Source organism: Hyalella azteca, unplaced genomic scaffold (genome assembly GCF_000764305.2).
Source record: "Hyalella azteca isolate HAZT.00-mixed unplaced genomic scaffold, Hazt_2.0.2 contig10031, whole genome shotgun sequence".
In the NCBI taxonomy this organism is placed as follows: Eukaryota; Metazoa; Arthropoda; class Malacostraca; order Amphipoda; family Hyalellidae; genus Hyalella; species Hyalella azteca.
In genome coordinates this window covers 197,872-342,050 of record NW_025940083.1, presented here as the reverse complement: position 1 = coordinate 342,050, position 144,179 = coordinate 197,872, and the positions used below count along the sequence as shown (strand labels likewise).

General features: G+C 37.3%; 4 protein-coding genes and 1 pseudogene across 4 annotated transcripts; 4 read left to right on the top strand and 1 right to left on the bottom strand.

The window, feature by feature from the left end:
- The first annotated feature begins 25,635 nt into the window (after nt 1–25,635).
- LOC108676848 (trypsin-1) lies at nt 25,636–28,399 on the top strand. The gene is made up of 3 exons (XM_018165002.2): nt 25,636–25,700; nt 26,224–26,444; nt 27,663–28,399. Exons 1-3 carry the CDS (start codon nt 25,658–25,660, stop codon nt 28,182–28,184), a joined length of 786 nt encoding a protein of 261 aa, XP_018020491.1. The 5' UTR covers nt 25,636–25,657; the 3' UTR covers nt 28,185–28,399.
- A 14,486-nt stretch (nt 28,400–42,885) lies between these two features.
- Nucleotides 42,886–45,212, top strand: LOC108676846 (annotated as a pseudogene).
- A 4,392-nt stretch (nt 45,213–49,604) lies between these two features.
- On the top strand, nt 49,605–52,581 carry LOC108676847 (trypsin-1-like). Its single transcript, XM_018165000.2, has 3 exons — nt 49,605–49,683; nt 50,751–50,971; nt 51,511–52,581. The coding sequence occupies exons 1-3, from the start codon at nt 49,641–49,643 to the stop codon at nt 52,024–52,026; spliced, it is 780 nt and encodes a 259-aa protein (XP_018020489.1). The 5' UTR covers nt 49,605–49,640; the 3' UTR covers nt 52,027–52,581.
- A 16,874-nt stretch (nt 52,582–69,455) lies between these two features.
- On the bottom strand, nt 69,456–70,384 carry LOC108676845 (cell wall integrity and stress response component 4-like). The gene is made up of 2 exons (XM_047882265.1): nt 70,377–70,384; nt 69,456–70,182 (listed from the first exon to the last, which is right to left on the bottom strand). The coding sequence occupies exons 1-2, from the start codon at nt 70,382–70,384 to the stop codon at nt 69,456–69,458; spliced, it is 735 nt and encodes a 244-aa protein (XP_047738221.1).
- On the top strand, nt 70,254–112,330 carry LOC108676850 (carbonic anhydrase-related protein 10-like). Its single transcript, XM_047882267.1, has 9 exons — nt 70,254–70,836; nt 76,759–76,952; nt 78,673–79,185; nt 97,806–97,901; nt 99,492–99,558; nt 101,553–101,704; nt 104,402–104,527; nt 110,257–110,293; nt 112,268–112,330. Exons 1-9 carry the CDS (start codon nt 70,623–70,625, stop codon nt 112,288–112,290), a joined length of 1,422 nt encoding a protein of 473 aa, XP_047738223.1. The 5' UTR covers nt 70,254–70,622; the 3' UTR covers nt 112,291–112,330.
- Nucleotides 112,331–144,179: the final 31,849 nt, after the last annotated feature.

Here is a 144,179-nt window from a genome sequence, read left to right as displayed (position 1 = left end):
TTAAATACTTAAAAATGTACTATTAGTCTATCAATTCCTCATCGCGGATTTAACCTTTCACGGCAGAGATCTGGAAGGCAACGATAGGAAAGGGATTGCAGAATAGCAATGCGCACGAACATTGCATCTCGAACAATCAGGCCTTGGGAAAAACGAATGTTTAAGTTACAGGAATATCGGACTCCTGCTACTGGAGTGCGTTTGAACCGGCAGCTGGCAGAATGTTATGATGGAGAAATACGCACACCAATCAACTTGTTTAGAGGGAAGAATACAACATAAGTAATAATTTTCCTATTATATATCAATATATTATACACAAATATATTAAAATACACAGTAATTGAAATTCATCTGATATAGATAGGAAACTTCCGGCAGTGAAATTGATGGATAAAAGAACTCTCAATTTTTTGAGAAATTTATTTTAGCAGAGATAAATGTTGGTTTATTATTGAGCTCAAGTATCTGCTGGTTTATTATTGGGAAACAAAACGTGTGTCTTAAACTTTTTTGGCGAGAAGGTCCTCTTACTAAGAAGGTCCTCTTGCCAAGAAGGGTCTTTAACGAAAGGATCGTAAGGCCCATTTAAAGAAATAAGGTATTGCATTCAAAAGTATTACATGTTCGATGAAGGCCTGAAATCATTACAACTGCGGCTGAAGCGTGCTACTGCATGGTGCCTAGGTCGATTAGAGTCAAGATTATAGAGGACTGCTCCAAAATCTTTCTGAATATATGATTTAAAGTGATTGAATCTCGTCATTTTATGTTATAGGCTCTGGAAACAATGTAATTATGAAGCTTAATTGCCGATGAAGCTCCCTGCAGATCGCTGCTGCTGCTCATGGCGTGACTGGGAAAGAGTTTCTCGTCGTAATATTCCGCTTCGGCTGCATAAATTGGATTCATTCTCCGTGAACCTGTATTTCGACACAAGTTGTATGAGGATTTTCTCTCGGGACAATCTATTACTTGGATGCCTTCGATAACGTTGTGTTACGCTGGCAAATTATTTCTTTGACAGCGCTGTAGCATATTTTTTATCTCGATTATTTTGATGGCTGAAGTGCTGAGTTTTATTTAGCGTGCAGGTGATTATAGCGAGGCGTGTAGAACAATAAAATACGCTCCATAATAAAATGCGCTCTAAAATAAGTATGTATTAGATATAAAAACGAATATATTTTGATTTTTGAGTGACACAAACTTGAATTTCTTGGTACAACAATAAGCTCATAATTCAAATAGTTAATTGGATTACTTCAAAACCTGGTGCGTGTTTTATACTGTCTTCTGTAAAGTTTCAGCAAATGAGAAATCAGCGGTAAAATCGCAATCCAAGAAATGTGCCTGAATTAGAATGAGACTTCTGTAGATATAGTGAAAGCTTTCGGTCAATGCGCAGCACAAACTTCTCATGAAAAAGCTTAAACTTTGTGTTAGAGTTTGCTCCTACAAAACGCGCTTATGTTAATGGACGCGTTAGAAGATTTTAGAATGAAACTCTCATGCGCAATCGTGAATCCAACAAATGAAAGTCCATTGGGTTTAAAACTTGAAACTTCTCGAACCCTTCCGATGGAACATTAATTGTATATAAGTTTCAAACTTTATTCATGTATTCTGCGCTGAGAATTATGGACGCACCCAATATATGATGCTGTGAGAGGAGGAAATGGTTTATTAAATGTTTGAATGGATAACAATTTCTTGTTTAGGTTATAATTCACGCTGACGTGACCTCGCTTGGGAATGCCTTGCAATTTTTAGGTTTATTCATTTTATAACTTTCATGCGTGTTGATTCAATGATGTTAATATAAGTTAGTGGTTTGATCATTGATTGTCTAAATTGATATTTTTATAGAATATGTATTTCAATTTAGCTCCAGGTTCCAAAATGAGAACCTAGACCGAAGAATATTAGATTGACGTTAAACATTTTAGCACAATAGCTTCATGGGATAAACTTGGGTGAATGAAATGACACGGCTTAAGGGGAGCGTCTGAGTCGCTGAAAAACTTTTTTATTTACCAACGGATCACTATGAAACTTGGTACAAATATTCAAAACATTAATCTAAGACTTTTTTGTTCGTATAAATTTTTCGAAAAAATGGAAGAAAACGTGAAATTCTTAGAAAATGGCCAAAAAGGGGGTACTGTAGAAAACTATCTCCTCCTAGGATTTTCAAGCAACAACATCGAGATGCATATCATCGATGCGTAAAGTCCATATCTATCGATTCATCGTAGCTTTTTTAAAATTCGAATTTTTGCGGGTGTGGAGACATTTTTCGTAAAATTTTCGAAAATTTTTCGATTTCCCCCTTTTTTAAAAATATTTTCAAACTATAATGAGATTAAAAAAACTACAAATAATCGCTAAATCTTTTATTTGCAAATCGAATGGTATATCTCTCATTGCTGTAGCTTCAAAACTGTAGGAGGAGATAGTTTTCCAGTGCCAATAAGTGTGATTTTTCAGTAGAGCCCGACAAAGTCGCGGGCGCCTCGAAATCGGCATTCAAGGTTGCAAGGATGCAAGACCAGACAATACTGGAGCTAAATGTCTGTCAAGGATGGTAGGGACGAAAAAGCGAACACCATCCCTCACGATTGTTGAAGGTTTACTGGAGCGGAGAGTGTGAAGACTAGCTATTTAAGGTGCACTGAGGCATTTACTCCCAATGTTAAATGTTAAAGAACTCCACCAACCTTTGCCCTTTCGCGATCTGTCGTGAACGCATAAATCAACGCACAGAGTTGGTTTTGATACCGTTGGATAGGTCAGAATGTCAGCTTTAAGATGAGACTAAAAACCGGAAAAGCCAAATATTTCGATTTTGGACCCAGACGCTCCGGTATTCTTTATTAATGATGAGGTTCTGTCATTAATGTTTTATTCTTCAGTTGCGTACGATATTGAATTTTATGTCCTGAGTTGATGGCTTTGTTTCTATAATTTTTTATCGCCCCTGCAATGCCTATACCAATATATTCGTTGCCTATACCAATATATTCGTTGCCTATAAACCAATATATATTCGTTGCCTATGCCAATATATATTCGTTGCCTATACCAATATATATTCGTTGCCTATACCAATATATATTCGTTGCCTATACCAATATATATTCGTTGCTTATACCAATATATTCGCTGCCCACACATATATATTCGTTGCCCATAAAAATATATATGTTGCCTATACAAATATATTCATTGCCTATACCAATATACTGTATTCGTTGCCTATACCAATATATTCATTACCTATACCAATATATTCGTTGCCTATGCCAATTTATTCGTTGCCTTTGTACGAAAACTAAGCGCGTGGGGGCTAGAGGTGGCAGTGAAACAAACGTTAAGTTTCCTGAATTTTTCTTTTCTTTATTAATCAAGTTAATTGCAACGTATATTATTGCATAGGCATATGAAGATTGGCCGGGCTGCGAGAACGGATAGTGGTCAAGGAAGTTCCCCACCAAAGCGTGACGTGCCAAATCTGCAGCCATTTGCCCCCAGCAGTTTCGTTCAGTGCTGCCACAAAAATTATGGAAATGAATTTAAAATCATGATATCATTAATGGTAACAGTATTTGTATATAGATCTATTATATTTATAAAATTTATAATCCGTTTGATTTTTCCATTTATATTAAATTATCTATTAACTTATCAATTCATCAATTTTGTACTAATAATATAGTTTTTAGATCATTTATCATTTGGTAATATGAAGGGCACAGCCCATTTATCAATTAACAAAGATATAGCATGCCAGCATGCAATATATTAAATTTCTTCTATTATCCATTAAAATTAAATATCCATTAAGGTTTAATTATTAAAATTAAATATCTATTATATAATTATTTATATTAAATATGGGCAACACCTTTATTTTAGTTTGCGATCAGAGGGCAGAGTTAGCTATGTCAGTCTCTGAAACTGTCTGGCACACACCCGCACGACTAAGTGGTACCGAGGACTTACGTTTCATAAAAAGACGGAAGCTGGTGCAGTCGGCTGAAGCAGGTAAGTGGTCCAACTGGGGCTCAGGAGAACATGCGGACGTGGAGATCTTAGCACCTCATGGCTCCCATCACGTGCGACGACGAAGCAGTACCGAAACTCGGGTCATAGCGTCCTGGGATACTGATAACCAATCGACGGCCGCAGGAGGAACTGGTCAAGGGATGAGGTGCTAGAGAAGACTGCAGATAGTTAGTCGATTGGCTTGAAGTTTGGTTCCATTCAAAGGGAGTCCAGAAACCGCAAGGCTCTAATGCCTCAAAATCGCTAAGGTGGTGACAGGCAATTATGTAGTTGGAATGTAACGTAGTACTGAAATGCATTAAAGAACGAAAATTATAGTTTCAAGTCTATTTTGAGCTTAGGTTATTAATCGAACTCTATGCAAGCTTAAAGTTAAGTTAACGACAAACTTAAAACTATAATATTTTCGACACTGTGACGAACTAATCTTGAATAATAGCCAATTAATCGCGTCACCTCAAAGTTCGGATGGTCTAATTGTCACGTCCACCAATGCCCGGAAATTGTATGCAACTTCCCTATTGGCCTAATCAGCAAAAAGCTTGGACCGAGCGGATATTTACTCAAACTTTCTTAAATTTATTTCTTAAAGATAAACGGCAAATCGAAACTAAACAAATCAAACAGGTGCGGCATATGAATTTAACGCTAACAAATTAAATGCGGAGGAAGCTAAAGTGCGAGGAGCAAAATGCGAGGAGCGAGCTAGAGTATTGAGATCCGAGAAAACGCACGATCCTACAACAGAAAACAGAAAGTAAATATCTACGCATGACAAGTCGTTATATACACAAAAATCACGATATTCCATCAAGTATTCCAATCTAAATTTCACCACCAAAGCAGCAACTCACCCTGGCGTCTGAGTCAAAATCCTATAAGAGAGGAACCAGGACGCAAGTCGGGATCGGCATAGTATCTGACGGCTATAATCAATTCAACACCCACGTCAGAGTCGGTCCTACTTAAACTTCGTAGTCTGACATACAGTAGTGGGAAATTTGCAGCAACACTTCATTAGACACCTTTCCCAATATATTCGTTGCCTTTACCAATATATTCGTTGCCTATGCCAATTTATTCGTTGCCTATCCCAATGTATTCGTTGCCTTTACCAATTTATTCATTGCCTATGCCAATTTATTCGTTTCCTATCCCAATGTATTCGTTGCCTTCCTATATATTAATCTAACCACCAATGAATTTGACTGTTAACAGAACTTAAATTCAGAAACTATTTTTTCTTCAAAGCCCCAGCCAGCCAAAGAATAACAGTCGAAGTGTAGACACTCTCCGATGCTGGAAACCTAAACTCTTGTCGAAAAAGTAGATCTTTGTTGACGATAGGCAGCCGAACTGCGTCGTTCCGATGTTCGTCTGGAATTTCGAAGGCCTTATAAACGTAAACTTAGGAACAGTTAGAGTAAACAGGCGGCCAAGTGTCACGCCAATTACTTGGCAATTTGTTATCTGGCCACGCTAAAGGAGGGGCCTGAAACCAAGACTGGGTTTGGATAAAGGCGAAATAAAGTTGATTTATTTCGCGATAACCAAAATTTACTGCTTCTCTGACGAAAGATCTTTTTCTAGCGGAGGCTCCTCGAGCGCATTTGAATCAGATTTCGCAGAAATTGCGGAGATGTGAATTCATTTTTCTAAAATAATACACAAAGAGATGCATAGCATTATAACATTAGCCTTGAGCCAGCAGGTGTTCAGACTCATCAGAAACTTGGTGCAGTGGCAGCCTATGTATTTTAAACATTTGTTACTACAGAGTTCATACAAAATATAGCGTGGCAATTATTTACAGTTATGCAAAGCTTCTTTTCTTCGCAAGTCTTGTTTTTATTATATTTACTAGACGTATGAAAGTAATCGCCGCTTTAAGGTTCTGCTGGAAGTCACGGAATTGATGAACAGAATGTTTATGAAATGAATGAGAATTTTCTTCATTCGTGCAAATCAATAAATCAGAGAAATAATTCTCATTTTTAGCGGCAAAAATAAAAATCTCGGTTGTCCACACCTGGGATAAATTTCCAGAATTCTAGTTCATATTTCAGACCTCTAACGCTGCTGCGTTTAAAAAAATTTGTTTGAAAGATTAGCTCGTAGTTTGCCTCATTAATTCATTGTTATTTGATTATAAAATAGAATTTCTTTCATATGTCATAACGTAGGACAATGAATTGTCGTGCAGCTCAAAGGTTCATTGTAAACAACCGGTTACGGCGTATCAGTGATACCATTTCATTTTAATCTTAGTTCATAATCGTGACTAAAAAGGACTACTTTCTATGTGCGATACATAAACCTGCTTCGCATTTCTTGTTTAGCCTTTCTGAATAATTTTTCGTTGGGAAAATTGAATCGGGACCACTTTGTTCTTTAATTAACCCTCTACCGCCTAACATGAGTAACAGGAGCAATATTGTCACTGTAAGGATTTAGTCATTTATGTCACAACATTTCGGGTATCCAGAATGTTATGGATAGTTATAGTAGGACAGCGGACCGGAGCTTGATGCGAGCGTGGTATTTCATGTCCCAGTAAAACCGTAAGATTCTATTCTCGTCTGAAGTGTCTCCTTTCAGAGCGTCCTTCTTGACCAATGTACTGTGAGATGTGATGTTAATTTGGTCGCTCATATAAATAATGTGTTGAAACTATCATGATATATTCTCCTGCGGAAGAGGAAGGAACGGCTGACTGGAAGAACCCTTTGAAGTTATGACAGTCACAAGCCTACTTTCAAAAAATGAGTGAGTGAAAAATGACTTGCAGTGATGGTTGCAGCCACGTACGACAACTTTAAAATGTTCTCTGTTGAGTACATACGTTATCAGGTTGCTACACTCAATAGTTTACATATAATTTGCCGCCACGTACGACAACTTTAAAATGTTACCTTGAATACAGCTCAAAGACACGCTCTAATAGATTGGTTCATTAATTTTTATACTTGACAGAAATAAATCTTCCTCCTAGCGAGACTCCAGTTTCTTCAAGATGAATTGGTAGAAAATTTTTCTAGGCATAAAATTTACTCCATAAGTCAATTGAATAGTTTCTTCATGGATCCAATTTGATTAATTAATTATCACTTTTATTTTATTAACCAACTATAGCACTTTCCGCTATTCATGGGTGACTAGAAAAATTTATCGAAATGGGAAAATGGAACGGAAATGAAACAATTGGCAAAGAAGACAGGCCTAATAACTCAGGAAATGACTAAATTGCTCAAGTTCTGCACAAATAGTTTCAACAATTCATTGCTTCAAGCATTCAGATATAATCACCAAATTATTTGCCATCGAAATTTAACATTCATCCGTGCAGCTGTAAATGAAATGAGCCGCCATATTCAAATGATTCCAGCAACAAATAGAGTTATATTAATTTATTTCAGCTAAATATATTGGCGGTAATCAATACGGCCACGGAATTGGGTTCTTTTGTGGACATGTAAATTTATTGCTTTAAATTGTGGGATGATTATAAATTTCAAATTTTTTTTCGAAAAATTGCCTTATTCTTATACAATTTCATAAATATATTTAACACCATTTTAAACAAACTTTAATTTAAATGGATAAAATTATTATCTTGATAAACCAAGAACAAATTCCAATAAAGCCGTAGAGTAAGTCGCAGATTTTTTATATACTAGAGCAGTTTTGAACTCGTATGTCGAACCACATAAGCAAAGCCGCTTAGGAGATCGAGTGAAAGTAAGAGGATTTAAAATAAAAGAAAAATCTCGACTTGTTTATGAAGTTGACACGTGCCCCAGATGTCGCTCACCAAGGTTGTTAAAATATTCCTTTGGGATATTCGGGAGACCACTATATATAAAAAGCGATGAATTTGCAATGATGCAAATTGATTTTTCAATAACACATATTTCAAAAACATTAATTTTTGGAAAATTTTTCTTTTGGTAGACAGAAAAACACAATTAATCCAAAATTTTTTTTTCCAAGAAAATGCGTAGAAATCTTCGAAAAAAGATCTTTTTGACTAACTTACGAACGACAAATCCAGCAAGTTGGTCAATTATAAAAGTTATTTACAATGAGAAATATTGTTTCCATTAAGGTGAAAACAACATCAATTTCTTATATCATCCGGGCTTCAACGGTGGATTTCACTCAACTCTAAAATATGAAGCGAGTACGCATGATGAGATCAAGACGCCATGACAGTCGCTTCGTAAAACAATAATGATAATAATAATAATTATTATTATTATTACTATTGTCAATATCATTATTATTATTATATTATAATAATGATAGTAATGATAATATAATAATGCGCAGTTAAATGAACATTCATACATAAATAGCCATGCTATTTATCATTAGCAAATATCTTAATATGTTGAGCAAAAGTCCTTTCTTTCCATTTAAATGCTAGCTTATCACCTCCCAGTTAATAAATGCCAGCATTTTGTACAGGGCAACACCCACGGCCGTGCTGATGCACCATCTTCGACGTCTAGAATCCTCCTACAAAGCGCCAGCGACGAAAGTTCAACAAAGTCAACCGAGCGCTTGAACCTGCTACTGCAACGCGATAATGTAAACAAGTACTATTTATCTATTTTATCAGACGACCAGTAATGGCTTGGAACATTATTTTACAATAAAAAATAGCATTGTGCCAAGGAATAAATGTAGAGTCATCAATGATCATTTCAGTCAATTTGTAGTTATTGGATCCAATTTCCTGCGTCAATTATTTCTTCCAACTTAAATAGAAGTCATGTTTCTTAATTGAATCTGTGTCACCCATTTCCCCTTTAAGCTGCAGTTCTAGTGTAAAGAACTTTCCGTTTGATCCTATCTTCATCCTTTTTATCACACATCCCTCCTCTTCACACAATCACCTTCTCGTCCTTCGATCACGATCAAAACTTTTTCTCCTTTTCTTCTCCAATTCATAAAAACTCAAGCATCGACGCTTTGTCCTTTTGCTCTCCAATTCTATCACAAACCTTCGAATATCACTCGCTTTCTTCACCTTTTTTCGTTCGTTAACCTCTTCATAAACGATCAAACAGCATCCCTTTGCACTCCTCTTTTTGTTCTTCAATCCTGTCACAAACACTTAGGCAGAATCCTCTTAATTGCTCTCCTCATTTTGATCTTTAACTCCATCACAAAAACTCAAGCATCAGCCCTGTGCTCTCGTCTGCAGTTCATTTCAGAGCGCGATGACAGCATTTGTAAGTGTACGGCAAGCAAGTTTAAATTGAAGACATTGTTGTCGCTCAAGCCAATGCATTGAGATGCCTTCCTTGAATTTGTCCTTTCGCGTGCTTCTTTTCCCTAGTGCTGGGGTAACTCTTCTGTTTTGTTGCGCTGAAATCGTTGGGCTGGTAAAAGTTGCCAAGTTGTACGTCACATCCTCGTTCAATTAAATTTCAATTAGTTACGTCAACGTGGGAATTTCTTTATTTTTTTCCTCACACTGTCGTTCATTTAATTTTCTATTTAATTTGTAATTAAAGATACCAGGCTATATTTTTAAATGCTGTTATTCAAAATAGTTAGCTTTACTTTAACGCGTTTACTCTAACGCGTGGAAAAAGATTATTTATAAAGAATTCTTTTGTATTCATCAAAACCTTTACTTCGAGTCAAAGTCTTTGTCAAGAATTTCTAAGACGAAGTTACAAGCGTTTGCCAATATTTTATTAGACCAAGATACTTCATTAGACCAAGTATCTTGAGTAAGAGTTCAGATTGAGACGCGGTGGAGATCAGACGTGCTGTGTAGTCGCTCCAGGAGCCTGACCGACTTGTTTCCTGCTTTGAATTGCTTCCGGAATTTTATTACCGTCGTGCGGTTGTGCTGGACTTCCGGAACTTTATTACCGTCGGGCGATTGTGCTGTACTTCCGGTAAGAATTGAGATTTTGCAGATGTTGGCTACATAGGTTGTACATAATTCCATAGAATTTTTGTTTCAAACTGAATAAAATTTCAGGAGTTATAAGACTTTTAGTGAGCTCTGTTTTTTTTGTGTCACCCTGTAACATAAGTTAAGTTAATTTTATCCAGGTTATTACTGTACTGAAAAATCACTGGTGGCAATTGCGACTCAGCCATGCGTTATGCGATCCGGGACTTGTAGCATAGAAAACTTATTTCGACAACGTGTCGGTTCTCGCACTAGCGCATGCAATATTTTTTGACTAGACATTTAGATCGATATCAGTCTTGCTGCGCTATGATCCTATTGAAACCAAATAAAAATGCTAAATGAGTTTGATAGCAAAAATAAATCACCATTTGTGTTACAATCTTCTACGTTTGTGCATGTTTGAATTTTCTCGCAATTTTATAAAGTATTTCATGGATTAGCCACTTGATTTTTTCTTGAACTTCTTTGCAAGATGGCTTCGTTTATCGTCACTAACCCACTGAGAGTGGTGATGGCATGGTGATAATGAATATTTCCAAATGTTATGCAACACATTGGGTAACTTCGTGCCGATCTCCAATATCAGTGAGCAAGTTGACTTCTCTGGTAGCTTAGTTGAATAATGACTTTCGTCTTATCTGACACGCTAGTGACTTGAACAAATTGTATACTAGAACCATGAGGCAGTCACCCAATTGATGCACAACGCGATTAACCCATTAAAGCCTATTGGCAACTTTAGTTGCCACCTCAAAAAAATGGTTGTATTATTCATAATATGAAGTAAATTTCTGTTTTATAGTCCTACACTGCATCATACATGTTCCATGCGATTACTGAACAAGAATTGTTCACCTCGGTTGCTCACCCTTCAGTCAGTTGACCTTTCAACTACAGGCGGTCACTGTGTTTTTTATCAGGCCTGTACCGGCCCACAGAAAAATCTTTGTTCAAATTATTTGAAGTCAAATTTTTATAATTTTATGCATTGAAATGATGGATTAGGAGCCTAGTAATCAGACAAAATTCATAAATGGCATTAAACATTAACATTAAAGACAATATAAGCTAAATCATATATAGTGGCAACTGAAGTTGCCACTCGGCATTCGTGACATGCAAACTGTATTTGTGCATGAATGCGGAGATAAAAGGCTACCTCATGTTCCACATGTATTATAACAAAATAAGTTAACATCCAGTTGATAGAAAGATATTTTAATGAAGTTTGATTGTGATATTTATAACATATATCTACATATATTCTTAATGCAAGTGAACTTTATCAGAAGTTTACGATATATTGGTAGACTAGGATGTAAATGACAATTAAGTTTTATTTGCAATTTATCATGCAAGGAAAATACTCATACGGAATCATACATGGATTCGGATGATTTTGATGATATGGTTGCCTGTAAACCTGATAATTTGCCCAGATATATATTGATGAGTCATGTCAAGATGATAACGAACAAAAGGAAAACCACCTTCAAAGAAGCAAAACTTAATTGTTTATAAATAGAGCAAAGATGACGTGACTTCGTCAATACCGCACTTTGTGAAGATCGACATGCTATCCAGTACTCTCTGACTGAAAAAAGTACCTCATTACACACAATGAATTACTTTTGTACTAACAAATGGATAAACCATTTATGTGAACAGAGCGAATTATATGCTCAGCAATAAATCTGCAGTGTAATGAGATCAGTTTTGCTAGCATGGGAGTATTTCTGCCCGCATTGCTTCTCTCTTGATAAACTAAACTGCCTCATAGAAGGCTCTACTAGTATGATTTGTTTCACCAACAATTAGCAACTTATCGGATCCAAAATTTACTCCAAAAAATTGTGGTGGTCCCTTTTCTGGGCGACCACCATAGTGTGCCCGGGCTGTAAATGCTTGGAGACACTTCAATACATGCGGTGACAATATTCAGTGGCTGAAATTCATCACAGATGTTATTGGAACCATAAAGACTCAGCCCAGCCAAGAAGTTTAGCGATTCTAAATTTGCATCACGTGGACCCGCTTAGAATATTGTCCTGATAACTGCAGCAGATTACTGGATAGTGAAAGGAGAAACAAAATATGCAAAATGTCACACAGCGAAGGAAGGACTGTGTGCAAATGCAAATTATGCATTATTGCTCATCACCCAGGTTGCATGAAAGTTATCCATACGAAGTTTATTCTTCTATGCAGCAGTGGTTATCGATGATATTTACCATTATAAATGTTATTGACCCATTTTCTCATGAATTTATCAATGATTTAAATACTGAATGGATAAATCATTTATCGTTCCAAAATATTTGTTTCATTATTTCAATTTACCTATGGCAAATTTAGTTTTATTGGCCCTAGTCAATATGATTACCATACATTACATAGCAGTTCATATATGTTATCTTACTGCCGAATGGCAACTTTAGTTGCCAGGCCATATTTTAGCATTCATCTGCAATTTTGGTAAAATGATTGTTTTAATAGATTAACAATGACTAAATGAAGTATTCAAACTGGGAAAAATATTGAATTATCCCCCAAATAATTCTCGGCTTTAATGGGTTAAGTAAAAACAGACGTTTTATATATTGTGTATATTATCCCGGGTCTGATTGGCTGTTTCTGACAGCTTTAACGGCAGTGTGTTTCATCGAAATACATGGCAGTTGGTCTAGTATTTTAGCAGATATTTTGGTTTCCCTGACCACCTTAATTTGCTCATTCGTTCATTTGTACTCAGAAATTGGCAATTTTAAAAGCATAGATCACAACCTGAATTGAACGTTAAAGCTTATTTTTGGAAGAGCCTTTCCTCCTTGCATGGCTTTCATAACAACGCTTTTTCCCTGACAAAAAGATCGACTTGATGATTTTTTGCGTGTTATTTGGCATTCCGGTTCTAAGCAAACGGTTTTAAGACCAACAATAAGCAACGGGGCGGATTTGTACGGCTTTAGATTGCCTAATAATGAACAACTGTACAAATTAGAGCGAAGTTTATTTGCGTAATAATGGGAAACGGGATGGATTTTAGCCGCATTCGATTGCTCTACAATGGAAAACGAGGCAGACTAGAGATCGTTTTATTCCATAAAAATGGATGACCTGCAGAGTGAAGCGGACTCTCATTGCACATTGCACAACAATGTGCAACGGGGCAGACAATATAGTGAGGTAAACGATTGCCCTATATTTGTTGACGTGGCGTGTTTCAGTGGGGTGTCAATTGCCCAACAATGGCAACTATCGAGGCTATTGGGAGGGAATACGATTGCTTATAGGCTAACGGGTTGGATTAAAACGTAATAATATAGCTCAGCAATGAGCAGGTTGTAGTGTGCTGGAAATGCATGGCTGTGATGTACAGCGCCGCTTAGCCCCGAGTTCCGGCGCTGCCACTGCGGTGGCGTTGAGTGGGCGCGCCGGTCGATGTTTCCTCTCAACGCGCGCGTCTTGTAAAAACTGAACAACGAGCGACTCGGATCGAAATTGTCGAAATTGTGGAGACGGATTGGGAGCACAACAAGTTCCTTAATTACATATTGCACGTGAATCCCTTTTTGGCGAATTTCTCGTTAATGGAAAAAGGCGCTATTGTGCTCGTCATGTCCGTCTGTCTGTCTGTCCGTGACTCCACGTTTTCATCAACGAGAAAATGCGCTCTCTGTCACTCATTGCATTGAGTACTGAGTTCAAAAGCTTTAAGTTAAAAAATCAAAGCTTGAAATTAATAATATCTTGAAGTCTACCAATTTCAGAGCTGTCATTCAGCTAAAGCTATGGTGTCTTTCAGCTAAATTCAATTATACACCATACATTTTATTTAGACACATTAATACATTGCCATATTCGAATAGTGAAAATTAATTCGTTCGTTATAATATTTTCCAGATTACTAATCCAATCGCTGAAACATGTCAATCTGACATTTTTCTATACTCAGAAAAATGAGTGGGTAATTTTGTCCAAATAGTGACAAACTTTCGGCACGTAGCAATGATACGACTTTTTTGCAAAGGGTAAACTGGGTCAGGATGACCCACACAAGAGCAAAAAGTACATTTATATATGAGTAAGTATCGCTCATTTCTCTCAGTGTAGTTCACATAATATCAAATTCTCAATTCCACTGCAACCGATAGGACTCCAAGTTTTGTTCTTAAATACTTCATTAGATATTTTGCATCATTATTACTGAACATTATATAATCGAGAGACATCCATCTTTCTTGGTTCAGTGCAACAGTCATAATGTCTGTCGCTCTGTCCTGCATCGTATCATTGCCTGATACAAACTGAGCTGCAAGATTGAAAATGTAAATCAATGTCCTTTGATTGAGTCAAAAATATTGACTTATTATGCTTACAAAGTCAAAATTACTCAACTCATTGAAAAGAAACAAAACTAATATTATGGCGTCGAAAAATGATATTTTCGTACGTCGAAAGCAGAGAAATTAGTTTCATTGATATATGGTATTTTTATCTTAAATTTTAAATAGCTCGATCACAGATGGTGACCGAAATGGGTTCCGAATATAGCATGGAGTCCTCACAGAGCAGTAATCATAAAAAAAAAATCTTATTGGCAAAAATATAGCACTCCACGGGATGCAAGATACGCTTCCAATGTTCATATTTATTTATTTTTTTAAAAAACGTTCTAAGTTACGCATATAAAGAGCGTAATTCTTGGCTGCGGTTATTTATTAAGTTGTGCAGTTGGTTACTGCTGAATTCCTGCAAACTTTTGTTCACATAACATACGCTAGAAAGAATTGAATGCCGCTTGTTCTAATCAAACATTCTACGTGGTATGAAAAAAAACAAAGGACAACCATGCATAAACTATTCATACTGTAAACAAATGAAGGACGTTGCTTCTGAATAGCGGCTTCGGCAGTCGAAAAAAGTTGAGGTTTTATTAGACAAAGGCCATTTTCAGAAAAGTCGTCTGTACACACGCTGCCCCTTTCATATCTTGAGGAAAATCTAGTCTCCTCGAATAACCAATTAATATTAACACCTAGAAAATACCTTCTGGGAACAAAAGGCAGGGGCTTTGTGATGCCATTGCTTATATGTGGCATTTTAATAACATTTTCGCAGGCACCAGCTTCACTTTCATCAGTCGGCGGCGGGACGGACCTTTCTATTAATTCTCAGGGACATGGAGACTAGTCTCTTGTGAGACCCCCGTCGAAGGGCGCTGGAAGGCCCCTAAACCGGGCGCTATTCAATAACTCGAGATTATAACTCGAAATTATAACTCGAAATTATAACTCGAAATTATAACTCGAACACTCTATCTGTGTTCTAGAATTTTCGAACTGACAATGGAGCTGGACTCCGAAACGTTTTCTTTAAAGATACTATGAATTTTTGTGGAGTTTTCTTTGCTCTTAAGTTTTTAGTGAATTTGCGATTCAAGAAAACGAGTGATATTCAATAACTCGAGATTGGTCTTGCGGTCACGCCGAATTTCACGGTTAAATACTAATACGTAAAGCATTTGTATGAAAAACTGCATATCAGTATTGATCACTAAATCCAGGTTCGCTGTGAAATAAATAATTTTTATAAGGTTACTCTTTTCTAACAAATTTCTGATTACTGATATGCCTACAGATCAAAAATATGAAACGGTAGCTTGTAATTAAACGATAATCATATCGTAACCGATCACAAATTTAATCGCAGACGTGCTTCTCAGAAGCGTTAGAATTGATGCACCGCTTTGAAGGCAGGATCTTGATTTGAACAAAAAATCAGCGTCGATATCTTTACGTTACGTTTAGACGGTTAACTCCTCAGCTGAAAAATATATTATTAATATATTTAATATTATTCAGCTCGCTACTCTATATATATTTAATAGTACAATTGATCCAATAATAGCTCTCTACTAATATATTTAATAATATTTAGCTCCTCAGCTCTATGGGATAGTAAAAATTTGCTGCTTTGCAATCCGATAATTTAGTACAGTCGGATGCATTCTCGATTTTATTTAAAAAATTAATTTGTTTGTTTTCGCAATTTATTCAAGTGACAAAAATTGGCTTGGGAGAATTTAATCATGATTTGTCACATGACAGTCAGCTGACTGCCGATCACGAAGCTGAAAATAATAATATTAATTTATAAATATTATTGGCTTATGAAATACTCGAAAGAAAATCATTTAGGCCATCAAAAAGCACGCAAAAATTAATTTCAGTTTATACTGTGCTATGATGAAAATGGAGTGCGAAATTGCAAAGAAAATTATCATACAGACCGGGAATAAATTCACTGCATTCAGTAAATCCCAGCGAAAGTTTGGGAATGCCTTCCATGCTAAAACATCGAGCATAACCTCGGCTTAAATTCGAACTCGTTTGCAAGTCTGCTGACGAGGCGACCGATTACTGCAGACACCCGGGCAGGTTTAGCGCTGCCAAACACCGGGGCCATACTTTCAAAACTCGCTAAGTGAACGTAAGTACTTACGCTCTATTTTCTTGTCTATGATTGGTGGATTTTGCTTGAAAGGCCGTCAATGTCAGGGTATCTTCTATCACCATCTAGGTTATAATACGTCACCATCTAATAGCTTGTTCTGTACCCACATGGTAGAGTCACGCTTAGTGACGTCATCCCTGTTAAGGACTATATATAGCCAGAGCAGTGCATCGCTCGTCAGTCGTAGCGGTACTGCCTAGCCGTCATCTTGCTAGCCGCTCCTCCGGCACATACTTGTGCTGTACCTGTCAATCCCCGTCCTTCTGTACTCACCGAGCCAGTTTATTATTATAATAGTTCTAGCGTTAATCGTGTTTCACTTGTCCTGCCTTAGTCATACTTGGAACAATAGTACCCAGACCCTCAGTACAAATCCATCAGGTCGTCGCAGAAATAGACACCTGACAGTGGCGCCGCCGAACAGTCCATCAGTTAATTGTTTCTAAGTGAAAGTGACTTGTGAGTGGCAGTGACACAGAATTAGGCGACAGTATAAATACTGAACCTAAGCAACGGCCGGTTTGAGAACGTAAAAGTGCCTGTGCGTTATCCTGACAGTAATGTGCAGTGATATAAAACTAAACATGGTGGACAAAGCTCCAGCATCCTCGCCAGCATCGGTGACAGCGCTCGTCCCTACATCCACCATCGCAACGCTTGCGACGATGTCGTCACATCAACGACGGAGACGGTAATACTACGAGCTTCAATTCAATATATTTTTTCACCAGCTAAAATTGCCCAATTTCGGAGGCAAAGTATTGGCTGGTGAGCCGCCATGTCAGCTAGGCACTGCAGAAGGAAACGTCCGACAATGATTGGACGATGCAAATTCATTTTGCTTTTACGGGATTGACAGATGATCGCGGGAAATAATGCAGTTAAATAATGCCCGCGATATGCTGTTGAGGCACAGCCAGGATGGTTCCTTTGACATCACTTCTAAGTAGGTCAATATGAGATAATCATGACCTATAGATCGGCGAAAACGATCGACGCAGCACGTAAATTTTTTTGATGTCAATTTTCTCCGCTATACCCGGCAAAAATTAATGCCGTTTGTAGTATAACAGCCATCCGAAAATCTTCAATTAAAATTGCAATAATTTTTGTTGATCAAGCTTGCTACAACGCGGAGCAGGAAACCAGACCTATCATCGGTACCACATCATCGTAACCTCATAGAAGCTTCTTCACAGCTATACTAAAAAAAAGCCATCGTCAAGAAGATAAACTTCGAGAAGAAATCTACAAGCAGCAGCGTCGGCGGCAGCAGTTCTGCACCGCAACTAATACGGTCACAGCTCCAATGCATGGCCAGCAGCATCGACGTGGAAGGCACTACCGTGGTCTACACAGCAATCGTGATCATACGGGTATGATCGACCAATCTACCTAGCTACACGACGACCAATTCTACAGAGGAGGCTACAGAAATCCACTGGGACAGCTAACGCCGAACCCAAGCTGAGTATTTCGCTAACTATACTAAAAATTGTACATTGTACTGATTATAATTCCACAGGAGATAATTTAAAGGAGTGTTGTAGAGAGCCCCTCGCACCAAAGATGCGAGACATGGAATGTAAGTTTAATTACTAATTCCTACCGTAGGCCTCACCTCCACATTATAGGCCCGTGTTTTAATTTATCTGCTATAATTGACGCTAAGCACAGGTGTAGTAATTAGCTTCTAATTTTAAACGAGTTTAACAACTGCGCACCTCTAAATGCTTGAGCAGTCAAATTGTCAGAAGACTATTTTTCAGTTTGGATATTAGCCTGTGTGCCAAAGGAAAGTCGACATTCCTATAGGACCATTTGATTTTTATCCCAAGTGAATGAGTTAACTTCTGAAATAGGCCTGACGAGGTCTGCAGATAAAACGGCCACTGACTGACCCTAATAATGAAGGTCAAACAGAAAATCCTGTAAAAGTTAGCAACAGAAGTTAGTCTTGAGAAAGTCAATTCTAATTCTAAAAATGCCGCTCTGTAACGAATATTTGCCGAAACTAATGTTTCAAATGCTGTAGACAATAGACAAGCGTGAACAATGTTCCTTGTCGATCTTCAGACGACCGTTGACAGTTAAACTGTTCGACGATAAGGCGATAAAATAAATGTGCGCGTCCCGATCATCAAACTTATTGTTAATGATAGTAAAATAAGAGATTTTCTCGATACTGAGTCCAAAGCGACTCTGATTAAGCTGAGAGCTCTAAAAGACGCTCTAATAACTCCGACAAGCATTAACAGTTTCCGCTATACAGGCGACGCGCTTAAAATTAAAGGCGAAACTGATTTAGCTGTACAACTACCAAATGGTTAAAAAAAGTCAGTCTAAATGCACTTGTCGTAGAGGATGGGACATGTTTCCCATATAAAATTCTTATAAAACGGACTTATTAGTAAAATCGTAAGCAATAGTCGATTTCCGTACGAATGATGTCACGTTCACACGCGACACGCACGCGCTATAGAGCTAAAAGCACGCGCGACAGCATAGCAGTGTATCCTGTGGAGTATCCTGCGTCCTCGAGCGCGCTAACAGCATGCCAACAACATCGCTATAGCAACGCTCACTGCACGCGTACAGTATTCCTGTTATAGGTACATGCCGATTGCCGACTGTCAAACCATTATCCAAGCGCATTGTAATGTGACGCTATTTGTTGCCGATCAGCCCTGACGGTACGTATCACATTGAGAGCAATTCCATAAATGGAATTCTAACAACGTCTAGCCTGGTCAATATTAAAAACTAAAAAGGTCCAGTAATATTGCTGAATGCCTGCGTTAATGAAGTAGCGTCAAATAAATACGCTATCTATATATTCTCTCATTGACGTTTTAAAAAACGCATATTGAAGGTTGCGTAAATTTATAATTGCCATGAACCAGATGTCTTATTGATGTATACTGTCATAACGTCAAATTAAGGTTCAGACAAGGTCATTTTAATGAGATATTTTATGAACCTGTATTATATCGAGCTATTAAATCAATATATATACTCAGCGACGCTACAACGTGTAGCCGACGTAATCGATAACGACGTACGATCGAGCAGAATCTATCTAACGACATAACTAGCGATTCATCTTGCATAATGATTTCATATTATCATCTTGGTGTAAGACTTGAATAAGATGTCATTTCATCACGATAGTTGATACATAGTATAAATAATTGTTGCCCTCTAACATAAACCTTTACCATTCAATACCGAGTTGAATTGGGCGAAAATATTTTATTGAATTTAAATAATTCAAAGGTTGAGAAATCTGAGTATCTGAAACTCAAATAAATGCCTTATATTTATAAATATAATTCTCACGATTAGTTATTAATGATGAATTCAAGGTTCATTATAAATTACATTTCATGCCTTAAACGAGTTTTGCGGAAGTCGAAGAAATATCGATGCTGAAATAGTCAAAAGTCAATAAATAATTGACATAAGTGCATTTATTTCAATAAAGTGCACTGAATTTTCAAAATACGAAGAGCAAATAGTTTTAAACAACTATTATCGAGTGTACCTACCGATAAAATGATTGTATAAGTAAAAAGTGTACAAGTTAGACTCGAATAACGAGAGTACGTTGACGAATGATGAAGTCAAGATTGAGCTAGCCGTTACGCTCCACGAAATTATGTTCGGCGATGAGAAACCATAAAAAACGTTTGCCTCCCGAAGTGTGAAAAACGTAACAAGATATTGTGGCAGTGAAATATTTCTTTATTACTGTGTTATTCTAATATCTATATAGGTAACACTTAAATAATTAATTTTTGCCAATGTTTATGCAACAATATCCTGTTCAACAGTCTAATGTTGATCAAATTTGTGTTGATATTTAGAATGCCATACTCATTGATTCTATCCTATATTTTTATACCACTTTATCAATAGAGATAAAGTATATCATCCAACCAATTTCATTATATGTCATAGTAACGAATTAATGTTTTGAGATATTCAAGTAATTTCGAACGGTAGATTTAAACTTTAAAAGAAGACTAAGCTAACAATTGTCTATTGTTATGTACTGTAACAGCCACGAATAGACTCGACAGTCAAAGACTAGTAGATCATGTGCAGTTCAAACGCACTGCACATGAAACGAACGAGTTCAGTTCAAACGACGAGAAACATCATAGCAATTTTTATTCTCCACAACGATGCATACATTTCTTATGAGAAAATACATAATGTATCTACAGTTACAGTAATATTTTGATTTTGTTGCTATATAATTGCACAATTATAAAGTGTGTTTTTCCGCTAATAAATTTATGTGCATTTTAAAATGAGAAGGTGAATATTTTTTACGGAATAATTCAGTTTTTATGACAAATGTGTTAAGTTATTGTCAACGTAGCGTTTGATCATCTCATGCGCACGATTCTATTATCGAGATAAATTTCATATTGCTTATAATTAATGCCGAAGAATGATTTCATAACTCACTGGCAGTATTAGACCGAGATTCACAGAGAATTTGTTGTGATGAACTCGCAAAGTCAAGCGAAATAGTGCCAACACGGCAAAACATTGAAAATGTTCGAAAAGCTCTTTGTGTACAAAAATTACTTCGCGCTCAGCGAGGAGAGTTAAAGAGATCCTGCATGAGACAAGTGCTCTAATTAATGATTACAGAACAATGATACGGTGCATGCAGTTCATTATTGATGAAACTTGCTAACACAAGAAATCGAATAATGCGATATTATCGAGGAAGAGGTGATTATTTTATCATTTATCATTGAAATCATTCAATTGTGCCGTACTGAACTTAATGTTTGATAACTTTTTCAGTAAAGTTCATAATTGCTTATCTCTCTATCTATATTTTGCCAATAATTCGAACGATGTTTGAATATTTATATAGTATTATATTGTGTGTTCAAATACTGCATTGTATTTAGATTAGGCCCTGCGCATGACAAATCGTATGGTATATAGGCAAATGTAACTTTTCAAATCTTGAAAACTAACAAGTTGATGTTGTTGCTTATCTTAACGTAAAATACTTTGAAACGATTTTTTTAGTGGATTTTTGCACTCGCAAAACGATTATTAAAGTTTCGCACTCTAATATATGAGCTGCGTTTTAATTTAAATGAGATGATTCACTCGTTGTAAACTTATCAATCAATAAGCTTATAATTAAATAAGCAGTTGCTAAGTAATCATTCAAGTTATAATGTCTGTCATTTTGCTAGCATTTGCTTTAGCAATGAAATACACTTGTTTAAACAGACCGATTCTAATATTGATTGTCTCGCTTTATAATTATGATGAGGTTATATCATAATAATTGCATTATTAAAATGAAAATAAGAAATTTTACGCTAATTTCAAAATAGGAAATTTTGCCCAAGTGTTGTCACATCGATAACAAACTTATTGGTTAACTATGGCTTTTCTACTCAAACGACATTTTTATTACAAAAGCACCCTCAGGATAATTTTTAAACCGCAGCTTGCAGCTGGCGAGCCTTAGAGCCGGGCCATAAAAGTCTGTAGGCTAACGAAACCAATTGAAGTCGTGCCTTCGTGGTCTAAGTAGAAATTCAATAAAATTAGACACTGCATGGGGAAGTTCTAACGAGACCGCGGAAATAAAAAGNAGTGCGAAACTTCAATCATCGTTTTGCGAGCGTACAAATCCACTAAAAAAATTATTATAAAGTATTTTACGTTCAGATAAGCAATAACATCAACTTGTTAGCTTCAAACATTTGAAAAGTTACATTTGCCTATATACCTGTCTCTTATACACATCTAGATGTGTATAAGAGACAGTTATATACCTGTGCATTGTTTTTTTTTACTGTTAGTCTTATAACGAAATTGTAAGCGTACCTTAAGTACCTTGGCACTCTGTGAACCAATTCTTATGCTTACATGATCAAGACTAATTAATACAAGTTCATTTAACGTAAATGATCATATTAATGGCTATCATCTAACAAAGCCAAAAATTTAACGTAACGTAATAATATCGATCTGATCCACTTATAGTCGAGCGTTTATTCTGTTTAAATTTATTCAGTTAATATACCAATATTAATGCCTGTGTTTTTTCCCGAGCGTGAACTTTCTATTCTCGCGAAGATTAGCACAAGACCGAAGACTCAAGAGGACTTTGCAACACCTGTGCCGAAGTCCAGGAGACCCAAGATGTTCTTCTCTTAGATTAAGTCTCACTTTAAGCTCTTGTGTTTGCCTTATCGATCAAACATTAATTATGCTACCATGTAGTCATGAAGTGACGCATACTTTGAATTAATTATTTATCATTAGACAGTCATTACTCATGGATTAATTCAATTCCACACTTATTGCGTATGGCTACGCTAAGGCGTCTCTAATTAATTTTTTTTAACTTCGGCCTACAATTGGAACTGATCGAGGTCGATCAAAAACTCTAGCCATGGGGGGGAGATGTCCGGTGATCTTCTATCACCATCTAGGTTATCATACGTCACTCTCTTATAACATGTTCTGTACCCACATGATAGAGTCACGCCTAGTGACGTCATCCCTGTTAAGGACTATATATAGCCAGAGCAGTGCACCGCTCGTCAGTCGCAGCGGTACTGCCTAGCCGTCATCTTGCTAGCCGCTCCTCCGGCACATACTTGTGCTGTACCTGTCAATCCCCGTCCTTCTGTACTCACCGAGCCAGTTTATTATTATAATAGTTCTAGCGTTAATCGTGTTTCACTTGTCCTGCCTTAGTCACACTTGGAACAATAGTACCTAGACTCTCAGTACAAATCCATCAGGTGGTCGCAGAAACAGACACCTGACAGAAGTTGACAATGAATTTGCTTTGGTAACACATGTAAAATGTCACTTGGATTTTTTTCATTATCACTAAAGGAAATTTAGGAATCAAATTTAGTAAACTAATTGTGATTTTGACTCTATACTTCAAGTTATCAAAGTCAACCCTAACTAGTGAGTTAATTCTTTTGAACAGATATCCATAATCAAACCTTTCATCATTATTGTTTGAAATTTGGTAAACATTTCATCATTGGTGAGATAATTTTGACAACATTATATAATGTTTGAAATTTGCGCTCTTTGCGGAACAAAAAAGGAAGTCGTTTGATAGGAAATGTTTGTCCGAAACACAAATCATTACCTAAGTAGCTAAAGTGTATTCTAGTTTAAATAAGGTATCAAGCAATACAATAAGTGAAACTATAGAGAGGCGAAAAGAAATGTAAGTGCAACTTTATTCATGTAAGATATTTTAAATTGAAGCGGGAAAAATGTGATCTCATTCATATATGATTGCCATGATATAAATTTAAAATAGATTTCCATGTGTAGAAAATATAAATAAACAGAATGAAGGAGTAAATAAAATGAAGACAATAACAAGTGGCACATAAGAGCATGATATTGAGGATGAATATTTTTGTAGCTAGCTGGACCCCTTCTGGGAAATCGATTATGATAACGAGCCTCGGCCGTGAAATATATGAAATAGAGTAACAGCATCATTTAGGAACAAAATTAGATAGTAAACAATCACTGTTATTGCAGGTATAAAAGTTCGGTCCCTCGGCTACACAATTACAAGTAAATGTTGATGAATCATATAGACTAAATTAGTACGTGGGACAATAAGTTCTCTCCTGCCCGTCAGCCAGCGGCCTCGGCCTGCTCGCACGTACCAATCAAGTTCGTACACAAGAAATGCGTTCCGTCACGTGGACGTTATGTGTTGGTGCCTGGTTGCTACCACAGCGCGTCGACGCTGGTAGCGTGAAATGTCAATTCAGCGTTAATTACAGAAAAATAAACGTATTTCTTCAACTGTCCATGACCATGTTTAAATTATGTACTTGGTAGGATGAAAAAAAGTGAACAACTATAAACTTTCGATCTTTGTTTAAATTGATTTATGGAGATTTGTATAGCCAATGGAGAATTATAGCAAATAAGCAGATGTAATTCAAATTCGTAATGAAAATTCGTAATTCAACCTGATCTAATTTGCACAATGTTCACCGCTGGAGGAACCTAACGTGTTAATGGGACGTTGAGCAGGTAACGGGTGATTAGTTGAGGGAAATGCATGTAAAATGACTTTTTATGGCGATGCAGGGTACAATGAATTTCCATATAAATAAAGAATGTGAGAGATATTGTTTGGCAAAAAGAGTGATATCAAATCTTCGAGGGAGGGAGTTCCCAATCTCTGAAGGAGTAGCCTTGGGAATTAGACTTAACCCCAATAAAGTTGGGAATCAATGACAATGTGATAATAATTACAGGGAACCCAAAAATAATTAGACATATTGATTGATATGTAAAAAGCTGATTATGATTGTGAAGAATGCAGAGCAGGCCTTGAAGGAATAAAGGTTTTTGTATTTGTATTTTTTCAATGAAGCTGACTTTACACCAACTCTAACGGTTCTCACTTTCAATATCAGAGGACAAAATTCACGGTGAAAAAATATTTTTTATCTAATTCGTTCTTCATAGTTAAATTATGTAGAGCGGAATCATTCCATACCATTACGAAATAGAAATGGAATTGTAAGCAAAACTAAATTTTGAGCTCATTTGCGTTATTTGACTGAGTTAAAATTTTCTTACTGCGAACTCCATGTGAATAAATTTGTGAGCGGAATCAGGAGAGAGCTGTTTTTATTTTTATTATTAATTTCCTTCTAACTTGGTATTTTTTTCAAATTACATTATTATATTTTATTCTGCGTACCGTTTGTATAGATACTTGATTCCATGAAGCAAATGCAGCAAGTTACGATGGGTATCACTCCCTTCACTCACTGATGCTGTATATCACTTTCCTCGCTCATTGATGATGTATATTACTATTATTACTCACATTTATGATCAAAAATCATATATATGAGGAATAACACAAGAGACGATAACAAATATGAATACTCATCGTGGTCAGATGAGAAATGACATGAAAAATATATTGCTAGATGATGTAGCAAAAAAATTCAGGAAAAACGTCCTTGATAAAACACTCCTAACAGGTGGCTGAAATTCCCATAGCTCTCCGATAAATGCTGCAGCGCTTGCACGCAGCGCTATAGGTTTTGTCCGGTGCAGGGAACGGTCATCATGAAGCTGCTCATCCTGTGTCTCTTGGTAGCCTCGGCCCTCGGTGAGTGAAGAATTGAGTAAATAGAAAGCATTATTTGACCCTTCAAAAATGCCTGCCTTTGCCTCTTAGATTCGCACCTTACATGTGAGGGGTACCAGATTTTGACTGAAATCATTAAATGTTCTGTCATAACGCACTATTCTCCAGCCCCAAAAAATATGATTTAAGCGCTTCATTGATTAGCAAAACAATAGCAAAAATAATGGAGACATGCAGTGCGAAAGTAAGAAATTTCAAATTTATGTTAAGAGGAATTTACTTGAATTAGTTGTTCGGAATCGAACCTAAAAAGTCGATATCATCTCATCAAAAAGAGGTTAACTTTTCACGAAGGAACTCTTACACTCTCTTGCAATCTTCGCTGTAATATAAGTGAGTTCTATTGAATGCGGCATATCCTATCTGAAAATTGAAGAACGGTAATGCGTGAATGACTATAGCGCGAAAACATGCTAAAAATATGTGAGAACATTTTCCTTATAAGCAGTCCATAATTGTAGTCAACAAATATTAAATTCTCCAGCGGCTCCATCAACTATTCCGCGGTTCAGGAGAGGCCACAGCAGGATAGTTGGCGGCACAGATGCTCGTCCTGGGCAGTTCCCATACCAGCTGAGTCTCCAGGACACAACATTTGGTAACAATATCCACTTCTGCGGGGCTATCGTCTACACTCCTGATACCATGATCACCGCAGGAACCTGTGTAGACGGAGAAAACTACTACAATCCACAAAATTTGAGGGTTAGTATAAGGCAGTTCCAGCGTTCGTTGATTCGAAACTTTTATCGAACAACCTGCAGCATTTCTGGGGGTCATGAATTTACATTGACCCCGACTAGCCAGGCTCAGCAGTTCTGATCGAGTAGTCTTCAGTATCCACCAGTGAGCCGAAACATCATTTTAATGAACATCAGTCGTTATTTTTTTGTGAAAGGTAATTATTTCAACAGATAAACGAGCAGATGATTGATTTAATTCAGTAAATTTTAAGGAGAACGTATGCACTGATGAAACAGAGCGCGATGCATTCATTTACTGTATAAAATACACAAATTATCCGATTAGTATTTTGCGCAGAAGCGAAGTTCGGGTCCTGGAATTTAGTTATTTCGACCATCCATGTCTCTTACAAGTTTTAACCCACTGGATGGTACGGTTCGGTCAGCTTATTCATTTATAATATTCAAAGGGATCTCAACTCGTTTCTTGTGCGTTATAAATGCTCACTTGGTTTCCAAGTTTGTTGCTTATAGTAACTAGTGCCGTGAAAAATAGTGATGTCCTCCGACGAAACCGTTAGGCACATCCTCAGTTTTGGCACATCCCCACAGCGTGTGAGTGGCCATCACACGCTGTGTGTCAGCACCACTGAGTGACCATCACACGCTGTGTGTCAGCACCACTGAGTGGTCAGTCATCACACGCTGTGTGTCAGCACCACTGAGTGACCATCACACGCTGTGTGTCAGCATTTAATCCATCAACCATCATGCTAGCTGTAGTTATGAAGTTCCAGATTTGGATAACATTGAAAACATTTACATTATTATTTATAAGTACATAAAGAAATTTAGGTACATAAAGAAGTACATAAAGAAATTTCTTTGTGTACTTTAAGTACATAAAGAAATGTCCGGCGTCGCAATTTAAGATGCTTGTAACTCCCCTACCAGCTCCAGCCCCCAGTGTCAGTACAGCGAGTATTCTGGACTTAGTAAAAGCTGTTTCAATCGTACGGAACAATTTCCACAACTGAGAGTCATTTTCTGCTCTTAAAGTACAGCGCTTGATATTGGCACTTATAAAATAAAATTAATCCCGAATACTACCACCATGATTGATGCAAAGATTCGAAAAAGTATAAGAATTCAGAGACATTCTGCTGGCATATAACATTCAATCTAAGTATTCAATTGACCTTTTTCCGCAGAATGATATAACCTTTCAAAGTGGTTACAGATCGTTGCTGGTGATTACAACCTTGCTACCGACGACGGCACCGAACAGGCGAGAGACGTAACTCTAATCATCCTGCACGAAGACTTCGACTACAACTATGGTTGGGAAAACGATATCGCGTTGTTGAAAGTTGGCGTTCCTCTTACCTTTGACAAGTATGTGTCCGGAGTGACACTTCCTGCGCAGGGTCAAATCTTCACAGGAAACGGTATCGTGTCCGGATGGGGAACTTTGAGCTGGTGGGGGGAAGAGAAACCTGATATCCTTCAGTATGTAAGCCTGCCTATCGTCAGCGATGACGCTTGCAGGGATAGCTATGGTTTTGATCGTATTATCGACTCAATGATCTGTGCTGGAGCAGAAGACAAGGCCGCCTGCGAGGGTGACGGTGGCACTCCCATGACGTGCGGAGATTATCTCTGTGGAATTGGTTCTTGGGGATCGGTTTGCGGGAACCCTAAATACCCCGGAGTGTACACCGAAGTGTCGTACTTCGTCGACTGGATCCTCGCCCACGCGTAATGCCTTGAATTGGATTAGAAATTAAAACTTATGCCTGTGAATGTTGCACAAATTTTTGAAGTTTAATTCGACTCAGAATAGCTGCCGAGATGATGAAACTTACATATATTAAACCGGTTCAGGTAATAAAATTATAATATCGTTTGCTTATTGTTAACCCCCAATGTGCGATATATTCCATCAAGGTCCCAATCAATCCAAAAACTTGGGTCTCCTTGTTAAATTTACCTGTAAAAGTTATGTCCTGCAGAAGAATAAATTACATGCACTCCAAATTTGAGCTATTATCTATTTTTCTCTGCAAAATTTGTAAATGGAGCGTGGTGACATGATGGTAGCCTTATTATGACCACGCAATACCTTCAATTGGCAGGTGGAGAAGAATTTTTATGCAGTTTACGGCAGAGTAAAAGGCTAATGAAAATTTTGTGAATATGAATTAAAAATTAGGATAGAAATAAATTGATATAGAATTACGATCAAGCAACAGCATCTTTAAGCAACGCAGGGGTTGCAAATCAATAGAAAGTGAAGTATTAAGATGTAATCATTGATTATTATTAAAGAAATAAGTAATCGAAATAGTGCGTGATGTAGGTTGGTGATTCAACAACAATTCCCACAAATTCCAGATGAAAACAGTTTCAACGTTTTTTAACTCGATGAAGCCAAATTGCATGTCGGCACGATTTGTCACTAAGGTTAAAATGCGCTGTGATGCACTGTACCTTATCATTTTGGATGGAATTAGACTCGCTCATCCGTGCCACAACGCCTCTCGCTTCGAGTCAACGATACGTGTAACAGCCTTCCTGCTGGTAAAAGTCCATTAGCTATTTAAAGTCAACGTCAATTTTGAGTAGATCTGGTCGAAACGCAAATTTTTAAATCTACTGTAAAGTCACGAAAAGTACAAGAATCATGGGTATTTTTCTTCAGCGCTGACAATTCTTTGTTAAGTTACGTTAGCGGACAAAGATTGTTACTTGCTGCTGTAGAAGTCAATGCTTAGTCGAAAGACGACTTCTTCGGGTCCAAAATTTTATTCATATCTTTTGGATCGGGGTTGAATTTCATGAACAAATGAAGACGTCTGGTATATATGTCCGCAAAATAATTAAATGTTGTTTAATGTTTAAGTAATTTTACACACTCTGCAATAAAATCACACCTTTTGAATATTAATCAAATCCTGAATTATTAAGTCAAACGGAATGTTACAAATAATATGTTACAACAAACTATGTCAATGAGGAATTATTACTTGTAAAAGACATAAATGCCTTTAATTTGACAATAAATTTCAATCTTAGATTCACCAAGAGCTTCGTAGCTGCTCTGCAAAAATCCCAGAATCACAAATTAGGCTGTTTAAAATTGCACAAAACATGTACGACCACCGTAGGAACCCTGTCCACAGACCAACGCAAAGAAGGTGAATGAGGATAACTACAAATGTACAAGTCACCAGCTGGATACCTTGCTAAGAAAAGACTAGCGAGCTGCGTGCGCTACTACATTTTTTTGTGTTGTGTTGCGTTGTGTTGTGGTGTGTTGTGTTGTGTTCTGGTGTGTTGTGTCGCGTGTTGTGCTGTGTTGTGGTGTGTTGCGTTGTGTTGTGCTGTGGTGTGTTGCGTTGTGTTGTGGTGTGTTGTGGTGTGTTTTGCTGTATTTTGTTGAGCTGTGTTGTGTGTGGTGTGCTGTGCTGTGTTGTGGTGTGTTGCGTTGTGTTGTGGTGTGTTGTGGTGTGTTTTGTTGTATTTTGTTGAGCTGTGTTGTGTGTGGTGTGCTGTGCTGTGCTGCGTTGTGGTGTGTTGCGTTGTGTTGTGGTGTGTTGTGGTGTGTTTTGCTGTATTTTGTTGAGCTGTGTTGTGTGTGGTGTGCTGTGCTGTGTTGTGCAGTGGTGTGCTGTGTTGTGTTGCGTTGTGTTGTATTGTGGTGCGTAGTGTTGTGCTGTGATGTATTGTGTTGTGTTGTGTTATGCAGTGGTGTGTTGTGTCGTGTCGTGTCGTCTCGTGACGTCACGTCATGTTACGTTATGTTATGTTACGCTACGCGTAACGCAGCGTTACGCAATGCTACGTTGCGTGTTACGTAACGTTACGCTACGCTATGTTACGTTAAGCGTAGCGTAGCGTTACGCTACGCTGTCACGTACGTTACGCTACGTCAAGCCTTTATTTCGTTACGTTAAGCTTTTGGCTTCCTTCCTGGACTGATGCTTGTAGGACGTGCGTCGCTCAGCGTTAAATTTATTGCCGGGGCCTGAATGTACGTCGCTTTTGAGTTTTGAGCTGGTTGTGCTATTCTCAAAGTTTGAGCTCACGTGTTATAAATCCAGTGAAGTGATCGTGGTAGATCAGGGAACTCATTGTAATCTGTTGTAAGCTTGTAATTGTATGCATGGTAATTGTTTGAAACCTAATGGAATCTGTTGTGAGGGATAGGATTATCGATCACTTGACTGCTCACCATCTCATATCAGATTGTCAACATGGTTTTATTGCCGGCAGACCCTGCACCACGAACTTATTATCTACGTTGAACGATTGGACTCGTCTGCTGTATGAAAGGGATCTAGTGGATGCATTGTACCTCGAGTTTGCCAAAGCATTTGACAGTGTTCCGCAAGAGCGGCTGTTGCGTAAAGTGAAGTCTTTGGGAATTGAGGGAAACGTACTCCAATGGATCAGATTTTCTAGTAGGTAGACGACAATGAATCAGTATTAACGGAACCGTGTCAGACTGGGCATCAATGCGCAGTGGCGTGCCACAAGGAAGCGTTCTTGGGCCTATGTGAATACAACATTGAAGTAAATAGTTGAATTCTAGCTAACAAGGTCACATGAAGCTTGAAAATGGTGTTCAGCGAGCTTAGAGATTTGGTAAAATAATTACGACGTTCACGAGAAATGATAGTGCGAGTTATGAATTCGATTCACTACAATTTCTCGTTGGTTTTATTTGCCTCTGACGTGACCTCGCTTAGGCGTTCATTGTGAATCGTTTTCTCACAACAAAGGTAAGTGGTTTCATCAGTTCTGTTCCAAATAACGTGTCAAATCAGTTTTATTTATAATTGGTCGTGAAAATTAATATTTAAGCTAATTCCTTCCCTATTGCAATTGTGCTCCTGTGTCATATTCAGCATTAAAATTATTGATTATCTCCAAGTCTTATTCACATTTTTGCAGAAAGGCTCCGATAATCAGAACTGGACTGAAGGACTCCAAAGCTATGACAAGACAAGGGTTCTATTGGTGACTTCGGCTAATGGAACACACACTGTTTATATTTTTGCACTTTAATTTTTCTTTATTAATATTATCATTAATCATTCGGTGTTAGTTTTGTTCTTTTTTCATGATGGAATGGGTTGCTGTACGATCGTAGAGGTTATATCAGTAGCCCTGTAGGCTTTGTTGCATATTTATTTATAAGTACTTATATCATTAGTCTGCTTATATCGCAAGTTCACAAGGAATTTAAAAGCAAAGAAAACGCCAAGAAAATTCACCATATCGATATTGAAAACGTTTCGGAGTACAGCTCCATCATCAGTTCGACTAAACGAAAAATGAATAAAATCACTTTAAAAGTCAAAATTCAAAGACAGACATAAAACCTAAACAAGACCTAACATTATATCGAAATAAACAGGACTAGTTATGAACAACTTAGTCCTAGGGGTACGACAAGAATATAAAATCCTAGCGATTTACTATTTCCAGATTATATGAGCAATTGTGAGCATATAATCTGGAAATAGTAAATCGCTAGGATTTTATATTCTTGTCGTACCCCTAGGACTAAGTTGTTCATAACTAGTCTTGTTTATTTCGATATAATGTTAGGTCTTGTTTAGGTTTTATGTCTGTCTTTGAATTTTGACTTTTAAAGTGATTTTATTCATTTTTCGTTTAGTCGAACTGATGATGGAGCTGTACTCCGAAACGTTTTCAATATCGATATGGTGAATTTTCTTGGCGTTTTCTTTGCTTTTATATTTATTTATTGAATAGTCACGTAAAAATCCTCACAGACACTGCACAAATAATGCGAGATCCCCAGCATAAATAGTCTACCATCGACAAGCGCACATAGCCTAGACCAACACCGAATCACAAAACGAACAGGTTTTCAACAAACTCGCTGAAATATTCTTAATTACGACGCTGGGACTAAATCCCGTACGACACTGGTGGTACAAGCAGAGACCAGGGCAGAGAAAGCAAGTTTATTCAAGGCAGGTTCACAATAGACTTAATCGTCGGTGAAGTCGAGGCTTAGCTTAATGTACAATAGAAAACGTCCTATCTAATATTTACAGGGCTAACATTCGTGAATGTTTAGGCAATAGACTTCAGTATACAACACTCACTCTCCCACCAGACATCACAAAAGTCCCATAAATCATTTTTTAAAAGTTCCAAAATTCACTCAATAGGTCCTTCACCACCACTTTTCACTTCACCACCTTCACCACCACCAAAATAACCACCGACCCTCCCCCCCCTCAATCTCACTATCTGCAGAACGGGTCATGATGCGAGCGGATGTCAGTTGGAGCAATTAATGTCTCAAGGTTCAATTGCCCGGCGACGCTGACTAACTAAAATTACAGCGAATGCCTCACATGTAAAATGATATTGACGACTTACTCTAATTCCAATCTCAAACTCTATTTTCTGAATGTCGAGAGACTCACCACCCTCTGCAACATTGCCTCATCACAGTCATACCTCTCTCTACCATCATCGCTCTCAGTATCAATATCACCTTTACTGTGAAAATTTTGAAGCAGGTAAAAAAACGAGAGTTGAAAACCTGCAAATAGGAATAGAACCGATATTTTTTCATTTAAATAATGTGTAAATAATACTAAAATAAGAATAACTCAAATAAATCTCGGCACCAACCCCCATGCCTCTCATGCACATTCCTCCGCGCAAACCCTCCTCCTTCCCTCATCCAACTCAAACTCGACTCTAATCAAGAATTAAATTATGCCCCTAGCGCCCTTTACGTCTTTTCCCTTTTTTAATGCCTTGTTCAGACTATATGCCATGTGCCACATCTCATTTTCTCCACACTTTCTTAGTGACATCACACACTCCGTCATTCCCTTTGCGGAGTCCCCGTCAAAGTTTTCGGGAAACATCTCTACACCCCTAGCTGCTTCGCAGACATTATTGTAACACTAGCATTTCCATAACGGCTCTCAACTGAAGCCTATATATACATATATAGGCTTCATTGGAAGGGTGGGAAGAATACGGCAGCACCGTGAAAGCTCCATTGGAAGTGTGGGAAGAACAAGGCAGCACCGTAAAGGCTTCATTGGAAGGAAGGGACGAACACGGCAGCACCGTAAAGGCTCCATTAAAAGGGTGGGAAGAACAGGCAGCACCATAAAGGCTTCATTGGAAGGAAGGGACGAACACGGCAGCACCGTAAAGGCTCCATTGGAAGGGTGGGACGAACAAGCCAGCACCGTAAAGGCTTCATTGGAACCATAATAACGGACACTGAACGAAGGCTTTTTGTTTAAAATTTATGGGAGCCTCTGAAGACCAGTTCAATGCGGCCCCATGGCAGGACAGTTTAAAGAATTTGACTGAATTTTGTTTCTCAGCTACGAAATTGGGTGTCCTGAAGAGTTGCCTAAGGCTTTCCAACGGCTGAAGGGTTACAGAACGGAGCCACCAAAGTGGAGACCAAACCAATGCGGAGAGTCCCACTCCAGGACAGAGAGTCCCACTCCAAGGCAGAGCGTCCCACACCTTGGTAGAGTTCCACTCCAGGTCAGAGAGTCCCACTCTAGGGTATAGAGCCCCACTCCAAGGCAGAGAGTCTCACGCCAGGGTAGTTTGTTTATTTCGATATAATGTTAGGTCTTGTTTAGGTTTTATGTCTGTCTTTGAATTTTGACTTTTAAAGTGATTTTATTCATTTTTCGTTTAGTCGAACTGATGATGGAGCTGTACTCCGAAACGTTTTCAATATCGATATGGTGAATTTTCTTGGCGTTTTCTTTGCTTTTATATTTATTTATTGAATAGTCACGTAAAAATCCTCACAGACACTGCACAAATAATGCGAGATCCCCAGCATAAATAGTCTACCATCGACAAGCGCACATAGCCTAGACCAACACCGAATCACAAAACGAACAGGTTTTCAACAAACTCGCTGAAATATTCTTAATTACGACGCTGGGACTAAATCCCGTACGACACTGGTGGTACAAGCAGAGACCAGGGCAGAGAAAGCAAGTTTATTCAAGGCAGGTTCACAATAGACTTAATCGTCGGTGAAGTCGAGGCTTAGCTTAATGTACAATAGAAAACGTCCTATCTAATATTTACAGGGCTAACATTCGTGAATGTTTAGGCAATAGACTTCAGTATACAACACTCACTCTCCCACCAGACATCACAAAAGTCCCATAAATCATTTTTTAAAAGTTCCAAAATTCACTCAATAGGTCCTTCACCACCACTTTTCACTTCACCACCTTCACCACCACCAAAATAACCACCGACCCTCCCCCCCCTCAATCTCACTATCTGCAGAACGGGTCATGATGCGAGCGGATGTCAGTTGGAGCAATTAATGTCTCAAGGTTCAATTGCCCGGCGACGCTGACTAACTAAAATTACAGCGAATGCCTCACATGTAAAATGATATTGACGACTTACTCTAATTCCAATCTCAAACTCTATTTTCTGAATGTCGAGAGACTCACCACCCTCTGCAACATTGCCTCATCACAGTCATACCTCTCTCTACCATCATCGCTCTCAGTATCAATATCACCTTTACTGTGAAAATTTTGAAGCAGGTAAAAAAACGAGAGTTGAAAACCTGCAAATAGGAATAGAACCGATATTTTTTCATTTAAATAATGTGTAAATAATACTAAAATAAGAATAACTCAAATAAATCTCGGCACCAACCCCCATGCCTCTCATGCACATTCCTCCGCGCAAACCCTCCTCCTTCCCTCATCCAACTCAAACTCGACTCTAATCAAGAATTAAATTATGCCCCTAGCGCCCTTTACGTCTTTTCCCTTTTTTAATGCCTTGTTCAGACTATATGCCATGTGCCACATCTCATTTTCTCCACACTTTCTTAGTGACATCACACACTCCGTCATTCCCTTTGCGGAGTCCCCGTCAAAGTTTTCGGGAAACATCTCTACACCCCTAGCTGCTTCGCAGACATTATTGTAACACTAGCATTTCCATAACGGCTCTCAACTGAAGCCTATATATACATATATAGGCTTCATTGGAAGGGTGGGAAGAATACGGCAGCACCGTGAAAGCTCCATTGGAAGTGTGGGAAGAACAAGGCAGCACCGTAAAGGCTTCATTGGAAGGAAGGGACGAACACGGCAGCACCGTAAAGGCTCCATTAAAAGGGTGGGAAGAACAGGCAGCACCATAAAGGCTTCATTGGAAGGAAGGGACGAACACGGCAGCACCGTAAAGGCTCCATTGGAAGGGTGGGACGAACAAGCCAGCACCGTAAAGGCTTCATTGGAACCATAATAACGGACACTGAACGAAGGCTTTTTGTTTAAAATTTATGGGAGCCTCTGAAGACCAGTTCAATGCGGCCCCATGGCAGGACAGTTTAAAGAATTTGACTGAATTTTGTTTCTCAGCTACGAAATTGGGTGTCCTGAAGAGTTGCCTAAGGCTTTCCAACGGCTGAAGGGTTACAGAACGGAGCCACCAAAGTGGAGACCAAACCAATGCGGAGAGTCCCACTCCAGGACAGAGAGTCCCACTCCAAGGCAGAGCGTCCCACACCTTGGTAGAGTTCCACTCCAGGTCAGAGAGTCCCACTCTAGGGTATAGAGCCCCACTCCAAGGCAGAGAGTCTCACGCCAGGGCATAGAATCCCACTCCAGGGCATAGAATCCCACTACAGGGCAGAGAACCCCACTCCTGGGCAGAGGGTCCCTCACCAGGGCAGAGTCCCTCTCCAAGGCAGAGAGTCCCACTCCAGGGCAGAGAGTCCCAATCCAGAGCAGGTACCTGGGGACACTAACCACTCACCTAAGAGCATAAACCATTCACCTGGAGGCACCAAACACTCACCTGGGGGCACCAGCCACTCACCTGGGGGCACAAACCACGATCCCGGGGGCACTAACCACACATGGGGGCATCTCAAAATCATCGAAAATAATATACAGGGAAAGGAGTAAATGCAAAGTGATTGAAGTTATGCCATTAAAAGGAAGGCCTTTGCACCGTAAGTGAAGTAGGTAAAAGGGTGGTTTACGTAGAAGTACCACCGCCGGCTCAACGCCTCGGAGAAGAACAGCACTGTGCAGGTCGCCATAGCCTCTTAATTCTCCCTCCATTACGTGTGTAAATATTTTTAGCGAACCTTTTGTTAGCTTAGTTTTAATAGTCTATTTTTTATGCGCTCCTATGATTTACTTGTTTATCCGACCTTTAGAGTGTGTAGATAGCCGACAACGTATCAATAGTTTCATGTTAGCTCAGTTCGTAGCCCGCGTCAAAACTGCCCACAATATTTCGGTGCGTAGATTTATGCCTTCCTATAAGTTGTTTATTGTTCAGATTATTATTTGTTATATTTTAATATTATAAGCATACAATGAAGTTTATAGGGCTAATATATTTGTTTGTTCTTACAGATACAAGTTTTTAATCCAATAAACGGGATATTTGTTGTTGAAACCGTGGTTATCCTTGAAAACGCGGACTTACGTCAAACCAAAACCCAACAAAACGAACAGCGTTTTACAACGTGTCAGTCGGCATCAGCCGGCTAATTTTGCAAGCATCACACACCACCTGTCACTTCAAAGGTTTAATCAAGACTCGAGAACGAAGGCTAATGTACCATAATTTCTGAAATGTGCTACTTCTTTGTTGCTAGTCATTGATCATACAGTAATATTGCTACGCTACACTGAGCAATTTTGGCAACATGTTGAACCACTTTAGGTTATGTTAGGTTTAGGGTTTTATTAGGTTAGGTTCGTCTGCTTAGGTTAGATTAGGATAACAGGCATATACGTAAGTGAAAAAACATTATGGCGATGAAATACTATTATGGCGGATTGCAATAATGATGACATGTGTCAATGAATTTTACGTATGAGGAGATGCCAGGAAACTATTCACATTATTATTATAACTATAACTATTCACATTAATAATTCATCTGACAAGGGATATGGGTACAACAGCTGGTCACTAACAGAATAATAGACGTCATGAAACGAGAAAAACACAGATGACCTCATTATGACCATAAGAATCACCAAGTGAGCATGTTGAGGCTGAAGTCTCGCTACCAATTAGAAAGCAGCTCCCTCCTGAGAAGGTGAGTACATTTTTTATCTTCAGTCATGTTTGGATAAGTGTGGCGGCCTGAATCTAGAACCCTGAGCATTCTAAGCGCGACCAGTAGCTGGTCCGCTAAAATTTCATTTACCTTCAAGAAAGCACAACGTACTCCATTTGTGCTTGCAATTTCCCAGAATAATTGTCATCATACCATTGACAAACATTTCCCAAATAGATAGCCATATGACCTCCACGCCTGGTCTAAGAAAACGTTCAGCAGCTTAAATAAAACGCTGAACCCTAATCGGTTCAGGTTAAGAGGAACCATTACTTTATTTCTAACAATATCTACTAAAATCAACGACTAAGCTCACAGGCTCATCTGTCGAGATGTTTCTTAACTGAAGTCTACTCATGGTCTTTGGTCAATAATATTGTAGTTGGGACAGTTTATTTAGAATTGGTTTCTAAATTTGGTTGATTAGCTGTCACGGGTATAGTTCGTAAACACTTGGGGAGGATGCAATGAAATAAGTTACGCCAAAAGATTTATTAATGAGTATTTGAAGATAAGTATTAAAAGACAATTAATTAAGTAAGAACGCAACGCTATACCAAAAAGTGCTCTCAGCTTGAGGTGAAATGGGAGCGGATAAATAAAGTAAAGACGGTAGCACGTACAGAAATGGAAAACGTGATCAGGCTTGTGGGATGGGAGGTTCGGCCATGGGTCTAGGTCCGACCTGTGAAAAAAATTATTATTTAAATAAGCTCGGCATGCCTGGGCTTAACACTTGCTATTTCACATAGAATCATCGATTTCAAAAAGTAAGATACCGAAATGAGAACGTTAAGGTTCAAGTCGGTTACGCACCTCACGTGTCGCGTGCGGGAGAACGGAATCTAAATATAGTAGTGAGCCTAACGTGGAAGTCAGTATCGGGATGAACGATAATGTATGTTCAAGAAAACTGGATCCCATGCCCTTACAGTAGCATTAACACGTTGAGAAATAATGAAGTGGTAGCTTTTGCATCTACAGTATTACAGTGTTCTGATTGGTTGCCGTACTCGAACACTGCCCAATCACCTACGATGTCTATGTCAAAAAAGACAAGAGAGAAGTAAAGAACGGTTAACACGACTATGCTTACCATTCCAAGCTCTCCAAACTCGTTCCTTCTTCATACGTCGACGAAATACCGGCAACGAAGAAGGCGATGTCCTAGAAACTGGCAGACTGTTCTAATCTAGAGTATGGCCGCGGCGACCGAGAACGTTCTGTCGCCGACGGTGGCGTGTGAATGATATGATGAGATCCATCGTCGACGGGATGCAAGTTACAGGCCAGCATTGCCTAATACTGTCATCACTTTCTTATTCCTTCCCTGGCGCAAGCATACTACTGAGTAGAGAAGCCATGAAGTTGAAGGTTTAGAGACATAGGCGCCGTAAGCCCGCAGCCACTGCTCCAGCCAGAATAGTCTACGTTCAGACTATACTGGCTGGAGCAGTAACGGCAGACATCCGGCTCTATTTCTATAAGCCGCCATGGAACAGGTATGGCTTGCAGTGTTTCTAGCGTGGTCTGCGACTTCATAGGTCTGAAGCTAAGCATGGCAGTGCATGTTTATGCTGAGCGTTTGTGTAAAGGAATTCTGGAGCACTACTACACCCGTAGTCCAGAGAAGCTGGAAAATTCCAATTACGGTTCAGGGTTAGTTCAGCCAAGCTACCGCAACCAGACCTCGCCACGGGATGCAAATCGAAACACGCGTAATTTACTTAACATTTAATAAACAATAGAAATCAAGCAGAAAAAGTAAGGCCAGGTTACTGGTGCCCTTGAACAGCGTAAGATCGCCGGGGTATCTCTGTTCCACCAGGATGCAAGGTTCCACCAAGATGCAAGGTTCCACCAGGATGCAAGGTTCCTCCAGGATGCAAGGTTCCACCAGGATGCAAGGTTCCGCCAGGATGCAAGGTTCCGCCAGGATGCAAGGTTCCACCAGGATGCAAGGTTCCACTAGGATGCAAGGTTCCACCAGGAAGTAAGTGGTGCGGCTGAGTCCTAAGCTTAAAGCGCCAAGGCAGGGAGATGAGGACGGGGATGCGGATGTGGGTATGGATAAGGAGAAGGATGGGGAGAAGGAGCCAGTACGTCTCACTCCGTGGATGAGTAGCCAGCCCCTTGGTGGCCAGTCAGGAGGTCTATCAGAGAGTGGAAACAAGAAGTGCGCGTTCCACCTCCCACGAGTTTCAACGAGCTAATGACTAAGGCTACCTACGTGTACTTATTGGCTACGTAACTGCTGACGTGGCGCAGCGGACCAATGAAGATTGGCCGCTGTTGCCATGCCTGATGAATTTCCTCTACACGGTGGCTTGCAGTGTATCTAGCGTGGTCTGCGACTTGATAGGTCTGAAGCTATAAGCATGGCAGTGCATGTTTATGCTGAGCGTTTGCTACAGGCCAAGTTAAGGGGAGCGCCAAGGGACAACTTTATCTCGGTTATTTACAGACGGATCGATTCGAAATTTGGTACACGTGTGTAAAACGGAATTCTAAGACTTTTTTCGTGTGAATTTTTCGAAAAAATGAAAGGAAACGTGAAATTCTTAGAAAAAGGCCAAAAAGGGGGCACTTTAGAAATCCTATTTCCTCCTAGGAATTTCAAGCTACAACATCGAGACACATATCATTCGATGCGTAAAGACCAAATCTAAAAACCTCACTTGGCGGTTTTTTGGATTTCTCATTTTTGTGGGTGTGGGAGCATTTTTTCCGATATTTTTCGATTTTATCCCCGCCCTCCCCCACTTTTTGAAAAATAAAATCCGAAATATAACGAAATTGGACAAACGACTAAGTGACATTTGTAGATCTTTCCTTTCCAAATCGAACGGTATATGTCTCGTTGATGTAGCTTCAAAACTGTAGGAGGAGATAGGATTGCCGTGAGAGAGGTTTTCAGCTTTGGCAACTTCTTGAGTAGAGGCAAAAAACCGCCGCGCGGCACGTAAAGACACGTAACGTAGCCTAGATACCAAATGTAAGCATCAACTCACTTCAAAGTCAGTCATCGGTGCATGGAGCCACTAACTGAACACCATCCCGCGTGCTGTCTGCGAGGTTACTGAGCTCTAGCCGAGGCCCGAGTGAAGAGCACATTTTATAGTTAATTTCCCCCTTTGGAATTACTGAAGGCCCCCCACCCCCTTCCCCCTTACGGGATCTGTCGTGAACGCATAAATCAACGTACAGAGATGGTTCTTGTACCGTTCGATGCGGCAGAAAGTAAGCTTTAAGATGAGTATAAGAACCAGAGAATATCATAATTGGCCGCTTTACATCAGACGATCCCCTTTATGGTGCCCGGCCGGGTAATTTCTGCCTTTACTTTACTGAAGGGGCTCGGACACCTCCCCCCTTACGGGACCTCCTACGAATGCATAAATCAACGTACAGAGATGGTTCTAGTACCGTTCGATGCGTCAGAAAGTAAGCTTTAAGATGAGTCTAAAAACCGGAAAAGCCAAAATTTCGACCTTTGTACCTAGACGCTCCCCTTAAAAGTTAAATTTGTTGCCAGAGGCTGAGCACCCGTCGTTGACTAGTAACACAGTGGTCTGCTGATGGCAGATCCGACACACGCTGCAAACCTTCCGCAAGATAAGGAGATACCACACCACGAAGGCAGCGGAACCTCGTAACGGCGTAAATTATCAGTCTGCTTAGATTGCAAGTTCGCAAGGAATTTAAAAGCAAAGAAAATGCCAAGCAAATTCTTTTTAGAATTGATTATTCAAGCTTATTCTTCCGTGCGCCTCCATGCTGAACTGTGCGACGTGGCTGTATCGGAGAGTGATTTCAGGATGCTCGGTTCCACTTCTGGCAGTTCAGATTTGAGGATTTTGGAGTCTCTACATATCTTCCAACGAAAACCGTGTCTCAATAATGCGTTCAGTTCTTATCCTCTTGAAATAGTGAATCGCTGGGCTTTTACGATTTAGTGTTTTTTCTTTTATTTTCATCTTTTCGTGTCTCCAATGACTCTTTGTTCCGCAATTACTGGTTTTTGATTTAAGGTTGTTTTGCGTTTCAGGTCTTTTTATGTTTTAATGCCTGACTTTTGAATTATAATTTTGAATTACAAAATGATTGCATTCATTTTTTAGATTGTCGAACTGATGGAGCTAGACTCCGAAACGTTTTCAATATCGATATGATGAATTTGCTTGGCGTTTTCTTTGCATTTTAATTCCTTGTCGTAACGTCAGCTTTGAACTGCGTGCACTGCTGGATGCGCACCCAATAAAGATCGTGTAGTATCGGTGTCACGTGGTCGAATTTTCGCTTGGCATATACCTGTACTATGAGACTTGATCGATCTTTTCTTTAAATCAGTTAGGCCATCGCTACGAAGAGTTTTGGTCATTAATTGATCATTTTATTGCTGACAAAGGTCTCAGTCCGAAGAATTGAACCACAAATTAGCAAAAATTTGGATAAGGGGAATTAACGATTCATCATTATCAATCAACTAATATCAACTGAAATACCAAAGACACCGATACACGCCTCACAAAGTTGACAGTAGTATTTCATTTTATTTAACACTGTATTCAATTTTAAAAATTGGATGATTTTATCAAGTGTTTTGACCGAAACGTTTACGACTGGTGTGACGTAAGCTATAGAGGTATAAGGACCATGCATGTATATTGTATAACCGTTAATATAGAACTAACCATATACCTTCGGTTGACCGTCATAGCTGTTCTTCTTGTACCAGGCAAGTAGAAACGTTATACGAGTAAATGATCCTATACACACCAGTATGCATGCAAGTGGCTAAACCGAACATAAATGTGGCTTGGTGATAAGTCTCTTGTAAATATCGTTCGTGCAAAGAGTTGATAGAAGGACGATTCTGCTTGAATCTGCCAATATACAATAATATGCGATATGCTATTTTAATCTGATAAATTATTATACCATAATAATTTATAATCATTAGGACAAAACTTGCACGACCAATATGACGGGAGTTGCAGAAGATATTTCGCCTTCAAAAAAATTGTAGCTACTATGTACCCTATGTTAACATTAATGTAACTGATAACATAAAACATTATAATAAACGTGTCCACTTGCATCAGTTCACACGTAAGTTTTAATACTGAAAATAATTTTATCTTAGTGATATGTGACATGAGAATATATATTTCCAACACGAGATTCGATTGCAAGATGACGTTGCATTATTATTTTACACACAATATTCTAGAAGTTGACACAGAAGTGTTCAGTGCAGGTGTTCAAAATTCCCATAGCTCTCGGATAAAAGTTTCAGCGCATGCACGCAGCGCTCTACGTTTTGTCTGGTGCAGAGAGCGGTCATCATATGAAGCTGCTCTGCCTGTGTCTCTTGGTAGCCTCGGCCCTCGGTGAGTATAGAATTGAATAAATAGAAAGCATTATTTGACCCTTCAAAAATGCCTGTCATGGTCCCATTGATTCGCCTTTTACATGCGAGGGCGTACCAAATTTCGAAGGAAGTCACATAATTTTCTCTGTCATTGCGCTCCCTTATTGGTGAGTGTAGAAGTAAGCTGAGGGAACGATTGACTTTCTCGACGAATATTCTTGTGTTGCTTTCATGTATAAGCGTGTCGGAACATTATTTCATATTTACTCTAATAAAAGTTTCTAAATTCAAATTATTTAAAAAGTTAGCATTCTTATACCTACATACGGGTAAAATCAAAGTTTGCCTTCCTCATTAAAAATTCATGCTAAACACTGCAACAACATCATGATAAAAATCTACCAAATTAATAAATTACCATGTTGATAAATTCATTCGGTTATACTCAGAGTTTAAATCATTTGCAAGCAGCATTGCAACCCGATGTTCATGATTGGCATCCGTTAATGGTTGAATGTTTTCAGCGGTGCCTTCAACAATCCCACGGTCCAGGAGTAGCCACAACAAACCCCCGACCACCTACAACCAACCCAATTATGCGCAATGCGCCTTTTCATCTCCTACTGTCTTTTCCATTTCTCCTTCTTCTTTCGGGCCACTCTGCGCCACCTCTTGTTCTTTTCCACTCTTTCCTAGTGGCACCGCACACACCGCACACACACCACAACAAAATAGTTGGTGGCGAAAACGCACGTCCTGGTCAGTTTCCCTACCAGCTGGGTTTATATGACTCGTATGACATTCCCAGTAAATTAATATGCGGGGCTATCGTCTACACTCCTGATACTATGATCACCGCTGCACACTGTGTCAGATACTTCGACCACGACAATCCCAGCAACTTGATGGTACGTACATTTGTTTTACGTTCTACAGTCGTCGCTTAATAGCCTTATTGGTTTACGGGAGTATATTGAAAGACTTGAAAATCATTTTCACCTTTTTTACTGCAAAATAATTTAATTTTCAATGTTTGAGTATCTGTCACCCAAGAATTTTTTAAGAAACACTGTTAAATTTGGGCATTGTTTGTATACAAGACAATTTACGCTCTTTTCTTGACATATTTTAGCGAATTGGCAATATATTCAAACCCCAGTCGATCTGTAATTCAGTAAGCTCTGATCTATTTAGCATGCCGTGTGGTGGAACAGTTAGTCATTTTTTAAATACATAATTTGATTTCACAATTGTGGTGGCTATTGCAAGGGCTTTTAGAACAAGCTAGAGTTGTAAAATTACTGACTGGACGAGCGTGGAGCAAGAAATATGTCAATGCTACTACGAGCAACTGATAATGAATTTTCCGCCTAAGGTGGCAAAATTTGTTCATTTACGCAGGTTTCATTCATTGAAGACCAGAGAATTGAAATCGACATTGTATTTCGAGTGGTACAAAGCTCCGTGGCTGGCGAGTAGATTCCATTTTTTTCGAAGACTTGCGATCAGAGCAATTGCTAATGTTCCATATCTATTTGAGTAAAAAGACATCGAGATTCGTCGTGCATTTTTCAACGTGTTATAATAAACCTTATCTACAATTTTCAGATTATTGCTGGAAATCTTAGATTGCAATACGAAGACGGGACCGAGCAATCAAGATTCGTAGTTCAGATCATTGCGCACGAGAACTACAACGTTAACACTGCTAGGAATGATATCGCGTTGTTGAAAGTTGAATCCCCTCTCGAATTTAACACCTATGTGTCCGGGGTTGACCCTTCCTTCTCAGGGACAGAACTTCTCTGGAAATGCTTTCGTTTCTGGATGGGGAACCTTGAGCCCAAGAGGCAGCACTCCAGACACCGTGCAGTAAGTCAGCGTGCCAATACGACGAAAATTGTGCGGGCAGGAATGGAGTTTCACCTATTGCTGAATCGGTGATCTGCGCTGCGGAAGACGGCAAGGAAGCCTGTACCGGTGACGGGGGCGGTCCTCTGACGTGTGGGGATTGTCTTTGCGGAATTACCTCCATTGGATATGAATGCGGCAGCTTTGGGAACCCGGAAGTGTACACCAAAGTGTCGTACTTCGTAGACTGGATCCTCGCCCATGCTTAAACAGCGACTGGGACACTACTTTATGAACATTAACCGTGGGAAAGTACAAATCATGGGATGACAAATAGATACTGTTGCAAAGCTCGAAAAACTCTATGAATAAATCTCTATTCTCGATTTTCATATTTCTTACTTCTTTGTGGGTTACAGCGCATTTAAATTTCAACTCTCAACATATGGATCTTATTATTTCGTTGTTCACCGTAAAATAACAAATTAAGAGGTCGAAAGTTAGGATCACAGTTAGAGAATATTTTTTTTGCTTTAATTCAAGATTTTAAATGTGTTACTAAGTGCGATATAAATAATATCAATTAAAATCTTAGTAATAATATGAACTCATCGAATTATTACAATTCCGACGAATTGATCAAGTTATTTGGATGAATCCAGACCGGACTTGAAATTCTTTTCCTGAATTAAAATGTTTCAGGCATTCATCAAGCTCATATTTTTTCTATCTCAATTTATTTTTCTCCAAAAATAAACTAAAAGTTCGCGTAGTAATTAGATCGTTACCTGAACTTCAAATTTGAATAAAGACGGCGGCATTCGTGAGAGATCGTTTGAATCGTCGTGAGCGCGAGCTACATCTCATCGACTAACGTGAGCGATATCTCATTGCTCCAAGTTGTAACTCCTAGAATTTAATAGTTCAGTAATCATTTTCAATAGTTCGAAATCATAACAAATAATCGTTTCTTTATCAGGCTCAAAGCGTCGGTTGAAATTTTTCCTATGCAGATAGGGACCCTTGGGTTCCTGCCATAGCGTTGTTAAAATTCGAAGCAGGAACCTATGAGGACTTAGGAAATAGAGAGCGACTGAGATCGAGACCGTAAACTATATCAAACAGACGTATTTCTCAGAGATGGAGCTGATATACGCTGACATAGAAGATACCTTACAAATTCGATTTATTTTAAGTAGAAACATCGCCAATACTTCACTGGGAGCATGCGTAGCGATCAAGGCAACTGGGGTGGATAGAGAATGCGATGCATATTTCCAATATGTCCTTCAGGCCGTGCAATATAACCTGCGTCAGCTAAAAATATTACACATTTTAGGAACTCTGGCATATTTTTCAGGAAATATATAACTCAGTACTCACTGCAGTGAGTGACAGAGAGCGCATTTTCTCGTCGACGAAAACTTGAGATCACGGACGGACGGACAGACAGACGGACATGGCGAGCACAATAGTGCATTTTTTCCATAAATGAGAAAATGCGCTAAAAATAGAGATAAACCTTCACTATTTATAAAGAAACGCTGTCGCATTCTTAAACTGCACTATAAATAAGTCCAGCAGCTATCTCAATCAATCGTCAGCTATGGAAAGATCGGGTTCCAAAAGCCGGATCCCTTGTGAATCAAGTCACGAAAAGTTCAAGAATCGGCAACAGGCCATGGGCCTATTTTTTCAACGCCGAAACTTCTATTCTATTCTATTCTATAAAATTAATTCCAACTCTCCGCTTAACAAAAAACCTAACTCCCTACTCCTTTGATTACGAGATGAAAGAGCGATGTAGCGCGTCATTCGATCTTTACTTGAGATATTCGTTCTCTGGTGTCGTCTTTACATAATTAATTAAGTAGACATGAGCGAGGCGGTGATGATTAGAGTCCTGTTAAGCAACCGAATTTCTTCCCCATTTAAAAACTACCTGTGCGTTTTTTTGAAACTGTGATAGTAGCGAGGCGATACCAAAATTGATTTTTGCAATTAACGTCAATATATTGCGCCGTAGAATTTTAGAATCAGCAGGGTATTTATACAGCAGGATTTTAACATGAATGAAAATATACTGAAGCCAGCCGGAGTGCGTTATCTCTATATTACCTTAATTAGCACCAACTATCATCTTGAAGCTCACATTAAAACCCGATGTCAGCTCTCATGCTGGGTTCCACATAATTTTCGAGCCACAAATTTTCGTTTTGGATGCGTGGTACGAAAACCATAATTTCATTTTTTGCTACATGCCACATAATTTTTACTGATTTTTTATATTACCCCAATTTGCGGTCACTAAGTTTTTTATCTTTAGTTATGTTCATTTAATAAAGTGAAAGTGATTTTCTTATAAATTTATCAACATCGAAAGTACAAGCCTACTTTAACATAGCCCAAACACAATTTTTATTTGCTTGTAGGTTCTGAGTAAGTTTTTTTTCCCGGAAAATTTGTTCCATTAAATAGCATTTAACAATATTTGAGAGCAGTTTCAGCGCAGAATTTCATCAAATTGTGGCACTCATTCAAACCTTGAAAAACATTGAAAAAAACATTTCATCCATAAATTGCTGAGAAAAAGCGAAAAAATTCTGTTATAAAAGTTAATTAACTTTCTCTAAATTGTTCATATTTGTGCCAAAAATTTCACTTCATTAGCCGCACCATAAATCTCTTTCGGTTCCAGAAGAGCCATAGCATGATTGTCGAAGACTACGTACGATGCAAATCCTGGTCTATTACTTTTCCAGCTGAGTGTCCAGGATACGTCTAAAGACGCTCAGCTGAGTCTCCAGGATACGTCTAAAGGCGTCCAGCTGAGTCTCCAGGATACGTCTAAAGACGCCCCGCTGAGTCTCCAGGACACGTCTAAAGACGTCCAGCTGCGTATCCAGGACACGTCTAAAGACGTCCAGCTGAGTCTCCAGGATACGTCTGGAGACGCCCAGCTGAGTCTCCAGGATACGTCTAGAGACGCCCAGCTGAGTCTCCAGGATACGTCTAAAGACGCCCAGCTGAATATCCAGGACACGTCTAAAGACGTCCAGCTGAGTCTCCAGGATACTATACGTCTAAAGACGCCCAGCTGAGTATCCAGGATACGTCCAGAGATGCCGTCATGCATTTTAGCGCAGCAATCGTCTACTCTCCTGGTACCATGATAATTAAGCTAATCCTGACCTGTTACCATCAACTCATTGACTTCATGAGAATTATTTTCATGGGAATCATCGTAATCTAAGAGTTGGTCTAATTCGATTATTCAGGTTTCATCAATTGATATATGAAATTTCAGATCCACCGTATATTAAGAGTCATATATATTTTTTCAGTTCGATAGCCATTATCGTTAGAGAGTAGAAATTTAGTGAGTGTACTACAATAATCTACCGTTTAAGTCAGTGGTTCCCAAAGCTTAGTGCTGAATTTCTAGTGCTGAAACAGTTAAAACTGTAGAAAAATATATTGATTACTAAATGGGGTTCTATTAGTGAAATACACATTTCACTAATAGAACACAAAAATTCACAAGGAATTTAAAAGCAAAGAATATGCCAAGAAAATTCACCATATCGATATTGAAAACGTTTCGGAGTCCAGCTCCATCATAAGTCAAAATTCAAAGATAGACATAAAACCTAAACAAGACCTAACATTATATCGGAATATAATTATATCGAAATAAACAGGACTAGTCCTGTTTATTTCGATATAATGTTAGGTCTTGTTTAGGTTTTATGTCTATCTTTGAATTTTGACTTATAAAATGATTTTATTCATTTTTAGTTTAGTCGAACTGATGATGGAGCTGGACTCCAAAACGTTTTCAATATCGATATGGTGAATTTTCTTGGCGTTTTCTTTGCTATTAAATTCCCTGTGAACTTGCGATATAAGCAGACTTTAAAATTCCTTTCCTTTAAAATTACTGCGTACTAAATATCAAGAAAGAGGCGTTTATTTTTATATGTGTCAGTCGGAGGGGGGGGGCGCTAGAGATTCACTGGGGAGCCAAAGGGGGCGCCAGCCTGAAAAAGTTTGGGAACCACTGGTTTAAGTTAACAGCTGCCTCTACACATCCTTTGATTGTACACATTTACATGTATCAGCTGCATTAACTTTCTTGAAACTGTGGGCTAAACAAAAAAAAATTGTACTAAACCTGGATGAAGTTCAAATATTGCTGGAATTTTTCGGCTCCATTTCTGCTCAGGTTCATGTGTGCCCAACTCCAAACAAACGCAGGACTATTACCTGCGGTTGCCATAAATCCAGGCCGATCGATTCACAATCTCCTTATTCCAAATATTATCATTGACGTTAATGTTGAGAATCAACATTATCATTTGTCGGAGCATAAATATATCATTCGCAGTAAACACATAATATAGCATTGAAAGTAGCGTGAGTATCTTCCGGAATGAGATATAATTTCGACGTAAAGTTGTGCGAAGAAACTCTATTACAAATTACAGCCGAATGAAGATCAAATTAAATAGGGTTTATTTAGTGCTATTGAGTACTTTACTTCGCTATGAGGTTATCTGAGCAACAGGTGGCACATGGACATTTGGGTATCAAGACCAGGAAACTTTTAGGCTTCACAAACGCGTAAGCTTGCGGTCGAAACTACGAAATTTTCCCCAGCTACGCGATAACGTCAGGCAGAAGTCTTCGTATGCGTTACCACGTGTGATTGATTAACTTCCGATGTACTTCAGACCTGCCATGCTGCTGGAATAAATTCACACGCTTTTCAAATAAAAGGGACAGTGTCCGCAAATTGGGTATAGTTTTGTGTGAAACGTCAATCCTACAACATGAAGCTGCTCCTCTTCAGTCTCTTGGTGGCATCTGCCGTTGGTACGTAAAATATCAAGAAACTAAGCCGTACGATGTTCAAACCTTAGACTTTTCATATACATGCTTCTCCTCAAGCATTATGATATTCTAATTGGTAATGTTCAATTAATTAACGTGCATAAATCAAAAGCTATTCTCGACTATGAGTGACTTTAACCACTATGGTCCAGTGGTTAAAGTTCAGAGTACCAAGATTGGCGCAGAGAGGTGCGGGTTCGATCCCAGCTCTGTGCGCCAGTTTCTGGTCAGAATCGGCGAGGAGGCCGGGCGGTTAAGCACAGCAGAACTGTAGCAGTGAGTTGTGAGTTCGAGACCGCAAAATGCTGTGAATGTTCTGCGATGTTAAGAATCGGCGACAGGCCCACGGCCTAATAAACGCTGAAACCGCTATTATTATTATTATTATTATTATGATGTAATAATTCGGTCGTATCTCAAATGAAACTGGGCAAACAATGGAAACATCAACTGTAGGAATAAATTAGTATCTGAAGCTATAGATGTGCATGTCTGCTTTGGAAGGCTCGAATTCAGCCTATTTTAAATTATTTGTAAGATTATTATAATAAAATTATATTAACTCTGGTATGGTCATTTCTGATATGTCATCCGACCGAAATTTTGGTTTCTCCAACCATCTGATAGCATTAAAATCTATCTTTTAATGAATGCCCTGCGGATAATTTGTGCACGATCATGATCTTCCACGGAAAATTAACGCGTTAATGAAAAGAGAGAAATTTGTTTGGAATTTCCGTTGCAAAATATTGTTTTGTTGGGAAATGAGTTCGCCAATAGCGACGCTGTGTCTTAGAATATATTACATTTTTTAGTCTGGTTGAATAGTTTGAAATACCTAAAAAATTAAAAATTCCATAAACAATCGTCAAACCTTTAATTTATGTTATTCTTAGTATATGCTAGCAAAATTTGTTCCTTTAAGCAGGTTTCATTGAAAACTGTTACTTTTGTTATTCATGTTATTTATGTTATTTATGTTATTTTATCACAAAGATTGTTTTATTGCTACAAAGATTTATGCTATTCATGAACAATATCTTTTCCAGCGGCTCCGTCAACCCTGCCACGGTTCAGAAGAGGACACAGCAGGATCGTCGGTGGCCAAGACGCAAGCCCTGGACAGTTCCCGTACCAGCTGAGCCTCCAGGATACAACTTTCGGGACCTTCAGTCCCTTCTGCGGAGCGATCGTCTACACTCCCGATACGATGATCTGCGCGGCACACTGTGTCGACGGAGAAAACGTTACCCATCCTCAAAATCTGAGGGTAAGTATTGAATATTTTCAGTTTTTATTGGACGATTGAAAGCATTCTTAGCCATGCATGTATTTAGCGGTGAATTCATAGCCTCTTTAATAGGCAATGATCCAGCGTCGACCTGTTTATCAAACATTAGTTGATTTTCAGCTACTGACCATTTTAAAATCATTTTTCCTTTATTTTTCTCCGCATTGAGTTCTTACCAAGAAGGCCATGATAATCCTCAAAATTTCATGGTCATTCATACTAAACCTCCTTAAGTACAACGCAATCAACTTAAGAACTTTCCACCACATTATATGTCGCACATTAACTGTTCAGTATTTATCAGTAATATGCAATCATTTTTGTGCGCAAAATTTAGTTTAACGTACTTTTGAGACACTCAGGTTTACAACAATAACAGGTACACTATGCATATTGACGAGAACGATCTCGATTCATTTCAGGGATAAATGATATTGAAAATAATATAAATCTGATATTACTTCTACATGAGAGATAATACTCTTGGCGTAAACTAAATATTTATTCGGAATTTTCAGATTGTTGCTGGTGAACTGACCTTCAACGTTGATGAAGGCACCGAACAGGCTCGAGATCTCGTATCCATCGTCAAGCACGCTGGTTTCAACTATCATACTGTCGAGAATGACATTTCACTGCTCAAAGTTTCCCCTCCGCTTGACTTCAACGAGTATGTGTCTGGGGTGACCCTCCCTGCACAATACCAGAATTTCGACGGGGACGCCGTCGTGTCCGGATGGGGGACCTTAAGCCAAGGAGGGTTTGCACCCGCCACCCTGCAGTTCGTGAGCGTGCCCATTGTCAGCGACGCCGAGTGTAGGAAAAGCTATGGTGAAGATCAAATTTTCCCTTCCATGATCTGCGCAGGAATAGAAGGTAAGGACACGTGTCAAGGAGACTCCGGCGGTCCTATGATGTGCGGTGATTATCTCTGCGGGATTACGTCCTGGGGACATGGATGTGCCCATAAAGGATACCCTGGAGTGTACACGGAAGTCTCGTACTACGTCGACTGGATCCACCAACACGAATAAGACTTGATCTGGACAATAGCTTCTGGAAATAGACTCATTGTATTCATATTTAAAGAAGTGGACGCCGCAGAAATGTCATGTAACTCATTTTTTTCAGTGCTCTCCAAAGACCAAATAACGTGTCCTAACAAAATGTATGAACATTTGCTTAACGAGCGCCGGTAAGAAAATAATAATATTGTTTCGCTTTGACTTCGCATTAAAATTTATTACAGTTTCTCAACGATGTGTCAGCATTGAGCACAGTAACTGAACTATGTTGAAGCATTTTAATAGAATGACATAAAAATAATAATTTGATTGTAGCTAGGAATTAGATTGGCATTGAAAAGTGGAGTGAATGCATAGTTTGCTTTTTCAGCGGTCTGGGGTATCATTAAAAATTAAGTATAATGTAACAGTGAATTTATCGTCTTGATGATGATGAGAAAGTACTGTGGGAGAGTAAAGTTGCATAATGGATTAAAAATGAGGGCATGTGTGTTTTTAATATCTGTTATGCGCCAACTAGCATGTAATAAGATTCGTACGTTAATATACCGATCTCAACTCCAATGTTTTTCTTCATTTTTCCTTTCCATTCAAAGATTATTAGGCCGATATTAAATCGGAGGAACACAGTTCCTTCTAGCAAACATTTATTTTGAAATATCTCGATGTTGCAAGTGCAATACCTAAAAATGCACATGTTTCCACGTACAAGATGATTTTGATATAAATAAAATATTTTTTTGCAATTTGAACCACAATAATCATTAGTCAATAAAAGCGCTGTGAGCAAACTAACACAGTGAAGGACGAATTGCTAACGAGTATATAACGAGCGCCTGAGTAGAGCCTCGAACTCAGTTACCCTGCAACTGTCGTGAGGGAAGGTGTCGCCATCTGAGGGTAGCGTCGCTGACACTGGTCCGTAGCACACGCTTGTTGGAGACCGCGTTCGAGGCTTGTGCCACAACTGATATTGTTCCCACTGATTCTGATCAAATATTATTATATCGTGATTTAGTTTACAATACGTCACTCAATTCAACTTGAGACTCTAATTAAATGTAGAAAGAAAAGCCTCCTTGGACCCAATCGTATATATAGAGTGCTGCACAAAGTAGGTATTATGGAATATTTCTGATGAAAAGTGAAACACGAGAGAACTTTCGGTCTTACTTTTAGTTTCTTTGTAGTATCACCATATAAAATTTTCTAGAATTTTTTCAAATTGTGACAAAATTTCTTTGACTTTTTTATCGCTTTATTCGTTTACACAAAAATTTCATTTGAATCTTTGTTGCTTTGATGAAACCGTAAATAAAAAAAAAATAAAAATTTTTCAAGGAAATGGATTACTTGACACACCTTTCAGAATTAAAAAATACCGATCACAGACTTCAGCGTACGGTAGTAAATTTACGGTGCGGGCTTTGTTCGAAATTCTTTTTATGTTATTATTTTCGGACAAATTTTATTCGCTGAGTCTATGATATGTTTAAATAAAATCCAAAAATATTGATAAATCTCTGAATTGAGCGCGGCCCTCATAATTGAAAATACAGTTTTTTTAACTTAGGAATTTAAGGGAGTTAAGTGAAAAGAAAATTATGTAGGGCACATGTTTTATCACTAGATCTCCAATTAATTATATATGTTTCATTAAATGCGCCAAATTCATACATATTATATTTATGTTATAATTTTATAATTATTTAATGGGCTAAATTATAATTTGCTATACAAGCTTGCTGCAGAGGACGACGTTAATTGCACCCGTATAATACATTGGCCTGAAGCGCAATTTTGTGATACTATCAATTGGACGCAATAAGGCATGTCTCTTTATATGGCAAAAAATAGCAAACTATTTACGGCAAGAAACGTGATACAAAAGCAATTAATAATTTTCTCCCTATTAATTAAAATATTTTTGTCATTTTGATGCATTTTCATTGGCAGTAATTACACGTAACAAGAGTTACATTAAATGTTCGCGTGAAATTAGTTCTCATATCCCTGCGTTCTTCAAATAAACTGATTTGACGCGGCATGTTTCGTTTCGACTTTCGTACAAATTCATGTTAAAATTTTGACGCACGAACGCGAAAAATTAATAAACATGTCAATAATCTCAAAACAACTAACGCGCTTTATATGAATATAAGTTTGTTTATGAATGAAAGTTGTCTCGAAGTTATTAGTGTTAATTTTCAAGTACACCATTAAAATTTCCTTAGTTGATAATTCAACAGTAGTTCTCCGAATATACGCGCTTCTTTTTAATGAACGCATTGCCAAACTTTATCTGTAGAGGTCTTCTATGCAATGTTTTTTCTTGTGCATTAATAACGAATCGAGCAGCATTTATTTTAATCGAAGGTCTCCTCTTATGTTCGGTTCATTTTAGACCATGAGAAAGTTGTACCTGATTGAGCTTGAATTAACTTCTCTTTATCTGTTTTCAGGGAACGCAATAAGCGTATCACGACTTTGATTCAGTACTTTTCAAACAAAATCGCAAATTAAATTACCAAAGTACGTTCAGTATTAAATTATCACTACTATAAGAAGTTACTCCTCAACTTCATGGACGAACTCACACTGCCCCCGAATTGTCTAGTATTTGCAGTTGTGCTTTTCTAACTTACGATCATGGCTGGTGGTTTCTCGTCCTAATAGAATGAACTGAATTATTAATGCCCGACCACTACTGAATATTTCAAAATCTATTAAAGCAGCCTCGCTTCACTGATAAAAAGTAATTTATTCCAAATTGTGAAAGTACAATGCATAAAGAAATAATCCTGTAGTGCCAACTTATAACCCGCTGAACTTCCCTACAGGAAGAAGCTTAAATTAAATTGATTAAACCTATAAATGAATCTCCAGTCAAGCACAACGTACGCAATTCGCATCCGCGTTCATCGGTATATAGCTTCATACGATTGTTATTTTTTGCAACGATAATAAAGTTAATACTAAACGTATAGAAAAGGAAGGCTCTTCGAAATTTTCATTCCTCCTCATTTGTTTCTATTACCTTGGCAATGCAATAACAGGGGTTATATAGCATAACTCACTTCAGACACTGAAATACCATTATTTCGGCTTAGAGATTTCTCAAAGACGAATCGAAGTGTGATTCAAAAATTCATCAACCGCCCGAACCTTAATCGGAATAATTCATGAGAATTATTTTATGACAAGCCATGCATAAATAAAGTTCTTGACCACATTTATAGAATCTTATTATTATTAGGAGAGTATAATAGAAGTGTTTAACGATTCATCAGCAAAAGAGATCAATGCAACGAAAAAATTATTTCGATTCTAGTATCTTTAAACTTTGGATTATAAAGGAAATAATAGTTTCAAAAATGAATTCTAGTAAAATCGAATTATTATATACGTGTCTGCTAGCCCGCTAACAAAAGGGAAGCTACAACTTGTGGGAGCTTTATGTGGTATAGTCGTTAGTATAGCTCATTAGACAGCTTTTGAAGGCAAAGGCAAACACTTTCTGATCGATATTCCTGACGTTGCTCAGTTTGCAACATGCCGGAGTGACACGTGTAAACTTTTAGGAGCTTCATCAAGTCATGTGTAAACCAAGACAAAAAATAATCAATGATCTAATTAACGGAGATTATTTTTTGAACTTCAATGGTTTTTTGTATGCCTTTTTTCACTGGAGAAATGCTTTGGGGTAAACATCATGAAGTAGAAATAGCCCCGGATAGTAACAGACAATATATAATATAATATAGACAATAGACTGCGGGTTAATGTTGCGTTTAATCTGAATATGGATTTTATGGTGTCAGGAGTAAATGGGAAGTAAAGGGTGAAACTATAAATATTTCGAAGTTTTCTGTTATTGAATTCAGACCAGAGTTTACTCAATCAATGACCGCGACTAGGGTGCTGTGAACATTTGAGAACTTCGTGAAGCTGGCGCCGATGGATTTTTACTAATTATGGACGCCTGGACTCTGCCCCATATGTTCACTCTCTTAAAGGGAAGTACGAAATGGCTGACCCATTGACATTACATAAAATGCAACTACAGGCAAGTAAACAAAATTTGAAGTTATTCAATCAAAGTATCGACTTATGGTTTTAAACTTGGTTGGTCCCGTGCGAAGTAATTGTTGGTAAATTGGGGATATTTGATTGGTGTATAAAGAAAGATTGATTTTCGATCCGCTTCATATCTCAACGACGATCACCGAACAGGAAATGTCAATGACATACGTATAATTTTAATTGCGATTGATCGATGTTTCTATTGACTAAAAAATTATTTGTCGTTCGATTCATGGCAACTGCTTCCTGTGAAAATACAAAAATTACCATTACGGTATACTTAATCTCATTCAAGGGATTGAATTGTTTTCGAAAACTTAATTATTATTATTATTATTTGCTTGTGTTAAAAGGTTCCCGGAAAATTGTTCTCGGGAAATTATTTCGCTTATCTATAGCAAATAATGTTACAACAGTGAACGATAACGCCAAAAGTCATGTACGAAAAGTCCATTAGCATGGCTCACTACTCGGTAAAAAAAATTGGCGCTGACATTACCAACGGCAGCACGCCTATCTTCATAGGCGTTACTGCCGCAACCACACCGCGGTAAAGCATGTAAAGACCACTTTGGCGCCGTTATGAACCCGGCTTTTTGGCGTAAGATCGGCATGATGTCGACCACGAACTTGGTGAGAGACCGCATAAGAACAAACGGTTAGTCATTTAGCAGATCTATCCCTTGCACGCTCTCAAGCAGCCACGCACGGCTCTCGGGCCGGCGACACGTCACGTCACACCATAGCTCGGTTATGTCGAGGGCCGGCGACATGTCACGTCACACCATAGCTCGGTTATGTCGACGTCGCAGTGCGTTGACCGTTCCAGTGACCTACAGTAACTAAAATATCGGTGACCGTTCCAGTCGCAAACGTTGCGCCGGATTTCTACGAGCGTTTGATCGACCGCATATTACAGAGAGCTGCGAAAAAAATCAAGCCAAGTGGAGGGAAAAAAGTTCAGGTACGTTGAATAATGGCAATTGATATAATGCCAAACGAATTTCGTTATTTTCAATATTCAATCAATGTGACTCGTTTCTAGGAATTTCACGGATCAACGTGCATTACAGAGTGGAATATTCCATCATGAGTCCAGCAGACTAAAAAAATTTGTAATAAATCATAGGATATTAAAATTCGAAAGAAACAGAAGCAAAAATTGAATTCCTGAAACATACCGCTCATTCAGTTTTATGGTCCCGCCGTTTGGTTTCGAATTCAGTGGCTTAAGATGACAATAGTCTTTTAGCATCTTTCTATATCACATAAATAAACAAAAATTAACTGAATAAATTTTGATTGCAAGAATCGTTTTTCTATTTGTAACAACTCAGTTCGGTGCATAACATTTCCTCTTTCAAATAACGTTTCAGAAAATTTGACAATTCGTCTTTAACGAATGTTAAAGAATGAGTCCAGCAGGCCCTCTTTAACGAATATTAAAGAATACCCTGAGAACTGGACCGAGTAAGGAATCCTAATGAACTAAATCTTACTAAAAGTTTTTCCAGCAAAACAAGACATCAAAAAACTCCCTTTCGTTCTTATTATGGAAAATTCAAAATAAGTCAAACTCCAACTAGCAACGCTTCATAATTTGAAGAACTCCACTCAAACAAGACGGCTTTCAATAATTTCACAATTCAAGAGAATGTTGCTTATGATGTATAATACATCATTACATATACTAAACCTTATTAGGAAATGGTGAAATTTGAACGGCTCAAATGATGCACTCTGTTGCATGCCCCTTTCTGTTGTCTTTATTACCTTCTTTAAATTGCAGCTCAGAAAATTAATTTGATGTTCAAGGAAAAATTTTGGGTTTGATGAAAAGTAGTTGACAAGAATTTATACATCAAATGAAGTTAGTAGCGCTGTGAGCTATTTAATTGTTTGAAACCTCTGAAACCTCATTTGTTTATGAGAAAAAACTGGTATTGGGTTTTTTCGGAATCCTGTTTTGACTGTGGTTGTTCAATCTACATTGATATTACCTTTATCAGTTTTGACTCACGACATAGTGTAGTTACCTTTATTGCTAACGATTAAATGAGTCAAACAGCAATGGTTGATCATAAACTTGTTTATGATCAACCATTGTATGTATTTATTGGGTCCTATGTACCTTAATTCTATAATTCGAAAATACGGTCAGTCCTAGAATAGTTTTTAGTTTTTCGGTGTAAAAACCTGTTGATTTTACGTTCTTTGCACGCGCTGTAAACTATTGGACCGCTCGATATTTAGTTGGGCAGTGTCAAAGGCATGCAGTCACCCTGTTTACTCGAAGCATTCGTTAATACCGTGGCGCATAAGCAGCATGCAGTGCAGTGCAAGGCACTGCACCCTACTGTCCTATACACCGGTTATCTTGCAGCGCAACTCTCGCGCTGTTCCTACAGTACTGGTAGCAAACGATACAGACTCTGGAAGTAATTTTTAACTGTTTATAGTATCTACCATTCAACAAGTTATGCTTGCAATCGTAAGTCAACGCTGATAATAAAAAAGGCCTTTTGTTGCCAGCCAGCACTCGCCAAACAATGTTATTGCTCATGTGGAAGAAAGAACTGAAGTCGTCGCATCGAACAAGTCGCTTGGTAATTGAGTAGTGCCTCTGGGTACGGAGTAACCGCCTTTGTAAGACAGCAACAAAAGTTATTGAACTTCTATCGAGTGCTGTGGTCAGACGAATTTAAAGACCATTAGACTATTTGTCTTCCTTCTTCCGTGTCTTGTTAATTCAAATAAATATTGTTTGGAATATAAGTAAACAAACAAGGAAAGGATGCATTAACCAACAATGCACAACGTGTGTGCTCGGTAAGAGAAAAGTTTGAGGCTAATAGAAAAACTGTCACAAAGTGAAAGGTTGTTATAGATTCAATACTTAATTGCACGGAAATTCCACCAATGTGCGATAATAAAAAATTTTTATTTCCTCAGTTGGAAAGAATACCGTAGTAATGGCTTATGCATTCACAAAGTTCAAAATACTTTTCACGGCTTCTATTGTGCGATACCTAAGACTGACAAAAAATTAATATATAAAATAATGTTTAAAATTCTATACAAAAACATCTTTTGAACATCGTAATCCTGATCTGGATAGCCAACTTTGTTGCAGTGAGTGTGTCTGCGGTTGACCATGCAAATGAAATCTGATTCGTTTTCAAGTTTACCCTATTGGTGCTGCACGCTGCAAAAAGGTGTGATCATTATGGAGGTATTATATATGATTATGTATAATATATGAGGCATTTGTTCTCTAATTTTAAATGCTATCAGATATCATTATCAAACCTACATTCAATCCGATATCATTATCAAACCTACATTCAATCGAAAACTTAACAAAGTAGCACGACGTAAGATAAGTTATACGTTTGGATTTGTGAGTTGTGATATATCAGTTCACTATATCACTCTGATTGATGTCCGCGTGCCTTGAATTAAGCGGAGGCCAAGGGAAGTCTGTTTCTGAACGATTTTTGTTCGAGACTTTCATGAAGAGGAGCGAATAAGGCGAAGCAATTCGCGCCCGCCATAAAAGCAATTGGCCTGCGAAGCCGTTATCATAGTAGAAAAAGTGAGCTTCCCGGCACCTGATTACACGAGCCATGCACTTCACTACTCTCCAAACGCCATAAAAACCAACATGGAACACTACTCAGAGGATAACATTACCAACCGGGGAGTTCCTACCGAACCAAAACTTTCAATTGATTAGCAAAAACGCCACCCAAATTGAGCCTCTACTCAGAACCTGCGGGGAAAATTGTGAAGTTGTCGGCGTGGTTTTTCTTGGAAGCGACTGCATATGGAAGTGAACTGATTATTTTTCGAGCAGATAATTTTTCATGATGGTTTTGGCTAGAAGAGGGTCATTATTAGCCGAAAATTGTTATTAAACCAGTGAACAGTCCAATGAAAACTTATAAAAAAAATGTGCAGAAGCATGCTAATGTTCTTAATTGGTGTAGAATGAAATTTTATTGAATATTTGTTTATACTGTGTGATTCACGGAAACTTACTGGTTCCGTGAAACTTTCTACAACATCTGGCCGACCAGCAAGATGTTGTAGGAAAAGGGCGTGAAGTATTTCATATGGATGGCAAGATCTTGAAGTTTTGTGTCTCGCCTAGTCAGGTTGGAGCCTAGTTTTGTGTCATCCTATTTAGTCAGAATGGAGCCACGGCCAACACATCGCGAGGTTCAATGGATCTTCTGAAATAACATTTTGCAGAATGCCTCATCTCCTAATAGGTGACTTCTTTGGCCGGCCCGATCCCCCGATTTGGTTCCGTGTGATTTTTTTATGGGGTTATCTAAATTCAATTGTTTACAAGGGGTGTCACCTTATTTGAAGAACAGCATACGCCCAGCCATTGCGAAAATACCCGTCAAATGATTCAGCGAGTTGAACGTAGCTTCAAAAAATCGACTGCATTGACTGCGTAGCTTCACTGCATTACTGCATAGCTTCAATCGACTGCATTACTGCGTAGCTTCAAAAAATCGACTGCTTCATAACTGACTGCATTGACAATGAGGGACGTCATTTGTGCAATGTTATCTATAAAAATAAATTATTCAAAAATGTAGGTAATATCTTTATCTATAAAATTTTTATTGCATGGAATGATATCTATACTAGTTCTTTTTAGCGCATTTTCTCATTTATGGAAAAAATGCACTATTGTGCTCGCCATGTCCGTCTGTCTGTCTGTCCGTCCGTCCGTCCGTGACCTCAAGTTTTCGTCGACGAGAAAATGCGCTCTCTGTCACTTACTGCAGTGACTACTGAGTTATATATTTTTTATTGAGCTTTCAATGCAGGAAGTTTCCTTGAATCACCCTGTACATGTTTCTATGTGAGTTTTATTTAGAAAATTTAGTTAGAAAAAAGCCTTCTGCAATTTTTCAACCCCATTACCCAGTAAAACTGAATTATTAAGCATAATTCGGCAATGATGATCGAATTTAGCTTTTCCTTTAAATCTGTAGGGAAATAAATAGAAATCAGGAGCACTTCCATCTAAATGATGAGGCAGCCACGATTCGTCATCGGGCATTGTGATTAACTTTCACAAAAAATTGTCTTTGCCACGGCTTATAATCCCTTGTATATAGGAATCACTTAGATTCTGTACAACAAGTAATTCAGCTCACGCTGCAATCTTTGTATTGTGGTCTCTGAATGGCCTTTTCCTGAAATAAAAAACAATAGTGAACTAATTATTCGTTTAAACAAGATTCAGCCCATACCGTGGTCGCTTTCTTTGTCATCAAAGAGCTCAGGATTTCCTAATAGGATTTTCAGGATTTGTTAATGGGAAAAGCTTGCATTAAATATTTATAGCAGCAGAAAAAAATTAAGTCCCATATCATCCTAGCAGTAAACAGCATATATAGCAACAGAAGTGATGATGAAAAAGTAATGTAAATCCCAGCCAAGACATATCATTTCTGTTGGAACAATGAACATTGCACCGATCGGAAATTTTTAATTCAGTAACAATATTTTCACTCACCGAAATGCTTGTATTAAACAACTTATAGTTTTTCCGAAAGTATTATTAGTTATAGTTTTTCCGAAAGTTTTTTTCCGAAAGTATTATTGTTCTAACCTCAATCATTGCAAGTTTCGTATCAAATTCGAGTACGGGTTTGTAAATTTTGGTATCCTCATTACGATCGATTCATTTTACTTGTAAAATTAAATTTTTACTAATTTTATACATAATAATCAGTTCGTTTCACTAATATTATAATGCATATGAGATGGTTGACGAAAAAGAACTAAATTTAAACCAGTGCAATTCCACGTAAATTTTCCACGTTTTTATAGAATTTTAATAAAAACTCTGATTATAAAATGTTTGAAAATCGAAAAGAATGAGTCATATATTCTTGCTCGATGCTTGAAGTGAAAAATATCTTCCGTATACCTATTATTTGGTTATTTTGTGAATTTCAAATTATTTACTTACTTCAACAAATTTTTAAATGCAAAGGATTTTTGCTTGTTCGTCTTAATGGGTTCAAATTCCACTAAGCAGTTTGTATAAGAGAATATAAAAATAATATTTATGAAACATCGGCATGAATGACAATTAATTGTTGTTGCGATATTGCATATATGACTAATTTGGATGTTCATTTTTCCATCGATATTTTTAAAGATCAGAACTTTACGCTTAAATCATGCAGGTAAAGTTTAAATAGTGATAGCTTATGTTAGATTGCAGCAAACAGATTATGCTTAACACAAGATTTGATTTTTTTTGTTCTAATTTATCTACATAAGAATGATGATTATGGTATTTACGGAATGTTTCACGATTTTTACGGAAGCGTATTTTTTAAATTTACTCGATCTATTTTTGCTCAATTTCATCTAAGAAGAAAATAAATATTCTCATGTAGATAATTATTCTCATGAGATAATTATTCTCATGAGATAATTATTCTCATAAGATAAATATTCTCGTGAGATAAATATTCTCGTGAGATAAATATTCTCATGCAATAAATATTCTCATGAGATATATATTCTCATGAGATAAATATTCTCATGCGATAAATATTCTCATGCGATAAATATTCTCATGCAGTGACCGCATTTTCTGGCAGCCTTCATAGTTAAAATCGGAGGGTCCATCAATCATGTTTCTACGGAACCACCGGTTGCGATAATTTTTATCATGCTTCGAGCCTCGAATATTATTAATTAATATTAAAATTATTAATATTAAAATTTGTAATATTAAAATTTTCTCACACGAATCGTTAAAAAACATTGCACAAAAATACATTGGCATGACAGGCTCATGGCTCGATAAATGACCTAGACGCACCACCCTCTTATTCTTAAAACGAATTCAGAATTTTACTGTTATAAACAAGCCGAATAAAAGTTCATGCTCACTAGATATTTCAAATTGTACAATTCTTGTCCAAAATTTAAAAATTTTTACCTTACTTTTGTACCGTTGAAATAACATATTCTTGGTTCAGCTTAAATTTAAATTAATTTTCTTTGCAAACAGGTTTTGATTGCCTTGTATCATAAACGAGGTGAAGTCCGGCCACAAATTGTAAGGCTCTATTACCTCACTAATGATTACATTACTAACAACTAATTAATAACTCCATCACAAATCTTCAACTAGGAATATATCCTAATTTATTTAATATATCAATATATGTCAATCGGGTGAAGGGATACTTCTTCATTAAGCTTTGTAGCCGAGTAATAAATTGCAGGCCGTTGGTGTCCAAGTAAACTAAGTGACAGACTGATCGTTGCACAGCCCGCAAAAATAGCGTCTAGCAGACAGCGTATCGGCATAGGGAAACAAATTGAACTGGATGCACCCAATTTTCAACACCTTGGATTTTGAACAACGCACTTTTTGTTGGTATAAAAATGGGTGCATGTCACGCAGTAGTGTGATTCATTGTGCTTTTCATCGTGTGTCATGTGGTTCATCATGTGCCAATTTATTCTTCATTTTACGTTGATTTTGTTAGTTAATGCGCTTTGCTATTCCGCGTTGCATTAATTTGTTCTCGTCGAAAGGAGTTAAAATTTAAGTAATTTGGCCTCCTATAGAGGAATACGGAGTTGACTAAATAGACTGCTGCCGAAACAAACACAACGAATAAATAATTCATACTCATACTAAAGGGCTAGAGTCGAGACGCATTGAAGATACTTCGAACGCATTTACATCATATCATATGAATTTTATCTGAGTAATTCATAAAAATTGTTGTGAAGTGGACCTTCAAAGTTCATCCAGGTGTATAAAGTCGGCTTAGTTTATTTTTAGTCAACAGCAAATCGAATGCGTGCGCCTGGTAAATTGAACATAAAACGGATACTCTTAACACTATTTCACATAATTGTTGTCGAATCAATTGTACATACGTGTTTCATCTCATTGCAATTACTTCAAACAAGATCCGATTTGCTAGAGAATAATGTTAGTAAGCTACAGCAGCTAGACCAGCACTCTTTAATGTGTCAATAATAAATTCATTCATGTGTTTGTGTTTGGACTTAGCTTTCATCAAAGCTGTTTTAAAAATCCAGTAATCTTGGAATCCACTGAAAGTGCAATCATTACTATTAGAAGCACTAGCATTAGAGCATTAGAGACCAGGCGCCGGTCTTCCTTCATTATTCTGATGCATCCAGACGCGTTGCTTTCACGAGCCGCGCTCTCGTCAGCGGAAAAGTTAGTGAAGTAAAAAGTTATAACAGATTATATTTACTGGGATTCTGGCTACATAAATTTAAATTTCTATAAGTTAATGGGAAAGGTGATTCTGTAAAAGAACCGTTTTAATATCTTCGTCATATATTCGTAGTCGTTCAAACGAAGATAAGCAAAATTACACGCGAAAACTGCATTCTGAGGCACAGCCAAAGCAATATTTTTCGAAAAAATCATTCATACAATGATTTCTCAAAAATTCAGATTAATTAATTTGCATCAGTTCAGTTAATCCAGTGGTTGAACATAAAGGTTACAAAACACGGAATTTGCCACTTGAAATTACACAATTAGAGCATTCATAAGCTGAACTAAACTCCGTGTTATTTCTTTCTAGTGTCAGGTCTTGACATTATTTCAGAATGTCACTGCTAAAACATCCTTATTGTTAATTAGGCGATATAGTGAGAAAGATAAATTAATCGACGGATTTATCTGATTTATGGTTAAATAAAGGAGATCATATTCATATATTCACGTCGAAATATCATAAGGAAAATAGGATTCGTCTGCAACATTCAAGGATAGAATATGTTGAGATAAATCCATAGCTTCAAACTAAAGATGTTCTTAAACATGATATCGTTTATCATCGAAACACTATTGTAATTAAATATCAACAGGAATCCCATTTATATCAATTAATTCTAAAAAAATCAAACTCGATAAAGTTATCTGGAAATATATACACTATCAGAGCAGTAAAAACAAACATATCGCACCCATTAATTCAGCGATTGGTGTACTTATTTACCTCTGTGGTTGTAACAACATGCATTCAAGACAATAAATCAACTATTTTATGAGAGATTAAAAGCTTTTGATACGCCCAAGTTCACAGAAAAACATTTCTTTCACGGGAGCGGTGGCATTATAGCCACAAAGTTGCTCCTTGTGGACCGTTGCTCAGATGTTGACAGTTCTCATTTCTTATTTATTATAGGTATCGGCTTGCAGTCGCGATGTCATCGAGATATCGCTAAGCTCATGAATACGTGAATATGAGTAAAGGCCAGTGATGTGGGCTGCGTGGTGTTATAAAAGCTGCATGTGTAGGTATTGCTGTTATTTATTGTTCTCGCCTTTATGTGCATTTCATATTTAGGCCCGTCGTGATGTGTTATATGGTGATGGTGAAGTATTATACGTGAGGTTTTTTGATTATGTACTGATGATCAGGTTACATAATCAAAATGTAGCACTGATAATAATAATTAACATATAGCCATTTCCAACATAGAGTATACTGTATATGTTGCGCGAATGTCGTTTTTGGGTAATTTGTATGAACATTGACTGATGCTCGTTTGGAAGTCAACAATGCGTTCGAATCATTTCGAATTAATCAAATTCTACTGAATGTTCCTAGATTTCAGAACGGTCATAAACGCACAGGAAGTAGGAAATATAAATTTTTATTGAATTTATATCCGAATACAAGACGAAGGATTATTTACTCCTACTTTATAATTGGGTCAATTATGATTTGGCCAATGACAAATTTATTTTTTGATCAGGCATTAGAGACACTACTATAGGCAATAGGGCTGACTGAAGTTGCAGCAAATAAATGGCCTGTTGATGAAATGGGAGATTTTCATCGGCCTTCACGATTGACAAACGCGGCTATTAACACCATGAAAATAAGCCTTGTACTCCAGTGCTGTAAACGAAGTCACCCGCTAGAAAATTTTCTTGTTTTTTTTTTGCGCTGGCCGTCATTGCCGAAGAAGACAACCGCGGGTAGGACGGAGCGTCACTCTTTTATTCTTCTCTTTTTTTTCTCACGTTCGATCCGCGTGAATAATGACATCAGGTGTCGCGGCTTCGTCCGCATTGCTGTGGCTTGAAAAATATAAGATCACTTTTATTGCATCCAGTCCACTTATGGAGGCAGTATCCAGGCTGTTATATTATGCAAAAGGTTATATTATGGTAAGATGCACCAATGCATGATGGGTAAAGGGCAAAGCCTGGAGGATAAAATACGAGTCTTAATGTCACAAAATTCTGACCCACGATGACATAGAACTTTGCCGAACACATGAAGCTTTTAGAACATATTAAATTCATGGGAAAATATCGTTGCATTTCAGTGATAAGGTCACTTGGTGTTTTTGATAAGTACCTCAACTAAATAACTCCCGAGATCCTTAACTAAATTATGTTCAAATAATGTATAGCCAAGCAAAACGGTCGTTTCTGCGGAACAGGCTAAAAAATTCACAAGGAATGAAATTGTAAATATAATACCAAATAGAATCACTTTTCTGCATGAAAAGTAAACCAAAAATGTATCACTATTTGCAGGAGTATTCGTTCACTTTTTACCAGTATTTTATAAGTAAAACATTTAAAACATGCACAAGGCCTCTTTGTTTTATAAAATTTTACCTTCTTTAGTGATAATTGATTCGCTGAATTTCCAATTTCTTCAATATAAGCTTGGACTCGGTACGACATCCCACTTTTCTTTAATAAGTCACCTCCGTCGTCCCCTGGAAGCAATCAACTTACATCACACCGTTGATTGAATTTCGAGGCTTTCTTCAGCATTTTCGGTGTCAAAAGAAGCGACGTTGTGAACCTTGAAGACCCGATCAATGTGCCAGAGCTGGACTTGTGCCACGGCCGCAAGAAAAGCAGGCTTGTCAGAGATGAACGCAGCCGACCAGTAACGGTTCAACTCAATTAGTTGCAATCTTGCGCAACTTGCTCCGCTCAGTTTTTGCAGAACTTCCTGAATGATCGGTCAATTATGCGAGCAGCCTCCTTCCCACAAAGAAAATAATCGGTGAATAATTATACTACAATCTATTTTAAATTGAACCCGCCGATTATCTACCTATAATTTGAAAGAGGTATTCCTGGATGTCAATAAGAAATGAGGAGAAGATGATTTGTAGTGTTAAGGCATTTTGCGACTTTTATTTTGTAATAAGATTATGATTTACCTTTACCTTGGCAACACCGGTAGGAAGTTAACGTCGCGCGCAGAATTTTCTCGTTAGTCATTATTGTTCGGCTGATCCCCGCTGCAGATACGCACGTTGCCAAGGGTTTTATTCTTTACACTATTTTTCCATCTTGATACTTATATTCAAAACCAACCTTCTTGTTAATTTGCCTTGCAGTAAAATCTCAGTTCCAGTCTCTTTCATTTCCATTCTTGTTTTACTGTGTGGGTAATGACTGGCACTTACCCCACAGATTATTCATCACAAGTTGCAGTTTGTAAGGGAACTGAAACCAACTCCATATTCTTGAATTATAGTCGAGCAAAGTCTTTCTTCCCTCTGATTTTCGAATCAAAACGCTAGTGTTCGAATAACGATTTCAAATTTCTTAATTTATTCTAAAATAATATTGAACTGAGCCTTACAAATGGATTACATTAGTGAAACTCTTGCCTCAGCAGAGAAGACGACGTCGTCGCTACGCCATCACTTTTCTCTGGCGCAACTCAGTATTCAGAAGAGAAGACGACGTTGCAGCGACGCCATCACTTTTCTCTGGCGCAACTCAATATTCAGAAGAGAAGACGACGTCGTCGTTACGCCATCACTTTTCTCTGGCGCAACTCAATATTCAGATGAGAAGACGACGTCGCCGCTACGCCATCACTTTTCTCTGGCGCAACTCAGTATTCAGAGGAGAAGGCGACGTTGCAGCGACGCCATCACTTTTCTCTGACGCAACTCAGTATTCAGAGGAGAAGGCGACGTTGCAGCGACGCCATCACTTTTCTCTGACGCAACTCAATATTCAGAGGAGAAGGCGACGTTGCAGCGACGCCATCACTTCTCTCTGACGCAACTCAATATTCAGCGGAGAAGACGACGTCGCCGCTACGCCATCACTTTTCTCTGGCGCAACTCAGTATTCAGAGGAGAAGGCTACGTTGCCGCGACGCCATAACTCCTCTCGAGTTAGCAGAGCACACGACGCGGCCTGTTGCGCCTGCTCGCTCCTCACCTCTTGATTTAGAGTCCCTCTAAAATACAGCGCCTGGTGTTTGTAGCCTTTACCTTATTGAATGTCCTGCTGTCAAATGAACAGTATATGTCTCGGGCTCATGTATGCAATTCCAAAAGTGGTGGAAGTTACTTTTGGAGTTCCTCCATTAGATGTTGCTTCTAGTGTGAAATTTTCTTCGTTGACCTCTGTTTTACAGATTGGCAATTTAAATGTCATCACTCCTGATTAGATTTCTTCATTTTTAATATTATAGGGATTCCTTAATGCTGCACCTCAATACCATACAGCACACATATCACTTAGAACAATATAAACGAAGCTTATCAAAGCTATGGAAAGTGATCTGTCATCAAAGTCAAATGTTTGAGGTTCAAACAGTGAGCGTTTATGTGTGTGCTCGACTATTGATGTAAACTAAGCGTCGTATGATTCATTTATGAACGAGGATCGCAACTGACAAAGAAGGCAAAGACATCGCAATGTAATGGTAAGAAACACATTATTAACCGCGCGTCTACTTTCTGTATCTGAAATTCGCGAATTACGAAACTAAAGTAAATTATATGGATTTTGATCAACGTGTTCAATTTGATCAACGTGTATACTTACAGTTCCGAAAGTTATGGTTTTTATTTCTGAATGTAGTTAGATATTAGATACGATTAATGGTCACGCACACGATAAATGGAATGTCCTCTTTGAACATAAAACCATCTCAGAAAATACGATCAGGGAACCTAAATAATTTTTGACCGAGATTCTAGCATTTCTCAGAGTTTGGCAGTAAAAAGAATCATCATTTTCATTCTACATTAGTTGAATTCACGAGAGGAATCAAATAATTAACAACGCGTGAGGTATGGACAGCGCCTTGGATCTTCGGGAGTGTCGAGGCAATAACAGGCAAAGTGGAATGTGGAGCCACGCTGGCCTTCTGCTTGCAAAGAATCAACAGGAACAGTCGTGTCTGTCACGCCTGCACTTACAGTGTTTGCTGGGCTGAGCTATGCTTAGGACTGGGGGACATGTGATGGGTGTTGCTTAGGACTGGGGGACATGTGATGGGTTATGTTGTGCTGGGCGGTTATGTGCTGGGTGATGTTGTGCTGGGTGATGTTGTGCTGGAGATGTTGTGCTGGGTGATGTTGTGATGGGTGATGTTGTGCTGGGTGATGTTGGGCTGGGTGATGTTGTTGTGCTGGGTGATGTTATGCTGGGTGATGTTGGGCTGGGTGGTGTTGTGCTGGGTGATGTTGTGCTGGGTGTTGCTGTGCTGGGTGATGTTGTGCTGGGTGATGTTGTGCTGGGTGATGTTGCTGTGTTGGGTGATGTTGTGCTGGGTGATGTTGTGTTGGGTGATGTTGTGCTGGGTGGTGTTGTGCTGGGTGATGTTGCGTTGGGTGATGTTGTGCTGGGTGATGTTGTGCTGGGTGATGTTGTGCTGGGTGATGTTGTGCTGGGTGATGTTGCTGTACTGAGTGTTGCTTAGGACTGAGGGACTTGTGCTGGGTGATGTTGTGTTGGGTGATGTTGCACTGGGTGATGTTGCGCTGGGTGATATTTCTATGCTGGGTGATGATGTGCTGGGTGATGTTTTGCTGGATGATGTTACTTTGCTGGATGATGTTGTTATGCTAGATGAAGTTGCTGTGCTGGATGATGTTACTGTGCTGGATGATGTTGTTGTGCTGGATGATGTTACTGTGTTGTGTGCAGCCGTGTTGCAGAAAAACTTTGCGTCTCTGTTGTAGTGTGTGAAATAAATCAGCTTTGCTGCCGAGTCAATGTCGTTCTGTGGCTTTCGCTGCTGCCTTCAATCATGATAAGACATTTTCATTAATTTAGCAACTTATTTCTTTATTCTTTGTTAAATACCTTTCAGAAATTGGCTGATAAATTTGTAGATTCAATAAAAAATACAATTATCTGGTTTTTAATGTCGAATAAAAGTGATGTGGCAACAAGTAATTTATGCATTTATTTCAATTAACGTAAGACAAATTACGATTTCATAATTCCATTTGAATTAGACTTCCATTGCTCTATTCTTTATGGCCAATCTGATACAAGCAAATCTGTGAATAAGAACATAGCTCCGAAATTTTCTAAGACTTGAACATTTATGTAAAGCCAGGAATTTAAATGGCCTTAAACATGTTCAGTCCCCAAACATCCGTATACGAAATACGAAGTAAAAAGTCGTAATACAGTCCATCCTCATGCGTCTATTTTGAGTGTCCAGTGAGACTTGATGGCTGCATCAGAAATATTATTTGGTGTGCGGCAAGTGCTGCACAGCCTTCAGTATATGCGACTGCAGCGCCCGCGTCCCACGACATTAAGAAGAGAAGACAGTCACGACGCACAGAAATGGACAAAACTTGCGTCGATGACACAAGTTGTCTTGGGTAGCATATTCCTGCTGATGAGTGCAACATCCGTGTTGTGCTACAACACAGCAGAGGGTGAGTACCGCAGTGTTGGATGTGTTGTGTTGTGCTACAACTCTGCAGAGGGTGAGTACCGCCGTGTTGGATGTGTTGTGTTGTGCTACAACACAGCAGAGGGTGAGTACCGCCGTGTTGGATGTGTTGTGTTGTGCTACAACACAGCAGAGGGTGAGTACAGCCGTGTTGGATGTGTTGTGTTATGCTACAACACAGCAGAGGGTGAGTACAGCCGTGTTGGATGTGTTGTGTTATGCTAAAACTCTGAGTACAATAATTAATGATGTTACTAGTAATCCGAATGTCTTTCTAGTTACGGTAATTATAATAGCACATTTGACCAAATGATAAATCATGTGAACATTAATCTAATACATTTAACATACAACAGCTCTAGTGCAATGACTCATTACATCACTTTTCTCCAACCAAGCGATTTTTTAACGGATGCTGATTTATTTATAGGATGTAACTCGGATGTAAGTTTATTAAAATTCATCAATTATAGAAACAGATAATTTGTGAGAAGGCCTGCAGCCAAGACTACGTAACGATACGCTTCGCATTGAAATTCGATGCAGTTTCAGAAATCGATACGAAGTCCATTAGTGAAACGTGAGCAAAGCAGCGGCAATGCGCCATTGAAATGGCTGATTGTGGATTGCCGGTCTGAGATGGGCTAGTCTTACGAACGAGTTTTGATTCTGTAATTTCCATTGATTGTGTTATCATTGAGAAAATCATACAATCTCTTATCAAAAGCACCTGTAAGTATTGGCTGAATAGATTAAGCGTCATTACTTAATATTATGCTTAAAAATATGCCATATAAATGTCCTTCTGCGCCCATGATAATTAACTTTTATAAATCAATCGCATCAGCATTAAGTTACCCTTCTATCTTAGAAGTTAGAAACCCGCTCTGTTATCTTCAATGCAACAAATTATTGTTTGCTTGTACAGTGCGAAAATAATAATTTTTTCAAAGAAAACACACCATTGAGTATTTTTACCAGAATTTGTTCCGAGTTAAGCTCGACGGAGAATTTTCGCTTTTCCACGATGCTCATAAATTGCCACAGCGGGTAGTTTTTTGAGTGTTCTCGTGCCCTGAGCTCGGCAGGGCTCCGCCCATGCACATAAGCATAGCCGCGGTAAAAACTCACCTCTTTTATGAGTTCATAATTATTCCATGTTATGTTCTCCATAAATTGCTTACAGTTAATAAATTGGCATGGTGTGCGGCAATCGCTACACGCCTTCAGTATTGGTGAATGTAACACATCGGTAGATTTTGGTAAGACCAAAAAATATTTTTAACTATTCTGCAAATTAACTGTAATCAAGTTTTAAAATAAGTAATTATATTAGTAGTCTGCCAAAATCGTAAGCTCACAAGAATTTAAATCAATTACAACTTTACGTAAATTAATTATATTTTCTTGACCTTATGAAGGAGCTGGTTTCCGAAACGTTGTCGATGAAAAAATTTTGCATTTATTGATCGCTTTCCTTGTTTTTTAAATTCTTGCCGAATTTCGTACTTCTGACAAATAGCAACTATTAATTAGACAGGAAATCTTTTGGGTGATATTTAATGCATAGAATGTAAATTCAAATACTGGAACATAACAACATTCACATGAAGGTAGGTTTTCCTTTCTTTCAGTCCTTTCCAATTTCAGGAGAATTAAATATATGCATATTTTTCTTAGACGACTCCAAGTTTCCCTTCATTGTTACCATCACCATTCGCCCATTTCTGATCACTGCAATATGAAATTGTTCACCATGGACAAATACGCTCATGGAAGGTCAGATTGAGCGTACCGTTAAAGAAATTTTGATTTATGTCCCTGATTAGAAAAGCGGTCATGAAGAGTCTCTACATTTTATTCATGTTGAGGGTATAGACATAACTAGATTCATTAGCATTCTTTTTATTATAAGTTTTCATATTTATGTTCATATGGAGAATTATCATTTCTTTCGATCATTTCTCGTAAATTTCGGTAACCATCAAGATAATCAAACCTCTTGATTCTTCATCAGATTCCCATGAAATAATTTCTTCACAATTTTATCAATTCACGTTATTATAAGTTTTATTCGTATAAATAATTAGCCCTTGATAAGTTTCTCATTCGTTGCTTCTCATTCATTAAAAATAATCAAACTGTAAAAATATTGCCATCATATGGCACTTGTTATAAGATCCGTCTTGCTACATTTAATTTTTTAGTAATTTTAATTGCAATGCATTGCCCAGATTTGTTTGCAAAGGAAAAAGAAGTGAGGCACGTCTCATTACGAAGACGTCCGTACCAAGCAAGTCTCACAAGCAATAATGCTCTGCAACTCTAAGAGCGACCCTCTTGGCCGCCCTTGTTATTGTATTAAAGTTCTTAGCGCGTCTCGTTAGGCGAGCCGTTCACACAGTGCATTATCACTCTAATGCAGTGTGTGAGTCTCGCTACAATATTCTGTGTACATCTGCCATTCAAAGTACGTTTTCAGCGCAAAGTAAGGAACCAAATAAATAAAATCAGTTTCTAGGTTCATGCATCCCTGGTTATTATTATTTCTTCTTCATCTTTACATATGTTTTGACCATGTTACATTTGAAACTGAAACCTTAAAATCATAAAATTGAGAGTGAAAAGCTCTTATTCTTGTTATTTGAGACACAGTGTAAATCAACTCATCGATTCGTCACGAAAAAAATTATATCAGTGAGAGCAGCATTATGTTCATTGCCGTACCGTTAATTCCTGGTAAATCCATTAGTTGATGCATTTGAATGTTTTGAACAATTTTTGATCTCTTTAAAAAATTCTGAGCACATTATCTATGTTACTTAAATGATCAGGGAAATCTCCGTGGACTTTAGAGAAAATAATATTTTTCCTCTAACTACAATTTTGAATTCCTGCGTACAGGGAGATATCTTCTCGGTAAAGAATGCATTTTGAATGAGGAAGGAACTCAAATGGATAAGAATTTAAATTGACAGCAAAAAACTTTTACTTGAGACAATTTTAAATAAAAATTATTTAACACAAGACAGCTAATGTTCATTGAATTGTTGATGCTTTCTGAAACGTGTTATAATAAATTTTCTATATTGATCGCTATGCAGTTATAACTTTTCATGTTATAAAATAATGTATGAAAATTTTGTGTCAGTAAGATATTTTCACACAAATATTATTACAAAATGAAAAATAAAATAAATATTATTTAACACAAGACAAACATTGTTCATTGAATTGGTGATGCTTTCTGGAAAATGGTTTATTCAATTTTTTAAATCGATCATTATGCAGTTACAACTTTTTTCGTGTTATGAAATAGAGTATAAAAATTTTGTGTCACCAAGCTATTTTTACACAAATATTATAACATTATGGAAAGATATTTTTATTTAATTATATATTTACCACTCAGTTACACAATTTACATCTAATGCGACCCTATCATTGTATCCAACACTGCGGTTTTCATACGTGAAACCCACGAGCCGAGCCAGAGATCGTAAAGAGCTTCCCGTGCAACTCTAAACCCCTGAATTAATTATAAGCAAGATCTTAATGATATCTTGGACCGTAAGTGAGACTGTAAGTTGGAAGTCTCATTTACTTTCGAGGAAACAGTGGAGCAGACATGTGTAATTGGATTTTCAAATGCAAAGTGTACCCTTAAAACTACTCGTAATACAATTCTGACGCCATCTTCTCGAGATTAAATGTGAAACAAAAGATGCCCTTGCAAATAAAATTTTATATATAAATGCTAAGTGGCTACGTTTCCTAAAGCTACTTAAGCCGCCTGAATTCTCATTGTTATTGTTTGAAACTTAATTTTGCGTCAAGTATATTATTTTCATTAGCAGCTTGCAGGAACATTTTAAAAAGAAAATACCTTTAACAGAGCATTGCTCGCTCTGTTGAAAACGTCAGATTAATTCTGTTTCCTCATTTTGTATTTGATTCTTTATTTATGCTAGAAAGGAACCATTCATAGCAAATTCTCACCTTTTTCTGAGATATTTTGAATGTTTTTAAAATTGCCTGATGAAAGTCTAAAATAAAAGTTTATTCTGTGAGACCATGAATTTTTAATCATCTTAGCTACTGTATGCTTCTATTTGAAGACAATGTGAAGATTTTGTTCAAGTACTCGTAATGACTATTCAATATGGAACATTGATAGCTCGAAAGGTTTCTGCTCCATAATAATGATGATGCTATTTCTGCGTTGTGGATTTTTTTTTTGAATGCATGTTTATTAGAGGCCAAAGCTCGATGTTATGTAACATATGGGTATAATACGAGAAGCTAGATGTGCTCGCATGTCGGCGGCAAGGCCCTGGCCTCTAAGCTACGTGATGGCCCAAATGAAAATTTATGAGCGTTTTGATGAGCCCAGGCTGCTATGTTTTGCTTGAATTTTTTGTTGGCTCATCACGGGCTAATTATTGCCGACATTTAGTGTTTCATTTCAAAATATAAGCATGATATTATTGATTATGAATACTATTCAACATCCGACATAACTGCATGCTAGATCTTCTCCCCACAAATTTTCAAACTTGAAAATTTACAGGAAAACTTTGCAAAAAATGCTTGTATTAAATAAGCAAACAAGTATGTTCCTTATCATTACCAAGTATGATATCTTGAAAAAAGTAACATCTATAACCCAAAATCTTTTTCATCCCTCTTCTCACACGAGTTCACTGAACATCATTTCTTCTCGCATTTACACACGTCACGTAGACACTTATTCTAATAAAGGTTCAGTCAGATTTTATCATAGTGGTTCGCCGACCTTTAACTTTTCCACTAGAGGGTTGACGCAACTTGCCCAACCCCTACACCTATTCACAAACTTTAATTTTTATTATACAACTCAAATTACTTTTTAACTCGGGAAGTCACTCAACTTGAGGATTCACACGTAGATTCGCAGAACATATTTTCATCGAACAAGGTTTGCGCAATTTGCGACAGAACTTATCTTATTTTAAAAGGTTCACCGCGTATTGGGCCATATGTGGACCAACAATGATATTCCACTGCTGCGTATTGGGACACCAGCGTGCCAAACGCAATATTTTAAGCAGTTTCGATAAAACACATATAACTCAAAACTTCGTAGTAATCTTTCTATTTTAGAATATTTAGGTTCACACGAAAGGTTGACTGCAAAAGTTGTGCAATCCAGATACTCGGGGAACGTGTTAAATGGACTCCTATTCAACTTACTGTCTCCTCGCTGGCGCTCTCACAACATACTTTCTCGGTGCGGTGGCTCTCAAAACATACTCTCTCCCAACAGGTTATCTCGAAACGTATTTTCTCCCCACTAGCATATAACCAACTTACGTTCTCCCTACAGGAAGTCACACATTTTACCCTCTTTTTAACGCATTTGCTCATCTATGGAAAAAATGCACTATTGTGCTCGTCATGTCCGTCCGTCTGTCCGTCCGTGACTTAACGTTTTCGTCGACGAGAAAATGCGCTCTCTGTCACTCACTGCTCTGAGTACTGAGTTATATTGTTTTAAGGACTACCAACTCATTTGCTCTTCATCCACCCAAAGGGTAACACAACAGGCGTCCCCACAACTCACCTTCCTCTCCCTACAAGAGTTCACACAACTTCCACCTCTCAAATCTTTCTTTCTCGGATAGCTTCTTTCGGATTCAGAAGACCCCATGTTTTGCCTTCCCCGACAAAAGTCAGCGCAATATATCTCCTACAACAGGAGTCCACACAACAGTACTCACCTTTCCCCCACATAAGGTCGCAGTATTCCATTTCTCTTTTACTTCCTTTCTCTTAAGGCTTCTTCTATCAGAAGTCCCCATGATTGGCCTTCCCTCATGTTTTGCCTTCCCCGACAAAGATCAGCGCAATATATCTCCCACAACAGGAGTCCACACAACGGACTTCGACTGGGGCACGTGGTGGGGATATGACGGCATCTCAGGCCCCTCTTTCTGGGGCGTCATCAACCGCGGCTGGCGGTTATGCAGCGACGGCCGTAGGCAGAGTCCCGTCAATCTGGCCACTGAGGCGGTGGTGTTCGATCACACCCTGGCACCCATCGTCATGGACGGCAATGAGGTGTGTGAGTGAGGGAAGTAAATCGTTAAAAATTACCATGTTGTGATGTTAATGAAGACGATGATGGTGCTGAAGACGATGATATTGTTGATATAAAGTAGGATACATAATGGATGTGATGAGGTTGATAGAATAGGCAAAAAGGTCAATAATAAATGTGATAAGGCTGATAGAGTAGGAAATGAGGTTAATAATAGATGTGATCAGGTTCATAGAATAGGAAATGAGGTTAATAGCAGATGTGATCAGGTTGATAGAGAAGCTAATGAGGTTTATAATAGATGTGATTAGGTTAATAGATTATGTAATGAGGTTAACAATGGTTGTGGTGAAGTTGATAGAGAAGATGATACGGTTAATAATGGATATTTTGAGGTATATAGAAAATATGATGGGGTAATAATGTATGTGATGAGGTTAATAGAGAAGATGATGAGGTTTTAACAGACGTTATGACGAGTATAATAAAGGTGATGAGGTTATTAGTGAACGCTATAAGTTAAACGAAGAAATCTATGAGGTTAACAGAAACTATGTAGAAATAAGATCGGATAATATGCTAGGCATTAAATCTAACGTATATACAGAACCAGGTAGAGCCACATAGAATTGCATGCACTGGTCAACAAATTCAATTGCCCTGATTTAACTGAAAGCTTTTATCTCGTTGTCTTAGGAAACAGATTTGCTAGTGTATAAATTATATGAAAAAGATGCATCTAAAAAATCTCCAAAATTTTTTCTCCTATCTAATTTTACATGTTTGTTCTATCTGATTGTTCTCTTTCTTTTATTGTCACTTGAAATTCATATTTACTAAATTGTTTTCAGTAAATTTTTAACAAAATTATAGGCATCCATAGGCGCCTACGTCAATCATTTATTAGCGTTGTCCACTATGAAATAATTTTGATTTATACGATTTGTGACATAAAATTTATCTCATTGTTTAGTGCACTCAATTTTCCATGAGTGATTGCAGATAGTACGGAGCTAATAAAATTAGCAATTCAGTCGCATTAACAAAAAATATTTGACAACTGTTCACAAAACCAAACAGAGAAAATTATATTTCCAGTTTGCCTTTAATTATTTCACTTGTTTCGGAGCCAATCCTTTAATCGCATAACGTCAGGCGTGATCCAGATCAGAGCGGCCAAACGTCCAGAGCATTCCAGCAGTTGCGAAAAACCATGTGCTTGGAATCGCTCTGTCGATTCCAGGGCAACAAATTACAGAATCGCTGCCGTGAAAAAGCTTCCAGTTATGTAATTAGTTGGCATTTTTTGGAGGAAGATTCCTGGATTGTTTTAGAAGTCGCCTGCATTTGTCGAAAACTTTGGCTAAGCGTTAACTTTTTTCGGGGCTGAAACGTTCTCGTGAAATGTGGAACATTTTGTTGAACTCTCTGTAATGGAATGTTAATATAACATTATCTGTTGGAATCGACAACGCTTTTACAAACACTCGCAGCAAAAGGAGGGCTGACTAATTCATTCTTGACAATAATTATTTGTTTAAATGATTCTAAAGCAATTCCAGCATTGAACGTGTTCCGCATTCATAGTAAAAGTCACTTTATGCTGTAGATTTTTAATGGAGCAGCAGCTTGCGTTTTCAAAAAGGGCACAGTCTAGTATTAAGGAATAAAAGTGCGAAATTTCATGGTAATCTGATAGAAGAAAATTTTTATAAAAATGAAGACTTCATTTCATTTCAGATGGACGGCACGTTAACGAACACAGGCTTTGGTCTACGCTGGACTCCTGCCTCCGCGCTGCCGCGGCACAAGGGTCACCATTTATATGCTCAGTCTTCTCCCGGCCTCCCGATTCCGTCGAAATTAACGAGTGCAACGAGACAATCGCCATCGAATCCTTCTTCGTACTCAGAGTCCAGCTCATCAAGGGGAGGTTCTGAAGCCATGGGATCTTCCGTGCTACGGGAATCATGGCACGGTGATGGCACCCTGTCCGCTACTGACGGTGTCAGAAGCACCCAAGCATTTAGGTTCACTGGCACTACCGGCCTCGAAGCTTCTTCTTCTTCTTCTTCTTCTTCTTCTTCTTCTTCTCCTTACCTTAACGCTTCGAGGGGACCTCCACCCAAGCCCTTTGTAGTCTCTCATGGACCATTCCATTACAAGTACGCCCTCAGTCACATAACTGTGAGGTGGTCGGGATCAAGCTCAGGATCGGAGCACAGCTTGCAGAATCATTTTTTTCCTGCAGAGGTGAGTTTATTTTTATATTGTATTTTAGTTAAGATTCTAGAGTTGTGATCGTGATTTAGCATTCACTGAATGATACAAAATTTGCAGTTGAATTAATAGTGCATTTTAAAATTACCAGTCGAAATTGATGCATGCGATTTGTAAGACCAATTTGAAGAAAAAATTCTTTTACAACTGAGAGAGAAAAAAAAAGCAATAAATGTTTTCAATTGTGAGAAGCAACACTTCAACTACAAATAAATTAATCAAGGATTACGTATGAATTTATTCATATTACTTGCTAATTGAGATTTAAATCCAGTTATTTTTGTAATGTACCATTAGGGCTTAGAAAAGTAAACTCCTGACAAAAGAATACACCCACGTAAAGTTTAAGCAACTAAATTAAAGTAAACAATCAAGTGTTTAAATTTTCACTCATAAGACACCGATGCTCATATGATAAAAAATCCTATTCAATTATTATTCACTTATTTCATTGCTTTGAAACTTTTGATGACGATGGCGTATCGCAGTGTTTGTTTAATGCAAATTGCGAGAGAAACGAAGCAACAAACACCATGACACATATGACAGGGTCATATGCATATCAAGCATATGCAATGATATGCATGACATCATTAAGCATACACTCTGCCACCTTGGCTGTCCTAGTTGAGTGAGAGCAGTTGAAATTAATGTGCATAACTTTATTACAAATGCAATCAATAGAGGAACGTGTATAAGAAGCTTAGCTAAGTCGATCTGTGAGCAAATGTTTATCGTTATATCAAAGAACGATCCGATTTCTGAAAGGATGGTTTGAAAATGAAACACACGAGAGAGTGAATATTTCTGCCCTTTTAAACAGATTTATGCATAATTTTGAATTCAGTTGATGCAATGTTGATGAAGAGACGTGATTATTGAAATGGGTCGAAATTTGTAATGAAAAAAGTGTCATAGTCTTAGCAAAAAGAAAATTTTGTATTTATGTTCAGATCTTACTTATTTTACTATTAATTTATTTAATCAATGCTCTATTCTCACTTCAAATATTTAAATGCCTGGCATCATCCTAATATTCTCTTGCAAACGGATTTCTGTGCAAGCTGTCTTCATCTTCAGATCTAAACTCCTTTCTTGCTGAAAATGTTGTCGTCTCGGTTAATGTAAACGTTTCACTGCTTCACAAACAAATTATCAGCTCATGTGCGTGACATTTACATTGAAAGTCGTTTAGTGCTAGCATTATTAGACCATTTAAGTGCTGCTAATGAAGTAGAGGTTCCCCTTGTACCGCCCGCTGTACACGCATCGTCTGACATCCGCAGCCCTCGTTAACGTCGCAACAATGAAGAGATACCGGCGCTACTATTCGGCCAGCTCTGCTTTGACTGAAGTCTATCCATCGCGGCTTTGAAAAAAAGAACACATTTGTTTTCGTGTTGCTTTACAGAGTTGTACTTTCGGTACGCGAATGTTTTGTGTTGTGCGAGAAAGTCAGCAAAAAATTCTGCATTAAAAATCAGATCACCTAATAAAAACATCGCAAGGAAACCCTGCACCTTGAAATTTTGGAATTTGCTGAAGAAAAGCAGGGTTTTATGGAGCCATGTGAATTATGAACTGGTAAAATACACTTTTCTCGTTAGAAATCATATTCTAATATTATTATTGACTTTTAAAAATGACGCCATCGTGATCACATTGTCCATTTGTGGAAATGGAAAGAATTGATCGAGGCTTAAAACTTTCCTAACAAGAACATTTTTTATTCAGGTGGCGTTTTGGGCAATGAATTCCTGTACAATTCATCTCTATTCTCATTTTTGCGTTGTACTCAGCAAACAAACAATTTCTTTTTTGTTTTCAGTAGCCTATTTCATCTCACAAGAAACAATTATGAATAAATTAAATGTATATATGCTGCACTGCATTTCTCACATTTATAATAAGCTAAAAATTTATAGTCGATCTCGATAATTTATATCACCACACAATTAATACAGTGGCCACGAGCTTGTTTTTAACTTTTTTAATCAAGTTATTTTATAGCAATTTATCTATGGAAACCGTTTTCAGGAATATTCAACCATAATAAAGTGAGTGTCTATTATTCAACGTCTGGTCTCTAGTGATATTCATGTTGATGAATAAAAATTTGTCGCCTCATCAAGTCCTTGTCCAGTCGGTGAGCCTTAATATAAACCAGGAGCTCCTAACTGGGCATCATCGCGACTCATTATAAATTTTTGTTCCCCATCATGTAACAAAATTGACGCCATATGAGTTTTATTCAATATTGCACTTAAGATTCATGATAATTTGTAGTTCTTTTGACGTTTTGTTTTGGTTACTCCTAATTATTTACCGTAGCGTCTGCAGTTGTTACAAGCATGACAAATGCCAAGACAATCTTTCTTGAATACCGTAATTCAAGCCATCTCATGAGCTTTATTTTCAGTTATTACTAAACACTGATCTCTTTCGTGGTATCCAAGACGTTTATTTTCAAAAATGCACAACGGAAATTAAAGTATACTTTTTTCACTCTCTGTCGTTTGATTTAAGAAATCACGGCGTCTAAATTTACCTCATTCAATTTAACACGATGCTTTATGAACGCTTTTTAACATACATGACACTACATGGTTGCATAAATGCCAGGTAGATACCCGTAAAGTAAAATTATGTTAACTTATCTTTGAATTAAAGCTAAATGAGTCATGTCAACCCATCCATCTCTGGAGCCACTTTCATTCAGAAAAACACTCGTTTCGCACATTTTACCACACTTTGCCTCCGAGTCGACAAACCATCGCCGAAAAAAAATCTTCTTTCCTTGTTTAACACGTTGACTACGTATTGGTACATATGCGTACCACGAAATGTATTTCTCCAAGAGGTAGTGGTGTATAATTCAGGTTGCCTAAAATCGGCCAAGTCCGGGAACAAAAAAAGCCAATAATTCAATGTATACTGGTTTATTTGTAGGTTCCACTATAAAAATTCCATTTATTTTCTTTTTGCAGTATTTAAAATTTAATTAGGAAGTACCCCTATCATAAAGTTTAGCCGGCCAACGCAATTGAGAAGAACTAAATCACGGAATTTGTCAGAATTTGTCCGGAAAAAAATGACCGTCTAGCAACCCTGCTTAAAAAAAGTACAAAAGATGAAATAATAGTACAAGATGAAGCAATCGTAGTCAACGTGTTAATTAACAAATTTATAAAAAAAAAGTACATTTTCGTAGCTGCCCAATAATTACGCTTTCTCTAAAAAATTCTAAACGTTGGAATCCAAATGACTCTAATTATATGTTGTATTAAAGTACCTCAAATCACTTACGATCCGGGACCAAAGATCGCCTAATGCGTTTCTTTGCTTGAGTGAAAATCAATTAGATCGTTCACGGCACGAATTTTTCAGTGTGAGGTTGACATGCATGGGATTAAATTATTTTGAAATGCTGCAAAACATGTTTAAACGCATGCAATAATATTCAAGAAATCTCTACGTTCTAGAAAATCAATCCAACTCAATCCTACAACACAAATTTCTCATAATATTCGATTTAAGTTGAGCAATAATCCACCTGACAATCTCGCATACTGTAGCACTCACGTTACAAGTCGATATGCCTTCAATCGCAACGGTAACAAAACTCGTGTTATGTGTCGTCGTTGAGTACCACGATTCTTGAAAATATCAAAACAGCAAAAACATCGAAACAAAAGACTAACGGAACAGAGGCCGGACTATCAAAACTTGCTTAGCGACCTGAGTACACATATAGCGACCGATTTATCGTATGTTTTTGGTGAGTTTAGCCTGAAAGCAATCAGTAAATAGCTAACGAAGTTGTTAACTCGTACGTAACTATTTTCAAAGTACAACACCCAGGAGCCGATATCCTTCCTCATAGTCTAGGGCAATACTTTCAAAACTCGCTAAGTAAACGTAAGTAAAGTATAGGACCCGGGCCTATACTTTCGAAAAAAGTTAGGAGATCGTAAGTTCATCAGCCAATCATTGACGGCGTTTCCAGCAAAATCCGCCGATCATAGACAAGAAAATAGAACTGATAGCGCAGGCAGCGTAGCGCGTCATCTCAGTGCGGCAAGATCGCGGCGGCAAGTTTAGGACCTGAGGCGCTGCCGATGTCTCCCGAGCACGCGATGCCAACAGCGTACTTACTTATCACTTGCTCATAAATTTTTTTTATTGGCTATGACTTTTTTGCTTTCCTTAAAATTTTAGTTTATTTTCAGTGTGAAATTACTCGCAAGTGACGGAAAGGAATTATTATTTATATATTTAATTACTATAATTATATATTTAACTCGGGTAACTTTTATGTAGAGAGCCGATGCTGCCTTATTCAGATCGCATTAATACAGAAATTTTTAAGAACCTAGGTCATCTTATGACATTTTTATTTCAATCTATCATAATGAACCACTGCTGCATTCTTGTTTCTAAAGTAGTTCAATCTATGAGCATATTTTACTCATATATTTAAGATCATATTTTTACTCAAATCATCCAATGAATACAATTTATACTTTTATACTCTTAATTTGAGATACCAAGAGCCTTTCATTGTTTTACCCTCCGCTTCTCTGGGCGTATAATTTGCATTCTAAACAGATAGAAAACTTTATAAGGTGAACTTCTAGATAAATGATAGCGCGTGTTTATAGTTTCACATTGCAAAGGCTAGGCGCTTCTATCTCGGCCGCGGTGATTCGCTCGTAAGTTATGACAGGGGCTGATAATGAAGCCGTCGCAGTCTCGAAGGATCAATAATCGAAGACAAGTCGCTGCCTAAGATTTACTGCACATTTTACCGCAACCTCATGAAGCGGTCAATCTGGTATCTACCTGCGATCGTATCTGGGCGGGACACGGTAGATAAGCTTTTATTTCTTTCTTTGTTACGATAGGAACTGTTTACACGAGTACAGAATGCAAAAATATGGTTTTCTTTCGAAGAAACCATGTATCAAATTTTTTCTTTTTCTATCATAACAAAGATCCAACAATGACCTTTGCAATATAATAGAGAATTAAAAATTTAAAGGAGTTTTGCTCACGCTAACCGATTCTTGCTGCACTACTATTTGCTTTTTTATGGCTAATGAAAAACAGTAAAACTTCAATAATTTAATGGCAGAAAATGCCAATACAGGACCATACGCTTTTATTATTGAGGCATATTTTGATATTATGATTGATATGATTTGATCATTTACATAAAGTGATAAAAATGCTACTGCAACTTCTTGAGGTTATCTCTAGCACTGCCTAAGAGGCAATGTTCCTGGGCAACAAGACAAATTGTCCTGCGGGGGAAAATTTAGGTAGAGATTTATGGGGTTTGTCCGTACACTTTTTTCCAAAAACTCTGTTAAAAATGATAGCCGCGTTACTGTAGGCCGACCAATGAACTACTGCGGCCGGAGCTGGAACAGCCTTAATTTTTAACTTGGAGTAACTATATAAAAAATTGAGCAACGAGTTCTGAAGATTGTTATATATAAATAAAATGAACGCTGAATAAAATATTTACAAATTCAATGTTTCAAATAATTTTTATAGTTCACTCATAAATGAATATATAATTATATTTTGATGAATACACATATGCGTTCCATTTTTGCAAGTAATCGTTGACAATTGCTACAATCAGTTGGAGAAAACCATCCATTTTCCAAATGTTAAAACCGTGCTCTGTGTGCAGTCATCAATCACCTCGATCTAAGGGCCAGACCCCGGAGAAGTATACCCATTAGTGAATTAATTTGCTGAGATTACACCCACTTCCAACTCAACTGCGTTCATTTAAAAATAGAGTTTCGACTAAACTCCTTCTCATCTTCCTCCTCCCTCTAAACAAAAAATGGGGGAAAACATTAATTTGTAACGTAACACGTCCAAGTCAAATTTTTGCTATTACATATCAAGTACGCTTTAGCCTCGTACATTTCAAGTGAAGAGTATTATTATTATTATTATTTATTTATTATTATTATTCTCTATTATTTCTACAAACTATCACTGAAATGATATGAAGATATGAATAAAGAAAATCTATACCGGGCCATTGAATTTTTCAAATGGTTTACGAAAGCTACGTATGAAGTACAGGCTCGATTTATAGTGACAAGCAAACGGCTGAACGCTCAAGACAAGTTCCCGAGCTGAACGTACGCTAGAGGCAATGATGACATGCGCAGCTCTGACCTTCCATCACTTTTATTCCTTTCATCAGTTTTATTAGGAGCCATCAAGCGCGCTCCTGCGAGACATTACGACCTTCATTAGCAGATATGGCGACTTCTGCAGAACTGCGACCCAATATCGTGCATCCTTACGCCACTACTGCCGCAGACCGCCACATCTTAGCGCGGAATGTAGTGTGTATCTGTGGTTGGATTTCAACGATATGTGTAATGTGCGCGAGGGTATTAGATCACCTGATGCTATACAATAAATACATTTTGATTTCACTTAGACTAAAGAGCGCGAGTGTATAGTAAATAACCTGATACTGCTAGGTGTATTTCTCTACATTCCTGTGACGCCACCGTGTGAACGTGCATGTTTTAGTAGGTCGCATCACACTGATGTTTAAGAGCTTAAAACATATATTGTCACCACGAAATAAAAGCGTAATGATAGCAGAATATTTTTTCGCTTGCAGCTGCAGGAGTCTAGGTTTAGTTGTAATTTGCATTCTTCGGTTCCTGAGTTTTATTGAAGTCAGAGCTTCATGAGAAGAGTTATAGAATCAATGAAATGATCGATCCCCAGTAACATAAGCATCCCACCTCTAGAAGATGCAAAAAACACACTATATAACATCATGCATTATGAATACGTAATGCATCCTGCGTAAATATGTATACGGGAACGATACAAATTTTATACCGAGTCCATATTAGGAAAAACACGCAACTATTGGATAATACAAATCATTTCAAGAACAGATCTTCGTGAACAGACTAGACGAAGCTAGTCTATCACGAAAAGTTCAAGAATCGGCAGCAGGCCATGGGCCTATTTCTTCAGTGCCGACACTTCTATTCTATTCTATTCTATTCTATTCTATTCTATTCTATTCTATTCTATTCTATTCTATTCTATTCTATTCTATTCTATTCTATTCTATTCTATTCTATATACGCAAAAAATATTGATCCACAATGCACATATGTGGCCAAATCGACAATAAATTTCGATAAGTGGTATGCATGTGTATACATTTCAATTTGAGTTTAATCTGAGGATATGACAATGCATCATATGTAACTCGGAGACATTGAAGAATCCTTATTTTTTGAGTGAGTTAAGGAGCGAATGTAGTTTATAGTTCGTCACAGCATCACGTATAACCGTGCGTGTGTTTCACGAAAATTCTATGCTACCAACAATCATACTAAACGCTTCATGACGCGAGTGTCTGGAGCACATAACCTGGAGACGAATGTATTTAGTATAGTAATAATAATGTCAACATTGAATAACGATGTCAACATGAATAACGATGTCAACATCTTAACCGGATTAACTGATATCGACATCATTCGAAATGGATTGATATAGCTAGCTGGGAGCGAACCCGCAATTCACTGTTCTACTTTTGGTACTCCTAACTTCTAGTGATGGAATTTTTGCGGCTCTCTCCATAAAGTCTCCATTAAAGTTATTAACCTTTTAACGAAATAACTCACGTGAATGGCTATTATATTTTGTTATTTTTTACATCCCTAAACAAAGTTGTTGTCAAAGTCCCTTGTCATCCAGTTTGTCAAAGTTCGTTAACTGTCTTCTCTGAGGTTAGTCCATCATTTAATTTCCCGCGATCAGTTCACAATTAATAGCGGTAATTCAACTGACATATGTTTCCTCATCCTGCACATGAGTTTAAACCATCGAGGAGTCACGGCCGGCCGCTTACAAGACACCCATAACACGACCATCATTTTAACAATGGCGGGTGCGTGCTGCCTATAATTACTGTGACGTGTCTTAGGCCAGCCTTAGGGGTCCAGACAACCTGTCTTCACCTCCTGGGTCCAATTCTCGGTAAAATGTGATGCATAAAATACAACAAATAAGGTTAAATTTCTTGAACAAAGATATTGGTGTAATGGTTTTAAGAAGGGTATTAATTATTAAATCTAACCTAACCTAACCTAGCCTAACCTAACCTAACCTAACCCAAGATCCTAGTTATGATTTTGACTCAACTTTACTGCAGACCAAACGATTTCATCTGAAAACTATTCCTTTTTTGAGTGGCATCTCTTGGCACGTAGATTCGTCTACCTTTCAAAAATTTAACTATCGGCTGTTTAGTTAATCACTCAATTTATTGGCCCTCTAAGGTAAATTTATTATTTTCTATTTTTTCTAAAATAGGTTCCCTCCGTGTTCAATTTTTTATGGCATATCGCAGGGATTTCATACATGTAACACCACTCGCAGCTACAAATCCGCTTCTAATATTCTCATGCAAATGCTCACGGGTATTTATTTGACTTATTGAAGCATAATATATGCGATAAAATATGCACGTTCACGATTGATAATTCAAAGTGTTAATGGCTACGAATTGTTCATAGATTGTCCCCGACTAATCGAAGATCATTTGCAAGCCGACTGTGGGTATAAATGACGTGTAGTGCTTTAGCCTAACAGCATTAAGTTCATTCCGAACTCAGATCACTTTATAAAATCTTTAGTAATTTTTTCAATTCAATTTTTAGACAGTGATAAAAACAAATAATTATTTGCTCCAAGCACTACAATGCTCTTTCCTCTTGAATTAAGTTTAGATTATGACACATCATGAATATTATATCAGTCCCCAATATTTAAGTTTATTAGTAATACTCCGAAGTCAATATAGTAAAATAAAATGACCATTATACACGATTATATTATGCCTTATTAAAATGTCTTTTTTCTCGTCCGTTTCTGCTATTCGCTGTTAAGATGGAAATGAGTGCAGTATTCCTGATCTAAGGTTTCCAGTCAATGAACCAGATGCGGAGAGAAGTTCATCCCAGACGATATTGAACCTCCAGTTAAGGCGTATAGACAATGAGATCTCGTGCTCGATAAAACCAAAGAACCTCGTTGCCTAGTGTTATTCCCAAATTGGAAATAATTTTTACGCTCTCATTGAAATTCTAAAGGGAGTAAGTTTTTTTCCCTGGTATTTTAACCTCAACTTAATACTCCAAGCGAACGTATATCGGAAGTGAGCGATAGTACGTCAATTCAGTTAAGTGATGCCGAGAATTCGGTTGCACGCCCCCCTGTACTTTATTTGAGTTCAGGTGAGCACCGCGGTCTTCATTTCCAGCATTTGTAGCGGAAATAGAAAGCAGGAGAAAGAAGAATGCAATCAAGAAATGAGTCCCAAGACGCTCGTCAGGGCGTGCACTGTATTGCTCGTAAAAGCATCATGACTTTAATTGAGATCCAAACCTAAAATAGCCAATTCTAGAAAAAGCCCGTAAAGCAAATTGCCACTCTTGAAATGTCCCCGGTGAGAATGTTGCTCCAGACGGCAGCCGTCTACAGCAACAGCTTTTTCACCCTTTGACGCGAGCAAGCTCGGCTTTTGTATTAGTTACATTGGCTGGAAGATCTTGAGGGTGCGCCGTCTTCCAAAAGCCTTCGTCTTTTTTTGTGGACAGCCTCGGCCGCGGAGAAGAATCGCTTCACGCTCCGAGGAACGTTCCTCAAATAAAGAGATGCTCGTTAAGGCTGCTGATGAAAATTTAAGTTGCCTTAAATCGTTCTCGAAAATGAGTACATCTGTGATGCAAATGTGTGGCGCGTCAATGCATTCACAATGATGATGCATTTCTGGTTTGATGACCGGCCCAGCTGGTGAATAGGATGGGATGATTTTGATTTTGAAATATGAATGCCGTGTGTAGGTCATTATAATCACTCACGAAAGTTATAATAATGTTTTAAAATGAAACCATCAGAGGAAGAAAAAAAGCTTGTGAAACTTGATGAATTTTCAAAAAGTTATCTGCGATGAGTTAACAAAACAAATAATTATTATGAAAGGCTTCATTTGTTCTAAGTAACGATAAAACTTCCAATTGATAACCACAATAGCTCTATTTTAATATCTTTCATATTTTGGCCTTTGCTTGTCATTTCTACGTAAAAATTCTGCTACCGCTACTCGAAACATTTCGTACGAACAACGCAAGAAATATTTAAACCAACTTCTAAAATACACCAATCGCCGAATACTATTAGTTCATTGTAGAGTACCGGACTTTTAGTTCATGTTCTGCCTACATAACAACGGTACGTAAATAGAACGATCACGAGACCACTTCTAACTATTTATCAAAAAGTAAATCTGTTAACAAATATTCTCGAAGTCAAATCCTTCACTCGAAGGTGTCATCTGACTCCCAATCAAGATGATCATAAATAATATTATTATACAGAGAATTTTTATAGTGCCGTGGGGCCTGACGCTGAATCGTAACTTGTTTTCTGATGACGTTATCAGCAGCTGCAATTACTGTGCGTATTCTTTTTTATTTGCGATAAAAATAATTTCCTAATTACTTAAGTTTAATATAATCCGGGACGTTTGAGTGCTTTTTTGTAATAAATTTTCAAATAACACGTCGATATTCTGATTAAAATTCTTATCATCTAAAATAAAATGAGTCCATTTATTGAATTCTTCAATTATCAAATTTGTCAGGGTGTCATGTACTTTTGCACACTCGATTAATTAAAGAGGCACACACATCTATATCGTATTAATATGAATGCACTGTAAAATGTTCTCTTTTTTAAGCGCCAACGATTTTTTTCTATCTATTAGTAAGTGTCTTGCGATAGGTGTCTTCCGCACACAAAGGAGTTATTATGGTAAAAATGAATGCATTACAATCAGATCAAATATGCAGGCTCAAATGTCGACCAAATGGCATGCGGTACCAGCTTTGGCTCGACACAAATGGTCTCTAAAAGAATCCTTGCTATAAAAAGTCTCATTAGTCCCCCTTTGCAAACATAATGGGTCTTACATAAGGTGAGGCAAATTGCAATATTACCAAAGTTAGCAATCGTAAGAAACAAATCGAGCAATTTCGCAAGAAGCGGCCGCCTCGCTCCGCCCCACATTTCCCTTTAATAGAAAACCTCGCCGCTATTTGTTACTGGGTCGAAATTACGACAATGTCGATCGTAAATGAAATTGATTTGCTTAATAAAACAATAAGTTAAGCCTCAAGGAAAAAGATTACTGCCCACTTGAAATCAGAGAAAATTCTAGAAAATGTTTTCCGAAATCACTGAAAGTCATGAATTTTTATTCTATTTTGTGACATCTATTTTTTATTTATATTTGGCTCCTAGAAAAGTGGTCTTACGAATAAAGTTTCGAAATTACCCATGGCAATTAAGTGAAAATTGGATTCTTAGAACTCATTAAATTATTACTAAAAAGGTAAAATGGGGCGAATTTAATTTTTCATAAACTCGTTTCATATTTTATCACCAATAAAATGTGGAGTTGATTTAAATGGACCATTATTATTATCAATACCATTTAGGGTGCTTATATAAAAAATTTCTGAAATATACTAGTACATAGTCTTGTCAATAATTAATTTGCTTATTTGCTTAGCGCCTAGACTGCAACTAAATATTTGATTTATAAGGCTTTTGAATTTTTTTATCATGAATTTAAAATAAGGTTTGAAATTTAATGAATAAATCGCATAGACTGAGTCTTAATTTTCCATATACATATTACTAATCTGCATTTTTTTATTTCTTAAGTAATTATTTTGGGTTAGATGTAAGACGCTGTGCATTGGAAATCTTTGCCTGAAGTGCTCGAAGAAATGCAGTTTCGTAAAATATATTTCAGTAATCACATTCCAACTTAAACGCTCCTCGGTAAATGCAAGACATAGAGAGCAGGTTTTAGCCTCATTCGCCTTGAAGGACTTTGTTCAAGTTAAGGTATAATTATAGGAGGCCAACCGACGGCCAACGTTTAACCGGGTATGATTCAGCTGTGATTTCTCGGCAGGGTTTGCAATAGAGGAGAGGAATCAGAAATTCAATCACCATGAAATGCCTGCGAGATTCCTCAATTGAGCGCAGAATTTACTTGTTTACTGGATTTGTTGACGATTGAAGATCAAGTCCTGGAAGCTAGACGAGCTAACAAAGATAGATAGGAATAAATTAGTGAACTGTGTTGCTTGGAAGACCATTTTGGAAATTAATGTAATTCTAGCCCCAAGGCGAACCTGTCAGGAGGTAAGGTATCCTGATGCCAACCTTTAATTGTCATGAAAATTAAACGAGGAAAGTTTGCAATGAATGACCTATCCCCCCGTGACATATGAGAATTAAGCACACATGGCGATGCCCTTGTTGTTTTCTTCAAAAAATATGGAACATGAAACATTCCTCGGGCAATAATAGAGTTCTGTTGAGTCGTTTCCACTTATTTCTTCAGTTGTCAAATAAATAATAAACTTGTACCCTGCCGTTATTTATTTGACTTGAAAGTTATACATTTCCGCTAAGTACCTGCAGCGAGCATGAATCGGATAAAAAAATTTACCGTATAAATGATAATAATTGGAATTTAAAAGCAAAGAAAACAGCCAGAATATTAACCATTTCTTAAGAATGAAAACGTTTCGGAGTCCAGCTCCATCGTCAGTTCAAAAGTTCAAAACCTATAAGAAAATCAGAATCAATTAGAAAACTAAATTCACATCTAAGATAAAAACTTAAATTGACAAAATAAAAACAAATACACATAAGGAGACAGGCCTATCTATTTACAATTTCAAGGGGGATAGGAGCTGAAGGCTGCATTTAAATCAGGTTTCTGTTTAAAAATGTACAGGGATTCTAAAATCCGTAGGTCAGTAACACCGGTCGTGTAAGCTAGAACTCTGAAATCATTATCAGACACCGGAACATTGCACTGCTCGGCATGGACGCGCACAGCTGAATGAGGAGGATGTGCAAGTATTGTTCCCGTTCTAAAGCTTCTGCCCTTATGCTCCGCCAGCCTAGTGTAAAAATTGCGAGACGTCATACCGACGTACGCTGATGCGCACTGCGCACAACTGTATCTATATACTAGGGACGAACGCATAAAAAGAGGGAGAGCATCTTTATACTTGAAGAACGAACCGATTTTGAAGTTATTCACCAATAGCACCTGCAGATTTACATTCGGAAGATATTTATTGATCAAATCTTTCAATTTTTTTATCTTCGATGTGAATTTAGTTTTCTAATTGATTCTGATTTTCTTATAGGTTTTGAACTTTTGAACTGACGATGGAGCTGAACTCCGAAACGTTTTCATTCTTAAGAAATGGTTAATATTCTGGCTGTTTTCTTTACTTTTAAATTCCTGGTAAACTTGCGACTTAAGCAATCTAGTAATTTTTGTGATAATAATTGGCAATAATAAAAATGTGCATGCATTTTCGGGAATTATTGCACATAAATGTCGCCAAGCCATTCCGATATAAAATCAAAATAATGTATACCAGACTCGGATCAATGTTATTCATTACTAGCACTCTGGCGAATGTCTCAAATTAATAAATAAAAACTTAGAATTGTAATAAGAACAAAAGGATCGGATGTTCTCTTTTGTAATTTGTCAAGAATCAGAGACCGACCGTATTTGCAAAATTTCCGCAATTTGAACAAATCCGAGGTTAAAATAATACGAATTTAAAAACTTGCTCACACTATTTATGGGTGCAAGATTCGTCTAAATTAATTCGTAGCTCAAGTTAAATAGACAAATATCGATCAAACAAATAAAAACAAACTCTGGCCCGTATGCTAAATAGGGCACTAGCACTACGAAGTAGCACTACGCACTACAAGCCGTAGTGCCTACTATAGTGCGACATGGAACACTACGGTTGGCATGCTAAATAGGGCACTAGCACTATGAAGTAGCACTACGCACTACAAGCCATAGTGCGGCATGGAACACTACGGTTGGTATGCTAAATAGGGCCAAAAGCATAACGCGCACTACAAAAATCTGAAGTGTCCTACACACCGCACTTCACGACGACACTACGGTATATTTAACCTTGTTTACTTCGTCAGCTATGGATCTGTTTGGCTTACAGCAAAGGCATCATCGCGTAAAAACCTCAGGAACTACATGCCATGAATATATAACTAAGTGTAACGCTTCAGTGAATAACATGTTTTTCTTATGGCTGACATTTTCCTTGGTGAAACAGATGAACAGCGTAGAAGTAGAAAATACTTTTCTAGTTTTTGATACCATGTTTTGAATTTTCTTATTTGTTTTTTTAGTTATTTTTAATTCTTCTGCAAGAACTTTCCATGCTTCTCTCTTTTGTTCGATGTCTTTGGGAAGCGTGGCCTTTGAATATATTATGTGAAAGGTGCGCAGACGCATTGCGAATTTCAGCTCACCATCACAATTTTCACTAGTACCATTATATACCATCACAATTAGACATTTTACATCAATCTTCTGCAAGGAATAGGAATTACTTGGGGAATAATTAATTATTTGAGCACTTAACTACCATTCTTCAATAGACTCATAGCGTAGTGCGGCACTATAAAGTACTCTAACAGCGAAGTAGCACTTCAAAGTCTTTCTGCATACGAACCAGTAGTGCGACACTAAGCGACACTAAACATTGTAGAGCTACTTCGAAGTGCTTAGTGTCTGTGACGTATTTAGCACACCAACAGAACACTTCGTAGTGCATAGTGCTACTTCGTAGTGCTAGTGCCCTATTTAGCATACGGGCCTCTAGCTCAAATTTTCTGGGAGCGACATTGTAAGCAATTATTTTAAACTATATAAATTTTTTTGTTCCATGATTTGTACGGAATCAAAATGTCTCTGAAGTTCTAGTCCTTCATATTCATCAATTGGAATTTTTACTTGAATGGTCTTGTAGGTTAAAGCAGAATTGTACTGGATAATTCAGACGTGAGCTATGACTAAAGTTCAAGTTCATAAAGTTCAATGACATTGGCCATGTGGCATTTCTATTATTCACAATTTAATCATTCTTAGTCTTTTAACTTCAACCTCAAGTCTTTGCGATAATTCAATTTAATTATTCCAGTTAGTAACTGCGGCTGTACAACTGAAATGGTAAAGATTGTTACCTAATCACCTAACAACATAAGCATCCGGAGAAAGCTACGAAGTTCCCTTTTTTATTGTATTGCCTAACAGCGGGACGAAGCAAGAAGAGATATAGTGACTGGGCTTACAGTTAATAACGTAATATTACTTTCCAAACAATGGAGTCTAACCTGGCATGGATTATGGTGACTGCTGCGTAGTTAAGCATTGACAAACGGTGTCGCTTAATTCCACTGGGTCTTGTTAATGAGGTCGTTAAAACTCTCGTTAAAGGGGGACACGAAATGTTCAATTATTTATTACTTGCCAATTAGAACATGTCATACAATATCCATTACGATTTTAAAACTGTAATGCGGATCATTATATCAACAGCACTAACTTGTTTGATATTCTGGTAAAGTAATTAGCAAAATTGGGCAAAATATTAATTAATTAGATTTCTAGTTGAAATATTTACTTTTTTTATTGCACTCATACCGAGTCACTTTATTCCAGTCAAATCCTAATTGTAATCATTCTCGAGCCTTCCACTTTGCGGAAAGTACCCACCTATATTTTATACATTTTAAACATCATTATTACAAACGCAGGTTCATAGTAGGTCATTTGTTATCGTAATGTTTGCACAAAACAATCCCATATATGCCAATTGTAATCGTCAGTAAGAAACAGTTAAATCTTCGGGACAAATTTCCGTATCTTTAATTTCATGACCGACGCGGATAGAGAAATCGGTTATGATAAAACAAGCCAGCTCGAGATGGTCAACAAACCTTTGAACGATATAAAGTATAACTTAATTTATATCGTGTGATTTAAATAATCATATAATAATCTAGAGTGATATAAATAACCAAAGCTTAAATTATATAAAAGAAACCATATGAATTAAATATATGCAGAGCATATTCGATGAAAAATTATATGGTATTATAAGCAAATTTATTATCAATTTTATTACACTAAGCTATACATTCGCTAATTGAGAAAATATTGTTTTAAAAATGCTGCTGGCACTTTCCTTTTAAAAAAAAGTTCTTGAAGTCAAGTAGTCATAGAAATGTAGTGCTAATTACTATTGAAGCCGTACCAAAAAAACAATAGGAAACAGGTCCTATGGGGCGTACTGAACTTCAACCCTTACAAAATTTATAGTCGCCCTAGCTTCTAGTAACCCAATTAAATAAGAAGCTGCCGCGTCTGTAAAATTTTCACTGGGCAGTGAACACAAGCGAAAAACAACAAATAAAGAAGGAAAGATCATAGGCCATCTACCAGTGACAATCCAGAGTTGTATCATCGTACAGAAGGTACAACACCAGCAGTTGTAGAAATTTGCAAGTAACTTTCTCTTTAATGCGGTAATGCAACACCATAGTCCATCCAACACCCTCGCAGCCCTCAAATTGATCCAAGGCGCGAATCCTCGGCCATTCTAGTCAATCCCTTGAAGGCTTCACTGCTCTCTATAGCACTTACTTATCTTAACTGCCATTACCTTGCAGATCCGAGAACCATCAGCTACTTCAAGTTTTAATTAAGTACTTCAAAGAGAATTAACTTGAAGGTGTCTCAGTGAATGCTCGCTCGGACGCTCCTCCATATGCTGACAAGTTGCTGTTGATGCTCGCTTCTCGAATAACTTAGGACTTTTTATCCCCGTGACACGCTCAAGTTTAACGCCGTGTGCAACTTTGGACCTAAATTCTTCAAGTTTCTATTGCTCGGTATTATTTTCACGACGGAAATAACTCATATAGAAAAACTGCGGTGCAGGATCGCTGTGATGCAGCAGGTGTCCTCCACCTGTGCTTTATAGTCTTGCTGTACATGTACAATTCTGTGGTGCAGCAGATGCGTTATAAATGCACTACAGCCTGAGATGACTAATAAACCTATCATTTTAATGTCTTAATCCAAATTAATCCATTAATTAAGCCGAATTCTAAAATCAGGAATTGGCTTTTCACGAGGTCCACTCAAAATTCCGACTCAAATGAAAGAGAAGAAGCTCGGCGAGCGCATCTGGCCAATATAAATTTAACGGTAGCGTAAAACCTAAGAGGCAGAACGCCCCTAAAATACTGAGCAAATTTTTTTGCTTGATTCCAACGACGCCCGTAACTGTTCATTGCTACAAGACAACAAAGAAATATAATTACGAGTAGTAATCAATTCCGGTTTTTGTTATGAAATGGCAATACCGGTCTTCATTGCCGGGGTTCAATGCCATTTCCACCGGAAATGGCATTGCCGGTGTTCATGAAATGGCAATAGTGGAAGAACTTTATTGCAGAGCAAACACTGAGTTTGTCGCATTAGGATCAACTAAAATGCTAACAAAATACTATGATGACAAGAAATGATATAACAACTTAGATCATACTATGACGTGGTTCAATTCATCATGCAATGTGCAGTTTATTATTTCATCGCTCAACTCGAAATTCATAGTGCGGATTCATTTGTTCACGTAGTCTGGATTTACCAGATCGCGGAACATTGCAGTAACTTGATGTTTGACAATAAAATCACTGTTTTACATCAAAACAATTTTCAATGATACTTTTGCTGTATAATTGCCGTCAAGTTTTTTTCGGCTTGGGTTCAATAAGCTATATTTTGCTTCATAGTCGAGTTTATATTTAGATATCCAGACTTCTGTTTGCAACTATTAATATATGCTGCTGCATATATTATATATGCAGCCTTAATATATATATAATTAGTTATATATAATAAGTTATTACCCATTTATATATTTATGCTGCCCTTATGAAGTCCCAGCACTATTCTCCTCCTACCGAACCAACTCAATTTCTTTTCCTCGAAGATGTAGCTATGGTTATTCTTCCCGGATGTCCAGTAATTTTTTCTTTCTTTCTTGTAGATCCAGCTCATTTTTGCCCGTATATGAAACCCTATTCATTTACCTCGCAGGTCCAGCTTTTATTTATTCTGCCCTGCAGATCCAGCTAAATTTCTTCCCCTGCGAAAAAGTATCTCTATATAATATCCTCCCTGGTCCAGCTCTATACTTATTCTTCACGCAGGTCCAGCTCAATTTACTCTTCCTGCAGGTCCAGCTCAATTTTTCTTGCCCAGGTCCAGCTCAATTTACTCTCCCCGCAGGTCCAGCTGTATTTTTCTTGCCCAGGCCCAGCTCAATTTACTCATCCCTCAGGTCCAGCTCAATTTACTCTCCCCGCAGGCCCAGCTCAATTTACTCATCCCTCAGGTCCAGCTCAATTTACTCTCCCCGCAGGTCCAGCTCAATTTACTCTCCCCGAAGGTCCAGCTCAATTTACTCTCCCCGCAGGTCCAGCTCAATTTACTCTCCCCACAGGTCCAGCTCAATTTACTCTCCCCGCAGGTCCAGCTCAATTTACTCTCCCCGCAGGTCCAGCTCAATTTACTCTCCCCGCAGGTCCAGCTGTATTTCTACAACTCAGATCTCTACAGAAACTTCACTGAAGCGTCCGACCGCGCCAACGGCGTGGCAGCCATCGCTGTTTTCTTGAAGGTAATTACCTTCATTCCAATTTATTATATGTATATATGATATAAATATTACATATGAATAAAATTATCATATATATTTGAAAAAGTATGCAAATGTTAAAAAAAATCGATGTTCTAGATGAAAAATCAGCAGTAAAATTGCAACCAACATAAAATTATCTTAGATCTATTTTCTCGGTTGATCGCTGTAATCATTCTAGCCGCAGGCAAAGGGTGCTTATTAAATTAAATTCTATCATTTTGTAATATTAAAACTGATTGCAATTAATAAAAATTTGTTTAGTTGATTGGCGCCGGAATACAAATCACTCATTGCATTGAACATAATTGTTCCTGCAGTCTTGCGGCTAATTAACAACACATCTGTCATTATTCGATGAATCTGTTTCTTCGTTGAGGTGCAATACGATTTACAATAAATTGAAAGACTGAATTCTGAGTTAGCGACCATGATTCGAAATATCCTTTAACAAATTATTTATTTTTAGTTTCCAAAAATTGTTTTCTTCTACAATTGTAAAATATTTGACTGCTGCTAAACGAAAAAAGAAAGCATTATTTATTGTCAAGGAAATGTATCTAATGCTCATTTATTTTCATTAAAGTAAGTAATTAACGACGCCCTGAGCTGGCATTAATATTATGCGCGATGCGCGATTTTAGTAAAGAATTAATAGACTGGTGAAGATAAATTCGTTCTGCCCCTTTCAAAGTAATGTTTAATATAAATTCGTCTTGCATTTTTCAATATAATATACCCCGCAGAGTGCCATGGGTCTATGGGAGGCGGTAATGTTGTTTATAAATAGGCAGCAAACATGCAATGTTGTCATTTCCAAGCAACTGCGATAGTATGGAGTTGAAATATCGACTTCTTGCAAAGAGAAAAACCTGAATAATTTTAATCAATACATGATTTACGCTTTTCATAATCAATGTTCTTGAAATAAGGATATCCGTCACAGATGCCAGTTTGGATTAACTCGTTCAAACTCATTAGTTTTCCATCGTCGTTTTTGCAGTCATTATTTTTCAAAATAAGGCTGGAAGTTTCACACGAATAAAATCGTAGATATAGTTTCCTCGTGCCTATAAAATCACATACTTATGAAGCCTCATAAATTGATTTTTTACGTAATTTAGTCATGATCTTCTAACTTAGCGTTAATTATATGAGTTATGAAGAAACGTTTTCACTTGAATTAATTTTCATTAATTATTAATCGTAGATATATTATTCATTATTAATCATAGATCAATAAAATTAATTATTGTAGATATATTGATGCCAGTTTCTTCCAACATTTCAAAAAAATAAATAAAATATACTCTCACAATAAATCTTGTGAGAGTACATTTAAATCTCCCACCAAGATCATATTTACATTGAAATCGATGAACAGAAGTAAGGTTCCATATGAATAACAAATAGCAGTCATTTATCTAATACTTAACATCAACTAACCCTTACGCACCTCATTTCCTCTCTAACATACCTCACGTAAATTAAGTTGGACAATGTTATTAATAACCTGAACATCTCTTAAGAGAATTGTAGGCAAGCAATAACGACGTGACGTTGTTTGCACAGGAAGGACGACAGTCTAATCCGTTCATCGACGCTGTGCTCGAGCATCTACCAGCCGTGCGACAAGGAGGTCAGCTTCTTGTTTAAATATTTGTTCGTAACTGAACCATTCTCTGCGACATTATGCATCATGAGCCGATATATCAAAAATAGTCGAGTTCGTTATTGCGTCAGCCAATCACTAACGATTTTTCAAGTTAGACCCACCAATAACTGACGAGAAATCGGCCCCTACGTGTATTTAGGTCGCTACATGTACTTTAGAGAGTTATGATAATATGTCCTTATGTTTGAACTATGGATATTGTCCATCCATTACTGATGGAATTTCGTTTGAATTTTACTAATGTAATTTACTATCAAATGAAACCTTGACTTGTGACAAGGGGAATTATATATATATCAGCTCTACATCACAGATTACATTACTTTAGCGATACTCTTTACTCCCACTAGGCAAAATATGAACATAAATGTAGGATAGCAATGTCAGGCTTTGGAATTAAATATGTTTTTATTTTCTCAGTGGTCATTGCACAGGTCTTGGCAATTTAAAATAGCGGTATAATTACTGATCCGTAGCTATTATGAAGAACGTTCCGTTAGGTTGTTAGTGTGAAGGAATTTCGGCAACTTTTTAAAACCAGCTGAGCACCCAAACCAAGATAGTCGTAAACGCTGTAGTATAGAATCGGGATTGGCGGTGGTAGTATTATTAATATGTCAATAATTCAGCCTAGAAATTACTGATAAAGTTAGTTGAATGGAAAAAGTTTCAGTAAAACGCTATACTTTATATCGCTAGGTCTTTTTGTAATCGGACGCATGCAATAAAAATTATCCCTGAATACACACCGTTTTACACCCGCTACGTTGTGTGATTTACTCAGACTTTCTTTCGCAACCCGCAAAATTTGTTTCCTGTTATATTTCAGAAGTTTTTCAATAAACTCAGTTTTCTATTACTGCTATTCGGTCGAATTTTCTGTTGCGATCTGATATTATTTATCCGGCTTTTGCCGGAGCCCAGCACGACATTGAGACGTTATATCTGCCGGCGCAGGTCTGATTCGACGCATAACCTTCAACGCGCTGCGTTTTGGCGATTTTTGTAGGCAATTTCCTTCACAATGGAAATTCGGAAGAGAAATCTTCTGAACGCCATGATTCAAACAAATTACTGAATTTTTCATCGCTAGAAAAAATTGCTCGGAGATGGAAATTATTCTATTTGTTTATGTAAGGAGTCGCGAGCAAACTGAATTTATGAAATTTTTAATCATTTGTGCTTATATATTGTTAGTGCATACTGTAGATTGATATTGTTCGTGCATACTGTAAACAGTTTGTACATCAAAATAAAAGTTAGAAAGTCGGACCTCAATACAAAGGTGACTAAAAATTCGAGAGTGTGAACCTCAGCAGTGATATTCTAGCTGCAGGATTTCCCTTTGACCACCGGGCAGAAAAAATATGCCTAACATATTTTCCATGCATGTCGATTTTGGCATTCTCTGATGACTGCGTTCTTGCGACTTCCCAAACCAGTTTACTTTTCCTGAAAGCTGTGTTTTTAAAAGGTTTGATAGGAGGCACGGATTTTCTGTGAAAATTCGTAGCTTGTGGACAATTTTTTTAAATTTACAGGCTGGTCTGTTTATCAAATAACTGCAAGAGACACATCAACTCAGAGTAGGATGGAGTGAGGAATTGCAGGAATGACAGGAAAAAGGACAGGAATGATGAATAGCTGCACGCTGTGCACATATCAAGTACATAGTACAGCAACCACATAGCAGCTACAGCCTGTTGATACAGCCTTTCCTTGCACAGCCTGTTTATGCATGCCTACAGAAAACAAGTCTCTTAAGTCAATATATGAAAGTTTTCAGACATGTGAGATATGCCACGCATGCACTTTGTAAATCTGTGTCTGAACCGCGGCGTGTCTGTATCACCGTGTACCTGCATGGCCAGTTTATCGACTGTTCAATTGTCTGCATGGGCAATTTATCTCGATTTTAATTTTGAATCCTCCAAAATTTTTGGATTTGTTTTTTCTAGGAACCTCTTCGTGGGTTCGAAACGCGCCACTGCGCTCGATATTCACGACGTCTCACTTCCTCACATACGACGGATCCCTCACAGAACCTCCTTGTGAGGAGACAGTGACCTGGGTGCTACTCAACAGGTCGGCTTACATCTCCTCACAACAGGTGAGTGCTCACAACTCACGCCAACATCATCAAATATGTTTTAATTTTTTTCTCTCTACAGTTCAGTTCTCAAAATATTTATTCAAGCTGGGGTTTTTATTGATCAACTGATGAATGTTCTAAGCTGAAAATTCCATCTAAAGATTGTGCTTCTCTTCTCTTCTCCTCCCCTAAAGCCACAAGGTTCAGGTTTTAAAAGGCGACCTCAAAACTCAGGAAGGCATTCTCGAAGTCAATTTCACATATCCTGCCATAAGGTAAACTCTACAACCGATTTATACTTCGTCTATGAACTAATGTCTTGGCGGGAACATTTGCATTTTTTTATCATAAGCCATATAAAATTCCACCTAATAGCATATATAACAAATCGCACGATTGCCTTCAATAAATTTAAATTAAAGTGTTCAATTGATCGCCAGGTGGCCATTTAACATTGATTAATACAGATTTGTTGCTTAACATTCTTAATTGTTGTTATGAGTACACCGTAGATTACTCATGAATTTCAGCGTGCTAAATTTGTGATTTTTACGAGACTGTTGCGGGAGATTGTGAATATTAGATTTTCAGTCATTTTGACCGACCCGATTAATTAAAAACTAGGGTATTCAAACGAAGTTAAACACGCACGACCAAATATTACGGCTGAACTTAAAAACATTTTCAAACGTCGCATAAAGGATGGCTAGGAAATATCGTAATACAATATCGTAATACGAAGTAATACATAGATTACATTAGATTTGTAATACTGTTGAATCATTTACGCCCCAAAAGGTCGAACTATTCAGACAAACTTGACCGGCATGACCAAAGAGTTTGACCGAAATTTTGGCCGAATTCTGCGATCGAGTCCCCGAACGCATTGCCAATCACGGCTAATCTTATAACGCCACCTGAAAATGACCTCAGCGTCACATACGTGCCCTGAGCACTAGTTCTCCTTCGACGTTCTTATTTCACCGCGCTGCTCCGAGCAAATTATTTCATTGCAGTAAATTGAAAATTCTGCCATTCATTTATTTCGCAACTGAGAATTTATCGAACCGTGATCATTATCTTTCGCTTAAATTCTCGTCTATTGTATAGAAACTAAAATTTTGCTGTGTTGCTTTGCTCAAGTCGCACTGTACTTGCATTACTGCAAACTGGAAATGTGCAGACAAGTCAATTTCTTCCACCGATACATGTATTTACCGAACTGAGTTAATTGATAAACCATCACCGGCATGTGCAGGATTAAGCTTAACGACCTTTTAAACGAGTTCAATTCGTGAGTATTCATAACTGAGGTGTGAAATTTTATTTTTTCTTAAATCAAATACATTATTGACTTCATCGCGGATCTGGGCAGGATACTAATGCTTACTATAAAATAGTTACGTTGTTAATATTATATTAATTCATTGTAAACCCCATCCAAGCTCAGTATTATTAGAATATAATAAAAGTTTTATTCTCTGCCTGTATATTATTTTTTTAGTTAATTCCAAAAATTAGCCTGGACTAATGGCATGACTTTATATAGATCATTCAGACATGATATTTAATCTATTATAATGTAGAGACATTCACAAATTTTTTTTCCATTTAAATTGGATTTCTGGTACTATTCTATTTAAATTGGAGAATTTACCTGATATGTAAATGCTTTTTAACCCAAGAACTTCAATATTGAACCAAATTACCAAAAAATAATTTCTTATACTCAACAGAATTTTCGAGCTCTTCATATATTTTTAGTCACCTTCGAAAGAAGGCCGACATTTTTACGAAGAAAAAGACCTCATGTGTATCATATTCAATGGATCCGTAGATGTTTTTATTAGGACTCTCCTGTACAGAAGCTTCTCGTTTTTGCCTCCCATGAATATTTTGAGAAAATTCTCAGAGCGCTAAGGCCAGGTGTGCTCGGTAATATCCATAAAGGAGCTTAGTTGAGCACATAACAAGTCTTCTCTTCTTTTTCTAGTATAAAACTTTGCCGGTAACATCATTTAATGATCATTGTTTTACGCTTTCGTGATCTCATTTCATAGACTACTTCATCAGGGCCCGAAAAAAAATAAAAAAAATTGTATTCCAATACAAAAATATTCTAGAAATTTAAAAGCGAAGAAAACACCACAAAAATTTAGCATATCTCTATTGAAAACGTTTCGGAGACCAGCTCCATCGTCAGTTCGATAAATCTAGAACACAGATAAAGGTAGAAAATTAGTTTGGAGTTAATAAAAAAAAATATGCTTCGCCAGAGTTGAAAAAAATTATTGCATGAAAGCCAGCATGGATTGGATTTGATATTTTTTCAAACAAATTGAATCCTCATGTGCGCAGACAATCATTTTACCTTTGATAGGCGAAAAATTTTGTTGTTATGGCGTGGATAAATTCTAGGAATTTCAAACCGGACACGGAAATTAAATATTTTCATATTTATCATTATTATAGAATAATTATTGTAATGTAATGTAAATCTCAGACAATCACTACATTTTGAGACTTTTTATGTCATTACATTGAAATAGTTTATAATCAACCTAAATTATTTCGATTCAATTTCTGGATTACCCAATTCAAGAGAAATTTTTCAATATTCAAACTACTGCTCAATCACGATCTCATTTATTAATGAATAAATTTATGCCAAATAAATTAAATTATATATCAGTAATAAACCTTATTCCCGTGCAGCTGCAGCAGCTGCAGAACCTACGTCGTCAGGGTCAGGGACAGACTTCCCCGACCGTGGGGAACGTCCGGCCCACTCAACCCCTGCACTCCCGGCCCGTCCGCACCAACATCCCGCCCCACCTCCTAGTGAGTAGACCGTCAACATCCCTCCCCACCTCCTAGTGAGTAGACCGTCAACATCCCTCCCCACCTCCTTGTGAGTAGACCGTCAACATCCCTCCCCACCTCCTCGTGAGTAGACCGTCGACATCCCGCCCCACCTCCTCGTGAGTAGACCGCAACGCTCACTTAAGTCGCCACTACCATTAATTTAATACTATTATTATTGCTATTATAAGTCGCCATCCTCCAAGAGAAAGGAAATATTATTATAAACTTATTCAAAAAAAAAAAAATTATGGCAAAGTTTAGACAGAGTTAAAATCTTAGTTGTCGTTTAAACCCAACAAAATGTGTTTCTGATCCATAGAAGATTATTTTAATTAGCAAGCTTGCGAGTTATGGAACACTGTTGTTGTCGGGTCGTTCGTTCCGGTTGTTTAGGGTAAACGTGGCACAGATCACAGTTCAAAACCCTACCCTACCCTACAACACTGTTGACCGCCATTAACGGTGGTGGCTTCCTTATTCAAGCCTGCATTATGCCTGGAACTCTTAGTACTCTAATTCAACTATTCCCAATACGATTACTATTTGCGTCTTTTATCACTAGTTCTTCTAATAAGGATGATGTTTAGTCACTTATTTGCGCCAGGATATAGTATTTTACGCATGGAATATGAACATAAACTTTGAATCGATGTCTTTACTTGTGAATACGTGTCATGTCAATATGTGACGGTCGTCAGGGAGATCTATGAATGCAGTCTCAGTTGCCGACTTTTATCGACTACATCGCAACTCAAGCAAAGAACTGAGGTATGCGACTCTCTTTTTTTCTTTCATGTGAACAAACCCAAAAATGAGAGCAGCCCTTTTCGCTCACATTACGCAGTCCCCGATATGAGCGTCGCATGCTCTTGCTCACGATTGCATAAGATCTCTCATGAACCGCTCACACTGTATAATTCCTACAATCTATCTACCAAATATCGTATTATGCCTTAGATGTGCACCACCATGCGGGTGAACAAGACTTTGTGTGTCAAGTTTTTTTTATATAGGAGAGATTTAATGTATTTGCAACCTCATAATAGGTTTTTAATCGTTTTATCATGTCGAGAAAATTATTCCTGTGTCATGGAAATAATTGATCAGATTTGGTACAAATTTCTCAGCTTCTCTTTGATGGTATATCATCACGTCATGTTTCGTATAGATACTTCGTCACATTCACATGCCATCTACTGTCTGGATTGTCTCAGAAATCAACCTGCCTTAGTGGCAATTTTCTCAATAAAACTGCAAGTTTTGTAGCCGCGATATCATTGGCATGGGCAGCTGCTGGCTGCTACAATGCCTTATCATATTTCCCGCGATATCGCCCGGTATTTTGTGCTATTTAGGACGATATCGTGCGCCTGCTAGCCCGCCATTCTCCGCTCGCTACGCTGCATCTTCGGATCACCATATTTTCCAGGACGTCTCCCCGCGGCCTCTTTAGCATCCGTCAAAAATTGCAGGATTGTCCTGAACATAAGGCTGAGGTTCAGTCAAAATCTGCGACTGCCGGCATAATGTGTTATTCCAACGGATCTAGATCATACCCTGAATTTGCAGCAGTGCCCTAAACCTATGGCTGATGTTCATAAGAAATGGGCGACTGACGTCGTAATTTCTTATCTAAGGACACTATACAAATACCACCCTAAGCTCACGTCTAGCCCTTTGTAGTTAGGGATACGAATGTATGTACGAGAAAATGGTAAACGAATGAAATTAGGCAATGAATAGTTTAGGCTGAAAGGATACTTTATGGAGGTTATGTCTCTTGCATAACGGTTTAACGTACGCACACGATACATGCGACATAGAGTTTCGAATTGTTTTTTGAAATTTGTGGTCATTTTGAAAGTGAAATGGAAAAAAAATCTCAACAATCCTTCTACGTTAAAAAAGTGAATTGCGAAGGAGCAAAGTTCGCGGATCAAGCGTGCATGTGTGAGGTGGTAGACTTTTATTATCTTAATGTTTCAGAGAAACACTAATGCCCAAGTTATCGATGTTAGTTTCGCTAATCCGGGTGGGACTTATGATTTTGATGTCTTAAGGAAATTCCTAAGTTATCAATGTCAATTGTGCGTAGCAAGGGTCGGATATAGGATCTTGCTGTCTTGCGGAAATGATCAAGTTATCAATAATTGTTTCTCGGATCAGGGGCTGGATATTTGGATATTTAGTATTTTTATGTCTCGGAGAAATCATCAAGTTATCGATGATAGTTCCGCGAAGCATAAGTTGAATTTAGGATTTGATGTCTAAAGGCAAGAAGAATGACGTGAAATTTGAAGCCTCAGGAGCGTTCAGTGAGTAGAGAATTCAAATTTGCCAGGTTAGTCTCTTAAGATTAAAACGTTTCCGGAGAAGAAGGGAATCTTACATTTCTACATTAAGCAAGGCAAGAAATTTATATCGTGATATTTAATGAAAGGTTGGACAATAATATTATGATATTCCCAGACTGGGATAAAATTTTAGATTTACATTTCATCTAGCTTGCTTAGAATTATAAATTGTTTAATGTTTTCTTGCTACATTACAATCTTATATTTTAATTGGAATAATGCAAAGCATTAATTTGTGTTTGCACAAAGTCAGCCACAGCATGGATTTTAGGTCCAAAAATGACCACAGTTTAAAGAAATAATAAAAAGAAATAAAAAAAATGAATTACCAAGGCAAGATAGAAGTCGGAAGTTCGGTTTCCAGAGACAAGGCGGCTACGATGCAAGCATCGATTTTCAAAGGCTTACCTCGTGGCTTTCCGTCTTTGGCTGAATTCTTTTTTTTTAAGTATAACGAAACCATACTTTAAAAATACAAATTAGTGCTGAAAATGTATACATTATGGTTTCCGTATAACCTCCAACCACAATTTTAAAAAATAGTGCCCGTTTTCAAACAAGTTAGCCTGGTATTCTTGCTAAGAAACAGAGGAAGACTTTGAATGATTGATTATTTGCATTATATTTATGATATTACATTAAGAAATTAGTTATCGTGAAATGTAGTCAAATAACAGATTGACGGGTATACTTATGAATTGCAGCTTTCAGCACAGGGAAAGATAGAAAAGAATATAAACATGTTATAAAAAAAATGCAGAAGAAATCAACGCACAACACTTAACGTTGCCCTGTCAGTTGTGAGACTTCAGTGCGTAGTGTAATGATCATCATTGAACTAGAGAATCTAAAGTTAAGATATGTCATTATAACAAATTTGTTTATTAGAAGCGTTGTAGGTGCTGAAAAAATTATCGATTGAGGGTTATCAGTGCTGATAAAAGACTTACGGCTGAAATATATAAGTCATAGAGAAAGACTCTATTATCTCGACCAAACCTCTTTGAATAAAAGTTGTCAATTTTAGCGATGAGAAGAAATGCTTCACTTGAACTTATCTGTACTAATAAAACGCTGCTTCAGCCGAGCGTTACAAGCTTTAAAACGAGGCTCTAGCCGAGAATTGCTTGCTTTAAAAGACACTGAAATGAAGCTATTTGGATTTTTTTCGAGCAACCGGTCTAAAAACTTGCCCAGTTGAGATGTACAATGAGATTTGACTTCCTTAGAGTTCGGTCGTTCAGGATCAGCTGCATGTCTAATTTTCCCGGGAATGCGGCTGTCCAGCCTACGAGTTTTACTTTTCAGTTCGCAAGCTGAACGGAAAACCTCTGTTTACCCCTGAATGTTATGAATATAACATGGAATATTATGAATATAATTATTATTATTAATATTATTAATTTTTATTATTAATATTATTAATATTATGAATATAACAGGGTTTTACCCCTGTTATATTCATAATATTCTAGTTGACTTATTTTGTGATTCTAATGATTTCATTCTTGTGGTTTATTCTACTGATTTTTTCATTAAAAAATATTCCAATAGTCCCTATAGTGTTCTAAAATATTTTGCCGCGTTTGATCTCAATTTTCAAATCTACGGGATTTAAACATAACATTTGAGTTATTCATTCCTGAAAAATGACCGTGAATGGAAATATATTGTCATATGGTAGAATTACTGTTAAATTAAATCATGTTTTGTTTCTCTACAGTATCTTCCATTTTATAGCTTACTTATTAATAATCGGGTGAAAATTTAATGATAAAATAATTAAAACGGCATCAAAGTATTTCAAACAAGGAAAGTGCAGTACGACAAATGTTTTACTTGAACAAATTTTCCCGTAAATAATCACTCAGACATCTTCAATAGAAATCTATATTTGGAAATGATTCATCGCTGATCTATCATTTAAAAAGCAGCACCGCGGAGCTATCACTTTACCCGCTACATCACAGAGCTATCAGTTTAACAGCCTCCTTGTGCCGGCAAAGAGCCAGCACGATTCAATACTGCGCATACAATTATTCAGCTGTCATAATCTGCATAATCCCTGGTCTGTGAGCCGCACCAAGCCTAATATTCATGATCAATTTTGAGATGAAAAGCTGGCTGAGTAATGGGTGCTATGAATACATTCTGTGCATCACTCCTCTCATATCCAACGGAATTCTGTGCCCTAAGCGACGAATAATTTCAGCAAAGACCATCTAAGATGCTTGCTACGTTGATGGTCATTTGCGATCTGGAATAGCGGCGATTTGATGTCGAGACGCACATAAATTTACTATGTGTTTGCACATATATTTAGGCAATCCTCATTTGCTTAAACAGTTCATAAATATCGATCTTGGATTATCAAATATAACAACTGATATTTTCTAGGCCGTGTATTCAATACCATCTTTGAAAATTCACGCTTTAATAATCGAAGGTTTTCTGACAACCTGACAAGTTTTATCTCAAAGTCGATGGAGGCTCACTGTTACCTCATGACATGTTGTGTCGCGAGTCTCTATGGACTATCCTGCACGGAGAAATCTTGACTCCGCATGCCAGGTAATATCAAGAAATATTTTGCTCGCACTGACAATCAGCTCTGACGTAACGTGAAAATGTCCAGCTGTATTGCATGCGATTTGATTTCCTATTCAATTATTTGAACAAAACCTGTCATAAACAAGGCTAATTAACGAAATTCGATGTCATGACCTTTGTAATTTGACGCTAACAAGCTTGGTACGGCAATGTTCAGCAGAGCTGTAGGTAAATTGTTGGATTTGCTTTAGCTTTAAATGAATTTTTGAGAACATCAAATAGATCCTCGAGCATTTCTCTCGTAGGGCTCAAGTTTACAACAAATGTCCCTGTGATGGTGTTGAGATTATAATAAAAGTGACTCATGATTACAAATGAATGTATTAATGTATATCACATTGATATCAAATGTATCATTGATCATTGGTATCAAATGTATCAATAAATGTGTCATGATTACGAACAAACGCTACAAAAAAAATTAGAAGTACGCATGATTACAACAAAATGTAGCAAGACGCATACTAGCGGCACGACAAAAAAAAATATTTTTGTTTCAGGTACCATCGTTCCCTGCCCATTTGTAGAGCGTTCTAGTTTTAATCTTATGCCCCATGTTTTATTATTTCCGTGCTGTCATGCTGTGGAAAGTGACCAGACTGATGACGTGATTATTGCCTCTGCACGTGATTAACTGGTCACTATTATTTCGACTTGAAAGAAATCGCTGATCAAGTTGTCGTCACGCACCCACTCCCGCCCCCTCCTCGGGCACGACTGACGACTTCTTTTTTGTTTCAGAGCTGCCACAACACCAACAGAACCGGCACATATCAAGGTGAGATCAAACTTTTATATCAAATTGAGCTCAAACTTTTATATTAATGAGTTCAAACTTTTTGTGAGCTCAAACTTTATATCAAGGTGAGCTCAGACTTTTATATCAAGGTGAGCTCAAACTTTTATATCAAGGTGAGCTCAAACTTTTATATCAAAGTGAGCTCAAACAATATCACTTGTAAGAAATATTTCTGAATTCTATCAACATAAATTTATGAAAATTTAATTAATGTACTTATATGAGGAAGGTAATAACTGTAAGACCTTGCATGATATATATTTCATTGTCATTTCACATACGGGACATAATGTCTTTTTTGAAAAGCTTAACCATTTTTCTTGGCCAATTATAACGGAACTAATGTGCTCATTTAGCTCTTTCTAAATTTTGTTTTAGTATATGACACATCGAGAAATCCCACGATAAGAACGGAACAAGATTTAAAGTAATGTTCACATGAGTAGTTTATGAACTAATTTAAAAGATAAGATTGCAAAGCAAATAATTACTCCAACTTTTTCGTCAAGATTGATCTGATTGATTTTCTTCCCAGTTATACTTAGAATCTATTTCATAAATGTCTCTCTCTAAAACATAAACAATCTCTAGTGAAAAAAAAATAATGAACTTGGATGTATTACCCGATAATTTTTAATCTCATAAAAACAATCATTGATCATCTGAATCAAATCTACAGAACCTATTCCAGCACTCTATCCACCAAATGTTATATTATTCCTCCAATCTATTCACCAAATTCTTTGTAATTCCTCCAATCTATCCTACGAACTTCGTATAATTCCAGCACTCCATCCAGCGAACTACACCGAACCTCTATCCATCTTTTAAGATCGCGCTGAATAAATTATCGTAGATTAACTGCAGTGTACCTGATCGAGCAGTGATACCTAGGAAAGTATATAATAGAAAGCATGCCAGGAGTCAGGTTGAAGTGATTTCATAGTTCCAACAAATTCCTCAAAAGATGAATATTTTAACTCGTACGCAGTTGGATATATATTAACTAGAATCTTCACTTATCTTACGGCTCACAAACGACAAAAAACAAGCCATTCATTTAATTTATTCAATTAAAGTGGTTTCTGGAATTTCGGCACCTGAATTTGAAAAGATAAAATCGAGATCTGCAAACTGATGCTGACTTCGATTTGTTATTCTTGCCTAGAAGCTTTAAGGCCTCTTAAAGAATTTTTTTAATATATCAATTGTTTAGTAAAATGAGGAAAAAAAGCAACATAGTACTGATTTCATGAATTCGCTTCAAAGCAGCTTCCAAAATCCGTCAAGAGCAGCTTCCGACAAGACTTCAGATTTTTTCACGATCTTTCGCTATTTAAACGAAAATTGATTTAAATTCGACGAGAAGCAAGACGGCATAGCCGAAACTAGACTACCACGGAAAGCCCATCTGTTGCCCACGCAGTCATCAACTAATGACTGGCAAAGATTGCGTTCTTGTATAAGAGCTGGGGGTGGCAGAATGATACCGTCTCATCCATCATCGAATAATGGATGCTGATAATCGTGTTCGAATAACGAATAGGAATAATGCGCTGGCTCGATATCGTTCATTTTGGACCACCGCTGCTACGTCGTAGGTGAATATTGTTGAATTATAGATGGTTTCTCAATGGCCGACAGTTGGCCGCCGATGATAACGCTATCATTCTCAGTTGTGTTCATCTGCTTCTGCATGCCATTATCATTCCAAGAGGCGCTCCAGGCTCTTCCTCCGATGCGATCTAGAATCCAGGATCTTTGGGCTTTTGTTTTGGAAATTCTCTAAAGCCTTTGACTGCAGTTCCTTTCCATTTCTATTCCTAGTCAGACAGTGGCTGATCTGTCTTAAAGTTGCCTCACCAACACAAATTATCCTTAATTATAAATACTATAATTCTGTGTCAAGGTGATACTTTGGAACAAATATAGGAAAAATATGTTTTTTTTCAGCTGCTGTGCTGGACAACTCGTGAAGTCGACTTCTACCAGCTAATATCTACTTCACTCCGTCTTGAGGCAAGCTCTACTAATATAGAATAAAAATACCCTGAAACCGATAGTTGTCTATAATTTGCCATAGTACATTATTGTACATATCATATTTAATCACAAATTACTATGATACTTGATGTTAGTTATGAAATATATTGTCTTGATCCAAATCCCACAGTTGATTTAAAATTGAGAGAATAGAATTTGTTCAATTTACAAAGCCATCGATTATTTTATTTTCTTAGTTTCACACAAAGTTTTTTCATTGTAGAATAGTGTGCGTACACCAATTCAAGGTGAGTGCGTAGTGCAGAAATTTCAAAGAGAAAAATGTAAGGCTTTCAGTTGAAACCATGTGATATAAAGTATTATTGGTTTTTATAAACATTGGAGCTTGATCATCATCTAAAACCAACTACATCAAATCTCAAGGCTAAGGGGTATTTTTCTATCGCATGCCGACAGGGTTTTAGAGACGGCGTTGAAATTTATGGCACTGCCAAGCCAGGTCAGTTGAGGAGCCGGCCGGCCTAGCCTTTGATGCAATATGTTTGGCTGGGTCATGTATTGTGGAGCAGCCTATGGCTCTCCTGTCACGATTTAGAGCTTAGCTTTAAGTTAGCTCTAAAGATGGACGTTTGGAGAGCGGATTCCAAATAAGGTCCTCATGAAAAAGGCTTTCGAGCCTGAAACAAAGAGACCGTACGGGGCTTTTTGCTGGAGGTAAAATTTTGGCCTGGGTCGGAAGATGATGGATAGTAATCGCATTTTTTCAAAGGGAGAACATATTTGGGGAACAGATGAAAAGGCTTTTTGTCATGAATCATATTTTCTTCAAAACAGAGATCGCTCCGGGGAATATTATGCATTAATTTTACTTCCACTTTAGGCCAAAATTAAATACATCTCCTAGACTGTCTAAATTAATTCTCAAGCGCGCGATCTACATAACTTTGTCATTAAAATATTGCTGAAAGAAGTGAAGACGAAATCATTGCTGCAGTTTAAACGGAAATAGGATCAAATGTTTAGAACTATTTATACGTCTGATAAAAATGCCTCGCGTTCAATCATTTGTCTTGTAACAGCGTTCCGCGTCAAGAAAGTCATGCGTTCAACCTAGCCGTCTGACAAGAAAGTTTAGCATCCAGCCTGGCCTTCTGGCCAGAAAGTCCATCGTTCAGCCACACCGTCGGACAGGAAAGTCCCGCGTTCAGCCTGGCCCTCAGGCAGTAAATTGCCGCGTTCAGCCTAGCCCTCAGGCAGTAAATTGCCGCGTTCAGCCTAGCCCTCAGGCAGTAAATTGCCGCGTTCAGCCTAGCCCTCGATCAGGCAGTAAATTGCCGTGTTCAGCCTAGCCCTCAGGCAGTAAATTGCCGCGTTCAGCGCAGCCGTCTAGCAAGAAAGTCTCGCATTTAGTCTAGTCGTATGGACAAAGATTCTCGCGTCTAGCCTAACCGTCGGGCAAGATAGTGCAGCGTTCAGCTTAGCCGTCTGGCAAGAAAATGCCGCGTTGAGCTTAGCCATCTGGCAAGAAAATGCAGCGTTCAGTCAAGTGGTCTGGCAAGGGAGTCTCGCGTTCAGCTTGAAGTCTTGAGGGCAATCTTTACCATGAGGGGCGGAAGAAGCCGCTTCGATAATGTGCGCAGCTGCAGTATAATGTGTCTCTCTTCGTGAACGTTCTAATCTCCTTAAATAAAGTTAAAGAAAAAGGCACTTTTTCCTCGCAAGCAGTTAGCTCTTTTTACAAAGAAAGAAAAGCTATCTTGAAATTATAGGTAGAAATGCTAGAAAGTTCCGTGATTAAGTATGAAGTTAACATTAATGATTTGGAGTTCTTTGCTTGCAAACGAAAAGAACTGGCACGAAATTTCAAATGAAAGTAAAATATTTTTAACTTGAATGCATGGAATGAAGCTTAGGTTATACGGAAAAATACAATATTTCGTACCGGTTTAGCTGCTCATAAGATTAAAGCACAATATTTAGTACTCGTAACATGGCTTGCTTTGCAATCAATCAATCACTGCGTCGAACAATACACATCACTGGCGCAGATACCGCATCCAAGATGCGACCGTTGGTATTCAAATTGTAGAATTCCCAGGAGCCGGTCAAAGCCGCTAGCTGTATCTCTCCGAGGGGCGGCGGGGCCTCAAATCGGGTTGTTTGTAACTTCCATTGGGGCGGTTTAAACTTGTGCATCAAGTGCGTCGGGAGTCCGGCAATAATTGTTGAACTTCGAGACGGTTTACAGGAGACAGACTAACAAACAAGGCTCGGCTGGAGGCAATACGGCCGGTGGATACCTCGATAGATTGTGTCTACGTACACCGCATAGAAGTTTACAGAGACAAGAAATATAAGTACTCTGGAATTGGACACTTCCATGACTTAGCTGCATTTTTTGGGATGAAATTTGTTATCACTGGAGTAGGTGATAGTTGAAACTTCAAAGATATAAAAGGGGCTTTCATTTAGCAAGAGAAAGGAAAGCTACCGCAGAATAAGTAATAGTGATGGCGTAAACAATTTATTCGTTAAAAGTTTTATAATAACCATAAACAGTGAAACGAATAAATAAAGACTGCCTGATTTACATCGCCTTGAAAACAAGAAATAACCTTGATGTGGATATCAATGGCTGTTATGGCATGCAGCATAATTGCCCTTTATGGCCAGAACATAGCAGCCAAAATAACTATTACGTTGGCATGAACGAAGATGAATTATCACTATCATAAATCATTGGTGCTGTAGCTGCGTGGCTCCAAAGCTTGTAGCATAGCTGTATATATAGTTGCACTGTGTTCAGCAGCAAAATCGACAAACGCGTGGCAATCGCGTTGATGAATTATCCATCCTCGATTCTGAATATAAATGCAATTAATAATTTTACAATAAATAGCTTTCACGCCATTTACTGAATTTTAAAAATAAGATCTAATTTTTCCTTACCAAGCGGATTTGATTTCCTTCTTTTACTTGAATCATATGAGCATTCAAAACTATTCCTCTGGCTGCAATTTTGGGTCGATAAATCAGTTAAATAATTGCGCCGTTTGCCTAAGTAAGGCACCACCAAAACGCCCTTGCGTTCATCTTGATGTCAAAAGAGTCGATGTGACCTGCACTTCAGTGAACCTTATGAAGTAATTAGGCTAATTTGTACGGCCAGCATATTAGCGCATTATAATAGCATAATAAATAGCGAGGCGGGCTCTCAGCGGTCGCACGAAGGTGCCCTTATTTATACCGGACACGCAAAATTCGATGAAGGTTCTTACTTCAAACACTCAACGATAAAAAATTATGGCAGCTTCCAGCCATTATTTTAGTGGATAAATATTATCTTGCGTTGCCGGGTGAAACTAAAAATAGTATAATATTAAATGTTTTTATAAAACCGTTCTAGCATGGATGTCAAAGATATGTATGAGATTTTAACTAAATTTTAATTGTTCCCATTACGTACTCATAAGATTTCCTTTCATAAAATTTTGAATGCATTAATAGATGAAGGATACGTTTTACAACTTATAAACACTAAGCCTTCTATTCTACGGAAATTTCAATTAGGGTACGGAATATTTATTAAAAAGGACAGGTAATTGAAATCGAATTCTGCGAGCGGCTCTAGCGTTCCACGCGTTCTTAGGCATTGCTCCGTGCGTTATCAAGTATTGTTCCACGCGTTTTCGAGCATCATTCCTTGCGTTTTCAAGGATATTTCCACGCGTTTTCATGCATCATTCCACGCGCGTTTCCGATCATCATTCCACGCTCAATTTCGAGCATTATTCCACTCCTTCTCGAGCCTCATTCCACGCGTTTTCGTGCATCAATCCACGCGTTTTCGAGCATCATTCCTCACGTTTTCGAGCATCATTCCACGCGTCTTCGAACATCGTTCCACGCGTTTTCAAGGATCATTCCACGCGTTTTCGAGCATCGTTCCACGCGTTTTCAAGGATCATTCCACGCGTTTTCGAGCATCGTTCCACGCGTTTTCAAGGATCATTCCACGCGTTTTCGAGCATCGTTTCACGCGTTTTCAAGGATCATTCTACGCGTTTTCGAGCATCGTTCCACGCGTTTTCAAGGATCATTCCACGCGTTTTCGAGCATCGTTCCACGCGTTTTCGAGGATCATTCCACGCGTTTTCAAGGATCATTCCACGCGTTTTCGAGTATCATTCCACGCGTTTTCGAGCATCATTCCACGCGTTTTCGAGGATCATTCCACGCGTTTTCGAAGATCATTCCACGCGTTTTCGAGTATCATTCCACGCGTTTTCGAACATCATTCCAGGCGTTTTCGAGCATCATTCCACGAGTTCTCAAGCACCGATGCAGGCAACATGTCTTCGGCAGCGAGAGAAGTTATTTAGATTCAGGCCATTCTTGCCACCACCCAACCATGAAACGAATTCATTAGACTGGTAAATCGGAATCCTCGTCGATCAAATCGTCTCACCGATATCCATCGCAATGAAGGGAAAATATTTAAGAAAAAGGCGATGCTGAGCTTTCATTTGTCGGACCTTACGAACAGGTTTCGTGCGGGGTTGTAAATGAGGGATGAATCGAATCACAAATTAAAATAATAACTATGCATTGATGAAGGAAAACGTTTCTACTCGATCTTTAGCAGTGAGATAAAAATGTGAAGGGAGAAACGGCATCTTCTGAAACAATGTTCTGATTCTGAAAGGAAGTAGGGAATGGATCTTGTCTACGTGCATGAAATTTATCTTTAAAGGAAAAGTAATGTAATTAAAATTTTTTAATCCTAAATTAAAGGATTAATATATATTAATCATTAGAAGTACGATGTCACTTGACCTATGAATTCGATTAACTCCACGGAAAAAATATAATGTGATTTGTATCAATACGTGAAAAATTCCTCATGTATAAATGAATGTTAAATAGGGGTATTATATTTATCCGATAATCGAAATTGATATGAATATTATTATGAAAAGACTTCTGATTAATTCAAATCAAGATTTATCGTCACACAAACTTCATCACGAAACATGAAGACCGGAACACAAAGCCGTCATTTCATACGCAGATTTCATTGGGGGAAAAGTAGAATTTAAAATTGCAAATGTGGAAGGAGGAGGCAGGCCGATGCATAAATGGATGACCAGAAGCCGATTGCAGGACTGACTTCAAAATCTTAGGAGACTTTTTAGGCGTCGATGCTTGGAGCGAACGAGGCTATTTTACAGCGCCAGAATTGGACTGAAGTGATTGACTGACAAGCAGGGAGGCACTCAGCTGGATTGTGCCAGTAGTGGCAAGAGATTGCAGACGTGGCAACACGCTTCACGGTCCTATTAAAAATCATATGCGGAACATGAATGGAGTCATTTGATGTGATTTCTCATATGATATTAAAAATTATTGGAGTAACCATAACTGGGTAATTTTAGGGGTATCAATATTAAAAATCACACGAGTATCAAGAAAGACTGATCATAAATCAGTGAATGGCTGCTATTCGCCCCGTAATTGTATTTCTAAGGCGGCAACCAAAACACAATTCGATTCATCTCTGACTTAGAGCCGTCAAAAATACTCCTAAAATTTGCCATAAAAATTTGCTTTTGGATCTTGTATGGCCGGTATAGATCTGCCTATAATTCACATAAAGTGGCATCCTACTGGGTAGTAGCGACGTTACTTTAGTGTCTATGTTGGCCGCCGAAGATCCGCCTATAACTTCCAATAAGTGGCATCCCGCTGAGTAGTTGGCGTATTAGTTTCTAGCCTCAGTAGGTCGCCGAAGATCCGCCTATAACTTCCAATAAGTGGCATCCCGCTGAGTAGTTGGCGTATTAGTTTCGGGCCTAAGTAGATGCCGGGAGGATCTTTTGCGATAAGATTCTAGGCTGGGTCATAACGAGCGTCCGCCATCATTATGCTGATGAAAGCAGCTCTGGGACAAGGGTCAGTTGGGTGGGGCCAGTCGGGTCTGTGCAACACGAGGTAAGTGAGCTAAACCTGGCTTGAATATAGCAATAACAAGAGCCTGAAGCGTGTCTTACTTCGCCCCAACCTTAGAATTCCAGGCTATAAGATACCAATGATACCAATACTGAGGTAAGCAACATCGATGATGACAGAAATAAAACAATATGGTCTTATTCGGCCGTGCAACTGAGGCTAAGTGGGATAAATTTCCTCTGAATACTGCATTTAATAAGATCATACCCCTTTTCTCTTATAGCTATGAGGCACTGAATGTATAACATATGGTATGGAAAAAATATACTATCCAAGCCCGGTAACGTGTCATGTGGCAAGCGAAATCGACAAACCGAAATCATAATGAAAACTAACACAAAAAAGCTGCATAAAAAATTGCACTGAAAATGTGAATAATTACTGTATATTGCTAACAGAAGCGTATATTGAATCCCACCTTCATTTCGCATCTTCGTGCAATTTCAAGTTGGCAAGTCAGTCTTATATTCTGCGTTACCGTTTTATTTTCATCAATTACATGCGTTTTAATTTTCAGTAGCGCTATCTCATTACACTTGTATTCATGAATTTATCAAAATAACGATGAACCGGGACTGCAAAACGCTTGAAAATAAAATTACGTTGAATATGTGTTGCTTTTTCTTGCTCTAATTCCCTAATAAATTTGCACCTCTTGCAATATAATAATCTAAAAACTTAAAAGAATACCTTAAATATATGTTAATTTGCAATCATTTTGCTTCTCTGAGTTATCATTCAATAATTTAAATACTATAATAACAGCATTTACCCACAAAAATGCAAAAAAAAAACAATGATGTACGAAAAAACATAGCCCGCATTTTTCTCCCTGGCACTAAGACATAAAACGCATTGTTTCAACTCCGCATAAAATATATTATACAAAAATCTTATTCTCCACAGTTAACATAAAATTCACGGGTAATCATATCTAAAAGAAATTAAGCATAAGCAATGTTGAATTTTAGCAGCGCAGCTTGCTAGTCTTTTTTCTTTCCAGGGGTACTGCTAGTGACCTGCAGTTAATTTTATTTATTAATATATTAATTATTAATTCTTCCTCGTGCACTATTTCAATGTCTGTGCAGAAGGTTCATGTGGCTGTCATATAATTTCTTGGGCATTTATTGTTGATTTGGCGACATCCGTGCATTAATATTAATTTTCCCTGGTGTAATATGATTGGTCTATTATCTGCCTGGCATTATATTTGTACCTATTGCCGAATTTACTCGAGACTTGGCAAATTTTTGTAATGTGCGACCTTTTTATGGTTTTTAGTTTGTATCTAGTAGGAGAATTTACGCGTTTATATTTGCTTGACGTTAATCGTTTCATTACTCCTAAAATTTAACCTAGGATAATTTATAACCATGACAAAATTCTGGATCCCAAGATCTTTTGATTAAACATTGACTACAGCAACTTCTAGTGAAAGACTACTTCTGCTATCACTAGGCATTCATTCAGGCATGATTTACGTAGGATGCTCTCTCACAACAACAATGTAAGAGATTATAAGTTAAAAAATAAGAATTTTCATTGTATTTTATTGTTTTGAAACCGTTTTCATATAATATTAGATCTCTTTCTCATTTTCAATTACAGTGTTTCGTCAGTTCTGAGAGTCAACGAAGAGTGTCAAAGACCATTTTATTTAATCTGAATTTTTTAATGTAAATGTTATTTTATTTTATTCACAGGAATCGATAAAGGCAGAAGTATGGAAGGGCGAGCATTTATCACGAAGGCATCTCTGCGCTGAACAGATCTCCTTCAATCTCTTGGCTGGTCTCAGTTCCGATAAACTGCGTCAACGAGAAAATCTTCGTGTGAACACAGTTTGTTAAAACATGAATAAATACCATTTCAAGTTCTCTGAAAAATCTTGTCAAGAACACTGCTGGTTTAAGCATGTCTGAACACACCGGGTTATGTTCTCACTAATATTTGAGGAGAACACCGCTCATGAGAATAGAAATTGATGAGAAAATATCTTGCTTTTGCTGTGCGAACAAGTATGATCAACAGGAAATATGCAACGAAAATATTAATGTCAAATAAACAAGCTCGAGAAGGTAGAGATCTGCTTCGAAAAATATTTATTTTAAACAAGGGGGAAAAAGCCCAGAGTAGTTGCGAGTAATGCAAATTTACTAGAAAACCATTACGTTTCCTCGATGAGTTCACCGCAGCTACAACGTAACTGATCACTGTCAAACGACTGCCTGCAAGAGTAAACGTGACCGCATTCTGTCCATGAACGAACATTCCATGTCGCATATATAATATATGAAATATATGACCGATGAGATAAATGGAATTATAGAAGCCGTTTAAGTTTCACTGAATAATCAAAGAGTAATCTCTGTAATTTCTGCAAGGAATGACTTCAAAGAGGAAGTTTTCATTCGGGGCATTGCTTCTCAAAACGCTCATCCCTCAATCGTGGCTATATTTACATTTGTTCAATTGTAAAGAAGTATTGATTCTTGATCCCGTCAAACTATACACCAATACTGGGATCAATATTCTTCTCCAGTTCAATGATGACATTTTAATGCAATACTGTTTTACTTATTACTCCAGCGGTTATTGAGGTGTTGTAAATAACATCTTTGGCGAACCGAATTCAAAATTAAGTTGTCATTGCGGAAGGTTTGAAGTTTAATTTTGTATATTGTGTAAATAATTTCACACGCAGGTAACGCTTAATTTCTAAGCTGTAATAGCTTCTATAATCTAAAGGTAATAACGTCCTCTGAGAATTAATGAATTCCGGTAGAAATAGCACCATATATAATCATACGCTTGTGAAACATGAGTTACGAAGAGCACGTCCACAAAACTCGCTGTTACTTCTTCTTCTTTTGCAGTACATTTGCTTTATCGCCATAACCTTCTGCTGCTACCGCATTAATTATTGTTAGCTGGGATGGACACTTAGAAGTTTATGGGATACTCTGAAATTGTGACAAATATAGGATTCAAAAAGGATTTTCTTGAGTTTATGGGAAACTCTGAAACTGGCAAATATAGGATTCAAGAAGGATTTTCTTGAGTTATGGGATACCCTGAAATTAGCAAATATGGCATTCAAGAAGGGTTTTTTTGTTTGAATTTATTTCCTTAGCATACAAGAATGAAATGAATTATATAAGTTAACAAATGGCGAGTAGTCATTTTTCTCTCTTTAAGTTGTGGAGACTAAATTGCGATTACATTTTAAAATTTAACCAAAAATATCAACCCTTTGAAAACGATAAAATGCTAAGATAACTCAAACAATACTTGTATCGTGTAAAGTCAAACCTCGGCCAGTGAAAACTTCCGATTAATAGAATCCATTGATTATTCTTACGAGTTTAAAAACAGATAGATGCGTTCACTGAGGAAATTACCATTCAAACCCAACGCATCTCCTAGAAATGGGCTATTATTTCCAGTGTATTCCTGCATAATATAGCAGTAATTATCGAGACGAGCAAGATTTAGTTGTGCCAAGCCAACCAGTTCAATTTGTCATATTGCATTGAAGCAAAAACAAATTTTCAGAAATACTCTGAATAACGTATGAACCACAAATGATACAGAAATGAGTTTATAATATCCCAGCATTTTGCCTTTATTTATTTGTTTTTGGTCCAATATTCCCTAGGATAACCAGGCCAAGGAAAGACTTTCCAGTTTTTTTTAGCTATCTTAGAGTATAAACGTTTGAATTTCACCGAATTAGTAAAAAAATTCACAAATGAATGAACTCATTCTCTCATGAATGAGTTTTTACTAAATTCTGTGACAGGACTTGCTTTACTGCTAGTGGGTGTGTATAGGTAATTGTAAATTGTGCTGAAATTTTTTATATATAGTAAAATGTTGCTTACGGTTAATTTCCTATATTTATTTGGTTAATCTTCATCAAGTCTAATATTTAGGTATGTCTCGAAATTGTTCATACAGAAGGAACATGTAATACTAATATAGATAGAGCTTTAATTAGGCAAGTATATCTTATGAATTTGAAATATAGGTCTTAATAAATTAGATTTATTTTCGCTGTTTTATTCTCCTGTTTACTTCATTTTTAAAGTGTATGGAAAGTTTTCTCGTTACATTACTCAGGTAATTCTGATTTGTTTAAAAGAATATTTTTTAAGTGGTTCGGTAGTGGTTTTATTTCCTAATGACCTTTATTTAGATATTGACGTATAATTTACATAAATCCTAGTTTTTTGCCATTGTACATAAACTCGATTCAGCTCTCATGTGAGGTTAGTTTTCAAATTCTAAGGTTTCATTTTATTGATTTTTGGGATTAAATCTATTCAGCGGCAGGGATCTCATAATATTAACTCCACTTTTTTATGTTAATGAATAAAATGTGAATGCTTTTCAGAGCTCAATAATCAAGCCGGTAAAATAATAAAATGGAGTTAAATCAAAAAAAGCTTAATTGATTCTTTCTACTTCATCAAAACCCATCATCAGTTCAATCAATATCGACAAACAAAACAACTATTTTTTAAGTTCCAATACAAAAGGAAGAACTTGGAACGATTGCTCAATCCACTCTGGAGAATTTAATGAGTTAACAAGATAGATGGAAGTAAATAAAGTTATATCAAGTTTTTCTTCGAGAAAATAGTGTTTTGTTAGTTTATAGGGGAAAATCGACGTTCAATTTGCATTTTCTGGAACAATAACATTGTTATTAAAAATTTTTTAAAATTCTCAAAATTAATTTATGGATAAATTAATCAAGAGTCTTCAAAATGGCAAAACAAGAAAAATTTGAATTAATCTCAGTCTTTTTCTTCTTGATTAGCTGACAAAAAAATACTGGACTGCACCTCCTGCTGCGAGATTAATTTCTGCTCCTTAAAACAAAACACAGCATTCAGACGCAGCCAAAAAAACATGCTTCAAAAAATACAAAACAGAGGCAGCTTCTATTCAGTTCTCTCACAATGAATTTTCAGAGAAGCGCTCGCGAATAAAATTTTCAATTTAGTTCTCTGGAAGAATCTCAAAAGGATTTGCTCGAACCTTCATTAAGAATATCATATTTAGATCGAATATCTACAAGGTTCGTAAGTAAATAATAGGATTTTGAGAGCCATTCCTATTTATATTCAATTTCAGCAGCCGATGAGCTTTATTGAATATCTAATCTTCAGATTAAATTAACCGAATATTTTTCTATCGAATATCATGTTAAGATGGTTTCAAATAAATCGGTTTAATAGTTTATGAGTTTCGTCCAAAAGTCTCTCTTTTCATATAAAAAAAATCTTACAAACAAATTGAAAAATTTTGTTGCATGCATGGCGCTGCGGCACGAAATGGCCAAATCAGAAACTTCTGAATTGAAATTTAAAACGTATTCGTTCGACAAAATCGTTCATTCATTCGAAAATACCGAATGAGTAATACCGTCCTTTTTATGCCACTAGCGTCTCATTCAATGAAAAAAAATCTTATAAATTCGCCTAGCCTGGAATAGTTTTTTATTGCATGGTATATATAAAATATTGTATTCATAACAAATATTAATTGATGCATTGTTCTAAAAGAAAGTAACTTCCGAATTCCCGTTAACTACTGCATGAGGACGTCCAACAAATAATAAATTTTTGAAGCATAATTGTGTTTTGTTACTATTGAGAGTCCTTTATATGAGATCCTATACGTATATGAGGGAGAATGTCTGAGAACGGCGGGTCAGAACTTTACATCGGAAAGCAATGGAGTTCGTTATCTACATCGACGTTTATCTACTTATCTTTTTTATGAAATAATGTCAATCGAATTTTAGGGGGAAATGCGTTAAAATTAGATAAAAATTGAAAAAATTGTGCCAGAAGTGTATCAAGAAAGAATGTAACGGGAAGTGTAATAAGTTGAAAAGAAGTGTAACAATGCAATCAATAGACGAAAAAAATTGCTGCGCAGGTTTCCACATCAGTTATTATACGTATAAAAAACGATAGCACGACAGAAAACGAACTTTTAGTGTAGAATTATTCCATTTGGCGGTAAATGCGCAAAACAAAAAACATAATGAAAAAAGTAAAAAGATTTTGTGGTGACGCCATCACGAACTGAAATTCAAGTAGCTCTTTGTCTGGTAATTAACACAAAGTTTCTTTCATTTAGAGAATTTGCCGCGCACGACGGAGTATAAATAGAAAGTTTGCCAGTTTACGTCTCCTCTAAACTTCCACTTTCATTTATTTGTCAAAATAAAAGTAGTTCTCGTTGCTTCGAAGACGATAATAAGAATTCAACGAGTTTCGCCGTCTCCAAGTGTCCGCATTAATGAAGGCCTTCACGGGAAGAGTTTTATTTTCAATTCATTCTTTCTTCAATTTTACTCCTTCAATTTAAAATCATTATTCTTCAGTTTATTTATAACTCAATGGATCTTGGTGAAAATCGTCAAGAGAACATCGGCGGCCAATGGGTTGTTGACCGATGGCCATCGATGTTCATCCTATAATTTTAAAATCAGAACAAAAATCTTGGACCCTTGATTGCGCGGTAGTTTTGTAGTCCTAATATATCAAAACATTCGGGCATACGAAAACGCTAAATAATCTCAGTGAAGAACTTGAAATGTCTGACAAAAATTATCAAGCCAAAGGATGTGACTTCGAAAACCTGATGGAAAAATTAGAACCCTGAAAATAGAATGTGGCTATAATTATTTATTAAGATTTCTGTAGAATGCAGCAAACAACAATGAACAATCCTGATTTTCTTGAGAAGTTTTGGAATGACGGAAAGTCGAACATCTTGGTGTTGGTGTAGCTGGATTAGTCAAAAGTTGTAGCTTATAATTATGTAACTCTCATGCCAAACACTCAATAAATTTTATGTCCATTTCGATGCTGTAATCCACTACTCCTTCACTGCATGATTATGGGCATGGGTTCCAACCCGTTCCCATAATAATATCGGAACCCTTACAAATATTGCAAGCTGCACAGTACAGTTCTAATTTGTTTATACATATCTAATAATAAGTCATTCCATAACTGATTGATTCAATACTATATTTTTTCTTAAAGCATCATTAGTTAAAACATCCATGCTAAACTTATCCCGATATGCCAGTCTCTCAGCTAGATGTCATTGATTTCCTGTTGCTTCCTATCGTGGAAGCTCCGGCAGAAAACCGGTCATATTTTTATTCGGAGAACGACAAAAATCACAGGACTCGTGTCACAATATCCGGCACCTTTAAACGCTGAAAATTTTCTTTGAACGACAAAACGAACAAACTTACTTCCTGATCGCCGGGTAAATATCGGCTGCTTCATCCGGTCGTTTTCTTGAACATTTTAGTTGGTTCCACTGCTAAGTCATGCCGATTCAATCTGAAAAGAGTATGAAACTCAAAAGAACACTGGTATATAATGCAGTGAATCACTGCCAATATGATAGAGTTTTTCCTTTATTTTGATGCTGAAATTCAAACCTTTTTTAATGGATTAGACAAATTAATCTGTTGGGGATCGCTCCCCTCAAGACGATCGAGGCATCAGAGGCATTCATCTTTTGTTGGTGCTGGCGCATGGATCGTAGTCTTGATTGCGATAGACACATGACAGATAATAACTGCAGATCCATAACATGTGCAGCTCGGCGTGGGTATTTCAAAGCGCAATAGAGTCGCTGCTCTATTGCGCTTCACTGTCTTCCTATTCACTGTACAATAAAAGTGCACATGCAGATATGCGAGATAAACATCACTAAGGTATGGGATGTTTGATCTATGCGCTGCAAACTGTGAATATGTAAAAGATGTTCTCTATCGTATCAGAAATTTATTGTAGAGCGATCAGAAGAGGGATAAAAACGTATAAAGTTATTTTCAACCACAGAAGAGTTATTTTTTAATATAGAGATTTGTTGTTAAATTTGGAATTTATACGATTCCAAAAATTCAAAACTATGAATGTAGAGCCTTGATTTTCTGAAAAATTTGAGCTATGAGTAATAGAACGAAAATTAAGAGATCGCTTATCTTTTCGTATATTCGAATCGTGTATCTCTCAGAGCATGAAAAATAAAGATAAATTATTACGAGAATCTGAGAAATTTAAAATTACAAATAGCCCAGGCGTCAACTTTATATCAGAGCTTTCAGCGTGAAATATTTTTACGATAACTTGCATTAATTGGTCCAAGGATTACAAACTAAATCCCATTAATTATTGTTATTGTGTTTGCCAATTTATCATGGCTAAAACTGAGGATTTTATTTCACTCAAAATTACGCATGGATAGATTTCCTTGTTGTCCGGTAGCTAGCGCAGGTATTGCATTGCAACATTCAACAGTGAATAATGAATGACCTTTGGGGAAATAATGAATGACCCTGTGGGGAAATAAATATTTTGTTTTATCATTGAGTAGATGAATGTTCTTGTACATATGATATGGCAGCCGCAATGGGCACGTTAAATAAATTGATACTCCACTGCTTTTGTTGCTCTGAAAAAGATTTGTGATATAGGTTTCAGTAATTGAAAATTGTTTGAAAAATATAAGTCCTAAAACTGCATGAACAGAACTGGGTAAGCTTTCCATTTAAATGCGGGGAAATATGAACTCGTTTTCATAATACTATTTGTTTATTATTTTGCAGGGTACCGAACAAATTGCAAAATAATTGAAAACAAGTTACATTTTCTAAGAAGGCAATTCCACAGTTATTCTCGTTGAACAAGATTTTTAATCTGGAGTAGTGCAAATAAAATTCAGTCACTCAGCCACTATAGTTTCTTAGAAACAATTTCCTATTAGCGACTGAATTGCTGGATTCCCGCTCATAATTTTCTCAATTAGAAAATGATTGCTCTTCTCAGGGAAAGCATCTTGGGGAAAGTTCTCATCGCTTTTCATTACGCAGCGTAATTACATCGCACGCCGACAAGCGCCATATTTCCCGACAAAGGATTGTGAAGTTACCGAGTATCTTTGTTAATTTCTTTGTGGGTATTAATACGAGTTGATTTCCTTACTGAAGTGGTAATACTGAGCTTGATTTCTTGTGGATTTCGACAAACTTGCGTGATTTAAAGTGAGACAAGTTCTTTCAAAACATGTGCTAGATGATCTCCAATAAACTTCAGATTTGTGGGCATCAAAAATTTTAAATAACTTAGTTTCATGTAATTAAATAGCATCCTTTGTCAGTATATCATTGTATATTGAATTATTCATCTAGAAAACATGCAGTGATGTAAATCCTGTAGAATATACTCGTACATTATTCACAGCCTTTTGTATTAATATGAACACAATTTTGTGGTACGACGTTAACCAATTCTCTACTTCCCAATTTGAAACAATAACAAGTGATTTGCATTAAAAAGTCTTACATCCTTAACAAACCCAGCTTACTGTGATCAAGAGTTTTATTTTCAATGTACGCTAATTTTTTTATAAACCTCGTAATCGATTAGAAAAACCTAGACTACAGAAATTTGCAAACCTCAAAGGTTATATCAAGTGAGATATCGAGGGGCAGTACTGCTCGATCAAGTCTTTAATTGCTTCATAATATCAACGTTCAAGATGATGAGAAGTTGAACAACTTCATCTAAAAATAAAATAAGTGTTACAAATTATATATAAAATTTATGTTTAAACTTTTAAGATTTTGCCGAAACAATGAAAAATTTGGACATTTGAAAAAGTCAATTAAAAGAAATCGGACTCATCATGATGCATTCTTTATAATTTACGGTAATTATTTTGAATGATAATAGTCACGTAATTGTAATAATAAGACAATGACTTATATATCTGTCAAGTTTCAATGAGAAATGTCAATGCTAAGTTTATATTATATGGTATAATTAGTTGTGTTTAGCATTAGTGTTTAGGAATAGTGCCCATATAGTCGGTAATCATTTATAGCAATAAAAAAAATTCATTTAAGTTTAAACGTTTCCGGACGTTAGGTTTTCATCATTTCAATGTTTTAGTCATTCATGTTTAGATACGGCCTAGTTAAGACTTCAATAACGCAATTCTACATAATCACATTTTAAAATACAGGCGTAAAACCCCAGTAAACGTTCAATATCGTAAACCTCATGTCATGAGTGTAATAAGGGATTTACACGAGTGACAGAGATACGTAGCCACGGCATTATTATGTTGTATATTACATGGGATTATAATGATTGGAATTAGACGTTGCTGTCTTTGTTGGGTTCCTCTCAAATTTTTAAGACAAGAGAATGTAAAATTAATTTTTAATTTTTATTGCCTTCTTTCCATTTGAAAATTTATTCTTTTGCTATTCATCTAACATTAAATTCTAATATTCAGGCTACCGGTACGGAAAATCGAAAGTGTTAAACCCCAGCAGACCGCACAAAATAACCCGTAAAATGCACACCTCTGAAATTTTATGCTTCACTGAGTTTTCAGCACAAGCAAAGCTGCCATTTTTCACTTGTACGTTTCACGACAGCAGAAAAGAAGCGGAAATTTGGCAATTTTGAGCGCTCTTGGGAGGGGTAATTTTTCAAGGCAGGTCCTGTAATCAGGATCGAGTGGATGAACGATGTCCAAGAGCGCTTGAGATCATCCAAAAAATTTTTGTCGGTTCGCTCTTCATAGAAAGAGTAACGACCCTCAAGTTGCATCGTTAAGAAAACACCAAGCCAAACTTTATTAATTTGTTCAGAGATTAGATGCGATGCCTTTAGCAGTGCTTCATCAGTGTAAAAGCGCCGAGGACTTCAAACAACCCAAAAATTCTTCACCGAAATTTTTAAAACTTACCTGAATAATTATAGTTGGCGAGAAACGCATCATGCACTACCCTTAAGGCAACCTGCATAAAGTTATATTAAACGGCTCCTGCAACTACATGTAACAATAAAAACTAGAAAAATTATTCAACTTATTACCCAGGACTTCGCTTTCACATCCTTTAATAATTTTAATTTTATTCGTCACTGTAGATTATCCGCATAGGACTTGAACTCTGGATAATTCCAAGTGCTGATCGTGATAGAAGAGCGTCTGCTTATATAGGACTCGATCTTCAGAAAGTTCTAGGTGTTGATCAGGTCAGTAGACAGCCCACTTGGGACTTGATCCTCAGACAGATTCAAGTCCTAATCCCGTCAGTATACAGTCTACTCAAAACAGTTCAAATCATAATCACGGCAGTAGACTGTCTGCTCAAAACAGTTCAAATTTGAACTGATCAGGACTTAAGTCCTGATCACGGAAGTGGACTGTCTGCTCAAAACAGTTCAAAGTCCTGATCACGGTTGCGTGGTTTTTTTTTATAACAGTAGATTAATATAGCTGCTCGTCGGCGGCAAGCCGACCCATCAGTCCTCAAGTTTACGCGTGTATACAATTATGTACATATTAGTTTAAATATAGTCCTATTGGCCCAGTTGGTTAGTTCCGATCACATATTAATGATTAATGATCATATTGTTGATCATTTGTTCATAATAAAGCCTTTTTTGTTAAATTTTCATATCATGGATAATGGTTTTAAGAAACCGGTTTAAAAGAAAAGATACATCATCTTTAGTATGATGTCTCGAGATTAACGAATTGAGAAAATTTTTCACAAAAGAACTACCGAATTTCAACGATGGAAGTCTTGTAATAGTTTTTAGAAATTGTAGGCTTTTCTATTTCGATTGATGTTATCTGTATAAGTGTGGTGAAAATGAGTCCCACGAGGCGACAACGGAGTTTTAAGCTCTGTCTTACCATATATCAATACCTACGACTCCTGGAACTTATCTGCTAATAGATTCTAAGTCTTTACTTTTTCAAGCTTCTAGGAGCAACTTATGCTGCATTTCGCAAACAATTTTGAGACTACAGCCCCACGTCAGTCTCGCAGACGCGGGTAAGCTCGATGTCCCAAATCAAAAATCACAGACGGTTTATGGATGGCAATGAATGGCGACCATCTTTCGGCTGGCGCTGATGCATCTCTAATTTTGAAAAAGCATCTGGTATTTGATAGTTGGTGACATCTGCTGGAGTGTGCGATTCTTTCATAGAGAAGACAAGTCAATCTGCCAGATGCTTTTGTTGCCAGCGTCACGTCGTCGCAATGTCATCCAAAAGATCAAAGTCGCTAACGGAAAGAGACAATTCGCCTCGCAGTTTTGTTTCGGTTCCGTTGAAAATTGGAATCGAGCTTCTCAGGTGTAAAATAAACAGCGATGCAAAGACTATGTATATTTCACAAAAAGCCTTGAAAATAAAAGAGTGCAATCTGTCGCATTTTTTGTATATCACTCAGCATATTGGATCATTCAATCATTGTGAATATTTTTCAATGATTTCCACCCTTGCCTGAGAATGTCGATAGTTCAACGCTTCTCGCCGCATGCGTTCACTGCCTTATTGTTTTCTCCTCTGGAAAATAATAACAAACACGCTCTCAACAGAGAGCTAATATGAATTATTAATCGTTATTCGTCAAAGAATAAAATAACATAAAATGTATAAAAAAATTTTTAAAGACCACGTTTTTCATGTGGACTCAAAAGTAGAAAATAATTTTTCGGCAGCTACTGATCTCTGTTTGCTTTCATTCTCTTGGTCTTTTGTATTTCAGTTTAAATATTTTACAACATCTAAAACGAAAAACGTGGGGCGCATATGTATTTAATTGTTTGGTGATTACTTGATATGATGAATATGATGGTTCATTGAACATTTGATAAGTGTATTGCTGATATAATTAGAAATAGTGGTTGAATTCAAAATTGAAATTAAGGCATGCCTAAATGAAGATGCGCCCCACGTTTTTCGTTTAGAGTTTATACGCCTGGAAACGTGCAACAAATTATTGATTATTGTATTGTTATCGGGAGCTGAGCTTCCCTAAAAGTTTCAGAGCGCTAGCTAATGGGAAAGTTGGTGAAATATCGATTGCAAGATTTGATCATCACAGACACGAAAGCGAGCTAAGAAAAACGTGGTAATAATATGTAATAATTGGGCATTTTTAGGCCTATTATTCTAATATGTTTGATATGGTTCTTGGTACTAAACACACACAAAGTAATAAAGTAATATACATTTATTTAACACGATGCTTGTATAACGATAAGTTTGAATCATTTACTGGGAACCAAACTTTTATTTCATAACATTTAATATAGATTATAGATGATTAAATCAAGTAGTGATTAATTCAGCAGATATTTAAACTATGGCACCTAGTCAATTTTAGTTTGAAGACAACCGTTCCCAATTTAAAGCAATTTCGACATTTTTTACTTCATTTCAAGCAAGCGAAATTTGTTGATGTGTAATAAATCTTCCACCCTGTTAGGTAGTGAAAACTTCTATGAAATTTGGTAAGCAAAACTTTGATCAAGAAAAGAGGTTCCACAGCCACAACATCATGAACTTCGAGAGGCAAAAGAAACGCGACGAAGCAAGATCAACTTCAGGTCCTGAGCAATAAGGTCTTTTCCACTCGGCGACACTTTGCTTTCTAAACTGGAGGACCTCCTTTGAAGCATCTGCTTCTCGGCTTTGCCTCAAGCCAGATTGGAAAACTTGCGATTCGAAGAGAAACTTCTCTTTCTCAAACTACAGTGTTGACAATACAGAAGTATTCGTATTTGTTCCACAAGAGCCTTGCCGTATTTTACTTTGGTCTCGGCTGCATAGGTTCCATGATTAAACTCAACAACTCGGTTAGCTCCTTTGCAAATATGAAATATTGTTTTTCTTTCTGCTTCCTGGAATGCTACTACCACTCGCCCAATTCCATCAGCAGCAAAAGCAGCCAACCAAAGACAAACTTTCTTTCTTCGCTGTTTACCAAACTGAAAGTTTCGTTGACTCCCGGAAACTACCAGAGATGACCATGCATCCGCTGGATTAGACGATCGAGTGCCTTTCGTGTTTTTCGCATGTATTTTAAGGATCTTATATAGCTTTCGTTGTGTAGCATTTTCGAAAATTGTCAATGTGTAACTTTCCAATATTACAGCGATTAAAACGTATCCACAACTTTAACTCATCATTGATTTACCGCACATATAATTCAGTCACATGACCAAACTCGTACAATTCTCAGAAATTACCTTTTAAAGGTATAAATTTCATTGAAAATTTTCAATTTCAATTGGGTTACCCGCTGAAGAATAGCAATAAGTGGCAGTATTAAACACCTTCAAACCAACTCAGGTCAGTTCACTGCGCTATCCTTTCGTTCTAAAGCACAACTCATAGCAAGTCGAACTTTCTGATCCGCTCGCTAAGCAAGCGCTTAAGAAACCTGCCTGTGTTCTTTAAAAGGGTTAACCCGAAGGCTTTTAGCGGTCTTAGGGGAGATTTAGTGAGCAATACAGTATCGACAGCCCTGGTGGGGCTGTTAATACCACAATGAGCGGTCTGCTCACCACCATCTCGCAAGCACGCAACCTCTACCTCAGACTATGAGAGCTGTGTTGCTTGGCAAATCTACGAAAAAACATCGTATTCGGACCAGTCGTTTCATGTGAAATAAAAATTAAATGGACAAGAAATCTAACGATGATACCATATATTAGTGTAAGGAAAATGTCTTAATTTTGCCTCACCTCGGTTAACATATTTCTTCTATTCTTCTAATTCTAATTCTAACATATCAAGTTAGAACATTTACTCATTTACTCAGAAATTATTATGTAATCGTTTTAATCCCATCCTGATCTTATCGACTTTTACGAATATTTAGTGCAATAGTTTATCGTTTTCACAATTTTTTTGATACTGAAACATATGAAAAATAATAGTGACCATAAATAGATATTGTGGAAAGAATGCATTAATATTCAGGTGTGAATAGCATTGCGGGGTTTAAACTGGTTTAACAGTCTAAACATATGTTCAAGACAGTAAACCTCTCTGCTGATATGATGGGCGATGTTCAAGACAGTAAACCTCTCTCCTGATATGATCAGACAATGTTCAATACACTAAACCTCTCTCCTGATATGATCAGACAATGTTCAATACACTAAACCTCTCTCCTAATGTAAGCAAGCAATATTTAAGACTATACCTCTCTAATAGTAAAGCAGACAATGTTCAAGGCTGTTCACCTTTGAAATAATACAACGTTCCAGTGCACGTACATCTCTTGTAGTAAAATAAATCAATATTCACGATTATATGCTTCGCTAATAATAAATCAGATACTGTTCAAGACACCGTACTTATCTCCTAATATAATCAAGCAATCTCCAAGGCTGGATAACCCTCTTCTAATATAATATATAATAATATCAGTACCTACATATCATGTTTGATACGTTGGATTCTGGCTCTATACGAGGCACTAACTTAGGAATATTTGCCGCACGTTATCATTGATTGTAGGTTTTTCTTTGGCATTAGTTCATTGGATGAATTGAATGCATTATCCATGCACTAAAACAAGAGTCAGATAATTAAACAAGGTCGGTGAATTACTGTAAGTGAAAGTCATAAACACTTAGAAGCAATCTTGTTATGAATTTTAAGGCCCAATCAAGATTTAATTTGCCTGCGAGACAGAAGACAGTCCCAAAGACAGAGAGAAGACAGTCCTAACCTTAGGAAACAGTCTCAAAAAAACTTGATATCACCAACTAGCGTTTATTAATAGTCAAAACTTGACCATCATTGAATCACAAAGCCATTCTTAAAATAACTTTAGTTCAGGCTCTAAACTAAAGGAAATGAGCAGCGTTTCTCCGTCAAAACATTAATGTAATAAAACCACTAGCAGCAAATTAATCCTACCCAACCCTTCAGAAAACCCAATCTCAGCCTTAGCCGTAGCGAGGTCAGCTGACTTAACGATGTTAATTACCTAGTCAGGCTACAATCAGAGTTGTCTTGTGACTGCAGCTTCGTTGCGGTAATCATACGTGTGCAACAACTGCAACCCATGTAGTGGTAATTAATATCTTGAAAAATATCTTTGTTCAATGAGTGCAAAACATCAGAAAGTATGCACACAAATGTAACAACAGTAACTCAAGCAGTAGTTATTAATATGTTAAAAAAAACACAGTACAATTGGAGTGCGCAGCGTGCTAGGGTAAGCACAAGCGTGCAACAACTACTCTCCCCATAAAATGTTCAGTAACATCGCAATAAAGTAAATGCGAACTGCGCTAAAATGAGCACAAAAGAGAGCAGCGGCTGACTGGTCTTCACCATGAAGCGCTACACTTCTAATAAATAAGACAGTGAAACGAGAGTGAAAGAGCAGGTTGCGCTCCATGCAGCATTCTAGTAAAAGTGCTATTATCCATAAACTGAAGAACGATGATTTTCGCTTCAATCTCAAAATAAAGTAATTGTTAAACTTAATTAAAGTAAAAATATTTTATGTAGCCTTTCACTACGTTGGTCAACGTACTTTTTAAGCCAATTCAATTTTTTCATCAACAAGTGGACCAGTTGAAGTCAATAATGCAAAGAGTGATGCGGTAGGGTGGGATTATAACGTGTCACCTCTAAGATAAGTTACAGAATTTACAACACTTGTCCGTCTTCATCATAGAAATATACAGCAACTCGTCCCAGCATGAACAGTGTTTTTGCATTAGTCACTTTCGACAGGTCAAGAAACAATTATGGACAGTAAGAAAGAGAATTCGATTGACGTTGCAGCCAAATGAACTAAACTCGATCAGAATGACTCTGATGGAAATGTAGGTGCCAACAATCTATATCAATTTCAGCACAAATTTTCGTTTAGTTCAGTAAAAAGAATCGTTTTTTTTAATTCCATGCTGCATGGGATGGTGAAAAACGTGACAATGTTTAAATAAAATAACTCTCAAAAAAATACAAAAAAAGTTGCTGTTCAGCACATTCGAAAATTTCGTTTGCTTATAAAGAGGTAATTTTGGGCAAGGAACTAAGATGAACGAAGCGAGGTGACTTGGCCATCCCTTTTGTTTGCCTAGGAATAAATAATCGTCAGAGTCGCGGCCTAAAGAAGCCTCTATTGGCACAAGAATCGATACAGGGCTACACAAGACGCTAGTGAGAGATGGATGCAGGCTCTAATATTTCACCTAGTTAAAGGCTTCACAAGACGCTAGTGAGAGATGGATGCAGGCTCTAATACTCCACCTATAAGTAAAGGCTTAATGAGGCGCTAGTGAGGAATGGAAGTAGGCTCTAATATTCCACCTATATGTAGTTAAAGGCTTCTTAATATTAATACGCTAGTGAGAGATGGACGTAGGCTCTAATATTCAACCCAGTATGTGTGGTCGAGCAAGGCGACTGCTCCAAGAACATGCCGATAATGCAAACGTTGATGTTTTTTCTATCAATGGTATACAGTTTCTCAAACGATGAGACACTTCCAAGAATGTTGTTTAAATTTTACTGTTAGTAATACACGTAGTATTTATTTTAATATGAACTATTGGATTAACATTTTTGCATACTTTTATCAAAGATCCACATTTCTGTTGCCAATAATCAAGTTTTGACTGTGCGATTGCAGCGTAGTTGTTACTACGCATTGTTATCCTCTTCATTTTCCTCGATTCACAATTTCACGAGCAACGAAGTTCGCCACAAAAGACGGCAATGGCGACGAATACGGTGCATGCGCGTCGGTAATTTGTTACGGAGACTGTAGCTGTGCGGGACTGTCTTATGAGATCGGTCAATGCAGGCCGAATAAATGGCTGCCTATAACGCTGTCTCATCAAGACAAGTCACGCTTCGCCATACAAAACGCCCACGAAAAGAAACCTCCATAAATAACACTATAGACTCCATGACGGTATTTTCCTGAAAAATATGGATACGCGCATAACGTTTTCGAATTTAGGACGGAATTTTTGCAGAACATAAAAAAGGGAAAGTGTTATTCTGAAATTATTAAATGCATCCAGGTATTTCCCAGGAAGCAACAGGGAACATGACGGTATTTCAGCGAAAACTAGAGAGAATATAAAATTTAAAGTTATTCAAATATTCTAGGTGCTGATAAAATTTAAAAGAAAATTGCATAGGTAGCATAAATGATGAGGGATTCAAAGTTAGGTAAACGAGTTCATGTAAGCTTGCTGGTTTCTTTTCACTCAATTTTAGAAATAATTTAACATCGTTTTGCACGTGAAAACAAGCACTTAAATCTATTTAGAATAAATTTAATTAATTGGTCAAATGCGCATTTCCTTAGTCTCACGAGTACGAAGGCAGTGCAAATCAGGATGAAAATTCAAATGTAATTCATTCAAAATAATGATAAAAAAATAATTTCCACGTTCAAATTCCAGCAAAAGTGCAGTGATAACATAAAAAAATACTGAAGTTTATTATGGAATTCGAATTCTTTGAAAAACATGCTGTATTTTCGAGTTGTGTATCAGTTTTTCTGGCGCTCCATAAAATATCGACGGTGTTTGAGACAGATCGAGTTTTGTGTGACAGGCAGCCAGGCACTAGGCAGAATGCGAGCTTCGGCTGCCGTGCCCGCGAACAAAATATTTGTTGGTTCTCATGCATAAGAAATGCGGTTTTTTGCACGAGCGCCGCTCTATTTCAGGCAAGAAGTCCCCGGACCGCGCCGTAGCAGATATTCAGGAAATGTAATCGATGCGATTTCAATAGGATTTGACAATTTTATTGTTACGTGATAGAAATTCGAATTTTTCATGTTGTTATTTTCTTCGATTTGAATAATTCTTTCACGACTAAAGATGTACAAAAATATTATTTATGTTCATATTTTTTATTTCAAACATTGGGGTGTACCAAAGAGATTCACGATAGGTTGTAGCATTATAATTGATATCGTATAGCATAAGTATTCAACAACACTAAAGCGATAACTGAGCCCTTCAAGACGTTAGCGCTGTAATGAAGTAGAGTGAGCAAATCTAATATTCTTGCTCAGGAGCAGAATTTAGGAGCGGAAATTTGCTTATAGACTTCTTGCAAATGCAATGATGTCTCGCTAGTTTGTTTATTTTATTCATAATTACATAAATGTGATCTGTTTGCCAGCCAAGAAGACGAAATTTTATTTGTGTAACGATTTCATTTTATAAGACAACGCAATAAAGCCGGCAAGTTAGTGCACTAACGAAATATTTTAAGAAACATTCAACTTAGATTTGGAATTCAAGTAAAATTCTACTGTAACTTAGCTACATTTGAAGTCACATAGAGGGAGCAATTAATTTTCATCACAATAATCGCTAATTTAAAAGGTTTTACTGTTAATTATTGATTGTAAGTGAATTGATCGATTTTGATTGATAATTTTAGATAGTCGTTCCATTTGCGAGCGGAATTAGAAGCAACAAACATAAAAAATTATTATTTAATTAAAGTCTCCAGTCTTAATACCTGAAATATTTATCAGAGATTAAAGTGAAAAAGTCTAATTTAGGCTCTGAAATGCCCACGGACGTGAATATATGGGAATACTTTTTCGTTTTTACTGACCTTAGAGAATCAAAGTGATCGTTAGCAAAAAATTTGTATTTGTGGATTATGCTGTACCTAACACCGTATAAATAAAAAAAAAACAATAACTCCAGTATAGATCAGTAATTTCGAACAAAGAAATTTAAATCAACACAAATTATAAATTTTTGTGAAGAATTACATGGAAAAAGCTTCTTTTACACACAGTTAAAATTGAAAGCTCCAGACTCTCACAATGGCGGGTTTCGTCTGAATTTTGCATCATCTCCCAGACTCCCTTTCGTGTCGAGAGCAAAATAAAACATTCAAATCGAGTTAGCGGATGAATTAAAATTAATCATAATCTGAATAATCCTGTTCAATCCCACAAAACTTTGATCCTTGATTGAAGTTTCGTGGTGTAGATACCGACAAGCAGGAAATACAAAAATTACCTTTCCGTACTGCAAATACTTTCCGTACTACAATAAATAATAAAATATAAACAAATGTTTTAAATACTGATAACACTTTTGATTTGCACCAGTCTTTCAATTTTTAATTAGCTTTTTGTAATTTTATGCATTTTCAGCATCGAAGTAAATACAATGTGTTCTTGACTTCCTGTGGTCAACGAAGAAGTTTTTTCTTAACTAAATTAAGCAGAAAAATGAATTGCCGTTGTTGAGTGTAAATAAAAAGTATGCCTCACTTGCATTTGTACAACCTCGTATTATTCGACCATGATTCTACCATATGAAACTAATTAAATTTGAATTAAGTTTAAAACTAAATGAATCTGTTGGTGCTCGTTCTGGCAGAAGTCAAAATTTAAACGTGTGACATTTATCTATAGTCTAAACCGTATAGGTAGTTTCAAAATTAATATATTCCAGATGTTTCTTCCAAAAAGTCGATGAAAAGAGATTATTTGAGAATAAAAAACTAAAAACACAGTTTAAATCTATGAAAGTAGTAGGTTGAAGCACATCTTGAATTGCTACAACTTTAGAGCCTTCATATAATTCATTTTTGCAGTACTTTGAGGATTTGAAAACATTCTTCCTTCAACACGACTTGCTTTTTCTATTATTATGCTGTACGGTCCGAGCTTCATCCTGCAGCTCTTTAGCATGCAAGTAAAATCTCCAGGACCAATATTTTTCTGGGTATTACCCAAGTCCTTACCTTCGTCACCTTATTAACAGCTTTTATTACACACTAGAATATGCCTGGGCAATCCTCACTGAATAGTTTCAACTTTTACGACGGCCTCTCTGCAGGAACTGCAATAAAATCGGCCGTAAAAACTCGAGTCATCTTGTCACCTCATTACAGGGCCTGACTTCTTAGTTTTGCTTCCTTACTTTATCTTAAGGTGCGTCGGTTCAAGCTACTGTCGCGGTTCAATGTTCTCTTTAACGTCGCGTTGCACCGCTCTTTAACGTCGCGTGGCAGCAAGATCGGTTCGCACGAGTGTTCTCTTTAACGTCGCGTGGCAGCAAGATAGGTTCGCACGAGTGTTCTCTTTAACGTCGCGTGGCAGCAAGATCGGTTCGCACGAGTGTTCTTTTTAACGTCGCGTGGCAGCAAGATAGGTTCGCACGAGTGTTCTCTTTAGCGTCGCGTGGCAGCAAGATCGGTTCGCACGAGCGTTCTCTTTAACGTCGCGTGGCAGCAAGATCGGTTCGCACGAGGGCTCTCTCTAATGTCGCGTGGCACCGAGCTCTGTTCGGACGAGTGTTCTCTTTAACGTCGCATAGCAGAAAAATCGGTTCGAACGGATGTTCTTTTTAACTTTGAATGGAACAGATATCGATTGAGCTTAATGTTAATTTAAGGTTGTGTGACACGAAGATGGGTTCAGCTGCGTACTCTTTCTAACATGACTTTCCACCATAACGGTCTTGCCTCATGTTCCTTGAAACGTTGAACGGTAGCAATGTTCATTTGTTTTCGCGCTATTTTTGACGTCCTTAGAATCAATACCGAGTGTAAATCAATGACTCCAGTCTTATGAAGCCGAACTTCAAGTCGGAACGAGTTCAGCCTGTTACTCACAAACCTCAACACTAAATACATCCAGGCTAATTTTTTCGTGAAACAAGTTTGCTCATACGAGCTTTCTAAAATTTGTAAGGTTCATTTCATTTATGTTACGCATCCAATTACACCCGCAAGTACAATACATCAATACAGTCAGCGGTCTCTGCCAAACAGCCCACTGCGCGCTGTTGCCGTCGAACATCATTTAAATTTTAAAATAATCACCTATCACATCATTAAGAGTCTGCATTCCATGCTATAAATCCCGTCATTGCTTATTCATATGGATTAACTCTAAAAGTAATTGATTGAATTTACTAAAAAATTAAATTCAATAATATTTGGTAAATTGTCATTTGTGAACATTCCTTTAAATCTTGGGTATTTTGGCGTTAATTTTCTCATCAAATCTTTTATAGAGAAATAATATATTTTTGACTCCGTAAATTTATTCCATAGAAGGTTCATTTTGAACCCGTTGGTCGATGACGTGGTTGAAGATGCTGATTGCTGACGTTGATGAACATGCTGATTTCTGTCGTGGTTGAGCCAGCTGATGGCAGATGCGAATGGTCCGACCGATTGTTGCCGTGGTTGAATCTGCCTATTGATGACGTGGATGAACTTGCCGGTTGCTGATGTGGTTCTTGGTTTAAAATATGTTATTAGGATATAATTCTGAATTTTTTTGCTTTCGAAGCATTAAAATTCCGAATCTTGTACCCAGTCGTTAAAGGCTAACAGAGTCCGACTCTACATTTTTCATTCATAATATGAATTTTCTACCTAATAATCGAGGTGTGTTATATGCATATATATGCATGTTTAGTGTTAATTACCCCTAATAACTTCCGATCAAAAACCTGTATCCAGCCAGTCGAAGTGGTTGCGTATCATTTATCAACTATAAATGTCCTTCAACCGTAACAATTAACAAAACATAATAATATGCGTTTAAGTTTAAAAAGTTCTTTTTAAAGACCACGCTTCTAAAGAGGCCGGTTTCTCGGCACATGAATTTCTTATTTTATTTATTACACATGCACAATGAATTTCTTATTTTATTTTTAAATATTTGAAAAAAAAATTAATTTTTTATTTTATTTCTATTTATTCAGTCAATTGGTTCATGTATTGTCTCCGATTTTACGCAAGTGTGCAAAATTTCAGATCGATTGAACAGGTAAAAGTGTGTTGAATCTCGATTATAAAATTTGTAGCAGACAAACAAACAACAAGAAGCGAAATTAAAGAGAATTGTGGTAAAGATGATTTCTAATTATTGCACAGCTTACGAACACTGTAATATTTCTTGAGTGTGCAGTCGAAATCAATAATAATAATCATGATTTTTGTTGATGTCGCGTGCTTCCTCCATGACTGTCATATATTCTTGAGTAGTAATTAAAGGCCTCCCAGAGTGGCGTAATTCACTGAGGCTCCACCAGTCCAGCTTGCAATCACAAGCGTCAGCTCAATGGAAGCAATGTTTCCACAAAATATGAGCTATATTATATTCGGTAATCCTTGTTGCTTGCTCTGTATTTGATGAAACAGATGTGAAGATGTGGAAATTAATTCAATTGAAGAGTCTGTTCGATGACCATTTAAATTGATCAACAGATAAACCGTTTACATCAAAACAGGCTTGGCAAAGTGCATTAAATATCGGGAAGTAGGCGCAGCTTGTGCATTAAATAAATAATAAAGTGCATTAAATATCGGAATTAAATCTTATGATAATATTTTTTTCTAATTTTGTTCATTCAAGTGAATGATATTCTAATGTTTATAATTAATTCACATTCGGTCATTTTGAAATATTAAAACATTTTCAAATTTTTTATATTGTATTTAATTTTAAATGATTAAAGAAAATGGATGATTTTATGATTATATATTTATATATAATATATATTTTGATTATTATATCATAAAAAACTCACTTTAGCGCTTCCCATCGCACTAAATTATTCATTTTCGTATTTATTTTATGCTCGATGAGTGAAATCATTTGACCTCAATTTTTTTATTATAGTTATGATAAAAGATCCTAAATAATTTTTTGACAGTGAGACATGAAATCATGGGCTGAGCTCGGACTTCATGTCGCGAGTTAATTGGAAGTGTTAATTAATTGCATTAGTTACTGGGACAGATATTAGGGCTCTAGCATTAAATTAGCTTTGGAGTCATAGCATTCGGGTGGCTGGTAACTTTTACTAGAGACTTTCAGCAGGACTCGGAGCGTCAAGTTTAAACTGGTCATTCACAATAACAATAATTGAAATGAATGAAGATGAATATTGCCACATGCATCTGAAAAGACAGACAGGAGATTTTGGCATTGAAAGTACAACAAACTGGGATTTGTATGGGCAAATTATTAACGAAGTGGTATTTTCTAGACTACAATTCCCATGAAATATGTAGAAAGGAATGAGTGAAATAATTAATATAATTGAATAATAATAATAATAATAATAATAATAATAATAGCGGTTTCAGCGTTTATTAGGCCGTAGGCCTGTCGCCGATTCTTAACATCGCAGAAGATTCACAGCATTATGCGGTCTCGAACTCGCAACGCACTGCTACAATTCTGCTGTGCTTAACCGCCCAGCCTCCTTGCCGATTCTGACCAGAAACTGGCGCACAGAGCTGGGATCGAACCCGCACCTCTCTGCTCCAATCTTGGTACTCTGAACTTTAACCACTGGGCCAGAATGAAATGGCTGACTTAATTAATTTATCGCATATCACTGATTAAAAATATGATTAGGTCCTATACATGTCTGTTTGATTGTCCTGTTTATTTCTCGCTGTCAAAATGTTATGCCTTTCTTCCATCCATCTGTTACCTTTCGTCAAAATTGTCCATCAAATAATAAATTTTGGGTAAAAATTAATAGTTTAACAGACAAATCGACGAGCAAAGCTCAATAGTATACAAGAAATTTTATTATATTTATTAATCTCTTTGTAAAATGAAGGTAATTTTTGGCTTCTATATAAATTTTCAGCATTGAAGCTTTTCTTTTTATCGAAATATTCTTATATTCAACTGTACTCAAATTCTACTAAGACAACAGTCGCAGCTTCTCAGAGACACTGTGCCTTGCTGCGGCAAATCCAGGCGGCAACAATGTTGCGCATACAAGAAATTCAAGCGAGCATTTTTGGCAGGCAATGTCGAAGGAACTCAATCCCATACGAAGGCCAAGACCGCAAGACTTCAGATATTCTCGCGTCGGCGTGCGGCGCATGGATTAGCCTTAAGTTTCAACCAGCACTCTCGCTGTGCATTGTCCGTGAGAAAAGAAAGAGTGGCCAAAAAAAGGCCACAAGTGGCATCTGCTTTTTGGCTCACTTTGTATGCAATACCGACAACTCCAGGTTGTTTCTATTTTTAAGAAAATCGTCCGGGGCGCTTGTTGTAAGGGGATTCTATATGGAAATAATGTGTTGAAGAGCTTACGGGAATTACTTTGCTGTGGGTCGGAAACAAGTAACTAAAATTGTATTTAAGATGCGCTGCTTGTAGGGGAAAAATCATCATGTTTGGAAAAAAGCCAAGCAAGACTTAGTTTCGGCAAAATCTTAAGTTTATTTACAATTCAAACGTTTTAAATTCAATAAACAATTTTCTTTTATTTGAATCTTCGAGCAATAAATCGATCAATTTATTCATTCGTTTGTACCCACCAATTACTTTGATTCCAAAAACTAAAACTACTTTCTCGAGACTGCGCGCCCAAATAGTCATGTATCATAAATCAATAAGACGAGTGCCAAAAATTTAATGATAACTTTATTTGTGTGGTAGTTGAACTTTTTATGAGTACGATCAGTAGTCAGTGTAATCAAGACACTTCGTAACGAGAGCTATGAGCTATGTTGCCTATATTAATCGCAGTTGCTACAGTAAAACGATCATTCTCTCTCATCTCATTTAATATTTATTTTTATTTTGTTTTATAATTCATTTCGCACAAAACAAGCTTATGCGTGTGTTTCTTTTTATTCTAGTGTAGCATTACATGTCACGGAAGACGCAACCAATAGAATGCACAACTTTTTACATTAAACTGGTAAAAGTTTTCCAAAGTTTTCTACAAGGACGCGTGACAAGATTGCGGCCGCATTTCATTCCGTATCTTCAATTTCCTGCCACTCATCCTGTAGGCTCGGCAGGCATGCTCGGTCACTCCCTCGAACTCATTCTAATCCAGGTGGGTAACGCAGGCCGGGCAACTTCTGATACTCCGTAGAGTCCGATTCAAAAGCGCCCTTCTTGTAAGTCTTCCATTTTGATCGCCCAGAGCCTGTGTCCGATCCGTCAAAGTTGGAAAGTTCAATT

Coding starts and splice junctions, on each gene's coding strand:
- LOC108676848 (XM_018165002.2), top strand. CDS start 25,658: ATGAAGCTGCTCATCCTGTGTCTCTTGGTAGCCTCGGCCCTCG. Junction 25,701..26,223: donor CTTGGTAGCCTCGGCCCTCG/GTGAGTGAAGAA, acceptor TAAATTCTCCAG/CGGCTCCATCAACTATTCCG. Junction 26,445..27,662: donor ACAATCCACAAAATTTGAGG/GTTAGTATAAGG, acceptor AAGTGGTTACAG/ATCGTTGCTGGTGATTACAA.
- LOC108676847 (XM_018165000.2), top strand. CDS start 49,641: ATGAAGCTGCTCCTCTTCAGTCTCTTGGTGGCATCTGCCGTTG. Junction 49,684..50,750: donor CTTGGTGGCATCTGCCGTTG/GTACGTAAAATA, acceptor TATCTTTTCCAG/CGGCTCCGTCAACCCTGCCA. Junction 50,972..51,510: donor CCCATCCTCAAAATCTGAGG/GTAAGTATTGAA, acceptor CGGAATTTTCAG/ATTGTTGCTGGTGAACTGAC.
- LOC108676850 (XM_047882267.1), top strand. CDS start 70,623: ATGGCTGCATCAGAAATATTATTTGGTGTGCGGCAAGTGCTGCACAGC. Junction 76,953..78,672: donor TCGTCATGGACGGCAATGAG/GTGTGTGAGTGA, acceptor ATTTCATTTCAG/ATGGACGGCACGTTAACGAA. Junction 110,294..112,267: donor CAGAACCGGCACATATCAAG/GTGAGATCAAAC, acceptor GTTTTTTTTCAG/CTGCTGTGCTGGACAACTCG.